This window comes from Gadus macrocephalus, chromosome 14 (genome assembly GCF_031168955.1).
Source record: "Gadus macrocephalus chromosome 14, ASM3116895v1".
NCBI classification, from domain to species: Eukaryota; Metazoa; Chordata; class Actinopteri; order Gadiformes; family Gadidae; genus Gadus; species Gadus macrocephalus.
Window position 1 is genome coordinate 18,599,531 of NC_082395.1, and position 125,000 is coordinate 18,724,530.

Consider the following 125,000-nt stretch of genomic DNA (forward strand, 5'->3'; position numbering starts at 1 on the left):
CTGGACAGAGAGTTGGAATTATTTGAGGGCTAAAATTTCAACAGTTGGTCCGAAATGCAATTGATACACTGCATAAGATTTACATTCCAACACATTTCACCACACACGATTAAGAAACGATATTAGAAAACAAATCACATGCACTCAAGAATGCCTGCAAGTAGGTTTTGGTTAGCATGGTTAGGGAGAATTCGACTCTGGACAGAGGGAGGCTCTGGTTAGGCTGGTTAGCTAGAACAGTATTTACTACGGTGGTTTGAAGTCATTACAGACATAATCGTAGTTATTACAGTAGTCTGCTACTCACTTGTAATTCCTTCTCCCCACACAGTTGTTGAGCCACCTGCAGTGATGGTCGAAGCTCGCAACACATTTGTTACACGAGCTGCAGTGCTTCGACTTGGGACCGCTGCAACACAGAACGATGGTTACAACATCAGAAATGGATGGCACGTGGATGGTAAATGGACTGCATTTATAAAGCACTATTCTTGTAACCAGAGGCCAACCAAAGCGCTTTACAATATTGCGGTTTCCAGCCGACCCGCTCGTCCTCCTGAGCTACATGCCGCCCTTAGAAATGACCACCACAGAACCACTGTGTTCTGATAACAGAGCCACTGCAGTAGCATAACAGCCACGAGTATTACCAGAAACACATCAAGTGCTACAAGAAGAATCACATCGAGTTAGTATTTAGGATTGGGTAATTATTATGAGCCAAAGGCTGTAAATCCACGATAGGGTTGAGTTAAGATCACAATCGATACTTTAGTATGGGGGTGTTTTTCTTGACAAGATGATGTTATAAATATTGAACATGTATGGCTCTTATGACAAGCACACACTTCAGGAATATAAAATCTTTACAAAATCCGGTCCAAGAGAGCAGCTCAGATTTAACGACAGTCCAAAGTCTTTTAAAAAATCCCAGTGCGGTTAACTAATCAAATTAATCTGGGGCATTGCATCACAAGATTTCTACAGGACTAACAATCAAGACTTTGAACCTTGCGTACATTTGTCAAGGCTAAGCTATATAGTGCGGCTAGTATAGCGCGAGTCAGATTTAGACAAATATGGCTGGACATTAATTTATAGTAATAAATGACATCTTGTCCATCTTACTTGAGAGTTAATAGGCTATAGTTTTCATAAACTGGGTTTGTTTACCCTTTAAAGTGAATATCCTTTCCTTGCATTGTAACACATTTTCAAATTAGAGCAAATGAGATTGTGTGGGCCATTCTCTACTCACACGTCCACCTGACAGAGGTAGCAGTGGCAGTTCTCGATCACGTGGGCGTGTCTGGACCGGTCAAAGACAGGCACAGGACCGCTGGTGGTCTTCCTCCTCACGTTCTGATCCGCTGGATCCAGCGAGACCGCCATCACGTGAACACACAGGTGGCCGACCAACATGATGCCTGTACACTGGAAGGCAGCTTAGGATGAAACAGAACCAAAGCAGCCCTACCTCCATCCTCCTTCACTCACAGCACACCGGAAGGCAACTCAGGATTGATCCCTCCGACCTACCTCCCTCTTCATCTATCAACCCTCCTGCCATGTCCTCCTTCCGCCACCTCCCTCCATCAACTCCCTCCATCACCTCCCTCCATCTCCTCCCTCCACCTCTTCCTTCAACAATGTGTCCTAGCTCTTTACCTTTAGCATTACAAAGTGTCCTAGCTCCTGAAAGGATACAATGCGTCCTTGCTCCTTACCCTTACCACAACAATGTGTCCTAGCCCCTAGCTCCTAAAAGGATACAATCAGTCCTGGGTCCTTACCTTTACATTACAATGTGTCCTAGCTCCTAAAAGGATACAATGGGTCCTAGGTCCTTACCTTTAAGAATACAATGTGTCCTAGCTCCTAAAAGTACACAATGCGTCCTTGGTCCTTACCTTTACAATACAATGTGTCCTAGCTCCTAAAAGGACACAATGTGTCCTATAGGTCCTTACATTTAAGAATACAATGTGTCCTAGCTCCTCAAAGGATGCAATGTATCCTAGCTCCTTACCCTTAAGGATACCATGGTGTCCCATCATCTATCTCCTTGAAGGAAATGATGTGTCCTAGCTTGTTGGCTCCTCACCTAAAGAATACAATGTGTACTAGCTCCTTTAAGGATACAAGGTGTCCTTGCGCCTTACCTTAGAGCATACAATGTATCCTAGCTCCTAATGTGTCCTAGCTCCTAGCTCCTTGAAGGATACGATGTAGCCAGCCGGCAGCCAGTGTGGAGGTAGCAGAGGGATGAAAATTCCCAGGCTGGTGATGGCAAAGAAGAGGTAGAGCAGCCAGGCCAGCAGCTGGAGAGGGTGGGGTGGCCAGCTCCACCCATTGGTCCGGGAACACAGAGGCACTTGGTCACCTCCACCTGCTTCGCTTACTGGGGAGGTTCGGTTGGGGTTCCTACTGCACACATCCATCTCTTTCCCTTCAGCCAAACCAAGACCTCTTCCACCCACCACCGCATGGCCCTTCGTCACCACCCTATTATATCATGCCTATACGATCTATGCCCCTATCCATCAGCCTATATATATGTATGCATATATTGGTAGATATATCTCTATGGTTCTATATACATCGATTTCTATATCAATATCAATATATATAGGGATATATCTTTAGATCCATAAATAGCGAAGCTGTATCCTCGCCGCCGTCATGATCGCAACGTCGCCGTAATAATAATAACTCTTGATGATCGTTATCGATATATAGTATTGATGATGAGCAACGTTATAGATAAACTCAGAATAACCTGATCCGTTGCCGCTAGCTGGAGGAATCAGAATGTCCCTCTGATCGATGCTATTCTGACCAGCCCGTTCTAATCGATACGCGTGAGATAAATATTTTGAAGGTGTAAATATAGCTAAATTAGTAACCTTAGTTATTAGCGTTAGCTAGTATGGTTATTTTGTGATGATAGTTAGTTAGCGCCAACAAGAATGCTAACAGGCTAGCGTCTCTAGCGTCTGTGTACTGTTTCCGTGGCAACGAACCGGGCTGGGGCTGGTTGCTGATTGGCTAAACGATTTATGTTGCGTTCAGGCTCTATGGGCGTTAAGGAAACTACCAAGTTCGCCTTGAAACTGGCAATGATTACGATCGTCATGAAATGTGTAATGTGTTTTTTTCAAGTGTTTCTAAGGGTTTTTAAGTAATAATAATAATAATAATAATAATAATAATACATTTAATTTAGAGGCGCCTTTCAAGACACCCAAGGTCACCTTACAGAGCATATAGTCATCATTCAAAACTATGTAAAACAGACTAGGAATAAAAGGAAAACAGAGGTTAAACATGAAGAATAATAATAATTAATAACACTCAAAGACGCCTAAAGTGAAGGGGGGACCTCACTAACCACCACCAATATGTAGCACCCACTTGGGTGATGCACGGCAGCCAATCGGTGCCAGAACGCTCACTACACACCAGCTTGAGGTGGAGAGTTAGGGATGAGGTGGAGGGTGAGTGTTTTCTAAGTCTAATTTTCCTCTGAAATAATTTAAATTAGCACTTTATTTTTGGATAGCACACACAGCGCCACTATTGTACAAAGTCACTTTAATCAAATAATGTAGGGACATGAACAAGGGAATATTTGGGAACATGAAATTTAGTCAAATCATATATATTTAAAAATTCACAGTTTAAGTGAGGGATAAATCTCACGGCTTTACAACAGCTGAGGTTTAAATAGTCCAGTTTGATTGATTAGCCCCCCAAAAATCAACCCAACCTACCCGGACACCGGACTACAGAAGTATATACAATCGTCGCAAAACAGGGTTCTAAATTCAGATTTTGTGATTTAATAGTTGCAGTCGCCATTAACCACTTGCAAATATGAATACGATGATGAACAACAAAAATAACAAGGAGAATAACAAAAAAAACAATAATACATGTAATAATAGTAATAGTAATAATAATAGCGTAGGCCTGCAAAGTGCTTAATGTGTGAATAAGTAAAAAAAAGAATCATCTATGTTATCAAATAAATGGGCGGAAATGTGAATATGATCTATGTTCAAGGCACATTATACCCACATCGACATATCTTTATTGTCAGATATATTTACACATGCCAGTGTTTTCATGCTGGGTGGGTTAGGGCTAACAATATTATAAGTCTGTCTGTACATGTCCCGGTGATTCAAGAGATGGTTGCAATAGGGACAGTATCACTACAGCAAAACAAACATTTCCATGATCCTTTCAGCAACCCATCAATTCCCTCCACTTTCTGGATGAAGCCAAACTGGCAAACAGGCTACTGTTCTGATTTCTCCTCCTCATTGTTGTTGTTGTTGTTGTTGTTGTTGTTGTTGACACCGGCTTGTAGACCAAGCCCTGAGTGCCTCCTAAGAGCCTGAGGCATCAACTTCTTCTTAACAAACAGTTTCTGGAGGAATGTGTCACTGACGCTGTATGGAAGGTAGCTAGAGAGGAAGTACATGAAGCCCACTCCAGGCCCAGCGTAGTAGCGCACGCGGGGCTGAGGGGAGAGCAGAGCCTGGACGATTGCATTCACCACAGGGCTCAGGTCCTCCGCAGCATTCCTGGCATGTTCCTGGAACAGCTCTCTTGTCTCGGCCAAGTAGTCCTGCCCGTATTCCTCCAGCAGAGCGGGACCGAGGTTGAGGAGAAGGTGGTCCTGCTGCCTCCCCCAGTAGAGCTCGTTACCCGACTGACCTGCAAGACACAGCTGGGATTACTTCTGTACTAACCCTAGTTAGTCGCACTTACTATCACGATTCACTTACTATCGCAATCTGTCAGTAACTATCACTACTCACTAACTATCAAAAGCTATCAGTAACTATCATATTCACTGTCTAACAATAACTAGCTTTAAATTACTAGCTAACTGTCCCAAACTATCACTAGCTATAACTAACCATCACTGACTATCACCGCAACTATCCCCAGATATCACTATCAGTAACTTACTAGCTATACTAGCTAAACTATCTATCTAACTATCGCCTGTTAGCCAATTTTGCCTGTGTTAGCGTTGTGTGATGGTTGGGTTAGTGAGTGTGATAGTTGGGTAGGTTAGTGTGATAGTTGGGTTAGTGAATGTGGACGTTGGGTTGCTGAGGGTTTTACCTGTCCTATATGAGGAAGGCAGGATGGTGGACACTTGGACCCCCCAGGGCTCCAGCTCATGGCGGAGGGTGTTAGTTAAGAGGTTGAGTGCTGCTTTAGACGCACCGTAAGCTGCTAGACAGGGGAAGGGCTGATCCCCTAAACCACAGAACCGTCAAGTTAGTTAAACAAAAACCCATGAATAAGTTACACACCGAAGACCAATAGGCTAGTTACGAAAAAAAGTTTCTCGTTAATTACACCCACAAATTAGTTGCTCCCCAAATCCCCATAGGTAAGACCCAAAATCCAAGTTTGGGCCTTAAACTTGGTAACCTGAATATTTAACAATTCGATCATATAATTGATAATAATGCACACCTCTTCAGCCCCTATATCTGTCCGTCCATACCTGCAGGGCTAGATACGGTCACGATGCGGCCCCTGCTCCGGCGGAGGAGAGGGAGGAGGGTCTTAGTGACGCTCAGACTGCCGAAGAAGTTGACCTCCATGCAGCGGCGGTACGTTGACATCAGGGAAAGCTCTGCATCCCCGAAGTTGACACACACTCCTGCATTGTTTACTAAACCCCATAGACCTACACACACAGACACACGCACACACGCATGCACACAGACACACAATCACACAGAAACACACACAGCACAACATGACTGTGTTTAGTACATGGTACTATGTTGTTACTGTGGCACTAGGTACTGTGTAAAACAGTTCTGAAACAGCTCTGCTGCATCACCTCCACTGACCACCAGAGGGCAGTCTCTCCTCTTCATTTTAAAGCCTTACATGCCATCACGTTTATATAGCTGAAGCTTTTTCCAAGACACTTCTTAAAAGTGAATTTAACAATAAACAAAATGCTGTTAGTGCTAGATTATAACACAATTATTGTTATCATTTGTATCTTTATTATTTTTACCTTATCATCATCCATTTTCTAACTGTTGGATTTCAGAGTACGTAAAAGGTGTTAAGGACACCCATCAGCTAAATACCATGCTCGGCTAGCAACCCTCCAACTCTAAAACTGAACCCGAATCCTCTGACCCTAAACCTCAAACCCTAATAACCTTGTAACCCTGTAACCCTCTGACCATTACCCTCTGTCCCTAACCCTGCAACCCTCTGACCCTAACCCTCTATCCCTCTGACCCTAACGCTGTAACCATAACCCTTAAACCCTTACCCTTTCCACCCGACCCTAACCCTTTAACCCCTCACCTTTCAGGCCCAGCTCTGTCTTGATGGCCAGCAGCATCTGTTGGACCTGTTCAGGGCGAGTGATGTCCACCTGCAGCAGGCTCAGCCTGGAGGAACACGCACTTCTCAGCTCCATGGCCCCTTCCCCTGACTGGTCCATCACCGTAGCAAACACCTTGAACCCCAGCGCGTCCAGACGCTTGGCTGAAGCCTTCCCAAAGCCGCTGTCGCAGCCTAGAGGATACACACATCATCACACTCATTAATAACCTCATTAGCCGTAGTTATGGTAAGAAGAACAAAACGCTGCAGAGGTTAGTATTAAGACTGGTTAAGCAACTAGGGTAAATATATCTTTGAGCACTGTAGGAAGACATATCTAGGAGTAATGTAGGAGGACATTATATCTAAGAGTAATGTAGCAGGACAGAATATCTTGGAATAGGGGGATAGTATATCTAGGAGTTCTATGGGAGGACAGTATATCTAGGAGAACTGTATGAGAAAAGTAGATCTAGAAGTAGGAATACAGTAGATCGGGGAGTAGGAAGAAATATTGTTTAGGAGAACTGCAGGACATTATATCTAGGAGGACTTATGGAGGAAAGTATATCTAGGAGCACTGTGTTAGGACACTATACCCAGAAGTACTGTGTTAGGACATAGTATACCTAGAAGTACTGGGGTAGGACAGTATACCTAGAAGCTCTGAAGAGTACACTACAGTGAAGCAGGAAATAGTGAGCACTGGGGGATTGGGAGAGAGATGGACTTGGCACTGTGAAACTGTGAGACAAGTGAGGTTGGACTGGAAAAAGTCTTATGCAATAGTGAAGCCCTCCAACCGTGGCCTCCGAACAAGAAAACAAACATGGCCGAATGTAGTCAGAAAGTGCATGGAGGGTTCCCAGTTCAGCACATCTGCTAGTGGGCGGAGGTCCAAGGAAACGGTCAAGGTACTAACAAGCTGCTATGTTCAGGACCACTTAAGAGAATAGTAGTACTGACATGCTGTTCAGTTCCACAGTACATAGTACCATGTTACTAACACACTATATAACATAGTACCAGATTACTAACAGACTATAGAACATAGTACCATGATGTAACTACTATGTAACTACTTAGTACTGACATGCTGTTCAGTTCCACAGTACTAACAGACTATAGACCATAGTAACATGTTACTAACAGACTATAGACCATAGTAACATGTTACTAACAGACTATAGAACATAGTACCGTGTTACTAACAGAATGCCCTAAGAGAAGCCCAGAGAATATTCTGAGTAACAGACCAGCACATGTTTGCATGGTAACAACATATTCCGAAGTTCTTATTGGACAAGGAGAAGCCGAGGTAATCTTTTGAATAATAGACCTGCACATGGTTGCATGCAAACAGCTTATTCTAAATGAACCTTACCCTAGACCTCACCTCTAGGCCTCAACCGAACCACTTAACCCTAACACTCTTGCCGTCACCTTTATCCCTTAAACTTAACCCTCACCCTTATATCATGCAAACTAAGTAACACTAACCCAAACATCCCAAGCTTTTATGATGATATGAATTATAAGAATAATTACAATAATAATAGCCATGACAATAATTATCATATGCATATGACAATTATTATTCATGCAACAATTACTCACAATCATTGTAATAAATTTAATATTTCACTTATAGATGAATTTTCTCATATTTACAAAAATAGAGTATAGTTCAGACATACATTACCAGACCCTCGAACTGACACTGAAACAGAACAACTGCTTTCTATGTCCTTTAATATAATGTGATACTTTCACCATATAACCATATATTCATATTGTTATTATTATTATTATTACTACTTTTATTATTAATAATGATAATGTTATTATTATTAGATATCCGATCCAAAGAAGAATGTGTATAATAATAAAATTCACATCAAATATATTGAAAGCAGATTTAAAGACACTCACAACATATTTGAGCTAGATATAAAGTTATTAATACACAGATACATTAAGGCCATATATAGAGACGTTTTGGACTCAAACACAGTGAGTTCTCAGAAGAGACCTTCTCACAACACATGGACCAATACAATCCTGTTCACTCAAACAAGGTGGAAGCCAAGATTACTGAACTTTGAACATGCTATACATAGCATGACAACACTAGTTTGAACACGAGCATGACAACCTTTTTGGACCAGGGACTAGTCTGTGTATCCTAACAGTGAATGTTTGTTGGGGTCATGTGCTTTTCAATGAATCTCAAGTTGGGACTGTTAACCTAAAACCACAATATCAATTACTGAACTTGCTCTAGCAAAGCATTCTAGCATTCTAACAGAGCACTCACAAACTCGCACACACACACACACACACACACACACACACACACACACACACACACACACACACACACACACACACACACACACACACACACACACACACACACACACACACAACAGACACACGCAGACAAACACACACACACACACACACACACACACACACACACACACACACACACACACACACACACACACACACACACACACATAGTAAAAGAGCAAAGCATTCAGACACAGCATTAACCCAAGAGGTTGAGTTGGTGGGCTAGGTTTAAGTTAGGGGGCTAAGGTAAGAGGGTTAGGGTTAGGGTTGGTCTAGACTAGGTCGGGGTCAGGGTTAGGGCTAGAGGTAGAGGTTAGGGCAAGAGGTAGGGGTCAGGGTTGGTCTAGACTAGGTAGGGGTCAGGGTTGGTCTGGGGGTAGGGGTCAGGGTAGGGGTCAGGGTAGGGGTCAGGGTTGGTCTGGAGGTAGGGGTCAGGGTAGGGGTCAGGGTTGGTCTGGAGGTAGGGGTCAGGGTTGGTCTGGAGGTAGGGGTCAGGGTAGGGGTCAGGGTTGGTCTGGGGTTAGGGGTCAGCGTTGGTCTGGGGGCCTAGGCTAGGGCTAGGGGTTAGGCCTAGCGGTAGGGCTCGTTGTCTGGGGGTTAGACTGACCTGTGATGCAGACGGCCCTGCCCTCGGGGGCCAGGCGGGCGACCCCTGAGACCCGGGCTGGGCGGAGCCACCAGGCCAGCCCCAGGGTCAGAGAGACGATCAGCAGGGCGGCCGTCCAGAAGGGCCCCAGCCACTCCGTCAGCACAGAGGCCCAGAGCCGGGCCACCAGGGCGGGCCGGCTGCTGAGGTGCAGGGGCAGAAGCCTCTGCAAAGCCCCCATCAGCATCAGGGCCAGCACTCCTACGTAGATCCACAGCGACAGCCCGCGCTCCTCCATCCTCCTCTAGATCAGTCCAGGTGGCGGTCGGGGAAGTGCCGGTTTCTCACCACTGCAACATTGTTGAGACGGAAAGCAAGGGGGAGCTGCTGTCTATGTTTATATAGAGCCCGGGGGGGCAGGGCTAAGGCCTCTGTCTCCAGCCAATGGAAACGATTACACCCCCCTCTGACCCGCCCACATCACTACTACTAAGACTTGCAAAGCACTTTCAACACAAAGACATGCAAACGCAGACGCACAACACACACACACACACACACACACACACACACACACACACACACACACACACACACACACACACACACACACACACACACACACACACACACACACACACACACACACATCACTTAACACACACAATGACCTCACACACCCACACACACACACACCCAGACACGTGCACACACACAGACGCTCACAAACACACTCGCACAACCACTGCAACCAACAGATTCTCACACACACACAAACACTAAGGCACACACACACAAATCTGTATTAATTTTTTCCCATTGTTTTTAAGGAACTTAGGAAATATCTAATGTTCATGTGAAATAAATTTTGCACCACAATTTTGCACCACCACCAAGGACAAGATCATGACCCGTGAATCAGCCTACGACAACTTAATGACGAACACGTACACATTGTCTATGGTTCTTTTGGTATTAAGTTTATATCCCTAATGGTATATTGTCTATTTTCTACAGATTGATTTGGGTGTTATTTAAAACAGGAATACTGCCAACCTATACTTTTTACCGAGCTTTACAGGAATACATCCACTTTTGGTCCTGGCTTCATTGATTACAATAACCAGTTTGTGATTTATCTTTTAATAGTTATACCCCTGCCCATTTGACAATACAACTAATAAAATACAGTACAAAATTAACCCTAAGTGGCTTTGCAGGGAGAGAACCCATCCTCAAACAGTGTGTGTGTGTGTGTGTATGTGTGTGTGTGTGTGTGTGTGTGTGTAAAAGATACGATTTTTAGCAAAAAGACAGGCAAAGATGACAGATTTTATTTTTAAATGTAGTTTAAACAAAAGTTTAATCTGGAAAACTAAATGACCCTTCTACTTCTCATGGATACGTCATTCTCATCGTCTCTGTTTTAAAGAAATTAGATGGTGTTCTCATGGGACAGGGTCCCCATCTATAGTCACCCGCCACTACCAGCATCTAGACTCCATCAACGGGGAATCTAATCTCCTGGCAGACTTCATGTATCCACCTTCCATGAGTTAAGCTTTGATGGTGTCTAATCTCCAAATGTATAGTTTTTAAAAAAAAAAATATATATTCCCTTGGAGGTAAGACACAGAGTGCCTGAATCCCCCTTACAACGCCTTCTTTTAACCCAAATCCAGACAGAGTTACATAATGTCTTTGTCTGTCATGCCCGGGTATCAGAAATGTTCTGTTCCTTTGGGAGAGAGAAGAACAGAGAGGAGTATATATCGTTAGTTACTCATTAAGATCCTCACCAACAGTCTCCCTGTGGGGGAGACAACAGACAGGAGTATATATAGTTAGTTACTCATTAAGCTCATCACCAACAGTCTTACTGTGTGGGAGACAACAGACAGGAGTATATACAGAATAGTAGGTTACTCATTAAGCGCCTCACCCACACTCTCACTGTGGGGGGGGGGGCAACAGACAGGAGTATATAAATACAGTTACTCATTAACAGTAGTGGCAGAAGTACACATATTCTTTACCCAAGTAGAATTACAGATACTTGTCTAAAAGTACTGATTCAACTTCTTTATTAAGTAAAAGTGACTTAAAAGTTAAACCAAACTTCAAATAAAATAAACAATAAACTGATATAAAGGAACATTAACTTCGCTCCAATGTGCAATACATTTTCAATGTCAGCAACAGAATTCAAAACATTATGATCAAAACCAGAACCCACTTCTGGTCTGATTAAGCCTTAAACTCTTTTTTGTTAGAAATTCCCTCATCTCTTCAGGACTCCCAAAATCCGTTTAGGTTTGCACAAGACTCAACACATTTGCCAAGAATCGTTCTTAGAGATGACAAATTCACTGTGATTGATTTTTTTTTTTGATTCATTTTTAAATGTGGCTATGGATGGGGAATATCTTGTCATTGCTCTGCCTCGTATCCAATGTTTGCTGTTTAACTTTCATCAAAACTCACTTGCTACGATATGGTCCTGCCATGGCCGCCATTTTCCGCGGCGAAGTCTCCATGGAAATCTCCCTCTCGTCTCCGTCTTTTATGACATTTTCATTTTGTTACGTCTGCCATGCGTGATATGCATCAATAGCAGAAGTGGGAAGTAACTTGTGGTAAAGTAACATTTTCCAAACAAGCTTGTTTCTTTACTTTTAAATCCACCTGAGGGGTATTATTTTTTATTATTTTATTATATTTTGCATCATTGCACGCCTTCCCAATATCAAGACAGATTTCAACCTAAATGGGCCTGACAGAGGCAAAATATAGAAAAGACAATCACTTTACGTATCCATCGGTCAGTGTTTGCAAATACTTTGATACTGATACTTTCGATACTGAACTTACAGTACAGCTTTCAGGTATCGATGCATTACTTGAGTATTTATTCTTTATTACAACTTTGTACTTTTATTCCCTACATCCTAACTTTTATTTGAATGCATTTGAGGGGAATGATCTATATATATTTATATTTTTCATCGATTTATCGATTTCTTCCCCGCTTCAAGACCGATCTCAACATAAATGGATGGCATCAATCGGTGCATATCACGCATGACAGATGTAACAAGAGGGAAATGATGTAGAAGACGGGGACGGGAGGGAGACTTCCCCGCAGAGAAATGGCGTCTATCTGAGAATCAATAGCGAGTGAGGATGGATGAAACTGAACCATCAAGACAAGACATTCCCCATCCATGACCTTATGTCATGGATGGGGAATGTTTAAAGTTGTCGTTATCGCGTGATAGTTCCGCAGAGATGATGCAGTTTCTAACAAAAGTAGTCAAAGGAAAGGAAAAAATTGTCTGTAATGTGTGAGAAGTAAAACAAAGGAAAACTGTAAAACTGTACTTAAGTACAGTCACAAAGTATTTGTAGACCTACTAGTTTACTTCCAACCTCTGCTCATGAAGCTCACAGCACACAGCTGCCTCGGTCCCTGCGACTGAGCTGCCCAGTCTCAACTGTATCCCACGCCCGGCAACACCCCTTCAAACCTCAAGTAATATATCAATATATGCATTATATATTAGTAGTATCAGTTTTACCTGGCAATACTGCCTTATTTTTTATAATATTCTGCTAGTTTCCTTCTCTTTGTAAACAATAATCATTATAATTCCTTCTCTATGTAAACAATAATCATTATAATCCCTTCCCTATGTAAACAATTATCAGTAGCCTCTCTAAGAATGACTTCTGTTAAAACCATGAGAGAGAGAGAGAGAGAGAGAGAGAGAGAGAGAGAGAGAGAGAGAGAGAGAGACAGAGAGACAGAGAGACAGAGAGACAGAGAGACAGAGACAGAGACAGAGAGAGAGAGAGAGAGAGAGAGAGAGAGAGAGAGAGAGAGAGAGAGAGAGAGAGAGACGTACAACTAAGAGAGAGAGAGATAGAGGCTGCATGGTCTACAATGCTCGCAGAGTTGGGCTCCAGGCTATGCAACGCTGATCAGAGTTAAGTCCAGTGGCGTGCTTCTAAGAAACCCGGTCGTAATGTGATTATGTGTGTGGACACCAGTGTGCTAACCCCTTTCTCTTAATCCCTCACCGGGGGACACTCTGTTCCAAGCACACTAACCCAGTAAGGATTCCACCTGTCTCTCCGTGCACACGTACGTGCACGCTCCCACTGCTTCCTCCCAATACAACACATGGTCCCATCAGATTAACTTGCACACAACGGGCCAGACAGTGCACGACAGCATAGCGGGTTACATGACTGTAATAAATGACTGTAACCCATCTCTATGGTTAACCGTTAGGACCACCAACAGTGTCTTAATGAACTGTATTAGTAGGACTGTGAGGAAAGGTGTCCATGGGTTAGGGTTGTCTCGGTGCATGGTGGTTATTTTAAAGTTACACAATGATTATTGTAAAGTTAGTGGATATTTTAAAGGTATACGTTGTTGTTAAAGGTACATAATGTTCATTAGAAAGGAACATGGTGGTTATTATTAAGTACATGGTGGTTATTTTTAAGGTCCGTCGTGAATCCAAACAGGAAGGACAATGGAGAGGACAGAGTCTGCCTGGGCCCAGAAATGGAAAGATTAGTTTTGGTTGCCACATTTTCCTTTAGATACAAGGAGCCAAACTCTGCTTTGCAACTGCCCCAATGTTTCTACTTCTTATCCTCATCTCAGCTGTGACAAACAAGCTGCAAGATGAGGACATACTTCTTCTTTGCTACTAAAACATCTGCATGGTAATGATGAAGGAATGCAATGGGATGCAGACAATTATGCAGACTGTGATGTTTCTTGTGGCTTTTCTCTGGAACTAAGCTAGATGCTGTAGAGAAGAGTTGAAGCAGCTCTTGTGTGATTATGGTAAGGGGTTTGGTCCCCCCCCCCCCCCCCCCCAAAAAAAACTCAACAAGCATCCCTATCCCCTCATTAAATTACAACCTATCTCAGCAAAATGAAAATGCCTGGCTAAACCCAAATTTCCTCTCATTCAAGACGTTAGAACTTTTCTGGTCTACATGTAGAGAAGGAATTATTCTTTTTCTTTTCTATTTTTACCCATATCATTTATATGGAATGAAGTGTGCAATCGCGTCAATGCACTGCCAAGGCATCAGCCTGATTTTCCGTAACATCTTGGAAGAGAGCACGTATCTCGCAGAACGTCAACATGTCAGGTGTTGACTGACACATCCGTCAAACTGCGGTATTAATGTCCGCAAGGGCCATGATTAGGCCTATATACCTTTTGGTTCACACCGGCTGGTGCAGTTCATGCAAGGCGACAATACATGGTAGCACTTCGGTGCACACGCAGCCATTTATTTACAGCTGTTGTTTGCAAAACACAATTGTTCGTTCCGCCTGGGCATTGCTTCTATAAAGTGTGCGTTTGAGTGTTGCCCTCGCTAAATACTTTCAATTATCCCTTCCAGCGTACTCCCTGTGCCCCTCCTGCAGTGCCGCTCCCCCACTTGGGGAAACACTGAGCTAAGGGGTGAGGGTACAAGCTTATTGTCTTGTCTGGTCAGGTTAACGTGTCCTCAAAGGGTTCCAGTGCAGCAGATGGTTGTTTGTGGAACCATGGTGACTGTATCCATACACAGTTAATGGACACCAGATTGCTTGCTTTCTACAGAGAGTGATAGGCAACAGAACAAACATTAACGGAATGGATCAACCACACTCAGAAAACAAAAATCATTTATTATTTCTAAAAAAGCATATGGCATATAATGGAATGCTGAGAATAATTTCTGAATTCTGAGAAATAAGTCAGAGTTCTGCCCTTAAAGGTCCCATGGCATGCTACTTTATAAATGCCTTTATATATCTGTTATTGGGCCCCTAATACAGTACTAGAAGACGTTCAAGAAATTCAGCCTTGGTGCAGAATTAAAGCCACTACGAGCCAGTCCCACAATTAGCTTTCCACAAACGTGCCGTTTTTTAGAGGCGGGTCAAGGTGCAGGGTGGAGGTGTGGCCCTGAGCAGCTTGAGGCCACAGTACCATGCGCTCGTGTTTACAGTGGATGTATCGCAATGGCGAGGCGCACACAGCTTTTGGCTGTGTTCTGTAATTATTCTAGAACCCTCCGGGTGCTCCGGCGGGAGTCCTGGAGCCCTGTATCTAAATAACATCATATTATACATAGATATCTATATCATATACTAAATATTATCACGGCCAAAAGCTTTGTGCGTCTCCAGACGATATTATGAGTCTGAAATGACTTTGTTGGGTTCTCAGACGTCTCTGGTTCTTCCACGTCCACATCATTCTGAAGTAGACTGAACCACGACTAGGAGGAGAAAGGGATTGTCGCCCGCAATTGTTGACTGCGATCGTCTCCCGCCGGAGCCCCGCTGCTGAGGCAGCGGTGGTGTCTCACGGCGGTGGTCTCGCAGCAGCGGGCAGCAGGGCCCCGGCAGGAGACAATAGCGGGGATCAATCCCTTTCTCCTCCATGTCGTGGTTCATGTACTTCAGGGAATCAAAGCCAAAGTTCCCAATTCCTTCTCCCTCATGGCTGAGATAACCCCATCTACGAGTCTTGTTGTGGGATTACCAGAGACATCAGAGAACCCGACGTGTTATGCGCCATAACACCAAAGGCAGAACAATTATCCAAATAACAAAGAAGTGTTCAACACTTGCGTTACAGTGTGTAATCATCACACACACACATGTTGCGCTCGCACGGTCGTAGCTCATTGGGCAAAGCAGAGAAAGGAACATGTCCCCGTATGACGACATACGGGGACAAATCGGCGGTCAGAGCTTTATTTTTTCAAAGGCAGAGCAGGATAGCAAGTGGTACAGGCTAACGCCTTTTCTAGCTACTGGGGGACCATAGGCAGGCTAGGGGAACTCATATTAATGTTAGAACACCTCATAAAGTGAAGGCGGAAGTGTGCTTTTCAATTTAACAATTTTGTTTGGTTAGCAGTATGCTAGCAACACAATAGAGTGTGGCAGTAGTCTATGGTTAGGCTTTAGCAATATGCTAAGCCAGGCAGTAGAATGTTGTAGAAGTCCAGGGTTAGCAGTATGCTAGCCCATCCAGTGTCGTGTGGCAGTAGTCCATTGCTGTGTTCCAATATCCATACTATCTGTACTTTCTAAACTTAGTACGAGTACGTTGGGCGTTCCAAAATAAGGACGCTTGCGGTTAAAAACGACCAAATATTTTATCGGAAGTGTCTTTCGTTTGGATGGTGACGGCGTTTTTGGGGCTTCAAAACGCAAAAATCTGAAACCACCCTCCAGAGTGGAAAACTTGAATACGCTCACGTTGCGTACACGTTTACGTCCCATACAGAGCCAGTACAGGAAAATAAACAAACATGTTGTATTATTTCCATGCGTCGGACCGTCAAGCTGCTCTGGCAGCTCTAATAAACTTACAGGAGTCTTTCCACGAATTGTACAGGATATGCACAGATAGTATTACTGAACAGAGAAGGATCTGTAATTATGTTTGGTTTTCGCGGCGCATATAAGAGAAGAAGGAAGATTCTACGCATGCGCTCAGACCTGGTGGTTTTGTGTGATGGTGTACCACAGCACCACCTAGCCGCCTGACATGCATACCCAATCGAAATTCACACACTTTTGCATCACCGTATGCACGCAGATTTCCTCCCGAAAACGCTCATCTTAACACGGAATAAAGTACCCCTCCTCCTTCTCCTCCTCCTCCTCCAGCCTTCCGTTCCGAGTTGCACTTGTGACGCCATTTCTGGTCTCGGAGCACTTATTGAGTTCCCGTTCGTCTATGTGATTGTGTCATGAAATTGGCTAGTCGTTGTTTATTGTTAGCTACAATAGCCTCTTTAGCAAACCAGCTCGAAAACAAACAACACAACTTTACATTGTAATGCAGGCACGGCAAGACCGCGCAATGCATAAATTGGTGACGAGAATAAAGTAGCAATGTAATCAAGTGTGTAAGGGCCTTTGAAATCGACATTAAAGGGACCAACGTGGTTCAAATACAAAGAAAATAAATCTCTTTATGGAAGCAGCCATTTTTGTTGGGAGCGTCATCACTGAACTCGGTATACTCTCAGAATTCCGAGGGGGCCAGACCAAAAGGGGGCGTGCCTCCGTGAAATGCTGAGGCATCTGGAGCATACCATTAGTGAGTGCGAATGGTGTACTACGTTTAAGTACACTCATGGAAGTATGGATATCGGAACACAGCAAATGGTTAGGGTTAGCAGTTTGCTAGCCCAGCCAGTTGAGTATTGCATGTGATCCGGCTGTCAAGATAACCAGAGCAGAAGCAACATGCTCAGACATTAGTTGGGATGTAAATCATGACCCCAAGATATCGAGCAGACTTCGATTAAAAAACAACCCTTCTAAATAAAACCTATGTGCTGATCACATGTAATGTTATGGCCATATGTTCGACAAACACATGGCCAGTAACCTTTCTCCCCACTTCCCTTAGCAATCGTTATCAACAAGCCAAATCTTTCCAGGATCAAAGCATGGCCTAAGCATAACATTGGAAGCTTTTAGAAGGAAGTGACTCAGTAAAACAGGCCTTTGGTTTCTAATGATCTTCTTCGTCAGCCGAGACGCAGGCCATTAGGCCTCCCGGGTTGACTGTCCTCACACGGCCTCGCTTCAGCTCATAACCCTGGAAACACTGGAGCCAGCTGCAGCAAACACATCTCTGCTCAACCCCCTTCCCCTACTCATCCCCTGCTCTCCTCCTCCCCCTCCTCCTCCTCCCCCTCCTCCACCCCCTGCTCTCCTCTTCTTCCTCCTCCTCTCCTCCAGCTACCCCTTCTCTCCTCCTTCTCCTCTTCCTCCGCCTCCACCACCACCCCCTGCTCTCCTCCTCCTCCTCCTGATCCTCCTCCACCCCCTTCCCCTCCTCATCCCCTGCTCCCCTCCTCCTCCTCCTCCTCCTCCTCCTCCTCCACCCCCTTCCTACTCCTCCTGCTCCTCCTCCTGCTGCTCCTCCTTCTCCTCCTCCTCCCCTTCCTCCTTCTCCTCCTCCCCTTCCTCCTTCTCCTGCTCCTCCTCCCCTTCCTCCTTCTCCTGCTCCTCCTAATCCAAACACAAAAGGAACACACAGCTACACACAGTGTGAACACACTGCTACACACTACACTAACGCAGTGCTACAAACAACAATCTATCTCTGTTACACACAACCCTAACACACTGCTACACACAACTTAAACACACTGCTTCACACAACAAAAACACACTGCTTGAAACAACACTAACACACTGCTGCACACACTTCTATACACAACATTAAAACACAACACTTACAAACAACAATATCACTCTGATCTACACAACATTAAAACACTACTTACACCAACACGCTGCTGAACATGATTATACAACACAGTTGCAGTTAATCCCTGGAATAGGGAATCCCAGGAATACCCATCCAAACCATTTCCCGAGAAATTTAATAACCGGAAAAAGGGAAAAAAAAATGAGTGAAACATTATGAACGTATTGGAATTGGCCAATATTCAGCAAATTTGAAAGGCCTACAGTTGACTTTCCGAAAACATATGCAACAGCTGTTTGGTGTGCCTGTGGAACACACTGAATGCTTATTGTATTAATACCCTCAAGGCGCTAGAAAGCTGCTGGGATTGGCCTATATATATGGATTGGCAGTTGTTTGAAAAGCTGAAGTAATCATTTTGAAATGTTCTGTTCACTTTGAGAGATTGTGGCTTTTATAACTATATCTTAAGCTTGGCTATGACAAAGAGCCCACACCAGAAACATTGCTATGATAATAATTGAATCCGTCTCTGCTTAATATAATGACTTTAAAAAACTCTTAAATGATGCTGTTCTCAGCACACAGATCACATTCAATACACATGCCATTTCATATCCCTCACAGCTATTGCAAAGTTCAAGCTGCATGCAAAGTTTGTATTATGTTCATTTTAATGTTGATTAGCATAAATGGGGTTATTTTGCCTTAATTATTATTAATACAACCAAATAATACACCAAAGCAGTCTGGAGGGGTGAATGAAAAGTTGCCCCTTGTGGCATTAAGTGTCGTACTAAACATGACCAAGGCATTTTGAGTGTATCTAAATCCGACTACTATGCAGTTATTTCATTTTGCCTTGGTGTTCCTACAAATGAACAATTTAAGAAGCGGGTATCAAAGGACCTGACGGGAAAACGTGTTGTTGAGTGTGTGATTGTGCCACCTGATTGCAACATGTCTGAATGCGACCCATTTTAATCTAGGAAGAGTTCATGTAAACCTGACGTGTAACAGTTCATGTAAACTCTTCACAAAAGTGGACATTTAACCCACAATGCACAGTGTTTATGTTTGATTCCTTAACTTCGGCCGGCTCATGTTCCCACCTAAAGCGAGAGGCAGACCAGGATCCCCGCTTTCAAGAAGACCAAAGTTTGATTATTTGGTCCGCAACAGAATCTAATGAGCGTTCACACCACCTCAAACAAAACGTAGGCTGCTATCTGTCAAATCAATCAGGGATTAAACTAACGGACCATGGTGTTTGGTACATTTTAGGGTGTTTCCAAGGTGTGCCAACACCCTTAAATACAAGCAGAAGGTCCCAAGATTCCCGGGATAGTGTGCTTCTGTAAGGAAAAAACTATGAATCCATATTACAAACCTCACCAACACACTCTGATACGCACAGGCCTAACACACTGCTACACACAACACACAACTCCACATGGAGTAACAAGGGTTAGGGGGATATCTAACCATACAACCAGGTCTTTTAGTTACTGACAAGTAAGATAAATAACAAGCTAGGCTTAGTAACTAAATGTACTTGTTATCACTGCTAGACATTGAGCATGCATTTACATTGAGGTTGGCTTGACCATAAATAGTCATGTCAGATCCGAGCATTATCTATCATAGGCATAGCATTAGATTGTTTTCTTCTTTAGGTTTAATTGGACTGCTGAACTCTTACATGATTCTAAGACTAAGCTTGTTTACAATCTCATATAGTCACCTGATCTCCTGTTTGTCCCTACCTTTGTTTTCCTTGTTATCCACAGACTGCTGCGTGCATATGGGTTGGTTGAGGTCATTAAGAGAAAGTTTGAGTAGCATAGAGCTGCTGTCGGATGACAACTATGATGACAAGGCCAGCAAAGCAGGAAGGGTAAGGGTTAACACTAACTCTGTACACTTAAGACCCCGCTCCTTCTGAGGCAATCGGATGCTTGATGATGATCGGGTGCCAGGACATTGTTCCAACATTTTGTCAAACTTCCTTTGTACTGGATCATTTGTTCATGGGCCACATAAGGCCGCAAAGACTGTCTAGTAGAGAATAAAGATTACGGTTGAGGGTTAAGGTCAGGGTTGTAATGTCATACCCCTGTGTGTTCCTTAAGGCTGTTGCCTGGATCAAATAAACGGATATGGGTTAACTGCTGTTCTGGTAAGGGCTCGACTTCATAGGATACAGAAAGCTAGATGTATTAAGCTATGATGTCATAAAAGAGTGGTTGAAAACATGTCTGTCCTAAATCGTAATCTGTAATCGTTCTCAGTTTTCAGTAGTTCATCAGGAAATACCCTTCCCCCCCTAGAATATGGCTAGCAGAACATGGCTAATAGAACATGGCTAGCAGAACATGGCATGAAGAACATGGCTTAAAGGAAAATTGCTAGTAGGAATTGTATTGCACAACATGGCTGGCAGAACAGGGCTTCAACATTTTCTGATATTTTTTGTTTTATAATAAGAATATATACTGGATCCTCCAAACAGTTGGAGGGGAAATATATCTCACATAAATGGATTGATTCATTACGTAGCCTATATGTGCAGTCTGATCCTCTTAGCAAGTCCTCATGAATTCTCCTTCGAAATCTTTCCTTGACCTCATTGTTTTTCAACGGGTTCAAGCAAAGAGGTTAGGGAAAGGACATAGGGCGTAATTCTTTTTTACTAATCGACCGTGGCCTGCTTCTCCTCTGAGGGGCCGGGAAATATAGGTCGCAGCCCAACCCCTACTGAATGGGGATAGGGGAATGCTGTCCATCCTCCAGTCCTTTGAAGCGTTATCTGGATCCTGGGGTGGCTGGACTATAGGCTGAAGTTAAAGGAAGGTAAAGGGTTAAGTCAAGGAAAAGATGCCTCCAATCAGGCATGGACCCACCTGGGCCAAGATAAATGCTAACAAATTGGGGTTTGAAACTGCCAGCCTTCCCAAAACAAATTGGGATGCGGTGGTGTGAAGTCCATCCCTTGACCCCACCCACAAGGAATCTGAGTAGACGGTTGGTTTAAGGGCTTGGCCGAAGCGGGCCAGGTCTATTCCTGTAATTCACCAGATCCCACCGAGATGTTATCGTTGGATATGTTTTGGCACCCTGAGCGTCCTTCGTTGATAAAGTTGTCTAGACTCCCTTTCCAAAGATTAGGATTGGATAGACCTACAGTCAGACTGGTGGGGCCTTCCAATCAGATAATGATAGCTGGGTTTGCGCCCTCCAGCGGGACTAGAAAAGTTCTGAGTGGAACATGGCTTAGGGTTAGGGTACATGGATAAACGCTCTGTTGGACACCCCTATCAAATTCTGTATCTCCAGAACTGAATGTCGTATCAGTTTGGGTCATTTATGGGTCATTTATGAAAGAAATATGTGTGAGGGTTAAGGGATTACGGAATTACTGAGGGTGTGTGCGTGCGTGGATGCGTACGCGTGTGAGTGACTGAGTAAATGAGTGAGTATGTTTGTTTATGGCCATGTCAATCCCATGCAATCTATCTCTCACTTTTTATTTTTCTTAATCTTTGTCTCTCTCTGAAGTGTAATGTAACTAAGTGGAATTTACCTTGATAGCAGCATTGCATTAAGTAGTTCATAAGTTACTTATTTGTTTGTATTCCATGTAACCTTATGCATTTAATAGGCTGACAATATCAACGTCAAAGGTTATATTGAACAGGAGAAGGAGTAAAAAGACAATTGAAATACATGGTGGGTAAGTTCAGCACAGGGATTTATAATCATATTCCTCTTTAATCAGAGGACTTTATTCACATCATCTATGAAGGGAAATTTGCCTGCAATCTATTTTATTCAGCATTTATGGATGTATCGTACTTCATGCTAAAGATACAATACACTATGCTTGTTTGTACATTTTACAAGACCTGTAGGTATTGCTAGTTTGAATGTACTGGTCAAACTAATGCCTAATGCCTCTTGAGTGTAATTCCTGGGCTGAAGCCTCCACCTAGTGGATTTTTATAAAACATGGCATTGCTTAGTGATTTAAACAGTGGCAGTATGTTATTTAAGGACATTATAAGTCAACACAGTGGTAGTTGCAATTCCCTTTCAAATATACATTTGAGAAACTCAAAAAACATCTACATATTTTAGACTTCAGGATGTTGATGTGTACATTCATACAAGCAAAGGAAAGATGCTCCTGTCTTTTGGCCGTGCACTATGGGGGGGACTGTTAGCAAAGGGCGTATAAATAGAAGGTGTATTACAGGTTGGATATACTGTACGTACCAAAAAATCGCACACACAATCTCAAAAACATCTTTATGTATCTGAATTATAAAACACCACATATCAGTTGAAGACCACCTCCCATTTCACACCATAATGTGATATTCAGAGATAAGCTGGAGTGACCATTGTGACACTGTGTAATCAGGAGTACGAGATTTAGCATCTGACTGAAAGCAATCGTACCTGACATGAAACATTGCATTTCTAACACATAGCCCATAGCCACAACGACAAAGTCGCAATCTCGAGGATGATGATTTCCATTGTGACAAATGTCAGTGAAGTCACATAGCCAAATGAGATAACATGAAAGGGATTGAGCATATGGCCCACTGATTAAAGCCCTTGCATTTGTAAGATTATTAAAGTTACTAACTGGGTGTGGGTGGGGACTTTCCCGGCATGCATTCAAATCTCAAATGGCACAGTTATCCAGTGACAAGTTTTCTATCACCCAGCAATGGTTGATCCACCTGAGAGGGTATGGCAGAGTTAGGCCAAATCCCATTTCTACCCCTTACCCCTTCCCCTTACCCCTCCCCCTTGTTTTGAAGGGGTAAGGGAAAGGGGTAAGGGGAAGGGGTAAGGGGTAGAAATGGGATTGGGACTTACTGCAACAGACTCACCCCTCCACTCCCTTGGGTTGGCAGGGGCAACTGCTTTATTTCCGCCATTGACGAGAAAGAAAAGAAGATCTTCGAGATGGCCACTTTAAAACCCTAACCCGAGAACAGTCTCCAACCCACAAAAACATACCAAAATAACATCTGGATTTGGGTCAAAATGAGTCCTTATAAAATTTGTAGGATAAATAGGATTTTTACAGGAGCCAATGTTTCCCTGGAAACACTTCCTTCCAGGTCCACTGGTCCTGAGTAACTGACTGAAATGAAACAATTGTAAGAAAAATAATTAGTTAGAAGACCTAAAATGTAAGATATATGTATATTATAAAGGCTTAAGTAGAATCAAGTAAAAAAATATGAAGTAAATTAAGTAAAGGTTTCCTTGGTAGTTGCTAGTCCCACCATCAATGGCTATCATTTGCCATGGGTTGATGTGGGTGGCTCTTGGCTTCCAAAAGCACCCACCAGGTCTTTGACACTGCTCGCTGCAAGGGGCTTTTCCTGGCCACTCTTACTCTTAGTTTTGCAAGGATTGCTATTCAGGCTCTTGGACCTGAGCGTTGGATACATCCTATCATGAGCCACGAGCAAATGCCCTGAATCATCATCCTCCATCCCTGCCCGACTATTCTGATTGTTCTCTTGCGCCATGGCTTCTTGTTCCCCAGCGGTTTGCTTTGATGTACTTCCGTCATTTTCCTGCTGGGTCTCTGAGTTGGATTCACCGTCAGGAGGACATGCCAATGAAACCGTGGGCATGAAACCAAAGGAGGGCTGACCTTTGTACTCGAAGTGGGCTCCCCATTGAGCCATGCTTGGTGATGTAGTGTCCAAACCTGGCACATCGGGAGCCGATGGAAAGTAATTAGCCCAGTTATTCTCTTCTCCTCTGTCCATGGGGTTGTACACGATCCCACTCATTGTCTTCCGGCTGGAAGATGGTGAGCTGCTGAGAGTTTGCGGTGGCAAATAATGCGTCTCTTTTGACTTCACTAGGGGGTAAGAAAGGGTTGCATCCACTTTTGCCTTTGCAAAAGCAACTCCAGGTTTATCCGTTGAATTGGTCAACGCCTCCTTGCTGGGGATTCCCTTTGGCAGCAGCTCATCAGCAGCACTCGCTAAGGACATCTCAGGCTTCTGCTCCGGGTCACAAGAGGTAATCGTGATGTCAACGTTTGAAACAGAGCACCTTCTATCCCTTAAGGGCATCACCTCCAGTGTAGTGCCGTACTCTTTAGCGCCGACGCCTCCGTCTACCGACGCCGGAGGAACCTCCTTGAAACTCCCCTTCCTCTCAGGGCCGAGCTGGGCCGTCCGGTCTTTAGCCGTGTCGGCGGTCGACTCCGTCTCCATGGGGAAGCGATAGACGCTGTAGCCGTCGGCGCTGCCGATGCTGCCCTGACGCAGCAGGGTGGAGGGGTCGCAGATGGAGGAGCCTCTGGATCGGGTGCGTGTCAGCTCCGCCCGGTCGATGCCCGCCAGCTTCTCCAGGGCGTTCATCATGCGGCTGGAGAACTCCTCCAGCTGGCCCAGCCGGAGGTCCACCGTTTGCAGGGAGGCCTTCATGGAGTGCTCCCGCTCGTTCACCTCCTCCAGCCGCATGAACATGTTCTCCACCCTGAGAGGAACCCACACGCAGGGCTTACAAACATGTGTCAGTTGTTCCCCCATGGACAGACAGCAACCCGTTTGTATTTGCACTTACGTTTGCTCAAGTTATGCTGTTTTTCTTTTCACATTATATTATAAAATGAGTGCCAATCTCATTCAGTTTTGGCAACCAAGTACCAGTTTAGTATTAACCCTTAGATATACCTTAGTTAACATAAAACAAGACAACGTTGAGTGTGTATGTCCCGGTGTGTGTGTATTTCACGGTGTGTGTAGTTCACAACGTGTGTGTATGTCATGGTCTGTGTCACGGTGTGCGTGTCACAGTGTGGGTGCACCATGCCGTGCATGTCACTGTGTGTGTGTATTGCAGTGTGCATGTCACTGTGTGTATGTCAAGTTGTGTGTGTATGTCACAGTGTGTGTGTGTGTATGTCACGTTGTGTGTGTATGTCACAGTGTGTGTGTGTGTGTCACGTTGTGCATGTCACACTGTGCATGTCACGGTGTGTGTGTTTATGTCACAGTGTGTATGTCACGGTGTGTATGTCATGATGTGTGTGTATGTCATGCTGTGTGTGTCACGGTGAGTACGAAGGCGTATGAACCCTACCTCTCGGATGTGACCCTGATGCGCTCGTTGTTGGACGACTGCTTTTCGTCCTCCTTCTCGTGAAAGTACTCTTCCACACACTGCTCTTCGAACTCATACAGGCTCTTCAACTCTTCGACGTTCAGCACAAGTTCTGTTGGGGAACAAACACTGTTTTAAGAATGGGATACCATATGCAGAACACTGATATCTTCACCCGAGAAAGCTGGCACGTAGAACCGTAAATCTGGTTTACGCCGCTATGGATCAAAAGCGTCTAGGGAACCGGAGTATTGCCGCTTACGGAGACCCCGTTCCCGCTCTTCCTGCTCCCCTTCCTGTTTGCGCCGGCTGCAGCGACAGCAGAGCCTCTGCAGCAGGATGTAGATGTGGGGGAAGATGATAAGCGGGGGCGGCAGGATGGGCCGGTCGTGGAAGGTCATGATCAACTGGTACCGCTGGAACTTCCACACCTGGTTGGAGATGGACTTCACCTCAAAGAAGGTGTTGCTGTGAGGGTGAACAGGGGGACATGCACTTAGAGATATACAGTGGTGCAGTGTGTTCAAACAGGGGTTTGAAATAACTATTACATAGATATATGCCCTGACATGCTAGAATAAGCTAATTAAGATACTACAAATTAGTTTTATAAATAGGAAAAGTAATAAAAAAAATGGCCTTTCTGTAATTTCTCTTTCAAACATATCGACTTCAGTTGGTTAATTATTATGTTGGTGTATCAGTGTGTTCCCCTGTGATTTAAACTGAGGCCAACTGTTTCTTCAAGGTCGAAGAACAGCAGCCTATTGACCTACGTTTCACAGGTCAAGGTGATTATTTTCCAATCAAACTGAAAGTCAAGCTCACTTAAAGACGGCGATGAGCAGGTTGACCAGCAGGATGTTGGCCACCAGGAGGTAGCAGGCCATGAGGGCGGGGGTGAGCGAGGCACCAGGTATACAGGGAGGAAGCTTCTTTCCGTCCTCGTCGTACAGGTTGTCACCACATGGAGCTGTTGATTATCAACAAGCAGAAACATGCAAAGGTTTGTGCATACCGTTCTTCATTACGTAAAATATACACATGAACACCTATTCATTGTCGTTACACTTCACCAGTTATTATGCATTAGGCCAGTTCTATACCACATACCGTAAATAACCTATATAAATGAATACATACAATTATAAATGCCAAGGCCCATTTAGTAAGTTACTAATGAGATAAGAACACACAGATATACTTACGGTTGATTTCCATAGCGTACACTGCACCCCAGAGTCAAGGTGAAGAAAATGAGGGAAGTAAGAGAACAACGTCAAAGTACAACCACCATCACTTTTATCTACAGGGAAAATTAAGATAGCAGTCCATCAATACAGCTCAGGCAACAGATAAACACAGTCTTTCTTATAGGCAAATAGCTTCTTCCCAGCATCCTTCCCAATCAATTTTCACATGTTTTATGCATACGATTTTAATAGATGTCAGTGGTTAGGGCTTAGTGTTTTGTGTGTTTTTTTGTGTGTGCGTGTGTGTGTGTGTGTGTGTGTGTGTGTGTGTGTGTGTGTGTGTGTGTGTGTGTGTGTGTGTGTGTGTGTGTTTGTGTGTGTGTGCAGTGGACTAATGATTGGAAAGGCATGCATTCCTCAGAATACAATGCTTGCATCTAGCAGGCAGATGATCATCAAATACAGACATTTATGAAAATGAATGGAAGGTGCTGAAACCTGGTTGAGAATTTTACTGAGTGTTTTAGATTAACTAGCTGTCCACTGACCCGCCTCTTGGCGGTTCTAGTGTCACATAAGTAGTCCTTTGAAAATTGTTCAAAAATGTCTGCAATCTCTTAGCCTACTGTAGTGCAATATTAACGTTGCATTATTGTATTCAAACATTGACCACACACACACACACACACGACATGAATCAAATCAGAAAAATCGGCCCTATTTAACAGGAAGGAGAATCTTACTATGAACTCTAGTCTTACGGTCTATCGAGTCCGCAAACACCTCTCCGTAGATCATCCAGTAGGGCATGTAGAAGACGTTCCTGGCCAGCCTCCAGGTGGGCTCCTCGTCGGGGTGGAGGATGGCCTGCCGCGCCACGCCGAAGCTCATCAGCACCACCAGCATGATCACCACGAAGTACAGCATGTCGATCATCTGCAACGCAAAGCACCATGTATGTTGAACCGCAGTGTTGAAGCACACTGTTGAACCGCAGTGTTGAAGCACACTGTTGAACCGCACTGTTGAAGCACACTGTTGAACCGCAGTGTTAAACCACACTGTTGAACCACACTGTTGAACCACACTGTTGAACCACACTGTTGAACCACACTGTTGAACCACACTGTTGAACCACACTGTTGAACCGCAGTGTTGAACCGCAGTGTTGAACCACACTGTTGAACCACACTGTTGTAGCACACTGTTGCAACACACTGTTGTAACACACTGTTGTAACACACTGTTGTAACACACTGTTCCAACACACTGTCGTAGCACACACAGTGTTGTACCAAACTGATCTGCATGTCTGTCTATCTGCCATCTATCTCTGATACATAATGATTAATAAATAATAATAATAACTGCATTTATATAGCGCTTTGGGTACTTAAGGTACCCAAAGCAATTTACATTGTGAGTATGTGTGTGTGTTGGAGGGGGGGGACCCATCTCTCCTTCCATCCATCTACCATATATCCCTCTGTCCATCTGCCTCTTCCATCCATCTGTCCATCTGTCTACTGTCTCTCTGTCCATCTATTCCAGCCATCTCTACCTGCCATCCTAGTTTTTAAGTACTACCTACCATCTTGCCGATCATCATGACGTAAGGCCCCAGGTACTTGTTGACCCCAAAGATGTCGAGGACCCGGATGTACCAGAAGATGATGTCCACGCAGTAGATGACCCGGCCGTAGCCCATGTAGGGCTCGCTCTGCAGCCGGAGCAGCAGGCCGATGAGGAAGACCGAGATGGCCACCAGGTCGGTGATGTTCCAGTACTCCTCCAACCACACGTTGATCTTCTGCTTCAGCTTCTCTGGTTCGGACATCAGGATCTAATGGGGAGTTGTGCGTTTTGACCGAAAGAAAACACAACTACGAATCAAACGTCGTCCAAATAATCTAGTGTTAAACTTGAACAACTGATTATCATCGGATCTTAAGATTGATACAAGTCATCGGAATTGAGGCCATAAACGCAACGTTCGCTAAAAAGCGAGTTGTTTGCATCCCTGAACCTTAACTTTTAGCTATTGAATTAAATATAAAGTCCAACTTTAAGAAAGCTATGCTATGATAAGTTACAATTAATTTCCTGTTCTGTGCGTACCTGTCTGACTTTCTCTAGCCCCAAAGTGATGATGTAAGAGATGACAATCCACTCCTGTAGTGAAGGCCAGCGTTCCATCTTCACCAGAATAATGTAGTTGTACAGCATGAGGTACACGAGATAGGCAATCTGTCAAGAGAAAGTTTGGAAGTGATTATAATGTTCCACACTATAACAGGTACTAGCTTCCTTGAGCTCAAACAGGAATTAGAGAATTCTTAAAAAGATAATCTACATTTAATATCGCTTTAACACTAGCAATTTCTACAACGTTTTCCCTCTTCTTCTTCTTCTTCAGGATCAATTTAAAGGGTCAGGAAGGAGATTATGTTTAGAGTTTCAACATCTGTTCCCGACTTACCGTGGTGAACCAGAACTTGGTGAAAGGGGTGCTATAGAACTCAAAGATTTTTTTGATGGTTGGGATTCTTCTCTGTTTCCTCTGATGGTCCTCTTCATCGCCCTTCTTAGACATCCCGTCTGAATTAGAGGCTCCATCCTGAGAAAAGAGGTTGGGTTCACACATTAGAGGCAGCGTCCTGAGGATACAGTAACACATTAGAGGCCTGAGGATCCAGTAACACATTAGAGGCCTGAGGATACAGTAACACATTAGAGGCCTGAGGATACAGTAACACATTAGAGGCCTGAGGTTACAGTAACACATTAGAGGCCTGAGGATACAGTAACACATTAGAGGCCTGAGGATACAGTAACACATTAGAGGCAGCTTCCTGAGTGTACAGTTGCAGGTCAGATACACTGCCATTCAAGAGCTGTCAATCATGAAGAGGAAAACAGGTGCAATGAAACTATTGAGACAAAGAGGAGTCATTTTTTGTCTCATTTGAATTTTTATTTTTTAACCTATGACATGAAAAGACAACCTGTTTATAAAGAGTGCCTAGCCATTATGTGAAGATAGGTAAGGGGTTCGAATAAAACCTAAAGCCAAAGTTGCTTGCCTTGCCTTGACTTGTTATCAAAATGATTTCATAGAGTAGTAGTTGTTGCGTACCTTGTTGGACTTGTTATCATCATCTCTATCTTTTCCCTCTTCCTTCTCCTTGGAAGAGTTATATGTGGCCTCCTCTCCAAGCCTGAAGTCCATGAGGAGAATGGAAGGTGGGAAAACAATGCCTAATATGACCTGCAAGAAACAATAGCTAGACATTTGCGAAGGAATGCAATATGGATCCTTCTATCGCTGTGTTTCACATGATATACATAAGAATTAGTGTGCAACATGAAGGTGTAATGTGTCAATACAGATTATTTCTGAATCATGATTTTGGCTACAGGATTCAGGGAGGATGTATAGAGCCCAAGGCATCTCTCTGTGAAGGCCAATGTGCAGGCTGGCTCCCCCAGACAATTCATGTTAGGGGACAGTGTGGGCGTAATTGAAGGTCAGAAACACAAAGTGTTGAGCCTTGATACTGATGAGGTGGGAAAACCCAACAGTAATATTGTTTGTTCAAGGGGTCGCAAACTACTGATGATCAAGTGTGCCATGTAAATTCAATTAGGGGGTGGCTGTTATTATTTGAATGCACTTTTTCAAAATGGCACAGGTGACAATTATCAGTGAGTGATGTGCTATGAATATCTTTATTTGACTGCGCCTTCCTCCGCACAATCAAACTTAGATTTAAGATCGCAAAATCTCTTCTGATATTGCTCTGGGTAATCCGTCTTGCCTGTCAATCACAGATGCATAAAATTCAAACACACTGTCCGAGAAACAGCAATCGAGGGGGGAGGAGGTGAGGCGGTGATTTTTTGGGTATATTCAAAATCTTGCTCTCTATGTCTTACCTCCAGTTACAGCTCATACAAGTTCATTTTTGTTCAGCGCACAAAGATTTAGTTACAAAAAGGAGTCTAAAAAGTCTAAAATACTTAGCATTTTTTTCTTGATTCTTCTACAAACTTTCTCTACATTAATTATCTTTGCTAGTATGCTACCCTGCAAGTCTGCCTTTAATCTGGCTGGCCACCATTTACTACAACCTCCGCCCCGTGCCTTCAATCTGGCAGGCAGCCTCTCTCTACCGCCTCCACCCTGGTTCCTTTAATCTGGAGGGCAGCCTCTGTCTACCACCTCCACGCCGTGCTTTCAATCTAGCAGACAAGCTGCTCCACACCTCCACCCTACTACCTCTCCACGTCCACTCCCATGCTGCTAATCTAGCCGGGCATCTAGTCTAGGACTCCACCGCGGCACCTTGAGTCCGTTGCTCTTCCCCATCCGCAGGCAGCCCATCCACATGTCGGTGAGCAGCATCTGGCTGCAGGTGTGAGCGATGAAGTCCCTGTGCTTGGCGGCCACGGCCAGCTTCAGGCAGGTGGAGTTACTCCAGTTCTTCAGCTCATAGGTCAGCAGCTTCATAGCCACCTGCTCGTCGTGCTTGTAGGACTGGTCCAGGAGCTCGTAGGCCAGCTGGCCAAACTCCCTGGGGAGTGGAAGGGTGGAGGAGTAAGACAAAGCATGTTTCAAACACAATGGAAGCTGCAAATGTGCAAACCCCATTCTGACAGAAGCAAACAAGTAAATGCAACTAAGTTGCTGTCGTGTTAATATTGTAGTATTTCTGTGAATTACATTAACAGCATATACAGGATTCTGAATTCTCTTTTAAATCGCTTGTCTTAAAGGTGGACAGGAAGGCTGAACTTCTTTCTAAATTGAAGAACTTCTTTCTAAAAGGCCTGTAGCTTCATACACAAACTGGGGTCTGCATTATTTTCCTTTCCGAGAAAATTTGAATTTGTGTTCCCCAAATCCGACGAATAACGTCAATGCTCTATAAAAATGGCTGAGCTTGACAGCCCAACTTTGTAAGAGCAAATGTAATTCTTACATAGAACTTTGCAAAACTGACAGACTACACAGCATGCCTGTGTACTTTGTCTTAAGAAACGTCTCTAAGTAGGAGTGAGCGTAAGTCACCTGGAGTTGTTCTCTAGGTCCTGGAAGATGTCGTCCACCATCTCACTCTTGGACGACTCGTGGGCCATGGCCTTGTAGAGCTTGCAGGCCACCAGGGCTTTGGCCATGGCCTCCTCGCCCCGCTGCCACAGGAAGAGCGCCATCTTCTGGCGGTGCATCAGCACGGCCCACACCATGAGCTCGTGGAAGGGGAATTGAAACCGGCACAACTCTGGGTCGTCTAAATCAATGTCCTCCTCTACCTCTTTCTTCTTGTTCTTCTTACCTTTGCCCTTTCGTGGCTCGTCATCCTTTGGGACAATGCAAGCAAAGCTTTCACTTCAATGTGTGTAAAGTTTAAAGAGTTTAAAACAAATGGAACATTGAAAAGGATTGACTGTTTAATGGATAATAATATCATCAGAATTATTGTGAATAACATTTAATTGAAGGGGAAACATACCTCCATTCCTAGGAGTTTAAGAGCTTTTGGCTGTGAACAGAAAAAATAGACAATAAATACAGATACATGAGGTAGAATAAATTAAGCATGTTGATTCATGAACGTAATCATGCAAGATTATGTTTTTAGACTTACTCTTTTGAGACCGTACAGGTTGGTGTACAGCGTCCGGAAGCACTTCCTGGTGTACTTGCAGCGAAAAGCTCCTCCCATCAGGAACTCTACAACCAATCCGATATCAATCAAGGTGATCTGGTAATCTGGTGGGAGGTTTCCCTGAAAAATACCATTGTTATTATTGAGCCGCAGCATATATACTGTACGTTTTACATGTTATTCTTCAAGGTGAAATATTGTGTTAGCCTGCGGTAACAGGCACAAGATAAAGGAATATTGTACCTTTTTCACATCCCTGACCACAATGTGCAGGTTGTGAGCTGGTCCCAGTCTCTGTACAGGAGAAAAACAGGAACAATCATATAACAGATCATTCATATCGCCAGCCAAAATATCATTTCCAGGAAGGTTGAGATAGTAAGTCACAGTTACACGTTTATTTATTTTTTGTTTATTCAAAATGTGTTGTCAACAATGCAAATGCAGTTTTAAACAATTTTTGGATTGCATACATTACATGCTAGTAACATTGCCTACATTACTCGTGTAAAACATGAATACTCATGTATTCTTTATGTTTATAATATTTTAGCAATTAGTTTACATTAACAGCCTCTTCACAATGGATATACCACAGGAATTAAAAGGGCCTTATATAATTAGGATTCAATCAGAGATGTGTGAGTCATACCAATAAGGATATCAGGAAGGTTTCAGAGTTTAGGCTCAGCTCATTGCTTTGGCAAATGTTGAACAGTATGAAGATTTGCTCATAAAGAGTGGGCTTGAACTGGATCTCAAGCTTCAGTAGAAAAAGGTAACCAAACCTTTTCAAAGTGGCCTGACTGTTCACTCACCGTGTTGTACAGCTCCTCTAGTCGTGGGATGGTGAGGAAGTGGTGGATATTGACTCCATTTTCAATCAGCAGCTTGACAAAGTCCACTCTGTCCAACACCAGGGCATCCATCATGGCCTGCTCCAGAGAGTTCACCTGCGTGGTAAACAATGTCAAATAGGTCAACAACAGCAACACAGAATGGAACCCACAACACAAGCCAGCTTCAGAAAGCTCACCTGTGGAGTACACAAGGTAAACAACACAGTATGGAACACACAACCCAGGCCTGCAGATATTTCACTGTAGGGGGTTTCAGTTAAATCATGTTCACATAATATTGATCCAAACAATACTTGATAGCCAGATCGTTTATAAAAGTTGGTTTGACGTAGTGCGTTTTGTTCAATAAAGATATGGCCAAAAGGAATGGATAAATAGATGAGAAAGAAATAATGGAAGACAGAGCGAAGCAACACAGAAAGGAGAGAATAAATAAAAAGATTGTTCTTTTTCTTGCAACATGCTTCTTGTTAAGTACCCAGTTAAGCAGCTCCAACTTCCTGGGGTCCGTCTCCTCAGGGGGCTCCGGCTTGGTCTTGCCTCCCTTCCCCTTCTTGCCCCTGGCCTTCCCCTTGCCCCCCCCTCCTCCACCACCCCCCCCTCGTGGCGCAGAGGACGGGCTCTTGGGCCGCTCGCCCGGCAGGGCGCTCGCAGGCTGAGGAAGACCAAGAATGAATATGAATATATTTAATTACAACGATATCTGTAATGTGGCAATCCCAAACTAGGATGGATGGACGGACAGACAGACTCACCGGCCAATGGGTTCCGTACACAAAGATCTGGCTGCGTGCGATGTCCACTCTGTTCCAGGCCAAGGCCAGACTGAGCTGGTCAGGGGCCGATGCATTTGTACCTAATATCACATATGAATACAATACAGTGAGTGTCATGTGAATGCCATCAAGTTAAACATCTCATTTGTACCTAATATCACATATGAATACAATACAGTGGGTGTCATGTGAATGCCATCATGTTAAACATCTCATTTGTACCTAATATCACATATGAATACCATACAGTGAGTTTCATGTGAATGCCATCATGTTAAACATCTCATTTGTTAAAGGTGAGACGGATGATTTAAAGTTATTGAGCTAACAAGGTGAAGTGATGCCCCAGTTACCTTTCAGTAGAGCAGTCAATATGGCCATTTCAACATCATGTTGCCCTTCCGAACCCATGCGAAACACAGTTATCTGAAAAGCACAAATGACTTTGTTACTTTGTCAGTGATTGCATGTAGGTTTTGTTGTTGTTCTTGTTATAAGGTTCCTGTTGGAGGTAAAAGCATAAACATTAAAAAGCTCAGGCGTAGAGCACACAGAGAAGCTGAACCTTCTTGTGTCCCTGTCTTCACACCCGAGGTACATTCAATCATGCAGAGACTAATTTAGGCCTTTCAAACTAAAATAAAAAAGTTCTACGCACTTTATGCTTGAGCTTTGGTGAGTTTGTCAAGTTAAAATCTATAATTTACAAGAACTGACATTTTAAGAATACTACATTAGATTAGATTCAACTTAATTATCGTTGCACAAGAACTAGGCAACCGAATGCAGCTAAGCATGAAGTGCAAAGCAGTGCGTTCAGTGAGGAAAGCAGTAGAATGTATTAAGGTAGTAGCACAACATTACAGGAGTACACAAAATAACCATTGAGTATTATGGATACGTGAGATTTCTGCAGACATAAAGGCCATTCTTTGATGAATTCAACTCTGAAATGATGATAGAAGTACAGTTATCTGAGTGAATGAAGTCCATGTTCATTTGTGTCATTGTCAACTAATGTAGCTCTAGTACGGCACACAGTGCATGTAGCAGCTGCTCATAAAGCCACAGCGAATTGCAGGATTACATGAAGAACAGGAAGACGCCAGTCAAAGAGCAATGGACAATCTCCATTAGGCAGTGGAGTGGGCAGCTGGCATTATTCAACCAAAGCTTTACTTGTCATTAATCTTACATGGAAAACTTAATCCATCATTATAGTCATGATAGCAGTGTCTTTCCTGGGTCAGAATTGGGCTTTAGTGGCAGCAAATTTAGCACCAAAACTCCAGCAGTCCTGATGTGTGATAGCTGAACATCTGGCGGGAGATGGCACAGGGCCAGGCCTTGATTTCAGAAACTACAAGCAGCGGAGATAAGCGTTGTTTCAAATATTGTTGGGGAGATAATCGACCTAAGAGAAACATTCGCGTGAGTGGCTGAAGGTTTAAGAAGGTGATATTAACAACAAACAATCAACACCTTTTCCAGTTTGTTGACTGTGTTGATTGCCAGAACGCTCACAACACACTACGGTATCACAATGGAGAGGTGACGAACAAAACTGTCAAATTAGGGACCAGTAGATGTTTGTGGCTCATTTTAGTACAAGAGCCACTTAAAATTGTGTTATTTGTATCGCTCTACCTATTTATATAACTCAATAATGATTTGTGATACCACCTAGTGGGTTAGATTGTAGTGTTCAAAAATCAAAGGTCCTTTGAAAAGTATACAAATAGTAAATAATAATAATAAAAAATAAATCTGAAAGTATTTTGGTGGTTAATTACGTAAAGGCTCCCGTCCAGATCATAAATTGTTGACATTATCTATATCTAGAATGTTTTTTGTTCAAATCTCCCCATCTTGTGGTAGACCCATTTCAGAATTAGGTAGTTGGCTTTCAGTTGACCATTATACTCAAAACTCCTTCAGCCAATAAATAAGAGCAATAGTCAGTATTCTCTTCCTCGATGCTAGCCAGCCGAAGACTGTCTACACATCCTACGGTCTTGAATCGCCAACCAAATGCCGCTTATGAATGTAAGTTTGGTATTTTTCGTGGGAAGACCTTGAAATCATTTTCATGGCCACCACAAAAATCTAGTGTAGGAAAGACCCTGTATATGTAAGGGTTTAAAATGAGTGAGGAAATGCTTAGACAATTTGAAATTCATATTCATATAGTAGCTAAAAGATTATTTTGATGGTTTATGTCAAGAACACAGTCACTTTATGTTGTTTGTCTTATCAGTAGATTTCAAATCTGCGGAGGAAGATCAATATAATATTTAATTTATGAGATATTTCCAGCTTTATAAAGCAATGAAAGAATACAATATACAACTAGCAACTTACGGCATGAGGGTTGATTTAGTGAATTGTTAATTCTTAAGCAAATTCTTACTAATATTACGCAAGATAGCTACGAATATAAAATAAATACATAGAAGAATATGAGGAAGAGGTGGCTGAATAATTGAATGGAGAGGTTTATTTTATGTTCTGGTGTGAGACATGAACCACAAGACACAAATGAATGGGCAAAAATAATGAAACATTTGTTTTATTGACAGATGAAAGGTGCTTTGAACCTAAAGGATGATTTCTAGTATTACGACTCTGGGGACGAATGGGCACAAACGCACGACGAAGAGAACAGGGACACAGAATGTTAAAAAATAAGGGATTTACTGAAGACACAGAGAAAAGATGACAGGGACATGATGAGGGGGCAGGCAGACAGATAATCAACAGACAATGGTTCCGCAGTAGGCAGGTAGTCGGACAGGCAAGGGGCTAGTAATGGAATGAAGAAATTGCTGATAGTCTTCGGAATCTGGGACCCAGCTACCATAGGGGAAGATAACGATCGGATGAGGAGTGACTGGAAATCCCGTGGAGACTCTTTATAGGTGCATAGGCCAACTATCCCCAATGGAGACTCAGTGGTACGTACCAGGGATCTCTTCTTCATGCACTCCATGACCATGAGGAAAATCTGCTGAGCCTGAGCACGGTTGTAGCTGAAGGTCTTCTGGATGGTGACCAGTAGCTGGTCTTTGACGTTATCACTCACCATCCTGGTAGGACAATTCAACTAGGTTAGTATAGTTATCTTATCAAAGAGGTTACTATAGCTACGATATCCACTAGGTTGCAATAGTTACGTGATCAACTAGGTTACTATAGTAACGTTATCAACTAGGTTTCTATAGTTACGTTATCAACTAGGTTGCTATAGTAACCTTATCAACTAGGTTACTGTCGTTACATTATCACTCAACAACCTGGTAGGACAAGGTATTTCTAAGATATCATGCGTAGTAACAAGTTAATTGTACATATATAGTCAAACGTTATTGCATATATTTGACAGTTTTACATAAATACACAACGCACAGCTTAGAAGACAATGTATCAGTTAAAAGATTGTGCGAGATGTATCGATTGTTGTGTGCGCGTGTGTGTGTTTGTGTAAGGCTGTATTTGAGTGCCGTCATGTCACAGAATGTTTTGCGTGCACAATGCACACCGTGGCCTCACACTCTCTCTCACTCACCCGTCCTCTTCGCTGTATTTGTGTGCAAAGGAAATGATGTCAGAGGCCCGCCCGCTGCCGTCACAGACCACCACGGGCACCGGCGGCTCCTCCCTCAGGCTCTCCAGAACGATGGAGATCACGTTGGGCCCGCCCTCCAGAGTCAGACAGACCAGAGGCACGCCCTGACCCAAACCTACAACACACACACACACACACACACACATTAATACCCCGCAGACTCACACACACAAACAAATACACCACAGGCAACACACACACATTTCTTAAAGCGATGGATGTGAAGACTTTGAGTATTTACATACGACAATTTACGATGAAACAAAATATTAGAACACACACAAGCAAGCGCACAATATATTCCTCCTCTCCTGTGAGGGGTGAGAGCTTGAAGCAAGTGGTGACAGCTGAGCTTCCCTTTGCTGTCCCTGCCTTGCTGAAAGCTCCAGGCATAGGATGACAAAGGGAAACCCACAGGTCACATCAGGGGAACCCACACCAGGGAAACCCACACCAGGAAACCCACACCAGGGAACCTCACAGGTCAACATGCGCGAGGGTTCATAGGTCAAAGGAAGGTCAACGCTGTCTGTGTCCATGTGTATGTGTGTGTCTGTGTCTATTTTTGTGTGTGTGTCTGTGTCCATGTGTGTGTGTGTGTCTATTTTTGTGTGTGTGTCTGTGTCCGTGTGTGTGTGTCTGTGTCCATGTGTGTGTGTCGGTGTCCAGTCCATGTGTGTGTGTCTGTGTCCATTTGTGTGTGTCTGTGTCCATTTGTGTGTGTGTCTGTGTCCGTGTGTGTGTGTGTGTGTGTGTGTGTCTGTGTCCATGTGTGTGTGTCTGTGTCCATTTGTGTGTGTCTGTGTCCATGTGTGTGTGTCTGTCACTATGTCCATGTGTGTGTCTGTGTCCATGTGTGTGTGTGTGTGTGTGTGTGTGTGTGTGTCCATATGTGTGTGTGTGTGTGTGTCCATGTGTGAGGACTCACGCGTGTTGATCTTCTGCAGGGAGATGTGCTTCTCCAGCTGTCGGCGCAGGCGGACCTCGGCGCCGTACTTGCCGCAGGTGCCGTTGTCGGCCAGTATGAAGTGGGAGTGGCTGCTGTTCAGCGGCGACAGCTTGCTGAGCGGGTTGGACATGGTCTGGTACGGCCTGGTCACCTTTCAGAGAGGACGAATGACACGGGTCTTCACCAAAAGTCACTGGATACTCAAAGCTTAAAAGGTGAGACATTATACCACCAGGTGTGAGTGCGATTAGCCGTTACAATCGGCCTCTTCTGACATCACTAGTGGGCGTGTCCACCTAGATGTGTGCTGGATAGATCAGTCTACCAGCCTACCCAGTGGACTGTAGCAAACATTGCTCATCTATCCGTCACACATCTAGGTGGACACGGCCACTTGTGATGTCAGAAGTGGCAGATTTTCAAAACGGCTTGTGACGGATAATCACACTCACACTTGGTGGTATAATATGTCACCTTTAATACATTTTAGAAGACAGTTTAATCTTCAGGGTTCCTGTTGTAACTTTTTGTTGTATTTTTTATTTGGCATATCAAGTACATTTGAGCCCATTTACTTCACTTCAATAATCCTATCAGTGTATAACCTGTTTTATAACGGGAGATTATTATTCTTACATCTTTGCCAATGAGGTCTTCCTTATTCTCCACGATCCCCCATGGAGCAAAGCCGATGGCACACACCTTCCCCCTAGACTTGGAGGAGTGGTCTTTCAGTGCATCCCCAACATGCCGGATCACCCCTACACAATACAACGGCATAGGAATAGACAGAAGTGCTTATTCTAAATCATCTGAATGGACAATATTTAGGAGGTACTCAACGAGATAAGCAACAGGAAAAAGCAAAATTAAGGTGACATTTTAACTCACATCGGCTGATCAACGTTAATCAACAATAATCAACAATGCCAATCAACGTGTCTTGAGTGCTTAAGAGGGAATTCAGCTCCAAGGAGCCATGATTCCATTGTCCTCAAGCCATTGTTTACTCTTACACCCTGCATTTATTTTGTTGTCGCTGTTCAGATCTGTAATGAGGCTCAAATCTCCCCACAGTGTCCACAATCATCAGTGTTTTGCAGGAGTTTCTATAAGTAGGAAATCTGCACATCGCCTGCTGGAGAAAAGTTCAACTGCGGCGTTGCAGCTACAGCAGGGACCAAGTTTATGGCATATAGGCGTGTAAACAAGACATATTTTGGAAAATGAATCAAAGGGTGCTGAAACCTGTTCAAAATAAACCCCCTCATGACGATTCTAGTGGTAAACTGATAGCAAAAAGTATGCGTATTAGTGGTGCCACGTTTCAGAATTTTGAGATGAAAGAGTTCTGACTTTATGCTCAAATTCTGAAGTTAAATTCAGAAAAGAAAAAAATGTAATCCGGCCCTAAACCTCCTCCGTATCGATCCGCGCATCTGGTGAGGGCAAACAAATGTAGAGGTCTGGTGTTATTTGAAGCAGACACTGGTGGCCGGTATGTGGAGGGTGTTAGAGAATGGACCTTTTCTTTTTTCCTTTCAAACGTCCATTCCCAAAGAAAACCCAATGTTGGACGATCATTGCATATTACGTTGTCTTCTATATGAACTTGTGTCTTGGGAAACCTTATTTCAAATCTTTGAAATGAATGGAGTTCTGTACCGGTACTGACTCCCCCCGTGAAGATCCAGGCTCCGGTGGTGACAGCAGCTTTGATCAGCCCCTTCCCAAACACCTGCTTGAGCTTGGGCTGCAGCTCAAAGTTCTGCAGACCTCCGTGGACCGAGATGAGGAGGGTGGGCAGCTCCAGCTGCCAGTCTTTCACCATCAGGTGGAGCAGGGAGTCAGGCTTGGAGTCGTGTGACACCCGGATGTACTGAGGACAAATACACAGAGTGAGCTTCCCAAGACCAGAAACACAGTGTTTTCCTATAATACAGGGCCATTTTTCTGTATATGTCCATGTACTGGGCCATGTACTGTATATGTATCCTGGTATATGATTGAGCAATCCGTTTTTGATTCAAAAACGTCAACTCAACTTAATCCACACAAAATGTCTGTGTGTGTGTGTTTTTTTTTTTCTGTCCTTCTGTGTGTGTGTGTTCGTGTGTGTGTGTGGATGCGTGCGTTGTGTGTGTGTGTGTGTGTGTGGGGCGGGGGGTTGTCTGTCTGTCTCTGTGTGTCTGTGTGTCTGTGTGTCTGTGTGTCTGTGTGTCTGTCTGTGTGTCTGTCTGTCTGTCTGTCTGTCTGTCTGTCTGTCTGTCTGTCTGTCTGTCTGTCTGTCTGTCTGTCTGTCTGTCTGTCTGTCTGTCTGTCTGTCTGTCTGTCTGTCTGTCTGTGTGTCTGTGTGTCTGTCTGTGTGTGTGTGGGTGTGTGTGTGTGTGTGTGTGTGTGTGTGTGTGCGTGTGTATCTCTGTGTGTGTCTGTATGTGAAAGGAAAATAATGAAAGGCCCTTGCTGTGTACCATGGCCTTGTTTGTGTGACCACCGCCCTTGAACTCGAGACTGCCGTAGGAGTCTGTGGGGGAGACCTGCGTGTGTTTGGCCACAGACCAGCGCTCGGGCGGCAGCTCCACCACCTGGACCAGAGGGTTGGCCTCCTCTTTGGCCGGGGCCCCGGGGGGAAGGGCCACATGCTGGGTCACCAGCTGACCACAGCTGCACCTGATGGCGCAGAGGAGGCAAAATAGATGAGATTTGTTTTTTTACTTTATCTTATTGTTACTTTTGTTTTATGTTTATTTCATATTTTTTTAAGGTCAAACCATCAAAAACAGCCATCACTTTGTGAAACATTTGCGACACTCTAAATGAAGTTGCCCAATTGTTGTTTTATTTCAGATTGTGCGCTGTAGCATTCCACACAGATCTCTTGTGAAAGTCAACATCAGTTGGATTGTAAAGGTTTATTAAACAGAACACATTACCTTGTCGCATCTTTACTGGGGATGATTTGGATGCATTCTCTTTTCTGAAATGTTCTCTCTATCCATGCTCTCTGTATCTGGGGGGTCAAGCATAGAAGAGGTAGAATGGTTTAAACTTTTAAGTAGACACTAATGAGTGGACACAATTTGGCTCTTGAATACACAAATGTGGAAAACACATTCTATACTAACAAAATAGCATGAACCTAAAACTGCCTTGATGATGACAAGAGTGTGATATCCCCGAAACATAGTATATATTTAATAGACATTTTAATATAACATTCTGCATGTGATCGCCTGTTGCATTCAGAGCATTAAAAGCCCCCCACCCGCAACTTACTACAAGAAACGCGTCTTGGAGCTGTTATCATGACAATCATGTGAATGTGTCCTTCTAATTGGGACAAAGCCCTTTCATCACAAAGTGCCGCACAGTTAAGCCTCTTACAGAGAGTCTGCTCCTAATCCGATCCAAACGGTGACACAAAGAACGGGAACACACTCACAACCCCCCGGACCGCTCAACAATGACATGTTGGAGAGAGACAGAACCAGAGAGAGAGAGAGAGAGAGAGAGAGAGAGAGAGAGAGAGAGAGAGAGAGAGAGAGAGAGAGAGAGAGAGAGAGAGAGAGAGAGAGAGAGAGAGAGAGAGAGAGAGAGAGAGAGAGAGAGAGAGAGAGAGAGAGAGAGAGAGAGAGAGAGAGAGAGAGAGAGAGAGAGAGAGAGAGAGAGAGAGAGAGAGAGAGAGAGAGAGAGAGAGAGAGAGAGAGAGAGAGAGAGAAAAAGAGAAAATCCATATCCATATCTCTAATGACTGTATTATTATACATCCTAGTGTATTGTTAGGCCACAGTATTTGCCCAGGGACTTCGACTGCACTTTGTCAAATACATTCACTCTGGATAATGGTCAGGATTAAATTCACATGGTTAAGTCCAAAAGCTACAATGCCCTCTGTGGAATCAAACACTGTACATTTCACATTCATCATGAACCATGACACAATGCCTCTCAGATTAGATTTTTCAGGAATGTTGTAACTATCACAACTGACAAATAAATCAAGACACATATTTATTTGTCCAAAATGTCATACAGGGCTAATTAAATGATTCATCAAGTAAAAAATCCAATAAATATATAAAGAAAAATGTTTTACTGGAGGCTGGAGATTCCATTATTTAAAAGTTTTTTAATGACACCTACCTGATAATACATATATCATGTTTTGTCAATGCTCAAAGGGAATAGGTAGAGGTCAACCAAATAGCTTTGGCCAGTAAAATACTGTTACACGGCATGGATCAGATGTAACCCTTCAGCACGGTTGCATTTCCCCCCCGCCTTGGCAGATCTTACCTTATGGTTTTACACCCATCCCTGAGCGCGCATTGGGTTGGCAAGCAGCAACCTCTAGCAGAAAACCAGCCTGTTCTCTCTCTCTTCACCGGCCCTCCCATCTTCAAGATGCTCCCTGCTGGAGCACTGGAGCCCAGTGAACTCCGTATGAAACTAGTTCACTTTATGCATCAGGGGTTCATATGACCAGCATGTGAGCAAGAAGGGCCTTTGTTCAGCCCAGTCCCATGACTCCAGTCCAAGGTAATCCTTTTGCCAGTCCCATGATTGCACCATTTGAACCCTGGGTATGTTCATTCCCCCACTGCTTTCTCTCACACTCTCACGCACGCGCACGCACACGCACACGCACACACACACACACACACACACACACACACACGCACACACGCATTCTCATTCTTCTTCTAAAGCTCTATTTCATCTATTTGTGCAGATTAAAGAAAGTTTCAACAATAGAGAGTAAACAGAAAGTATTGTAGGAAGACAAAGGAAAGAGGATGTAGGCCAGCTGTAATGTGGCCATTTAATTTCGTTATGTCTGATCCCCTGCTGCTTGTGTTGAAGACAATTTGCATAATTGGGTGAATTAGGTGGTGGTTTGTTTCAGAACGTATCAAATTTTTAGTCCATGATTATCATTTTGACCAAAACAACTTTTGCATGTGCTGGTTAATTCGAAAAAAGCATAATAACCACATACAGGAGAGAAGTAGAGCGTTAAAATGAATAAGGGTTCTTAACCAAATCCACGTGCACTTTGGCGACTCCAGCCTCACGAGGAACAGTTCTCCTATTCAAACGCTTAACGCACACCCTTTCCATGCACCAATCCTCCCAACACCGCCGGTCTATCAGCAGCTGCCGTATGAATGACATCAGGTGATCACTTTCTCGGGGGAAGTCAAGAGGACCCAAATTGACTGGTACACGCCAACACTATTCCCCTGCTTAACTCGGCTTCGGTGCTGTGTTCATTAGGACAAAAACCATAAACAAGGAATGCAGCGGGAGGATTTAGGCTTCATTATGAGATTATCAGTGGTTTACAAGGAACAAAACAAAATGTTATCCCATAACAAGTAGTTACATCACTGGTTTAGATGATGATGATGATGAAGATGATAATGAAATAGCAAAGATAAAGGGATTTTGAAAAAGGCAGCTCTTTGATTCGACATCTAGATTTCATCTTATCTTACTGTTTGTATATTTTGGTAAATTTATACTATCTTGCAACCATACAATATTTTTGCTTGGACAAAATAACATTATCAGCATATTATACTACATTTATTGTGCTTAAAGAAATACTTATTATTTTCCGAGTGATGAGTGCTGGTATCTAAGTTTTCAGCCACTTTTTGCACCAATTGTAACCAACCAATAATACAATAGTCTTCACATAGCCAACATCAATGGGGCTGACAAACACGGGACCGACAAGCTGGCAATTAGCCTGCAGGGTCAGCCACCCTCTTAAAGAGATGTGGCCACAAGGTATGCAGTGTATAACATGCATACCAGGAGCCTATCTACGGCCCTGCTTCTAAACTGATATTAACATGGACCTGCTTCTAAACTGATATTAACATGGACCTGCTACTAAACTGATATTAACATGGACCTGCTTCTAAACTGATATTAACATGGACCTGCTTCTAAACTGATATTAACATGGACCTGCTTCTAAACTGATATTAACATGGACCTGCTTCTAAACTGATATTAACATGGGGCCTTTTATGGCCCTGCATTTAAACTGATATTAACATGGGGCCTATCTATGGCCCTGCTTCTAAACTGATATTGACATGGGGTATTTCTATGGCCCATCATCTAAACTGGGGGCCTTTCTGGGCCTTTCGATGGCCTTGATACTAAACTAATATTACCATGGGCCCGATCTATTGCCCCGATTCTAAATGATATTAATATGGGGCCTATGGCACTGCTTCTTGATAATGGAGAGGTATTTCCACTATATAATAAAATGTTATATAACGTAGATAATGAACTGATAATGGATACCAGACTAGAGTTATTTTTACTGATCAATCACAACTTTGTAAGACTAGCACTATGGATGAAACATGGCTTGGTATGTTATCTGGGATCCGGCAGTCCTATGTACTATGTTATAGTCAATCTTAGGGAGGGCGGAGCAGAGCTTTGGCCGGAGACCTCCACTGCAAGCAGCGGAGTTACACCTCATTTCCTGTTTCATTACAGAGATATTTTACTGAAGAAAACGTATCCACTGGAAGGGGAATCCGAAGGGGATATTAATAGGTGTATTTCTACAGTGGCCAAATGGTGTTGATTTTAAACCTTTACAGAGCCGTTTTCACAGTTTACTGCTCTTTGGATATCGTATTAGTGTATTTGTAAGGATTTTCTGCGTATCCCTTTGAAGCCATTGTTCATTTTATGTTGTTGATTATAACAGTAAAAATGTTTTCTAAGTATATTTGTGGAGTACATTTGTGACTGCAGGTAGGTTGATGTAAATGGTGAAAATTATGATTCGGGTGGAGTGAGGTTTGGCGAGCAGGCAGTGTCTCGGTCAGAGGACGGTGGTAGGGGGGATGAATAAGAGCAGGGAGGAGGCAGGGTTTGATGCAGCACAATTTGGTGTATTTCTTATTCTTTTCGTTTACTTGATGCTTTGTCTTGCAACAATCTCACTCAGTGACGATGGAGACTAATCCATTTTCCCATGTGGAGACTTTCACCTCCACTAAATCCCACTGTAGAGGCGAGCCATACTAGAAAGGATGCGCAGATAAACTTTTGCATGGATGAACAGAGAGACATACAGTAGATAATCAGTGCTTTCTTCACCTGACCCGTCTCCTGACCCCTTTGCTTTTGCCCTTGACACTCACCACCATTCTCCTTGGATTGGAAATGTACATGATGGCAGTGCATTAATCACATGAAAGCACAATGGGAAGCTTAGGTTGGGCCAGATGCTCCTCACCGTTTCATTCTCCTAGTTGAACACACAGGTCACACTCTCTCTTTGCGAAAGACCTGCACAGACCAGCTGTTGTGTTCACCCCTGACCTCCACTAATTGCTATAATGCTATACTCTGCTATCTAAAGAGAGATCCCAAGTAATCTGGCTCATTGGCTACAGCCGTCTCTCTAAAGAGGGGTTCAACTTGAACCACAGATCCTTTCAAAATCAAAACGTACGTATATCTTCTGTCTGCGATCTATCTATCTGTCATATAAATGCTTAATTGACTGCATGCATAACACACTATTTTGTCATATAAATGGTCAATTGACTGCATGTACTGTATGCCACCCTATTTTGTAAAAATAAATGGTAGGTTGACTGCATGTATGCCGCACTTTTCTGACAAGCTGAAAGCTAGGTCTATGTACACATCTTATTATGTGTATAAAATACATAAATATGGAAGCTTTCACAAAAAAACGAATATATTTCTGACCGTTTAGCTTGTAAAAAGTGAGTGTGGATGCCTGCAGGGATATGTAGATGGGCTTTAGTACCTCTCTCTCACTGCTGTATCCCCCCCCCCCAACCTGTACTCATTCTGTCCTGATTCAGCACCAGGTTGGCTGGTACCTTATCACCTCCTTACGCCCCTTCAAATCAATTGCACTAAGTGGAGGACAGGTGTGTTGCATCAATGCTTTATCAGCAGGGGACAAGGTCACCACGTCAGCCAATCACAGGTTATGTATGCAATTGCACGTGTTTAACCTAGAAACGGAATACTCTAATTCAAACTGGTTTATATGTTTTCTTGGGTTCTCCTTTAAAGGGGTTACTCCACTCCATTGCTCTCATATTGTATTTTCCTTTCTGTCGCACATTTCAATTTTATAAATCTATAATGCAAAATGTCCTTCTATGTACCAGTAGAAAGTATATGTTATACATTTGTTTAATGCTACCCAGTCGTGTTCTGCACAGCTACACAGATTTCTGGCTAAGTCGGTTTTACTTTGAAACAATTATGAGGAACCTTTCCAAAGACATTCACAGAGAATGTGTTCCCTTTGATTATCTTTTGACATCACACTGTATATAGATACGTTTAGAGAATACCAATGCAAGGATACCAAAGTCAAAGTATTTAATTTCAGAAAAATATTTAGTGTTAAAATAAAGTCTATGTCAAACATGGCTCTGCAGATGGACCTTACCTTCTGTGAGCTGGACGAGGCACTGCGCTTAATGGAAGAGCGCTTGGTGGAGCCACTTTTCTTCATTCCACCCAGACCCCTGCCCTCCATTCCCCCGGGTACTGCGATGTTCTTCCTCCGTCTCAAACTGTGTCCTCATCGTCGGTCATAACTCCTGTCAATGCGGCTGTAGACCCCTCTTCCACTTGACCAACTTCAGGACATTTTTTATCTGGCCTGCACACTCACAAAATCAAACACACACAGCTACCAACAGCAGTCCTGGTGGGAAACCCAGTCTCCAGGTATCACAATGCCTGTTGTCTCCTCTATGCACCAGGCCTTAAAGGGAGACATGATGCTCTGGAAGTTTAGCTCGGCAGCTCACCAGCAACCTGATCTATAGACCCCTGTTCTCCTGTCCACTCTCCTCCTCTTGTCCGTAATCAGGATTAACAGACACTACTGGGCAGTGGGGCACTGCACTTAAATGGATGGAGGTTTAACAAATGGTTATTGAAGGTAAATCTTCTTTAGAACAACTCGCGCTCTGAAACGGCTTTTGACAAAGTGTGCAGGAGGCATACGAAATGTTTAGGGTATGTTTCTATGAAGAGCTATGAGTGCTAAGGGACATCATGTAAATGCTTTTATCAAAGGATCGTGGGGATTACTAAAACGTGCAACAATGGATCAACCCACTGCATCTGTCTTACGAGTGTGGCACTAGAAGTTCTGTTGATTTTTAGTGAGTGACCATCAGTCATAAAACATTGTCAAATCGAGTACTTCAAAACAGGCATCCGTAATAATTGTGTTTAGGTGGCAAACATTGCAATAAAGTGCTTTGCATTACTGATCATACAGTGCAACACCATACAAAACATTGCCATATAATGCAATAACTAAAACACAGAATTGCACTGTAAATGATTTTATAAACGTGTCAATCATAAATAAACACTGGAACTGGGACACAAACATTTACTGTCTTTATGTCCATGCACTGTCTGCAGGAAATCCATTCATGTCCAAGGGCACCAATATTAAAATGCCAGAAAAATATATTCATCGAAGGGGTGAAGACAAAACACAATATAAAGACTACAAGACAATATGAATATAAGGTCAAAAGAATATAGGGAATGGCTTTGAGCAGGACAACATCTTTTGCCAGATGGATGCATTGTGTTCTGTATCTTCTGTAAAACTTCAGACAATATGATTTTACTTTCTTCCTTGGGTCACAATGGGCTTTTGAAGATATGCTGATTATCCCCATTTTTGTCCTTATCTCGGGCGACAGGTTTGTTTATCCAAGGTCAAATCTACGTTTAATTCCTATGCATAGATCTAGGCATAATAGATAACAAAAAGATGTGGTGGCCTATGCAATTTCAAGCACTCGCAATTTTATAGCTCTCATTAGATTTTTAGAAACATGATTCTGGGCTGACAATTTTAAGTAGAGACAATGTTTTTAAGTAGGATGTATTTCAATAGAAGTTTAAAGTTCATTGACCATATTCACCCTAATAGGGAAATGAACCTTTGTTTTCCCTAGGCCTAAAGGTTGCGCCATAGTCTTTTGGAAAATTGCACAGAATAACGTATTCCATCAATAGCATGTCAGTAATGGTTCAATATTTGCTCATAACTGAATGACGGGCAAGATGCATGCTGTATTAAGGGGGGGGGGGGGGGGGGGCAGCAGCTATTGTTCTAATTATATGCCTACTTCATCAGGTTAGAATCGGTAGGCAAATTCAACATACCAGCCTACATAAACATATTGTACACACTTCATTTCAAATATAGGTTTATTAAAGATGACTCAGCTCAACAATACCACTCAAAATGTGGCGATTGCCTGATGAAAAAAAGAAAAAGTAAGAATCATGCAACTACTATGGCTAGACTGGTCCGTTCACTCACTGGTCCTACAGATTCAAGGTCATATATGTACAAGGTTTGTTTCAACTCTTCTTTACAGAACATTTCTGTGATAAATTATATATACAGTCTTGACTGTGGTTAAGGCTTTGTCCTGTGCCCCCATTTTCCATCTTGTCAACAGATGTTCTTCACTCTGCATTTGACCCAGTGTCTGAGGGAAGAGGGCAAAGAGAAGGTTCAGATGTGGTGGAACAAGTGACGGTAGCAGTATAAAGAAGACACTAACCCAAGTATAGAAGTTTTGGAAATCTGTCCTTATAGGCAAGAGCAACATACAAATGTATTTATATATATATCCATCAATAAAGAGGCTGTACAGTACTGAAATGAATGCTTACGATGAATGAAATAAAATGTATTTTTTTATTAGATGGTTTCACTAGCCTGAAAATCAAGACCCACATCTAGAAAGCTGTAGGGTCTGGCAACGAGTAATGAAAATACCACATGAAGGGCGGTGTCACACCAAAATTGTACCGCCTACGTAATCCGCGTTCGAAAATTCCAAACCTGCCTGGCAACTGATGATCGCGTCGAACGTTGCCTGGCAACTGATGATCGCGTCGAACGTTGCCTGGCAACTGATGATCGCGTCGAACGTTGCCTGGCAACAGACGATCGCGTTGAACGATGACGTCTATTATCTAAATTTAATTAACACAAGCTAGCTAGACTACATACACTTTAAACACTCAGTTTACTATCTAAATTCGATTAAACAATTAAATACAATACAAATATAAACTACGATACACTTTAAACACTCAGTTTACTAGCTAAATTCAATACAAATATAAAGTAAAAACAAGTGTTATCTGTATTATGTTATTTCGTCTTGATGAGCACGAATGTTTTTTGAAACCTGCCTGGCAACGGACAATCGCGTCGATTGATGACGTAATGTTTCGACGCGCGTAGGCGGTACAATTTTCGCCCCCAGTACAATTTTGGTGTGACAGCACCAAGCATGCATTTTCACACAACATTACCACCAATCAGAAGAATACAAGGGGTGCCGTATCCGGAACCCCATACGCTAAACTACCAGCGGAGCTAACCGATAGATTAGACTCTTGCCGTATCTGGTTGCTAAAACAGCAAATGAAAGCTTTTATCACCATCTTCTGTTCCTCTTTTAGAGGAAAAGACAAGTAACTATTTTATTGTAGCGGCCAATGCAGTTTCAAACAATTGGTGTTCTTCCGTAGCCATCTTACAATGTTTACTGACTTATTCCGTAGCAGCGCTGTCGTCATCTGCTTAGCTCGCTTCTGGGCCGCCTATATCAGATACACCGATGTGATTGGTTAATGTTCTGATCAAGGGGAGTCGGGGAATGATATATATTACTCATTCCAAGAGTGACTCGCTGAGCAAATTCAAATTTTGCTCTCGCAAGAACTCTGGATTTCCAGGGTAATGTTTCACCGTATTCAAGAATAAAGTCACAATGTGCAAGATTGAGCCAATCCCAAGTAGGCAAAACAACTCAATAACAGTATTATGTACACTCTGGTTTTGCCACTGTGTTACACGAACAACCGCAGCTATTAAGCTGGCTTGGTGAGTGGAAGGGATTCAATAGTAAGAGTATTGTAAACAAAGAGGTAGAGGCTGGCTAGCATTGTTTATTGTAGAATATATCAGTCAATGGATGTGATTGTATTAATAACTACTTAAGATATAGTAGTAAGCTCAAGCGACTTGAAGTGTCACACATTGGGAATTTAACTTGTATAATAACAACAAGTAATCCAAACCTGACACATAAATATTTTTGTAGAAGTATTTGTGAAGAGTTAACTTACTCTTTCCATCGCAAGCGACAATTTTGACTTTATCCACCTTGACCAGGTCAGTGACTTCCCTGAACTCCACGTCGTTCAAAACAAATGTCCACACGTTGTCGCAGAATCTGTAGGTGTTTAGTGAGCCCTGGAGGTAAAACAAAACATGTATTTAGCATATGAAAGATGTTTTCTTCGTTTCTGTAATATATGGTCTTTCTTTAACCAGTAGAAGTAGAAAGTAAGCTAAACATTTTGCAATACAGGCTTTTGAAGATATGGTATGGATCCGCATGCACATCATGTTATTTGCCCTGGAGAATGACATGTATGAGAATCAGTAACATATTTTCGAAGCCTGTAAACCAAAAGGTTTACTATGGACCCACACACAAACACAGTTGATCAATAAGCAACTTACTCGGAAGTTGACCCTGTTCCGTACCCGGTTGGCCAGTGCTGTATTGATGGCTTTATCGAACTGGAGCAGCACCTGTAGTGCTAGTTGGGGGGTTATTTGCTGTGTCTACAAAAAAAGGAGGAAATCAACACAACAACAACAATTAATTGCTGACGTGGCTGGCTGGTGGGGTACGTTTAATTCATAACCCTAATATTGTGAAAGGCTATAAAGGGCTGTAGTCATCTAACCCTAACTCAATAATAATTATCGAGCTGGTTTAAAATAAATAAAAAGATACACGACAGAAGGTTAGCTGGCCATCACAGAATTATCCTCATGTATTGGTGTTAGCATCCCTACGGGGCAACAAAGGAGGGAAAACGTATAACGCTTACAATTGACCGCGCAAAACGATGCACAACAACATATTCAGCAGCAAGAAAATACAGATGCAAATCAACATGGATAACATTTCGGTCATACTATCATAGTGGTCCACTAGAAAAGCGCGCTAACAGCTAACCGTCCCCCGTTACCTGGATGAGCTCGTCCAGGCTCTCCTGGAGACTGTTGCCCAGCGTCGTGTTTCTGTAGAGCTGATACGCCATTGCTATAAACGGATATAGTTGCTAATAAAGTCACAATTATGTTGCAGAAGCTTCCCGAACAACAATCAATTCCCCAGAACTAGCAAGCGAGCTGTTGTAGCCCTGGTGGTTCTAATCACGTGATCTGTGTACGGGTCGCCCGAAGGACCAAAACGGTCGAAGACATTTGGATGGACCGTGACCGTATGCACTATGCATGTGAATGTCGACAATGTGTTGTAATTATTTAACATCCAATTTACAAGGCATAAAGGTGTTATAAATAGTTTAAAGCGCGATGCAACCTCGGTTTGACTAATAAGTGCAAATACCGTGTTTCAGGATTATACCACTAGGTGGTAGCAAAATTCAAAGTATAAATCAAAGGGGGAAAATGCAGCATAGGCTACTTCTTGTGTGTTACATCCACAAATGTCAACGTCAACAAATGTGTGTTATTTAGGGTTACGACTAGTAGCAGCAGACCGATGCCTTCTAAAACCAATTCTTATGGTGACATACAATGATTATATTAAATTCTATATTCATTATTGTCCCATGAGAACATTTGTTTTTACCCTGGCTCATGCTGGAGCGTTGTCTGATATACATCAGACAACAACTATACATAACAACATAATTGCAGTTTACAACATATTTAAAATATAATGGCTGCCATGGCTTGATATTGCACATGGACACATGGGTTTATGGCTTATCATTTTGCACATCCTGTCAATAATTGTGGACGTTTTAAAGCACTTATATACATTGTCACCAATGTTCATGGTCTCAGTTATAATTCAGCATTAAACATTTGCTCACGGGAAAATTGTGAAAGTGTTAAACAATTAATAAGGCTGTACAATTCATGTCTGTTAGGAATAATGGCTTTGTGGTCAAGAATAAGAAGAATTTATATTAAATGCTGACTGCAATTCATTTCACATCTCTATCATTACCAGGATGGTTCAAATAATGAAGCAACATTGACATTAGGCAAATTTGAGTGTGTATTTACAGAATGCAGTTCTTCATTAAGGGAGGCAAACACAACAAGAAAAGACGTGATACATCATGATTAGATCAGTCTATGTGGCTACTTCAGGATTATTAATGGTTATTTAGGTGAGTCTTAAAGCTGAAATATTGTATCTATTTATCTGAATGTGAAAAAGAGTATAATGCAGTTATTTGGACACCGTAGTGAAGTGTTGTCGCAACATAAAGGAAAAACCATTAACATGATCTATGCATTTGGGTTCTCAAATAAAAAGTAATGGCGTTCACTTAACTTATTTAAATCTCTTATGGTTGTGGCTCTCTGTGAGTTTTAGAGACTGCGGTGTAAGTAATGATGATAAATAAAGACAACAAGCAGGAAACGGTAACAGCTTCCTTTATTTAATTACTGTCAAACTGAATGACTAGAGCTAAACGTACCATTCACCACATGCAGCAATTCACACATCGGTATCATTAACACTTTTGGGTGTCATGTTTTAATAATCAAAAAAATAATAACCCTTTTTAATCTCACCTGAATAATTTGTTTCACATTTTCACCCTATAACCCTTTTTGTTTTGAATGCATGGCTGAAAGACTAAATCTTAAAACACACAGTAAATCTTGAAACACACACGCACACACACACATAAAGGTCTGCCATTTAGAGCAGGGCTGTCAAAGCTTTTATAAGGAAGTTCAATCTTTTTGATAAATATACATCAACGGATGTTTGGGATGAAGCCTTTTCAGCCTGTACAGAGGGCAGAATAGTGTAGGTGCTAGGGTTAGATTCACCATGTCAGCGGTCTACCTGAAGGCATCCTTGAGCAAGAAGCCACTAACTGCTACTTAATGTATCTGAACTCAGTGAGTGGCTTGGACAATAGCGTCTGCTAAAACGCATGTCTCCTGAGGCCACCCGACATGAGAGCTTCACTAATGCAGGATTAGTTTGAAAGATCTGGAATTGGTTAATAAAGGATTACTTAATTTCTTCATTGTCATTATGTACATTATGTACCCAGATGTACCCAGACTTAAACAACTAAAAGTTTTTGTATAATGACCCTTTGGCTTCAAAGATTGGGCATATACTGACTGATGTAGGCAACTAGACATACAGTATATAAAGCAATAAAGGGTTTAGAACTATATCAAACATATTTTCTGACTCTTCAATATCTTCCACGAGAATGTACTGGCTGAACTGCGTACTTCTTTAATTATTGTGACTCCCAGACACTCAAAGGTATCGCTGAAAAGACTAAATAACTTAGACAATAATATGTTTTATCAGACAGAGCATAATAAACTCATACGTGTGAGATCATAACATGACACTAAAAACCTGAAGAGTAAACTTCTCATGATTATTAATTAATAAAAAAAACATAATATATGAACCCGAAGAAGGAACTTGGATTGTAAAACTTCCTATTAACAGATTCTGTATGATTCAAGTCACGTATCAGTGGACCTTGTGTGGATACAGGGATTCTGTTCAGCAACAATTCTCTCGGCTGAAGCTCACTGTGGGAAACTAATTTGATGTATTTAGTTTAGATTATCACCAGCTGACATTAACAAGATTAATTATAGTGCACTGCAGACATTTGTTCATTGAGATCTAAAGGCTTTATTAAGCAAGAAATAATCTCCCCAAATTAAGTTCCCTGAGTATATTTGTCATTTACTGTAATTACAAAGCAATCTTAAATATAAGAACTGCTCATCTTTTGAAGTTCCAAATGGTAATCCGTATCCTAAATCCTAAAATAAGTTCTAATTAGCAAATGAGTCGAAAAAACATGTCTGCTTGAAACGCGCAATGCATTTGTATAAAAGAGCTCCATACACTAGAAACATTTTGGTTCTGTGCATAGGAATTGGGCGTTCTTCCACATCATCACATGATACTATTCACATAACAACAAAGAAAAAATTTTCACAATGTGTTTTGCATTGACGCATTTCAACTGATGATGTCTTAAGAGAAGCATGTAAATACAACAGAAGAATGGAAGCATGTATTTAGTAGCCTACAAGTGGGTACGAGTATAATCGATCAATCGCTTATCGTCGTAGACGTGCCTCGTCTATCTTTTTTCAGAACCTTTTATGCCCCTCACAGGAGATGCACGTCATAACAACTCATTGGCTCCATTTATTAAACGTAGTCTCTGTACAAAATAGAAAATAAATAAATATATTGATAAAACCTACACAGTGGCTTTGAGCTTGTGCACGAAACAGGCCCAATTCTTCACGACGATCAACATGTAACAAACAAAATCGCGTCCACTACTTAAATCAGTTGTGACGTAAATGGGCATCGCACTGGTGAAAAAGACCTTTCACCCCTTAACCTCATACAGCCACTGAGGATGTGTTCATGTTTCATCCATCCATCCCTTGACCGCATACAGCCAGTTAAGATGTTTGTATGCTGGATCCTTTTGACCCTTAACCTCATACAGCCAGTGAAGATGTGTGCATCCTTCATCCTATCGCTAAAATACCCTTTGTATTTTGAGGATTCAATTATAATGGCAGTTTTGCCAAACGGGCATAGTATAATTGTATAATGTCAAAATAGAAAGAAATAGAAAGGTTTGCTGCTAGGATAACAAGAGAGTTGAGCTCTGGAGAAACATCTGCTAAATGAAGAACCAGGAAGAATCATCGGCTGAACACACAAGAACATTCAGTTGGATCAACTTGTTTATCATGATGCTTTATTGATGATAATTAATAATGAATAATTTGTCGCTGACATAATAAACAGAACAACTAAAATAATAGCAGAACCAGACATCAAAATGATACAGATGTGCACATATCTTTAATAACTGAACATGTTTTGCTGCTATGTTTTTCCCAAAATAACACAATTAATCTATATTCAGTTTAAAGTTATTCACAACATAAACATCATCAGCTTCCCCATAGACCGCTTGTATTTTTGAATACAATATTAAATCTGCTTTAAATTAGGTACCATGTTAGAATTATCAAAATAAGAGTGTGATATAGCTTTTATACAACAATTCTACAAGTAAAGAGTAAAAAGCGATTATGATTTGTTTGTTTGTTTAATCATCTTTCTTGATCAACCAACACAAATAGTTCCACAATTGGGCTGGGACCGGGCTGTTGCCAAGCAACACATAAACATTTTCCTGCACACTAACTTGCTACTTTGTGTGGGAAGTTACTCTAGTTTACCGTTTGTCTGAAAGCTCTGTTTGGCAGAGTGGTGTTACTATGTACGTTAAATTGTTTAGTAATCATGAGCATGAGCACCGCAGACTGGAAGGTGCCAACTTTAGGTGTGAGGTGTGCCTTAAGAGCTCTATAATGACACGGTCTCTGGGGATGTGAAGTATATGTTATCGTAATATTTATGGGGAAATTAATGTTGCCTAATAGATCTAGAATAGAGATCATTCCAATCTTATTATGTTATGCGGCAGAATGGTATGATCCGGGCTGTTTCTTAGAGAATTAAGGGCCACTGCAACTGGGGGATAGTTGATGAGATGGACTATAGTGATTAGTGTAACAACTGTACATGCCTTACATTTATTTGTAAATATTTTGTAAATATGTGAAATTTAACATTTCTAAAAATATGTGTGTGTGTGTGTGTGTGTGTGTGTGTGTGTGTGTGTGTGTGTGTGTGTGTGTGTGTGTGTGTGTGTGTGTGTGTGTGTGCGTGTGTGCGTGTGTGTGTGTGTGTGTGTGTGTGTGTGTGCGCGTGTGTGTGTTAATACGAATGACACAGACAAACTGAGGAACCAGGCCCTAACACAAACCCAGGGTAGAGGTCCTGGGTGAAGGTGGACTGGAAGGTGTGGATGTGTGTCAGTGTGTCTGAGGACCCTCCTACATCTGGGGACACTCTGTAGAAGGACAGAGTGCCAGCAGGCCGGTCCAGATACACTCCAACTCTGTTAGAGCCAGCGGGGGGGAGACATATCTCTTTTCCACTATTGTCGTACCGAGAAATGTATACACCATCATCAGAACATTGAAGACTCCAGGACGTGTTCTTCCCTCCAAGCCTGCTGTCATTAGCCCTTCCTTTCCTTGTGATTTCTCTGTATGTCACTCCTATAGAAACACGTCCTTCCCTCTCTACCTCCCAGTAACAGCGGTCAGTCAGACCCTCTCTACACAGCACCTGGGACCGGGAATCAAATCTCTCTGGGTGATCCGGATACGACTGGTCCCCTCCAACCATCGTCACCGTTCTGTGGTCCTCAGACAGAGAGAGTCGTCTGTGGGCTGTGTTTGGGTCCAGTGTGAGTTCACAGGCATCTGATGGGAGAACAAGACATTAGGCTGCGGAATTATTATAATTACAATAAAATATGTATTATTATTAGTATTACTAATAACGCCATTGCCACATATAAAGTTTAACCTCCCCATATCAGAGCTGAAGCATAGTGGACAAGGTGATCTTTTCAGCCCGAAGTGTGTGAGATTGCCGTCACTCATCTACCATTGAAATTGGTCAGCCAAACCAAAAACGTGGCAAAATGTGGTTCCTTAGGTCCCTGGTTAACATGTGAGCAGCATTAAAGCAGATGCACTTCAGAAGTGCACTGTGTGTGTGTGTGTGTGTGTGTGTGTGTGTGTGTGTGCTCTATGCTTGAGCTCTGATGTGTGTAAGCCTTAATATTAATACCATTCTAGTTTAATCTGTGGGAATAGTCCTATCATTATAATAATCTTATTATGAATGTGTTGTTATGTATAATAGAATGACAGTAGTGATAACAAAAACGTGTTAGTAATTATAACTAATAATAGGGTGATAATAATATAAATAACAGTTGTTTATGTGTTAGAATATATTTACATATATATACATCATATCATAGACATAATTACTAATAATTAATGAAGGGAAGGTACAACCTTTGTGTCTCACAAAGTGGTTGTGAACATTTGTGGGTTGTCTTAACTTGAATTTAGAATATATATAAATCCGACATTCTCTGCAACTTCAAGCTCTTTCATAGTGGTCGATTTATGGGATGAATCAAACAACATTTTCTAAAAGAATGAAAGGCCAGAGTCTCCATTGGGACCCTTTGTAATGTAAACAGGGGGGCGTAACATATAAATCCCCTGTGCTCAACAAGTATATTTTCAATCTATTAAGAATTTTACGTCTGTTAAACAAGAACCAGGTAACAGATGAGACTTTACATTTGACGTCATCACGCTCAACAGAAGTCAATGAGACAAAGCGAAAATATATGAAAACGGGTGTAAAACTAAAACTGTTGAATCCCGACAAGTATGATATCGAAAATCTGTTAAGATAAGTATACAGATCCAAATGTGATGTTTTCGTGAAAAAGTATGTTAGGAGGAAAAAAATAATTGGTCGGTTACATAGTTTGTAGAGAACAATACAGAAACAATGCAGCCTAAGAAGAACATAAGATGAATGCGGCTGAGCAGCACTCAGCTAATTGACCCAAAAAATAACACGTTCATTTTGACAGATTTGATTGGGATCGTGAACAATGTAAATATTCATAAGAAACATGATGTCAAGCATAATTTTCATCATTTTGTTGTGATGACACTTACACTTTTCTAGAGCTGATTTCAGGTCAGGCACCTTCTTCATCTCCATGTCCAGTGTCTCCTTCAGCTGATCCAGAGAACTCCTCAAGGTCCCTACGTATGATGGGTGACGGACCTCCACCGTTTTCCAGTCCCTGGTGGGTGGAGGATTCTTCAGGGACATGAAAGTCTGGAGGAAGAAGAGGTGGTCTTCACTGTGTGAGAACTGCGTCACCTCTGAGCTTCTTTTGTTCAGTTCTTCTATTTCCTGCTCAAGTTCTTTTGTGAGGCCTTCAGCTTGTTCTTCTGTTGATTTCAGCTTCTCTTTTACCATTTTGTTGAGATCATCACGACACTTTTCAATACAGTGTATCAGTGCAGTGAGGACCTCCACACCATCGGCTATCTCTCTGTCTGCATCTGCTTTGATGAGTCTAACTGTGTCTTTGATCTCCTGAATCTTTTGTTGTCTCTCCGTGATCATCTGCTGAACTTCAGACTCCATCTTCCCCAGCTGGGCCATCTTAACTTCATATTCCTCCTTTAACGGTACAACAGGATGGGACTTGTGGTCCATCTCTGTGCAGAACAGACACACACACGCCTGTTCAGTCTGGCAGAATTGCGCCAGAAGTTGGTTGTGTTTCTTACACATCCTGTCTTCCAGATGGTTCATAGGCTGGACCAGTTGATGTCTCTTCAGAATTGCAATTCTCTGATGGGGCTCCAGGTGGGTCTGACAGTAAGAGATAAAACACACAAGGCAGGACTTCACGGCCTTCAGCTGGGTCCCAGTACAGACGTCACAGGGAACTTCTCCAGGTTCAACACAAGGCTGCTCTTTAACTCGTATGAACGTTGTAAACTGATCAACCATCTCTGAAAAGAGGGTATTGACCCGTAAATCAGGTCTTATTTGGAAGATCTCGTTGCAAACAGGACATTTGTACTGGTCTTTGTCATCCCAGAACGTTGTAATACAGGTTCTGCAGAAGTTGTGTCCACATGGTGTGGAGACTGGGCTGTTGAACACATCCAGACAGATGGGACATGAAAAGTTCTCCTCAGACGAAGAACTGTTAGAAGTGGCCATTCCTAGAAAACATTTGAATTATTAGGTTAAAAAGAGTGCCTTTGTTTTTTTCATAATGTGTTCAAAAGTTAAATAAAATAAAAAGTCATTATAATGTTTGAATTTATGCATAATACATATTTTTATTTCAAACAGAACAGGCAGGTACAACATGGAACCCCAGACACGTCAGCTTTATCATGATTTTGGGTCAATATGTAAATGTTTTCGGGCTGTCGGATCTTCGTTCAACGTAATTTTACCTTGGTCACTATCGGTTATGTGTTAAAACATCGTATGAATGTGTCAAAAAACATTTGGTTTTGGTACACAGCCTCAACTATTACAACCTTACACTATCAGAGTTCAGATGTAGGAACTGTGTGGAGCATCATGTACAATGTTGATGATCAACCCAGTCTCACATCAAAATGCATACCAACTACATCCACAGCAGAAAACAGTCGTTTTACAATAAAGGCTCTAAAAATGTGAGGTGCCTACGTTTTCTTGGCCTATTATTTTCTATAGGCCTGCGTCCACGTCAAGTGACTGTTACGTTTCTGTCTGCAAAATCAAACAACTAGGTTGTCATATTAGTGGTAATGCAATATGATGATATACATTTAGCTTAAAAAATATATATTTTCATAAAATTCATTCATTGAATATAACGTTAGTTCTTACTAAAAATTATTTCAGAAAAGAAAATTGTTGGAATATTACTTTTTCTATCGTTGCTAGGGTGGTTGACGCTGATATCGCTGAATTTTTTTTCTATTAAGCAATGTGCCTGTTATTGTCATAAAAGTGGTGCAATGAGTAGGGGACTTAGGGGTCAAGGACACCAACAAGTGAGCTATAGACCAGGGGTGGCGCAGGCTCCTTTACACCTTTTGACATAGACTTGTCCACAGGCCAGTTGTGTTTACATGCCTTCAGGCACGAATTTCTACTTTATTCTACTGTTGAAGGTCACGCCCCTTTTCCCCTCCTTTCGGGCTAGAGAGGCCAAAATGCACATTCGCCGTTGTCCCCCGAATTACATCTCCGAGATTTAGAGTCCTAGTGCTTACAAAAATATAACTTTGGCCCGCAATAGCTAGTATATCAGAATGCGGTGTAAAAGGCAGTTTTGGAGATAGGAAGTCCTACTGCCCTTGTACTTGACAACCTTATTTTAGGACCTCACTGGGACCGCCACATCGAACCTTGGCCCTCTCAGGCCCCGGGTCAGAGAGGGGAGTCAAGTGGTTTAGTGTTAGGGTTACAGTTATGGTCCACCTTAGACCGAGACTGGGTACCCCCAGCCCATTCTGCCGGCGATTGGAATTTGCCCTGCACAAGGGTATGGAGAAGAGCAATACATTTCTCCCGCTTTTGCGGGAGCCAATCACCAAGCTGGCTCTTCCCCCTGCTGCGCTATTGGCTGGTTTAATCGAATGAAAACAGGGCAGCGACGGCAAGCAGCCAATTGCCTAAAAAGTATTTGACAATTCTGTGTGAGCCTTTGCTGTAGAGCAAGAGTGCCCCTATTTATATTATAGCAGACCCTAATGGCCTAATTCTAGGCTCCCATTAATGGCTTGTTTATTTACATCTTTGTATGACCTCTCACTGTCCGTCCACACCAGAAGCGAATTGAGCGACCAAATCGCCGGAAGTCATTCACTTTCTATGGGCAAGAGCGACCAAAGCGACCAAAGCGACCAACGCTACCAGCGGCCAAAGTTGAGCGACCAGAGCGTCAAAAAGAAGTTGAAAACTTTTTAACTTTATGCAAATGACTATTATTCGCTTCAGCGACCAAACACTGACAGCCAATCGGAATGTAGACGCTCTTCGCTTGCGTGGATCCCAGGGAACATCGGCAGGCACTTTGGTTCCTACCTACCTTTATTCACTCACTGAACAAAATGTCGGCTGAAGTATTAATCGCGGCTGTAACTGGGCACCCGGTGTTGTACGAACCCACCCTTTTTCAGTTCAGAGATCGAAACGCCATAGTGGTTTGGATATCAAGTGATGATAAGCGGGAGAATTTATAGGCTACATCTAGAACGTTCGTATTTAAGCGGGAATCATTATAATTTGCTCTACATGCCACCAATCTAACCAACCAATCGCGTGTAGCATGCTTTAAACAAAACCGTCACATAAACAAACTAATCGACAAGACGAGGGATAAATGAGAAGGGATATATCTGTCTTTTATCCCTCTATTCCCCACTATTCACGGAGCCTGAGGTGAATAATTTTTAATTAAATAGTCTAGATAGATAGATAGTCAAGTCTTTATTAATACCAAACGACACAAATCGTCGGGAATCCATTTAGGTGGTTCGTCCCACACAGGACAGTAGCCTACAAGACCACACAGAACAAGTCTGACTGGACATACACACAATACATCACATTAAAACTAGACACGCGTTGATAGATAGATAGACAGAAAGACCTAGATAGATAGATATGTTCGATTATTTGCCTTGCGGAGCCAACCAGTCCTGTGCACGTATGCAAATTAGCCATGTGCGCTAACGTCTATTTGTTTTGAATGCGACGAATGAGTGCAGATCATGATTTGCAGATCCAGATCAGTGAAACATATTTCAACTACTACAGCACGCAGGGTTTTTTGTTCTCGGTTGTAATTAGCCTACATTTTAGGATTTTTATATTGGGGGGAATCACTGTCCTACTTGTTGCGAAGCACTTTATCGAACAAGCAAAACCGTCTCGGCAATATGGCCAAGGTGTATGGGAGAGTTCAATATTTGATATGGCTGTCTGTAGGGCCTACTAAACGCATACGGCTCCTTTAAATGCGTCTGCATAATTGAATTGTACGTCATGAGCGACTTGAGCGACCAAAGCGAACAGAAAAATTCGCAGCGACGCTTTGGTCGCTCCTGGTGTGGACGTACAGTCAGGGAGGGATTGCATCACTTTCGGTTGGACTAGGACCACCAAATGTATCATCTTGTAAGTCCTTCAAAAAAAGACCCGATGTCTTTAGCTGATTCCCAAGGGTACTAGACTACTAGATCACCCACCAATTCCAATACTTCCGGTTGGACTAGAGCCTCCAAACATATGTTTCTAGTAATGTTTAATGCCCTCATTCATTTAGAAGTGGTCAATAGGAGTAAATCCCCCCAACCTATAATCTGCGACCGGGGGTCTTGGCTGTCACCCATGGCCCACGGTCACACACACACACACACACACACACACACACACACACACACACACACACACACACACACACACACACACACACACACACACACACACACACACACACACACACACACACACACACACTATGGGGAGACACATACACACACAGAGACAATTGAATAGCATACTTGACTCTTCCGTCTTCTCACACGCTTAATAATGTGGTTGATGATTGAGATAATTCAGATAGATTCCATTCTCCATCTTTAGAAATGAAACAACTATTAATCTGGTTCTTCATTCCTTTACTGGTTCTTCGTCCTTCATTCCTAACCAATTACACATGAGGGTTTTTTGCCTCGGCGGCACTCGGGAGGAACTGTTCTGTCTGGCGCACCTTAGAAAATCTGTCTATTCGCCAGCGGAGCTCAGTTTACAACAAAACAAAACAATGTATGGCAGCTCAACTGTCACATGCTGTTATGTTATCAAAACCCACTTTAAAGCAGAATCTATATCAAAATGTCAATCAGAATATGTCATCAATATTGTTTGTTTTTGCAGACAGAAACTTGAGATGACTTGTTACGTGACGTTTAGACCTAAAAAAACGTAGGCATCTCCAATTTTTAGAGCCGTTATTGTAAAACCATTACGTTTTCCCGTGTTGACAAACGTAGTTATACTACATTTTGATGTGAGACTGGGTTAAGATGACACAGCTATTGGAAAGAAGTGTCACTCCATACTTCATGACCATATATGCACTTCCTCATGATGTATATGACATCAAAACCCGATCTGTGATAAGACGCAGGCCTACAGAAAATAAGACTCATACAAAATGATGTTTAAACCTTCACTGACAAAGATGGCCAACGTCATGACTACTAATAATAACCATGATAACAACTGTGCATTATATATAATATCATCGAATAATAATATTAATAATAATGATAATGATAACAATAATGCAAAGATTAACTGTGAATACCTAATATTCTTATTAATGATAATACAGTTTACTCCCAGCTGAACGGTTCTGGTTCCGATCCCCAATGTCAGCAGCCTAACCTGACGGCCTCATCATGCTCCCTAAGCCATACCTGTTCTTAAGGACCACTTTGGATAAAGAATCTGCTTATATATTAATTAATTAAATAGTAGTTTATTTTTGACAAATAGCAGTGCGGCCAATTATCTTCATCAAAAACAGTGATAAGATTCCAGTAGGCTACAGTTTAGCTTTGTTGTTAATAAACCTATTCAACAAAGTTTTTTTACCGCAATCAATACATTTAAATCAACCTATTGAGATGATATTCAGGCGATATTTATGACATATGACAGATCAGAGTTGACTACAGTACCTTTGTCTTCTTCCTGCTGTGATAAAGTGAGCCATACCAAACCGTGCGACTCATTACAAGGAAACGATGTTGTGAACCAACCAGTTGGACCAGTTCCCTGGCCACACATATACGCAGACACACACAATTTGAGGTGTGTTTAATACTTTAATTGTTGTTACAACAGTGAATTCTGTTGTTACAACATTGAATTCACTCTTGTTATTCTACGTTTTCCTATTATTGGGTGTCAAGCAGCGAAGCTACGAGACAACGTATTGTTATTGTATGTTTTCCTATTATTATTATTATTATTATTATTATTCTGCCATGGGAGTCTATGGCAGCCCATAGAACACCTTGGTCAAAAGTTGTGAAATTTGGCACACGGATTCAGGATCGTCCCATGATCCCTCACAGCAAATTTGTGGTCACTAACTCGTGAGCTCTAGCTCCACCAACAGGTCAAAGTTGGACATGTATTCATGTTTATAACTTTTGACCCATTTATCCAATATTCAAAACAAGGTATCATTGGAATCCTTGGGCCATGCCGAGTTCAACGTAATTTTGCGCCATGATGGACTTTCCGCCATCTTGGTTTATGTCAAAAACCTTAAACTTGTACATATCATAACCAAACTTGGTTACGCTCTGTAATTAATGAAGATGTGTTTTAACTCCTCTCTCTTCACATTAGTATGTTTCAAACTTATTGTCAATGTCTGGTGATACCGTCAGACCAACCCATGTAGCTAATTTTCAAGGTGAAAGGAAATCAGGTAGAAGGCAGTCAGGAAAGGGCAAATGAGCTGAACGGGTTCTTTAATAGGTTCAGCACGGGGCCTTTGGCTACCTCCCCGGCCTCTGATAGCCACACAGACCCTACATCCTCCCCACCCACACAGCCCCCCCCCCCCTCCCCGCAAGTTACTGAGGAATCACCTACTGCCCCCCCAACATGTTCTGACCCCCACCATGACCCATCACTACCCCAGACTTCTCTGACCTGTCTGTCTGTTTCCAGCAGCCAGGTGAGAATGCAGCTTGAGAGATTAGGCCAGAACAAGGCAGCAGGTCCAGATGGCATCAGCCCCAGGGTTCTGAAAGCCTGCGCAGGTCCTCAATGACTACAGACCAGTTGCCCTAACATCACACATCATGAAGGCACTTGAGAGGCTGGTCTTGGCCCACCTGACTCCACAGGTGAGCAGCTATCTGGACCCATTGCAGTTTGCATACCGCCCAAGGGTGGGGGTTGAGGACGCCATCATCTACCTACTCCACAGAGCCCACTCTCACCTAGACAAGTCGGGAAGCACTGTGAGGATCATGTTTTTTTATTTTTCAAGTGCTTTTAACACCATACAGCCAGTACTGTTACGTGAGAAGCTGAAGCTGATACAGGTAGACACCGCCACAATATCATGGATCATGGATTACCTGAATGACAGACCCCAGTTTGTAAGGCTGGGGAGGTCTGTTTCTGAGCAGGCAGTCAGTGGCACAGGAGCGCCACCGGGGACTGTGCTGTCCCCTTTCCTCTTCTCACTATACACCTCAAACTTCCAGAATTACTCTGAGGCTTGTCATTTACAAAAGTTCTCAGACAATACTGCGGTAGTGGGGTGTATCAGTGGTGGAGATGAGACAGAATACAGGCAGCTGGTGGATACCTTTGTTGCATGGAGTGGGAAAAACCACCTTGTTTTAAATGTAACAAAGACTAAGGAAATGGTGGTGGATTTCAGGAGGGCCAGGCCTGAGCTAAGCACCATCTCTATCCTTGGGGACAAAGTGCAGATGGTAGAGAGCTATAAATACTTGGGTGTGCACATGAACAATAAACTGGACTGGAAGCAAAAAACGGAGTCTGTCTACAAGAAGGGTCAGAGCAGACTCTACTTCTTGAGGAAGCTTAGGTCTTTTAATGTGTGTAGCAAAATGTTATGTATGTTTTGTCTGTTGTGGCAAGTGCCATTTTCTTTGCAGCCATCAGTTGGAGCAGCGGCATCAGGGCTTGTGACTCTAAAAAGATTAACAAGCTGATTAGGAGGGCTGGCTATGTGCCGGGGACTGCTGTCGTGTCCCTGGAGGTGGTGATGGAGAGAAGGATGGTACAGAAATTGTTGAGTATTATGGATGATAACACGCATCCCTTGCACAATCTAGTGAGTAAACAAAAGAGTGTTTTTTGTGGGAGGCCATGATAGCTAAGCTGCAGAAAGGACAGATTTAAGAATACTTTTCTACCTACTGCAATTGCACTTTATAACTACTCCCCTTTTTAGTTAGGACAGAAGATAGGTATTGTGGGTGCATGGTTTTGTTTAGGTGGATGTATGCATGTGTTGTGTTGTGTTGTGTTGTGTTGTGTTGTGTTGTGTTGTAGGGAAGAAGACGACAGCCTCCACGCGGCCTCCCCTGCAAGTAATGAGATATGGTGCAAGACCAGCTCATGAAACTAATGTCGCCACCCAATCGTCACGCTGTCAGATCAGGGCGCAAGAGGCCGGGGGGACGCAAGCTCACGTCAGGGCGGGCAGCCATCCCGACCATCGAGCGACAGGGCCTGGCAGTGCTCCAGCTAAATGTCGAGGGCCTCACCACCGCCAAACTGGACATCATACGCCACCTCGCCGACTCCCATGAAGTCGCGGCCGTCCTCCTTCAGGAGACGCACTGTGGAAAAGCAGACTTTCTCAGGTTGCCCGGGTTCCACCTCGCCGGCTCCATCCTCAGCAGGCAGCACGGGATGGCCACCTTTGTCAGGTCTGACCTCAGCTGGACAGCCACAGGCCAATCCCCTCCAGGCGCTAGTCTCGAGTGGATGTCCACGAGGATACAGACAACAACGGTTGTGAACGTGTACAAGCCCCCACCATCTGTACTGTCCACATCGGCCCTCCCAATTACCCCGGCACCCGCCATCTACGCCGGGGATTTCAACTGCCAGCACACCGACTGGGGATACTCCCACACAACACCGGATGGGGAGACGCTGAGCGAGTGGGCCTCCAATGCCAACGCCCATCTCCTGTTTGACCCCAAAGAGCCACCAAGCTTCTACTCCTCCAGATGGAACACCTTCACCAACCCAGACCTCGCCTTTGCTGTGTTCCACAGTAAGGACCCGATGCCAGAGAGAAGGGTCATTGACAGGTTCCCCCGATCACACCACCGACCGTCTGTCATCAGAATACCATCACTGGTGCAGCCGGTCGCAGGGAAGCCTGTCAAAAGATGGAATTTCCGGAAGGCCAACTGGCATGCTTTTTCTGTTGACACAGAGAGAAGATCTGTCACCCTCCCGGACCCAGACACTCCTAATGTGGATGCTGCATATGCAGCCTACTGTGAAGTGCTGACAGGGGCAGCGAAGAAAACCATACCACGAGGCTACAATGCAAACTACATCCCGGGTTGGAACGAGGAGCGCAACCACCTCCTGCGAGCCCACCAGCAGGCTAGCTCAAGAGCTGAAGTGGATGCGACAGCAACAGCTCTGCTTGAGAAGCTGGACGCCACTCGCAGGGCTAGATGGACAGAGGTCGTTGAGTCGATTGACTTTACCCACTCCAGCCGTAAAGCGTGGCAGACCATAAACCAGCTCTCAGGAAGAAGTACACCGCCTCCCAAGTGCCCTGTGACAGCAAACGCCATCGCAGCCCAACTCCTGAAAAATGGCCGCTTCCCAGACGCAGACAAAGAGTTTGCCCGCTCAACATCCCACGAGGTATCCAGTCTCTCTAGGGCGGCCAGTGTCAATGCCAACCTGTCAGGAGATTTCACACCAGCTGAGCTCAAGGACGCTATGGCCAAACTCAAACAAGGCAAGGCACCAGGCTCCGACAACATCCACCCAGAGTTTGTGATCCACCAGAGCGAAATAACATCCGCCTGGCTGTGTGCTTTCTTCTCTGCGTGCCTCCGGAGGTCCAAGCTCCCAAGGGCATGGCAACGGGCCGCTGTCATAGCCCTCTTGAAACCCAACAAACCTGCGGATGACCCCAAGTCCTACAGACCAATCTCGTTGCTGTGCGTCCCTTTTAAAATCCTGGAGAGGATGATACACAGCCGAATTGAGCCAGTAGTTGACTCACAGCTACCGAGGGAACAGGCTGGCTTCCGCCGGGGCAGGTCTACAGTGGACCAGGTAACCCTTCTCACACAAGATCTCGAGGACAGCTTCCAGGCCAAAACCAAAGCTGGGGTGGTACTACTGGATCTGACTGCTGCTTACGACACCGTCTGGCACCGCGGACTCCACCTGAAGCTGCTGAGAACAATCCCGGACCGTCATATGGTCAACTTCATCATGGAGACGCTGTCAAACCGCAGCTTCATTCTCCAGACCAGTGACGGCCAGCGCAGCAGGCTCAGGAGGCTGAGAAACGGGGTCCCACAAGGGTCTGTCCTCTCACCGATGCTCTTCAACATCTACATCTTTGACCTACCGGTGACGACATCTAGAAGGTATGGATACGCGGATGATCTAGCCATCATGCTACACCGGCCCACATGGAAGGCGGTTGAAGAGGGTCTCAATCAGGACATGGACGTCCTGGCTGCCTACCTTCGAAGCTGGCGACTGCAGCTCAGTAAGGGAAAGACTGTATCAGCAGCATTCCACCTCTGCAACAGGGAAGCAAGAAGGGAGCTGGAGATCTCAGTGGACAACAAACCCCTGGAGTTCCAGCAGGCCCCAAAGTACCTGGGCGTACGCTTGGACAGGACACTGTCCTACAAACAGCATTTGGATGAAGTGAGGGCTAAAGTAACAGCAAGGGTCTCACTCATCCGGCGCCTAGCTGGTACAACCTGGGGGGCCTCGGCCAAGGTTCTACGTATCTCCACACAAGCCCTCGTATTCTCTGCAGCTGAGTACTGTGCCCCAACCTGGAGTAGAAGCCCACATGCCAAGAAGGTCGATACGGCCATCAACAATGCCCTCCGGATCATAAGTGGCTGCCTGAAACCCACCCCCGTGTTCTACCTGCCAGTCCTAGCAGGAATAGCGCCAGCCGGCCTACGGCGAGAGGCCGCTACCCTCGCCCTGGCAAGGAAAGCCCAGGAACACAGCTGGCACCTCCTCCATGAAACCACCACCATGGCAACACCTCCAAGCAGACTCAAGTCCCGCCACCCATACAATCAGGCCGCACAAGAGATGCTTATTTCCATCCCAGAGGATTTGACAACCAAAGCCTGGCTGGCAGCGGCATGGAAGCAGGAGTGGGAGTCAGCAGGACAGACACGCCTACACCATTACATCCAGGATCCTGGAGGTGGCGTTAAGGGAGAAGATCTACCTCGCCGGCAATGGACCCTCCTGAACCGCCTTCGCACAGGGGTTGGCTGCTTCAAAGCGTCCATGAAGAAGTGGGGCCTAACAGACAGTGCAGCGTGTGAGTGCGGGGAGCCTGAGCAGACTGCCGACCACATCATCACCACCTGTCCCCGGCATAGACCACCCTCAGAGGAGGGCCTCTTCCAAGTGGGACCTGAGACGAGGGAGTGGCTACACGACACGAAGTTGGACATATGAAGACGATACACGAAAGAAGTGTTGTGTTGTGTATGTATGCTGAGGGGTGTTCCACGAACGGCGGTTTAACAAACACTGAGTTAACGCTGAACTCTAGGTTGATTGACCCTGTGCTGCTGACTAACCCAGAGTTTTCGGTTGCACAGCAGCGGTTATGCATTAGTTCAATCAACTCGGGGTTGGTTAACACAGGGTTGTGCGCGTCCACGCCAAACCTAAAAAGACGTGATGTATTTTAATGAAATGGAACTTCTGGTCTCCTGGAGAGCTATGACGAGGAGAAGGACATTATCACAAGAAAAGGGAACGCTAAAGCCTCTGCAACCCGGAGAACCAAAGCCTGGCAGTGGATCGCTGACCGCGTAAATGCGTTAGTTACACGTCAAAAGCATGATCCTTAATATTTGAGCCATGAATATATAAATATCCCAGTTAAGCATTCTTAAAGATCCTACCACATGACCCCTTTCTTCTAAAAAAATATGTACTCCGATGGCTTCCAAGCGGTCAGCGGATCAAGTATAAAAAACATACAAACTGGTAAGCTTTTCCCACCATCGTATTGGTATAAATTTAAATAAGCCATTTTTTTAAGCCAATCGTGAAAAGGCAGACAGTCGGCAGACTGGATCTGGCCCTCAAATTGTCTTGACCCCGGTGGAGGAGCTGTTAATAAACATAAATTCAGGGCGCCCTGGCATGGAGGGGGTACCTGGAGGTACCTATCTCCTCAGAGAGTCAGGGGCCATACCCCACTGGTTGAATGTAGGTTTTTGTGTTTTCTTGTATTTTAGATTTTTTTTGCCTTCGAAGTAACACATGCAAACCATGTGCTTGCCACAACGCATACTATTCCAAATGTTTATTTTTTTGGTAACTGGGTAGAAAACCTAAAAGTGACAATTCATCAACTTCACAGATCAAGATGGATTAGTGCGTGTAACGATCAAACATTCTCCAGTGGATGCAAGTCCGTTAGGACTATTTTATACTTTATGTTGTAAATGCCGAATCAATAGTAAATATCAAAAGGCCACAAATTCTGTCTAAATTCTGTTCGAAAGAAAGAAAGAAAGAAAGAAAGAAAGAAAGAAAGAAAGAATAAAACTTAAGATATAATAAGAAACTTGGGGAAACAGTGACAGAATACCCAGCAAAGTGGATCGAGGAAGTGACAAGTTAATCAATTTGTTTTAATTTGATTGTGTTTTTATTGATTTAGTGAGTCAGTAAATTTTATTTAGGTTTATTCGGGATGTCATAGAGACGTACTTCACTACCCATAATCCTTAAGGGTAAAAGCGCTGTTACCTTAGAAAGGGTTGGCTTTTGAGTTATTTCTAACACTCATTGTCAAAAGACATACAGGGTTGTGGTACATTTTGTCAGGCTGGCTAATAAGGCAGCTAACATGAGTCTCTATGAAACTAGATGAGTCTAAATAATTATGCTGTAATAATGCTGCAGGAATATAAAAAAAATGCAATTATATAACAGAAAACTACATATCTAGCTACCAAATTAATGCTGACAACAACAAAGATTTATGGAAAGTTTGAGAACATTAAGTTAGCTGTATGAAATGAGCTGCCAATGGTGAAAAGATGAGATGGTGCAAGAGACGATAGCTAAAATTAGCTTATTTGTTTGAAAAATAAAAAGTGTTTAAAAGGTAAATGAAGAATATAAGGGAAGTACAAAATAATATGCAAAATTCTGTAGTATACCTTTTTAATGGTATAATAGCGACATATAGAGAAGTGTGCTGCTAGGATAACCAACAGAGAGCTGGGCTCTGGGGAAACATCTGCTAAACATGGAGCATTTCAAATGAAGAAACAGGAAGAATCATCGGCTGAACACACAAGAACATTTAGTTGGATAAACTTGAGTATCATAATTATGCTTTATTAACAAATACAACAGAATGCATTGTCCCTTACACCAAAACCAGAACAACTAAAATAATAAGAGGTACCAGACATTACAAATCATAAACCGATATTTACATATCTTTAATAACTGAACATGTTCTGGTGCCATGTTTTTTCTGAAAATAACCGAACTGACAGAACTCACTCTGGTCAGATAAAATTACTTGTACGGAACTTACTGTTACAATCAATCAATGTTTAACATAAATTTAGAATTTTTATTAGAGCTGTCAAGCGATTAAAATATTTAATCGTGATTAATCGCATTAATGTCATAGTTAACTCACGATTAATCGCAAATTATTTTTCTATGCTAAATATCCCTTGATTTTTTTGTCCCATAATTCTTCTCATTTTAATTCTCTTATCAACATGGTGAAGTGCATCGGCTTGTCTTGTGCAAATTATTTTTTATTGATAACAACATTGCCATATACTGATCAAAACAGGACGATACAAAAAAAGAGCCTATAGTGCAATTAAACGACTGCTTTGAACAAATGTCATTTGAACATAGCAGTCAGGCTACTGCTTCTTTGTTTTTTTTTGTTTTTTTTTGTAAATAAAATATTTGCGTTAATCGCGCGATAATTTTTCTAACGCCGTTAAAATTGGTTTGCGTTAACGCCGTTAATAACGCGTTTAACTGACAGCTCTAATTTTTATTAAATCTTTTTAAAAGCTGCTTAGTGAACCGGGGTGCTAATGATCCAGTGTGACTGAGAGGGTGAAGAGCCACTGCATCCGGGGGAGTCAGTTAGAAGCTGGTGGTGGCAGACGGGTGTAGCAACTGCACCTTGTTCTCCTTTTGCATATCATTCAAAACAAAATTGCCGTCATATTTTGGCCGAATTGTGATCTAACCTAACTCTTCTCTCCTAACGCTGCTGATCCACTGTGCCTCATTGGCTGTATCCTAGGCCAATTAGAGTTTACTTACGCCTTTTAACATTCCATAATCACTATCTGCTTAAGTCGTGTATTTGACTTTTTATGTTTTTGATGCTAAATACAAGATTAACCTTAAATATAACTTTGGAAATTATGCTATGAGGCTAACTACATGTTTTGTAGTTCTCTTCTGGGAGTCAGAACTCAACACACTTACTGTTGCAGCTGAGCCATTCTCATTTTGTTAGCTACCCCTGGGTTCTTTACTAGACAGAGTGTGTAGGTGTGTGTGTGTGTGTGTGTGTGTGTGTGTGTGTGTGTGTGTGTGTGTGTGTGTGTGTGTGTGTGTGTGTGTGTGTGTCAATACGAACGACACAGACACACTGAGGAATCAGGGCCTAACACAAACCCAGGGTAGAGGTCCTGGGTGAAGGTGGACTGGAAGGTGTGGATGTGTGTCAGTGTGTCTGAGGACCCTCCTACATCTGGGGACACTCTGTAGAAGGACAGAGTGCCAGCAGGCCGGTCTAGATACACGCCAACTCTGTTAGAGCCAGCGGGGGGGAGACGTATCTCTGTTACACTATTGTTGTACCGGGGAATGTATACACCATCATCAGAACATTGAAGACTCCAGGACGTGTTCTTCCCTCCAAGCCTGCTGTCATTACCACTTCCTTTCCTTGTGATTTCTCTGTATGTCATTCCTATAGAAATACGTCCTTTCTTCTCTACCTCCCAGTAACAGCGGCCAGTCAGACCCTCTCTACACAGCACCTGGGTCCAGTAATCAAATCGCTCTGGGTGATCCGGATACGACTGGTCCCCTCCAACCATCGTCACCATTCTGTGGTCCTCAGACAGAGAGAGTCGTCTGTGGGTTGTGTTTGGGTCCAGTGTGAGTTCACAGGCATCTGATGGGAGAACAAGACATTAGGCTGCGGAATTATTATAATTACAATAAAATATGTATCATTATTAGTATTACTAATAACACCATTGCCACATATAAACCTCCACATATCAGATCTAAAGCATAGTGGACAAGCGGATCTTTTCAGCCTGAGGTGTGTGAGATTCCCGTCACTCATCTACCATTTAAATTGTTCAGCCAAACAAAAACGTGGCAAAATGTGGTTCCTTAGGGCTCCCTGGTAAACTTGTGAGTAGAATGAAAGCAGACTTCAGACGTGCACTGTGTGTGTGTGTGTGTGTGTGTGTGTGTGTGTGTGTGTGTGTGTGTGTGTGTGTGTGTGTGTGTGTGTGTGTGTGTGTGTGTGTGTGTGTGTGTGTGTGTGTGTGTGTGTGTGTGTGCTCTATGCTTGAGCTCTGATTTGTGTGAGCCTTAATAGTAATAGCATTATAGTGTAAATCTGTGGGAAATATTCATATCATTATAATAATCTTATTATGAATGTGTTGTTATGTCTAATACAGGGGTTCTCACAGTTTTGACAGCTGAGGGCCAATTTAGGAACCCAGAATTTGACTGAGGGCCACCAAAGGAAAAATAAACAGGCGGGAAACGCCGTCAGCATCCCAGTGGTGAAAAAAAACATTGCACCGTGGACCTCTGGGAGTGAGGTCAAGTGAGGTCTAAATCACGAAAACTGAGGTTCATCCTTTCAAAGTAATGTACAGTTGGATAAAAACTAACAAATGTAACAGGATTTAATTGAAAGCTAGAGAGAGTCGACTTTTCTCTCTATATTTATTTATTTTTATTTAAATTAATATTGGTATAATAATTAGAAAATTAAATAATAAATGTTTTTTTTTTATTACTTACATCTGTATGTCATTGCGGGCCGCCAGGAATGTTTCTTCAGTCCACCATTGGCCTGTGGGCCGCACTTTGAGAACCAATGGTCTAATAGAATGACAGTAGTGATAACAAAAACGTGTTAGTAATTTTAACTAATATTAAGGAGGATGATGATAATATAAATAACAGCAGTTTATAGAATATATTAATATGTATATATATCATATACATTTATTACAAGGCTCTTCTCAATGCCATGGAACGCTCTGTTCACTTGCATGGGCCCTTCACAACTTCCGACGGTGAATTATATTTGATAATTCCCCGTTGCTAAGTATAATTGACCGCTGTCAAGGAAAGTGGATTTTCGTATGGTCTTTCGTATCACTCCCCAAGTAGTCCGGTAAGTTATCAACCCCAGCATACTCGGTTGCTAAGCGACGTCAACGTCTTTGGCGGACTATTTATCTGCTGATCAACACTACGAATGCTGGTAACAAATGCATTTTAAAAAGTCAAAAAAATATTTTTTTTGTTTTGGCAAGCCGTGTAGTAAGCTTCGCATCGGTGCCTGGTTCACCCTGTCTGAGCTTATTTTCCTGATAATGAGCAACATTCTATGCATTATCCCTTACATAATTACTATTAATAAAGGATTGGTCAACCCATTGTCTCTCACAAAGTGATGGTGAACCTTTGTGGGTTGTTTTAACTTGAATTTAGAAAGTTATCAATCTGACATTCTCTGCAACTTCCAGCAAAAAAACTATTTCATAGTTGTAGATTTATAGGATGAATCAAACAACATTTTCTAAAATAGTCAACTGAAAGGCCGGAGTCTCCATTTGGACCCATTCTAACATAAACAGGGGGTCGTCATGCATAAATCCCCTGTGCTGAACAAGTATATTTTATATACGTCTGCTATAATAATAATTTCACCCTAAGACTTTACATTTGACGTCATCACGCTCAACGGAAGTCAATGAAACAAAGTGAAAATATATGAAAACGTTTAAAAGTTTTTGGGTCCGAAGTAGTTTAAATCTTACAGAAATTGATTTATATTATGAAATATTTGATTTAAATATTATTTTTTTAAGTATAAATTATTTAAAAAATTGGTCTGTGCCAAAGTCTGTAGAGAATAATCAAGAAACAATGCAGCCAAAGAAGAACATAAGATGAGCGCTGCTGAGCGGCTCTCAGCTAACTAGGTGCGTTCCATCCCCCTGATTTTATGCAAACTTTAAAGTATCGAATCAGTAAACGGTGATGGAAACACCAAAATTCGCATCAAAATCCTCTAATTCGAAAAAAAGTTTATCCGCTCGCTTGAGGTGGTTTTTGAGAAATGTGAAAGAGGGTAAATTCGCAAAATGGGAGATGGAAACACACTTTTCCAAACAGCTGTGATGTAGCGAACTTTGAACACACAGGACTGACAGTCTTTCCGATTTCCGCATAACGACCGGCCATAGCAACCCTGCCGACATCAACGTGTAACGTCATTATCCTATTGTGCTCTCCCATACGTAAGGCACTCGACGTCGTCCTCGTATTTCCCTTGTTACCGCTGTGTACATTGTGATTTCTCTATTTCTTCGTCTACGGATGGAAGTTAAAATAGCCAATGATAACTTCACTGAAAGAACAGTTATGACTTGCCCAAGGGAAACCAATTGCTGCTGAATTCCTCTCTCCATGTTTGTTGTTTGTTGTTACTCTTTCTCTATTGGCGGACTGACCGCTTTTTGATACATTTGTTACAGCTTTTCTACTTATACCATTTATTACAGCCACGTATCGGCATACATTTTTTGCCTGCAGCGCCACATCCAGGCAGAACTAGGATAGTTACCCGCTCCAACCACTTGATGGAAACGCACCTAATTCGAATTACTTTTTTGCGAACTTTCTAAAGATTCGCATCACCTTTTAGATGGAAACGCAGCTATTGACCCAAAAAATAACACGTTCATTTTGACAGACTTGATTTGGCTCGAGATCAATACACATTTTCATAAGAAACACAATGTCAAGCATCATTTTCATCATTGTGTTGTGATAACACTTACACTTAGTTAGAGTTGATTTCAAGACAGGCAGCTTCTTCATATCCATGTTCAGTGTTTCCTCCAGCTGATCCAGAGAACTCCTCAAGGTCTCTAAGAATGACGGAGGATGGAACTCCACCGTTGTCCAGTCCCTGGTTGGTGGAGGATTCCTCGGGGTTCTAAAAGTTTGGAGGAAGTGGAGGTGGTCTTCAGTGTGTGAGAGCTGCTTCACCTCTGAGCTTCTATTTGTCAGAACTTCTATTTCCTGCTCCAGCTCCTTGATGAGGCCTTCAGCTTGTTTCTCTGTGGATTTCAGTTCCTCTTTAATAGTTTGGTTGAGATTATCACGGCACTTTTCAATGCAGCGCATCAGAGCAGTGAGAACCTGCACACCATCGGCTATTGCTCTGTCTGCGTCAGCTCTGCTGCATTTGAATGTGTCTTTGATCTCCTGAATCTTCCGTTGTCTCTCCTGGATCATCTGCTGAACTTTAAACTCTATATTCCTCAGCTTGGCTCTCTTTACTTCATATTCCTCCTTTAGGGGTACAACAGGATGGGACTTGTGGTCCATCTCTGTGCAGGACAGACACACACACACCTGTTCAGTATGGCAATAGAGCTCCAGAAGCTGTTTATGTTTCTTACACATCCTGTCTTCCAGACGGTCCATAGGCTCAACCAGCTGATGTTTCTTCAGAACGGAAACTCTCTGATGGGGCTCCAGGTGGGTTTGGCAGTAGGAGATAAGACACATTAGGCAGGACTTCAAAGCCTTCAGCTGGGTTCCAGTACAGACGTCACAGGGAACTTCTCCTGGTCCAACACAAGGCTGCTCTTTTACCAGTACAGACTTTCTATAGTGATCAACCATCTCTGATATGAAGGTATTGACCTGTAAATCAGGTCTTGTGGGAAAAGTCTGGTTGCAAACAGGACATTTGTGCTGGACTTTGTCATCCCAGAACGTTGTAATACAGGTTCTGCAGAAGTTGTGTCCACATGGTGTGGAGACTGGGCTGTTGAACTCATCCAGACAGATGGAACAAGAAAAGTTCTCCTCAGACAAGGATGTGTTGGAAGAGGCCATTCCTAGAAAACATTTGTTTTAGTTAAAAAACGATTACACAATTTTTGTGTTTTTTATAAATACTTTATAAATAATACTTTATAAAACATACATAATAATATTAACAAGAATTAGAAGAATCAAACATATTATGTACATATGTATCACATTGGTGGTGAGACAGACTTACTTTACATTTTTAAAGCCTTCAGAACAGAATTAGATACGATCAATTCGTAGGGATAGTATAAAGTACACAGATTATAATGATAGTTATCTATTTATGTATCTTTCAATGTGTAGTAACCTAAATACATATCTTAACATGTTGTGGAAGCTGTTTAATTTAGTAAAGTTTTACATAGTTACACAATAAGAATATTCTAAAAAGAATATGACATTAAGCCAACCGTACCTAATCTTCTCCAGGATGACAATGTGTGCTGTCCCGTGTCGTATGAAAATAAAAAAGTTAAAACACAAGGAAATAAAGATCGGATGATTAAAGAAATTCTGATGTTTACCAAAAACAAAACATAAGTCTTTAGAAAAGAGACAGAACGTTAAAAAGGGTCTCTAAGGTGTCAAAGGTAAAGGTCGAGCTGCTGGGCTCCTCAGTGTGGAAGACAGATCAAATGAGGAAGCAGACTTTGAACGACAGCAGGTATTTGTCAGGGCTTGGCTTCCATCAGAACACACGACCATAAGTTTATTATATAAGTGATGAGATAAGAGGTTTAATGAAGCCCATATAAAGCTATAAAGCCACCAGGTCCCAGGGATGACATCTATTCTGAGTTTAAAAAGTAAAACCCTATGTTGTCACGGGTGTTTTTGTTGATTGTGGAGGCTGTTGTCCAAGGTTTATAACCAGTGGCAGGCCTACGTAAATATTTTTAGGTGTTCAGGTGTTTACTGTTGAGAGGTGAATAAACTATTTCTGACATATGAGGTGGGTGAACTGCATTTATTGGCGTTTAGCCTCCACGACCGCCCTCCGCCTTTCGTCTTTGTGTGTGTGGCTGTGTAAACTTTGTGCATAGGGCTACTACCACATAGCCTCGACAACAACGACACCAACATATTGTTGCTAAAAAGTAATTACTAATATATAATAATATAAACGGCAGTGCCTCCCCGCGGGTGACCCATGCCCCTCCAGTAGATCTGCTCTGGCGCCGACTCTGTACACTTCGTACTGCTGCGCTCAGGGAAGCGTTTCAGGTTTCAAGCCCCCCCTCTGATACAGCAGAAAGACCCCCAAAATGACATGGAAAATGGCCACTTCATTTGATTAATTGAAAGCACACTTCTATTGAAATGATGTCTGTGAAAATCAGTGGTGAGCTCGTCTTTTAATGTCTTTGTTTAAAAACATGCTAGACTGGAACACATGCTGGTGACGATTATCTATGTTGATAATCGAAAAAAGTCCTACCCAGTTGCGTTTTCTCAGGTGTGTCTCAGTACAGGAAGAAAAGGCCCAGGTGAGGTTCCCGCCCCTTGTTATAGGTTCTGCCCCTTGGCTGGGTCCTAGTGCTTGACTCCCCATAACCTTCCCTACCACATATAAAACTCTAGTTCCGCCACTGGATACAGCTGCACACCTTTATTTTGTCAAAAGCGACAATAGCCTTGTACCGCAGTGCAAGTAAGCATTGACTTGTATAGTATATCTTCCTGTAATGAGACACACCTGAGAGAGGCTGGTGGCTGGTTTGGTGTTTGATTTGGTTATAAACATAAACTGCAGGGGAGGGCTTGTAGAATATCCATCTTGTATGTGTGTTTAAGCATAAGGTTTGAGTCACCTTAGCTCGCCATTAGTAGGTACATTTAAGTGCTGTAGAACAATTTAATTTGGTTGTAATTAGTGTGTGTGGTTCGAATCATAATTTGCCAACATATTTGATGATTACCTCTTCTTCTGCTTATCTAATAACCTCCTACTAACTCCCTGAGAGCAGTCTAGCCCCACATTATTTACGTTCTTTGATTGTCGATTTATTGTTGATTTGATTTTTGTCTTCAATCAATAAAGGTATTCAGAAAGGTATGCACGCACACACACACACACACACAACCCGCCACACACGCATGTTCGCACGCACAATCCTACCCACACACACACACACACACACACACACACACACAGAACTGAATAAGGGGTGTATATTGGAGTTATTCATATAGAAGTAGTAATAAAGTGTGTCACACTCTGGCTCAATATGTATTTCTCTATTATTTGGATGAAGTTTAGGCCCTCAGACCTTCTGCAAGAACAATAAGATCCAGGCACCGCATATTATATAGGCCATACAATCAGATACACTGCATGTTATATATTGCTTTACCTTTTCGAACAGGTAAAGCAAGTGTAAGACAGTTTCTTCTTTTGTGGTTTTCATTGTGTGTAAATATTACTTTATTGTAACTGTCCACTTGTTTAATTTATTTGATTGCTTATTATTGATTTTTTTTAATTATTATTTACTTGTTTGAAATAAAAACTTTTTCGATTCAATTCAATTCATTTCAATTCAATTCAATTCAATTCAATTCAATTCAATTCAATTCAATTCAATATAGGCTCTACAATAATAAACACTGCATGTTGTATAGGGCCTACAATAAGATACACTGCATGTTATACAGGCCCTACAATAGGTTACAGGCACTGCATGTTATATAGGCCCTACAATAATGGCGCATTTCCACCGGCGGGTACGCTTCGGACCCAGAATGCCTCAGCCGAGAAGTGAGGGTGCGGTATAGCCCAGCTCAGTTACGGCTTGCGTTTTCACCGCCGACAGTATCCTTATGGTAGGGCGGGGTTTAAGCCAGATGGCGATAGCCGCAGCAGCTACGTAAGCAATGTGACTACGTAGCAGCCCGACACAGTGTAGCCTGCTAATAAATCCTAGGGAAAAGAGAAAGCGCACAATGAGCAAAGAGAAACAATGTAAGGAGTCCAAGAAGGACGTCAAACTTTTGCGCAACATTTTCTTCAATAAACAAAGCTTTCGCCGTTTCCAGAGATACCTTGCGGTTACTGTGTTTGTCTGTTTTGTCCCCCCTGACGCATTGAAGTGACGAATCTGTCGACCAATCAACGGACGGTGTGTGTAGCTCGAACTTGCACCCTTTCCCCGTCTCAGTACCCAAACGGAGGAGTAGCCTACTGCGAGATGAGTACGGCTCAATACGGCTCAGTCCAACCCGGTATCACGCGATTGCGTGCTCCTGCGCACAAACGTTAATCTGTTGAAGCGTGTTCCAGAGCACGATAGTCCGACTTTTTGCGTGTTACACAGAACGAAATGTAAACCAATGCATTCTGAATGGGAGTGTTCTAAGACAATTAACGTGCTCCACAAAACGGAACGAGAGAGAGAGAAAGAGAGAGAGGGAGGGACAGAGAGAGAGAGAGAGAGCGAGAGAGAGGCTTCAGAAAGGGTGTGCGCAGATAGTACAGTGCACCCTAGTTATGTTTATGCCAAAACCACAAATGCTATATGTATATATATATATATATTGCCTAATTATATATATTGCCTATATATATGTATAGGCTATATATATAATTAGGCTATAATAATATTATTTAGTGTGTAATGAGACAATCTATAGCCAAATTGTCGAAGATGCCGGAGAATCTTCGGGGATATCAGCATGGGAAATCGGCGAATCAGACCCATGAACCTATAAAGAAAGACGTCATCTCAAGCGGGAGAGAACGTTTGCGGTGCTGGTTTGTGTCACGTAAGTACAGGGCTCTCATGTCTCATGCATTCGGCGTGAGACACACGCAATTCAACCCATGCACACGCTCGAACCTGTGCCGTGTTCCAATACCCGTACTGTCCGTACTTAATAGCCAAAATTTGAGTAAAGGTACGAACACACCAAACGCGTACCCCGCGTATAGACGCGTATAAAATCGGCAATTTTTCCATAGGGAACCATTGGTTTACGCGCGTATGAGCTGCGTACATGCGTATCATGCGATCAAGCAACATTTTACCCGCGTTAGCGGCGTATGAGCTGCGTATATATACGCGCGTACACGAGGAGTTCAAAAAATTGAACTTTTTACGCTCATACGCGTGATGCTTAGCCACAATAGCCAATCAGCGTGGAGCTTGACCCGACGTCACTGGCAGAGAGTAGTGACGCTTGCACAGAAGCATACGGCCGACATCTTTCTTTATTCTGGGTGGAAATAGTAACATAGTTACGCCATTAAATGCGTTTATGGAAACATTTTTAGCGAGAAATGTGCATTTTACTTTCATAATGTTCGCTCGGTGAATGTGAAGGATGTTTGGTTTGATAGTTATGACGAAGAGTGAACGCTCCGTTCACTTGCATGGACAGAGTCTCTGGTTGCTAAGCAACCTCAACGTCTTGGCGGACTATTTCTCTGCTGATCAACACTACGAATGCTGGAAACACACCAGACACACCATGTGAAGTTATTTAACCCGATTATTGTTATTTATATCCGAGATTATTTAATCTAACCCCGATCTAAGATCTATCATGCACCCAAACACGGCGGCGTTTGGGTTTCCTTCCTCGGACTCCTAAATCCAGCGCAGCCACAGGCGCGTAGCTGCGTATGTAGGACCATTTTTGACACAAAATGGTCAAGCAACATTTTAGCTGCGTTACGCGCGTAAATCTTACGCGGGTACGCGTTTGGTGTGTTCGTACCTTAAAATCCAGCGAAAAGAAGTATACTTCAAGGACCCGGATGCCGTACTCAAAACGGGCTAATCCTGAAGTGTGGATCGAAGGACACTCCCCGTACTCAACGGCAGCCATCTTAGCTACGTAGCGGAAGAGGCGGAGCCAGGCTGAGCCAAAGTCGGCGCATTTTCCACATAGCCTGCATTAATAGAGTCATTTTGTAGTTTTTATAGCTGCTAGACGTAAAGAGTTCACCATTCAAAGCGGGATGTCTATTGCGGGGGAGTAACCACGGCGGCAGTCGTGATCGTAATTTCCGGTTAGTGCACCACGGAGTACTCGATTTGTAACAGCACTCTGAAAAAATAACGTAGTAGATAGTGCGGATAGTATACTTCCTTTAAGTATACTCATGGAAGTACGGGTATGGTCTCACGAAAATACGTGACACTGTCACGTTATTTAATCTATTGAAACGTGATCAGGGACACGTAGGCCTATTTTCTAAATGTTGTATTTCAATTGGAAGTAGGCTATTTGTCGTGTCACTAAGCATGACTTCCAAACTAAGGTTCTGTCCGGGAGCGTTCTCCCTAATGTCCCTTATGGAGCTCCGTACAGATCATTCATTGTTGAAAATTGTCTGTGATAACTAACAAATGACAGCTTTTGGCCACCCGTTTCTACTTAAAATTGTCTGTGATAACTAACAATATGACAGCTTTTGGCCACCCGTTTCTACTTTCACCTTTGATACTGAGAAATTGTGACAATACACGGATAGGCCTATATTAAATGCAGGTGCGCTGCTCTGTAGGCAAACCGCAAAGGAAAAAAGGGTAGCTGCTTCATCTGTTCTTTTTAGAATTGTATGTCTTGATGTTTATTTTATCTAGCCATCTATTCTCTTGTTTTTGGCTATGTGAATGAACGTCCGCGTCGATGCCTCGATCGCAAGTCCAGTGTCGCGAGCGGACGTTGCCATGACATCTAGAAATCATACCGTATTTAATGGGATGTAGTGAGTGTAACATAATTCACCTACAGTATTTTGTTATGTGTTGTTCTTTCAATTGTGTTAGGCATGTCGTTTACTGTCTTGGTGGTTCAGGGATCGATGTCCCCTTTAAGGATTACGAGCATCTCATGACGTCAGAGCCCATGCGGGATTTGTTTACCTTCAGCACGTTTTGATTTCCTGTTTCTCTCTTACTAAATAAACGAGTCACACAACTGTGTGCTCAACGTGCGAAATTGTGTCTCTCACTTATGGCAATTTCCACAGGGTTATCATTAATATTGATGTGTAGGGGTTGTTTATAACTCGTGAATAATATTGTTTAGACCACGGTCTGGGGGAATACTCTGATTCTGATTGGCTGCAGTGCGTGCATTAACTCCTGATATAGCCCTACAGACACCTGCTAAGTAGTTCCAGTCAGTGTTTAGATTCTCTGCCCGAGCCGGGCCGATATTTCCCACCACTATACTCGGGCCGGGCCTTTGATCGAGCGTTTTTATTTTAATTTTACCATTGGTTTATTGGCCTAATCTGAGGAGAAATCTATGCCATAAACAGAAATATTATAGGCCTTTATTATACGGGTCTTCTCAATGCCGTGGAACGCTCCGTTCACTTGCATGGGTAGTAGTCCGGTGACTTGTCTACCCCAGCGTCTACCGTTGCTAAGCGACGTCACCGTCTTTGCGGACAAATTATTTCTCTGCTGATCAACACTACAAATGGCCAAAAGACTTGTATCCCCACCCCCCCCCCCCCTTAAATAAATACTATGGCAGAATTATTATTATTATTCTCATTCAACTTGAACATGTGTTTTTACAGTTGAGTGGTGGAGGGATGACGTATGTTGGCCAACCCGGAAGTGAGCGTCGCCCTGGATTCCCTCGACAAAAAGCCAACGGGTTTTGCCATTGGATTTTGGATTATTATAAATTGAAACAATTTATTAAATAAATATTTTTGAGATGTCATTACTCATTTGTGAGATGAGTTTGCTTCCTATTTATGTCGAGTATACACCCCTACTGTCCACAAGCATCCCCCCATATGGATTTGGAGAATTGTTGCCACGTCCCAGTGGTGGAGGTATCATATATATGAAAGAGGGCATTCAATTATACTATAATGATCAATTAGGAGGCCGAAGCCCTAAAGGAAGTGATGCAATAGGTGACTGAGGGTCAACATTTGAGAACCCCTTTTATCAAAGGGGGTCTCAAAGGACTCATACGCTTCAACAGCGGCTGCAGCAGAAGTGTTGAGACGAAAGATGACATCAAGACATTTATAGAATATTCCCATGATTCTTCGCACGACCTGCAGGTTGGAGAGACTGAAATAACCCCCAAAATGAGTAATAATGTAAAAGCAGCCAAGTTCCACAAATTGCTTGAACTATTTATTTCATTCCATTGTTTCATTGATATGCATTATTGAAAAGTTTCAAGCATATGGATTTAATGCAATATCCACAAACAGTTCAAAATGGTACCATTAAATGTCTTGTTTATTGTATTAACCAGTTCATTTCTCTTTTGTGAAAGTCACCAAAAGTCGAAAAAAGTTAAACGCAAGGTCACAGGCTAACAGTGGAGCTGTGTTGGGAACCAGCAGCCAAGAGCTTCCATGGAAATTTTCTACCCATGTTAAATAGATTTAGTTGGCAGTTCCTTTTCTGCCCATTCTTTTTTAAACTTGTGGAAGCACTTTGCAGTACTGGGAGACATCATTTCTAACGGCAATGGAGCTAGATTCTAAAATTATCAAAAGATCCCCAAAGCATATATACCTTTAACCCATAGTTGCGTTTTATCAAATTAAAAAATTTCAGAGTTTCATTGACCACAAATTGAGCAGAAATATTTTGCATACAAATCTTTAAATAGTTTAACCACATTAAGAAAAATACATTTGTTAATTTTTTTTATTAGTGAAGCCACAAGTTTTGCACATTTTCCAAACAGAATACCTGAAATGTTGATATTTCAGCCCTTTCGGGTTAAACCAAGAAAAAAGGACAACCTAAGAGTGAAAAGTTTGGGTTAGGTGACCTATAGTTCAAAGATGTCCCTGGTCAGGTAGACTAAATAAAAGTGTATTCCCAATTGCTCCAGGACATTCGTGTAATTTACTTGTGAGCTCTCCCTCAAGCCTAGAGAGACATCAGTGTTGAACCACCAACTGAAAGAGGGTATTTGCCATTAGTATGAGTGACAACATTTCATGGATATTAATTTAGTTCATTATATTTAGCCGATTTGAATAGACTTTCTAGCAGGTGAGGCTGTCAAAGAACTAAATATGGAGCAACTACAAAAAGTAAATTTGCAGCATGAACAAATTATACAAAAAGTATAGGAACTGTTCTAGCAGATATGTTTTAGAATAATTGTCTTTGTCACCCTGTAGTCATGCCATCAAATCTGTTGGGCAAAGTACCGCTACTGATTAATCCAGTAGACTCACCAGTCAAGTCCCCCTAGTTAGAAAATGGAAGAAACCCAGTTAGTCATGTTAATTATTCTGTTGTTACAAATGAAGACTAATACTTTCCACATATTGCGATCCAAGTTACTGGCTGCAGTCTTGGATTTTATAGTTCTATATGAATAGATTCAATTTACTAAACTATTAATCATGCTTCAGAAGAATTAACCTTTCTTGGATGGCAGATCTACCACAAGCCTCCATTGCCACAACCTCCAGATGGCTTACGACCTACGGCAACTCCTCGACTACTGCAAGCCAACAAATTGGCTCTTGCACACCAGACACGCATTTTGCTTTATTTTAGGTTTTCAAGCATCTTAAAATACCCAAATCATCGCTCCAATACACAAGTCAGCTAATGGCCTACAAGGAAATGCTGAAGCTAGTGTTAGTGATGGCGATAGAAATGGACAAGCTTGCGTGTACAAATATGCAACTAGAATTGCAAGGTTCACAGCCCAGTTGCATAAGTGGTCACAACCGTTGGATTGTAAGCAAGGGTAAAAAAAAAAAAAAAAAAACTTCCCACAAACTAGTCAACATGGTCAATTGAAAGCCTGTACAAAACGACCCTGGAATAGTCAAATGCAGCTTTACTGCGGATGAATTAAGCCAAATTGCATAAACATCCAATGGTAAACAGTATACAAATGCATTTAAGGTTGCACTCCCACTAGGCCATCTGGCCGTGGCCGTCGCAACTGTGGCCTGGCCACGGTAGGCTCTTGTACATACGCCATCACGTCGCTAGCATCCAAACAATTCTACCAAACCTTAACCAACTAGTGAAAAATGGAACAAAACTTTAGCACACACCCAGTGACTAATCACCTTATCCAGGGGTGTTCCAACGTGGTTTACCAGAGGGCCTTGTGGACTTAAAGTAAGCCACACATTTGACAGAGACAGCACGGAATGACGTTAAACTAAGCTAATCTACAGGTTACTAGTGCTAGTGCAATTACATGAGCATTTTGCACAATATTTGTACTCCAATGCTACATAAAGCAGGCTTCTTCAGAAACCCGTAGCCTGCTACATTGAAGGGCAACTGTAACAAATCCTGACCAAGACCGAAAGATGGCTCTGGAAGCCACTACGGCCCACGCAGCAGATTACTGCATGGACCGTGGTGGCTTCCAGATCAACCCTTCGGTGGACCATTCATACACATGTAGTGTGGCAACCCGGCCCAGGCCAATTAAGGATATTGAGAGCACCTGAAGAACAAGTGGAGAAGCAGGGCTTAAATAGCCCGCTTCTCCACTCATTCGGGGCTCTCCCAGCCCTGGAGCTCCTGCACGGAGAGACCGGTCCTCGTGGGTGACGGGATTCCACCCACGAAGGAGGGGACCGTTGATTCCTCAAGGTTTACGTTATTTGTGTTTTGGAGAGACTTTTATGTTCTGTAATTAAACATGCCTTTTTGTGGCTTTTCACCAACGAAATGGTGTCCTGTTTGGGAGGAGTTGGTGCGCTCAACGTGCCGGGTTGCCACAGTATTCCGAGGATGTTTTGAAGACACTGTCACGATAACAAATTTTTCTGGGCGATTAATTGCCCCAGGAATTATTGCGATAAGCGATAATATTGCCGTTTTTCAACTAATATAATGATAAAGTACACCCTTGCGAAGATCAATAAACCTTTTTTTTAAAGAACACTGGAACTGGACGTCTGGAAGACATTTAAAATATCCAGAATAAATTAACAAAACAACAATCTATTAACAAAAAATGCTCTTGAATAAAAACCAAACACCACCAAAAACAATAAATACAATTTAAACACTAAATAAAAAGGATGTAAACACGATTGCGCCAGGACTCCGCCTCCCACACAGACAATGCAACAAGTTAGTAGCCGCGTTTAAATACATGGCACATCTGATCCGCATAGATTTCTATGCGGCATAGATTTCTATGCGGCATAGATCTGTTCCTAAAATGTGTTCCGAATGTAGGCTACTGTATACATGGCAGTAACAAAAGTGTCCGTTCTGTCTCTCGCGCACACCTGACACATCTCTGGACCGGCGGCGACATAATGGATGTCTTATCACTATCGGGGATTTTAAATTTGATTTTAATGAAAGCACAGCAGGAGAGAGCTTTTCTCTGCCTGCTCCTTCAATTAAGAAGGAGGAGGACAGCGCAGCAACGTCAATTTCTCGTCAGATCTTTATATTTACCTTAAGCTCCGCCGCAAACAAGAGGAATTTGGATGAGAGTCTGCAGCCAAGACTGGTGGGAGAGAGTGGTCTTACAGGAATTTAGTGACCAGGAATCCTCGAAGGTCCATTTGCGAACTACTGCAGCTGCCATCTCTCTAAGTTAAGTATTTTAACGTTCAGCCTGCAAAAGTACTACTATAGTAGTATTTTTGGCTACTATAGTAGCCTACTCCATGTATTTAAACGCGGCTACTAACTTGTCTGCATTGTCTGTGTGGGAGGCGGAGTCCTGGCGCAATCGTGTTTACATCCTTTTTATTTAGTGTTTAAATTTTATTTATTGTTTTTGGTGGTGTTTGGTTTTTATTCAAGAGCATTTTTTGGCTACTATAGTAGCCTACTCATTTACAGTTACCTCGGACACTCGCGGACACTACGATACGCGAACACGTCATTAATAAACACCCATGTCCCGTCGCTTAGCAACCGGACACGCTTACCGGACTACTTTTACGGAGTGATAACAAAGACGTGAATCAGGCAATAAATCCACTTTCCTTGACAGCGGTGAAGTTCGGTGTGCTTAAAAGTACCGACGGAGCTCAGTGGACCAATTGCGAACTACTGCGGCTGCTCTAAGTTAAACCCCAATCTATTCGGAATAAGTGCATACATGGCGATTAAAACGGACTACGCCACCTCTTCTATTCGGCATAGAATCTATGCCGAACAGATAATTGTATTCCGAATGAGGCGAATACATGATCATGATGTGTCCATGTCAACGCGGCTACTGACACTTGACGAGGGGGTTTACTCGTTGTGCCCTGTAATTATGAGCCGGAGCCCGATTTCAACCCGACATTTGTTACTTAGGCCTACCCTGCTAAATATATATAATATATAAATATATATAATGCATAGAACGCCGGTCACTATCGGGAAAATAAGCCCAGACAGGGCGAACAGGCGACCGACGCGCAGCGGAGGTGTCTTGCTTCACCCTGAAGGGGCTTATTTTAGATAATGACGGGCGACGTTCTATACTACATCATCCCGCTTATTACAAGGCTACTTGCCAAGATGAAAAATACTTCACATGGTGTGTCTTTTTACAATTTATTCGTTAGCAGCATTCGTAGTGTTGATCAGCAGAGAAATAGTCCTTCAAAGACGTTGACGTTGCTTAGAAAAAACGAAGACGCTGGGGTTGACAAGTTACCGGACTATCTATGCAAGTGAACGGAGCGTTCCACGGCATTGAGAAGACCCGTGTAATAAAGGCCTATAATATTTCTGTTTATGGCATAGATTTCTTCTCAGATTAGGCCAATAAAGCAATGATTTAAAAAAAAGAGTTTGAATGGAAATTATTGCGGCCGGCAAAGAAATTATCGCTAATTTTAATTTATCGCGCAATTAATTGATTTATTGCATATCGCGACAGGCCTAAGTCCCATGGCACTAGATTCCTTTGAAGACTAAGTTGGTATGGGGGGGCCCAAAGGGGGCCCCCCCATAGATCTTGTCAGTCATCTAACACCTGTTAAGAAAAACACACACACATCACAAGATACAAATCAGCAACGCTAGGTTAACAAACAGCGGCAACATGCATGCCAAGGTGCAAAGAGCAGGGATACTGATGGCTTGTGTCTGAGGAGACAGCCCAAAAACGTCAACATTAATAAAGGAAAATAACTTTTACTCACTGCGGTGGTCTGTTTCGAAGTGCCATGTTGGTAGCAATATTTGTCTGGGCTGTTCAGTCAAATGCCCACAAAAACAAACACGCAGCAACGCATAGGCCTACTTTCAGTTTGTATAAAGTGACAATATAGTGATCTGCAATCTAGATCGAAAACGTTCAACCCTCACTGAACTCAACCTCGATTGACACAGGCCGATGCAAAAAGTAAACCAAACCCATTGTGTTCACCTTTAATATAGGGGTGCGTGACAGGTGATCTCAATTAAGAGCTAATCAGAAAGAACTCGGCCATGAGTGAGACGTTCAAAACGAGGACGAGGATTTAACGGAATTGTTACCATTCAAATTCAATTTTTTTTATTATTGGATAGGGTATGATATCAATGATTTGGGCTTTGAGTAGGCCTATATTTCTTAAATATATTTCTTAAATTTTTTCACCCCTTCGCCTTTTGAATATGAAATCTATAATCTCAGCCTCTCTATAATTTGCCCAACACATATTTTATTGTTCAAATAAAATCCCATCCTTATTTTGCCATTCATATTGAATCTTTACTGTCTTTCATTGTACAACACAATCATCTAATAATCATTCATAACGCTCTTCCATCTTCTTGGCTGCATTAAGACGAGGCTCATCAGCTGACAAGCCTCTCAGCCCCGCCCACTGGCTACCTGTAGCAGGTAGGCAAACACAGAGGACCCAGCAGACGAAGGAGAGAGAGAGCAGTCACAGCTGTCACATCTGTTGCCTGAAGATTCTTTGTTTGTCTCCAACAAAACCTTCCAAACAGATGAATCATTGGCTCATCCCAGAAGTGTCAAATTACTTTTGTGTGTCAAAACGGGCAGGGTGGTCGTGGACTCCTGAAAAATACTATGGTTGTTTTGTATGTAGAATAAAATGCCATTGTACATTTAAAAAAAAAAAGGGAAGACTTTCACAATGCAGGATTCTTGGAATGCAGTGGTGGAATCCCGATATTCCCTAATAAATGGGCTCAAGATTCTGAGTCTGCCTGCAAGAGGTTGTGTGTGTGTGTGTGTGTGTATGTGTGTGTGTGTGTGTGGTTGCAACCCGGTATCACGCGATTGCGTGCTCCTGCGCACAAACGTTAATCTATTGAAGCGTGTTCCGGAGCACGATAGTCCGACTTTTTGCGTGTTACACAGAACGAAATGTAAACCAATGCATTCTGAATGGGAGTGTTCTAAGACAATTATATCTGTACGGAGCTCCATAAGGGACATTAGGGAAACGCTCCCGGACAGAACCTTAGTTTGGAAGTCATGCTTAGTGACACGACAAATAGCCTACTTCCAATTGAAATACAACATTTAGAAAATAGGCCTACGTGTCCCTGATCACGTTTCAATAGATTAAATAACGTGACAGTGTCACGTATTTCCGTGAGACCATACCCGTACTTCCATGAGTATACTTAAAGGAAGTATACTATCCGCACTATCTACTACGTTATTTTTGAGAGTGCTGTTCCAAATCGAGTACTCCGTGGTGCACTAACCGGAAATTACGATCACGACTGCCGCCGTGGCTCCTCCCCCGCAATAAATATCCCGCTTTGAACGGGGAACTCTTTACGCCTAGCAGCTATAAAAACTATAGAAACTACAAAATGACTCTATTAATGCAGGCTATGTGGAAAATGCGCCGACTTTGGCTCAGCCTGGCTCCGCCTCTTCCGCTACGTAGCTAAGATGGCTGCCGTTGAGTACGGGGAGTGTCCTTCGATCCACACTTCAGGATTAGCCCGTTTTGAGTACGGCATCCGGGTCCTTGAAGTATACTTCTTTTCGCCGGATCTGAATTGGAACGTACTGCGTACTCATATTTTGGCTAGTAAGTACGGACAGTACGGGTATTGGAACACGGCACAGGTTCGAGCGTGTGCATGGGTTGAATTGCGTGTGTCTCACGCCGAATGCATGAGACATGAGAGCCCTGTACTTACGTGACACAAACCAGCACCGCAAACGTTCTCTCCCGCTTGAGATGACGTCTTTCTTTATAGGTTCATGGGTCTGATTCGCCGATTTCCCATGCTGATATCCCCGGAGATTCTCGGGCATCTTCGACAATTTGGCTATAGATTGTCTCATTACACGCTAAATAATATAATTATAGCCTATACATATATAGCCTATACATATATATAGGCAATATATATAATTAGGCTATATATATATATATATATATATATATATATATATATATATATATATATATACCTATATATATATACATATAGCATTTGTGGTTTTGGCATAAACATAACTAGGGTGCACTGTACTATCTGCGCACACCCTTTCTGAAGCCTCTCTCTCGCTCTCTCTCTCTCTCTGTCCCTCCCTCTCTCTCTTTCTCTCTCTCTCGTACCGTTTAGTTAATTGTCTTAGAACACTCCCATTCAGAATGCATTGGTTTACATTTCGTTCTGTGTAACACGCAAAAAGTCGGACTATCGTGCTCTGGAACACGCTTCAACAGATTAACGTTCGTGCGCAGGAGCACGCAATCGCGTGATACCGGGTTGGACTGAGCCGTATTGAGCCGTACTCATCTCGCAGTAGGCTACTCCTCCGTTTGGGTACTGAGACGGGGAAAGGGTGCAAGTTCGAGCTACACACACCGTCCGTTGATTGGTCGACAGATTCTGGCCAAGTGATAAGATAGATGAGCAATTTAGTGTGACTGTGAGAGGGTTATGTTTCTGTCTCTTTGTTGAGTGACCGAAGTGTGTATTTTCTAACTATTAAGTTCAACTTTGGGAAACTGTTACAGAATGACCAGCAAAGGGGAAATCATAGTTGAAACCCAAATGGCTAGCACTAGTTCTACAGCTAGCCTTCAATAAAAAGTAAGTGACAAGTTAATCGTTAAGCGTCTTAGAGTACCATATTAAGCGCTATATAAATTGTATTTATTATTATTATTATTATTAATCATTTTGTTTTAATTTGACTGTGTATTATTATTGATTGACTTATTTATTAATATTTATGTTTTGGGATGTCATGGAGACGTACTTCACTACCCATAATCCTTAAGGGTAACAGCTCAGTTTCCGTGGAAAAGGTTGGCTTTTGAGTTATTTCTACCACTATATTGTCATTTATATTACGTGGACCAAAACATGATATTTTTATCCGGCTGGCTAATTAGCTAACTAACATGAGTCTCTATGAAATTGCATGAGGCTTAATAACAATGTCACTCAGGAAGCTGGAATAGGGTAAGGACGAGCGAAGTGGCCGGACGGCTCAGGGATTACTAGCATATTTTTTTATGTTTTGCGCAAACATTTAAAAATACTCTTGTTGAATAAGTTATTTATTTCAAAGTTTAGTCTATGCCTCCTCCTTCTCTCCCTTAACTAACCTATTGTGGTTTAAATAGTTTATATTAATCAAACTCCTAGGGCTCTAGTACCAAATAGGCAGCGTTGTCGTTAACCGTATCCTGGCCAACCTGTCACATGAACATCATTAGCTTTTCCTTTAGACCACTTGCATTTATAAATTATTTTAAATCTGAATTAAATCAGGTTCAATGTAATGAAAATCTAAATAAAACCTGATATCAGTGTCTTTTAGTAGGAAATATATATCCAACATGGCAGTATAAAAATTGCATTTATTCAAGATCACAAAAGAGAGATTGCTGTTATACTGAAGGCAGAATATACAAGCTGATCAAAGTGGTGCTGATATTTGGTAAAACAGAAAGTGTGATATCTGTATGTTTCAATTTATTTTGCAACCAGTGAAATAAGAGTCTGTTTTAGTGGCATGTTTGATTCCAATGAGATAACAGCTTACAATCAGTAATGTAATTAATGGTTATGACATGTAGAATCCCACAAGGTTCGATCTCAAGACTCTCTTTATTCAACATCTACATGCTCCAACTAGGGCAAATCGTGCAAAAATACAATATTGACCATCATTGCTATGCCGATGACACGCAAATAACACTATCACCAAATTACTATCGGCCCATATATCCAGTGCATTGAGCATTGAGCATTGAGAAAATCAAAGAATGGAGTACTAAAATTTCCTTCAACTAATTGAGGACAAAACCGAGATAATTGTATTTGGTGCTAAAAACTGAAAAGCCTGCAGTAACCCAACACCTTCACTCTCTCTCCCTGAAAACCTCAATCAAATCCAGAAATCTAGGGGTTATCATGGATTCAGTTTAACATTTCGACAGACACATCTAATCAGTTACAAAATCTGCCAATTATCACCTTAAAAAACGTAGCAATTCTTAAATCGTTACATTGGCTCCCAGTATGTCAGAGAATAGATTTTAAAGTATATAACTGATATGTTTCCACTACATAAGCCTTCTAGACCACTAAGATCTTCTGAGACCAATCTGTTAATTATCTTTCCCACGAAACATGGGAAAGCAGTAATTAGTATGCAACAAATAGCTGGAATTATCTCCCTGATGATTTAAGACTAGCCCCAACTCTGACCACTTTTATGTTTGCATAAGCTATGATGCATTTTTTAACTTTGCCTTTGTTTTCTTTCTAAGTATCTATTTTTGTTGTATTACTTCATTTATTGGATCTATGCTTTAGCTTTCTGCTAAATCTTAAATACATTGCACTTTCTACAATGCATATATATATATTTTTTTTTTAAACTTTTTTACTTTGCCTTTGTTTTCTTTTACTAATCTATTTGATTTTATTATTTCATTTAGCACTTTGAGTCGGCGTTGTGTATGAAAAGTGCTTTATAAATAAAGTTTCCCTGCCTTGCCTTATAAGAAACATCTATAGCAGAGTGATGCATGTTCAGTTAAAAGATAAATTAACTTGGTCAGAACTTACTGTTGTATAACTACAATCAATCAATATTCAACATAAACATAGCATCTTTGATTTAATCTTTGTAAGACCTGCTTAGTTAACCGGGGTGCTAATGATCCGGTGTGACTGAGAGGGTGAAGAGCCACTGCATCCGGTGGAGTCAGTTAGAATCTGGGGCCTGATGTGTGTCAGGCCCCCATAGCAAAATAGCCTTAGTCATATTTTGGCTAAATTGTGATATCTAACCTTGCTCTACTCTAACGCTGTTGATTCACTGTGCCTCATTGGCTATAATCCAAGCCAATCAGAGTGCTTTTAACTTTCCATAATCACTATCTCCCTAAGTCATGTATTTCACCTTGGCGTTTTTGAATCTAAATACAAGATGCAGGCAATTATTGTATGAGGCTTACGGTACGTTTTGTAATTGAATAAAACACAGTTGCTGTTGTAGCTGAGCAATTCTTATTTTGTAAGTTACCTTTTGATGCTTTACTTGAAATTGTTTGTGTGTGTGTGTGTGTGTATTTATCTATGCATATATATATTTATTTATATATACATATTATGTTTATATTAATGTAGTATGTGTATGTGTGTGCGTGTGTATTTATCTATGCATACATTTATTTATTTATATATATTAGAGCTGTCAAGCGATTAAAATATTTAATCGTGATTAATCGCATTAATGTCATAGTTAACTCACGATTAATCGCGATTAATCGCAAATTCTTTTTCTATGCTAAATATCCCTTGATTTTTTTGTCCCATAATTCTTCTCATTTTAATTCTCTTATCAACATGGTGAAGTGCATCGGCTTGTCTTGTGCAAATGATTTTTTATTGATAACAACATTGCCATATACTGATCAAAACAGGACGATACAAAAAAAGAGCCTATAGTGCAATTAAACGACTGCTTTGAACAAATGTCATTTGAACATAGCAGTCAGGCTACTGCTTCTTTGTTTTGAGCCAAAGAAAAAATAAATAAGAATATTTGCGTTAATCGCGCGATAATTTTTTTAACGCCGTTAAAATTGGTTTGCGTTAACGCCGTTAATAACGCGTTTAACTGACAGCTCTAATATATATATATATATATATATATATATATATATATACATATGTGTGTGTGTTTGTGTGTTACTACAACCGACACAGACACACTGAGGAATCAGTCCCTAACACAAACGCAGGGTGGAGGATATGGGTGAAGGGGGACTTGAAGGTGTGGATGTGTGTCAGTGTGTCTGAGGAGGACCCTCCTACATCTGGGGACACTCTGTAGAAGGAAAGAGTGCCAGCAGGCCAGTCCAGATACACTCTTACTCTGTTAGAGCCAGCGGGGCGGACACGTATGGCTGGATTTGTACCATTGTACCAGGCTGAGTAAACATCATCATCACAATAAAGTATCCAGGACTTGTTATTCCCTCCAAGCCTGCTTACATCACTCCTTCCTTTCCTTGTGATTCCTCTGTATGTCACTCCTATAGAAACACGTCCTTTCCACTCTACTTCCCAGTAACAGTGGCCAGTCAGACCCTCTTTACACAACACCTGGCTAAAGGAGTCAAATCTCTCTGGGTGATCACTATAATCCTTCCCAACCACCTCCACCTTTCTGTTGTCCTCGGACAGAGAGAGTCTTCTGTGGGCTGTGTTTGGATCCAGTGTGAGTTTACAGGCATCTGATGGGAGAACAAGACATGGTTATGCTGCTGAACAATTACTACTATTATTATTATTATTAGGTGAGTTCTGCATGCAGTGCTCAACTATTGTTCTTCTTAAGTTTTATTATTTCTTTATTATTCTCTACAAACTTTGGGACCCTACTCCTTCAATGATTTTTCACCTAGGGACTAACCCTAACCCAATTTTAAAATGTCAAAATGTCAATCGCACGCTTCTATTCAGATTTTCCAAATATTTAAAACTTTTAAGATATACATATACTTATAAATATGAATAAATATATTTATTTACAATGAAAGTCAATGGGAGGATGGCGAAGCTGTCCGCCCATTGTCTGACACTTCAACTACTTCTGACTTTGTATCTTGTGTGCTATGTTTTTGAAAGTTAGCAAATGGGGGATATTCTCTGCAACTTCCTGTTGTAAACACTTTCCAGTAGTAGATATCTTGGGACCTAACCTCAAGCGACTGTGTCGATAAAAATATGCTGTAATTTTTGTACTTTGTGTTTTCATATTTTAAGATAACTAATGAGGAAATGACTTTTGTTAATATTAACAATTCCAAACATTGATCTGTTATTTAACGTCAAAACTAGTTAATTCAACAACGTCACATGGCGGGTTGTGCCCCTGCAGACGTGGGGAGTAAACCCCCTTCTAATTTGCCCAGGCTGATTTTACTACCTCATGTTAGATAATATATGCGGCATGAGGGGAGGCGAACACAGCTAGTGATACGCGCATTGTGAAGAAGAAGAATTAAGGTTTAAGTCCCTGTAAATTGCATGCTTCCAACAAGGTGTGTGTTTTGTTATTTACCTGTATTATGTTCTGTATGCTTTGTAATTTTTGATTTTATGTCATGATTTCTGTTATACTGTGTGTGTTTATCTGTATAGTTTTCACGGTGAAGTTGGAGGCAAAGTCTTCAATAAAACCTGTTGCAAGGAAACACTTGTGTCTGCCGAATGCTTGAGGGATTTATAACGAGTGTGGTGTATGTTTTCACATATTTGACAACCAGCTCCAGCTCTTTTGGAACCCTATGGGTCAGCTATTTCTGAAACCTTAACCACTGTAACAACTGAAAGATCACATTTGATTAAACCTGTATGCGGAAAAACAAGGATTTATCCACCCATTAATAATGTGAGAAGCATGACTTTTTTGATATGATTATGTCTAATAATAATTAATAATTTACAATTAATATATAATTAATAATATCAATATAATAATACTTGGTTTTCAATTGTATGAAAGTACGATTAATTGTTATTGCGATCATTATATTCGTATTAATATAGGGAAAAAACATGATGTAAACCGTCATGAATCAAACTAAGCAGACACTTACATTCAGTTTTTGCTGATTTCAAGACAGGCGGCTTCTTTAACTCCATTAACAGTGTCTCCTCCAGCTGATCCATGGATCTCCTCAAGATCCCTACGTAGGACGGATGACTGACCTCCACTGTCGTCCAGTCCCTAGTGGGTGGAGGATCCTTCAGGGACATGAAGGTCTGGAGGAAGTGGAGGTGGTCTTCACTGTGTGAGAATTGCTTCACTTCTGAGCTTCTATTGGTCAGCTCTTCTATTTCCTGCTCTAGCTCTTTGATGAGGCCTTCAGCTTGTTTCTCTGTGGATTTCAGTTTCTCAGCAGTTTGGGTAAGATCAGCGCGGCACTTTTCAATGCAGCATGTCAAAGCATTGAGGACCTGGACACCATTGGCTATGACTCGGTCTGCGTCAGCTCTGCTGCATTTTACTGTGTCTTTGATCTCCTGAATTTTTTGTTTTCTCTCCTGGATCATCTTCTGGACCTCAGACTCTATTTTCCCCAGCTGGGCCTTTTTCACTTCATATTCCTCCTTTAGGGGTACAACAGGATGGGAATTGTGGTCCATCTCTGTGCACAACAGACACACACACACCTGTTCAGTCTGGCAGAAGAGTTCCAGAAGTTGATAGTGTTTATTACACATCCTGTCTTCGAGACGGTCCATAGGCTCGACCAGCTGATGTTTCTTCAGGCCTGCGACTCTCTGATGAGGCTCCAGGTGCGTCTGACAGTAAGAGATAAAACACACAAGGCAGGACTTCACAGCCTTCAGCTGGGTCCCAGTACAGACATCACAGGGAACTTCTCCTGGTCCAACACAAGGCTGCTCTTTGACTGGTACAGAGGTTCTGAACTGATTAACCATCTCTGATATGAAGGTGTTAACCTGTAAATCAGGTCTTGTGTGGAAAATCTGGTTACAAACAGGACATTTGTACTGGACTTGGTCATCCCAAAACTTTGTAATACAGGTTCTACAGAAGTTGTGTCCACATGGTGTAGAAACTGGGCTTTTGAACACTTCCAGACAGATGGAACATGAAAAGTTTACCTCACACCAGGAAGAAGCAGAGGCCATTTCTAAAAAATAAAATAAAATAAAAAGTTAATAAACAATTCAATTGTTTTCTTTTTTTTATTAAATAATCTCATTTTACATTCATAATAGTAATAATATTAAGTTAAAGGTCCCAAATTATGGGACCTTTCAGATGGTTACAAGCGTCTTCTGACAGCACAAGTGGGCATGTCCAACGTCCTAGATGTATGACGGATAGATGAGAAACGTTTGCTACAGTCCACATGGTGGGCTGGTAGACTGATCTATCCAGCACAGATCTAGGAGGATACGCCCACTTGTTATTCCACTAAAACACAGGAAGAGGCAGATTTTCAAAACAGCATTTAATGGCTAATCACACTCACACCTGGTGGTATAATATTGGAATGCTATTAATATAGCATACATATTGCATTGGTGGTGGGATGAGACTTGACTTACTTAAAGCCTTCATTTATGAAATATTAGGGAAATATAATTAGATGCGATAATTTAGTAGGTGTAGCAGGAGGAAGACAGAAAATTCTTTTATAATTAATCAAATTGCATTTATTTGTAATGTTTTTGTCCTTAGTCGCTGAATATTTATTAAAATAATAAACAAAATACTAAACATCTATGCATTTTTCTTGTGGAAGTGGATTTGTGGATTTATATAGAAAGAATAATAATCAAAAGAAAATTTCTATTTAGTAAACTTTACCTTATCCTGTCTGTGGTTCAAATGTGTGCTGTCCCGTGTCGTATGAAACTATAAAGGTAAATATGTAGGGAAAATAATATCCGATTAATGAAGAGATTTCGGTTTATGACAAAAAACCCAAAGTAATGGTTTAGAATAGAGGCAAAACAAAAGGTTTCAAAAGGTATTGAGAGTAAAGATTGAGCTTCTGGGCTTCTAAGACATGACATGATGACATGACAGGATGAATATACAGTATCTATTATAGTATGTCTGAAATGTTTATGATGGTTCCAAAGGTCTCTGTCAGGGCAGGGCCTCCAGCAGAACACACAACCTTAACTGATCACGGATAAGACAGAACAAGGTTTGAGGAAGTCCACATATCAAGCTATAAAACAACCGGGACCCAGTGATGCATGAACTGTGCAACTGAAGTTCAGCTATACAGTGCTTTTTTATTGGCAGAGGAGATATCATGTTAATTCATTAATTTCTAATTGAATGATGCGTAATCAGTTGTGCTTCGCATGCAATGTCGTTATGCATTGTGTTGCTTTTGAAGTAGCGCATGCAATAGATATTTTTCACTTGATAAAATTCCCTTTCCACATTTCCCTCCATAATTGTGTGGCCAGCGAAGCACAGTCAACAAAAGTGACACATGAGATCCAGGAAGTCCAGGATAGAATCACAGGGCTACTTTCTAACAGATTTTGTTTCGCAGGCTTGAGCCGTCAAAAACAACCTTGGTGCGATTAAAATGAATGTTGCTCTTTGGAAAAATGGTATGCTGTCCAATTCAGCTCCTGTAAAATATTGCACCGAACCACCGCATTCAAAAGAACCATAGGCTACAACTAGTGTTCTATGTAGTATGTTAGTCCAGGCCAGCTATTTAATATTTAACCCACCGCCAACTACAAATGAAGGAGCAACAAATTGCAATCAATGTTTTCTTTAAGTGATATTTGAATGCTCATTGTTGTCCGGAGCCATAATTCCCGCATTTTAACTTTATTTCTTTCGGCGAGACTCTTGTTTGGTCATGGTGAAATGTTTGTGAGTGAAAACAAATAAGCATAAAGACTTTATTATTTGTGTAAAGTTAGGAATTAATGTGTTTAACCAGTGGCACAGAGAAGCCAAGATGCAATAAAAAAAGGATGATTCCTCATGCGAGTAATAGACTTTGAGTACATAGTGTATACATCGGAAGTATGCTGGATAGATCAGTCTCCCAGCCTACCCAGTGGACTGTGTCAACTGATAGGCTCATCCATCCGTCATACATATAGGTGCACACTCCCAATGGTGTTGTCACTAAGGCACAGGGCATGGTAGCATTTGAACGGCATGTAAGGGCACACTCACACCTAGTGGTAATATAGGGGCCCTTTAAAATTGTGTCATTTTATAAATAATTATTGTGCACAAAAAAACACAGAACTATATATAGAAATATGAAAAAAGCCTCTTGACAGATATTCGTGCATTCCTCTAATTTCTAATTAGTTCCCCTGATTTACGATCACTTAGCTCATGGCATGTTGACATGTCGGCTTGTGGAACTCTGACTCCAATACAGGTAATTTGGCGTGGGCAACTGTCACACTTTCAAATGATCTTTTAGTAATAAGTAATTACTTGGGTCAATGAGAACAATTAATTCGACAATGCCCATGAGAACTAGATCTGCTTATTGAATGAGCTTTTTATTTTTCAGGATAAAAAGGGAATATTCATATATCATTTTAGATATAATAATAGCCTACTTCTAATAAAACTGCTAATGAAACATTCAGGAAGGCTCTGCAAAGGCTTCTGGACCTCTGATCTGGGTTACAGCAGAGGCATAAACTGTTTGTGGAGCGTAAAATAGCAGGGCCATTCTTCTTCCTCACTCTGTTCCGCTTGTGCTATCGGCCAACAATGGAAGCAGCTTGACTCGGAGATGACACGGCGGTCCTGTCGGAACCTCGTAAAAAGTTATTCACTATTAAAATGCAGTGATCCTATTGGCCCACCTGGCGGCCTCTATCCATCAACTCCGCCCCTCTCTTATAGCGAGCGATCCAGTTCAGGACTCTCCGCTGTGGCTGCCTGACAGACGAATATTTGCTGACATATAACCCGGCACAGTCAAAGACCATTACCCTGTTGACTGATGGGAGAGCGGCTGTGACTTAACACTTTTATTTCCTCCATGCAGCTGAGCTCCTTGACCAGCTCAGCGGACACATCCTTTCAAGTTGCATCAGTGGGTCCATGACTCTGCCTCTAAAATAATATGGCCGCTTTCATTTGGCCTCTCCATCTTGCCTCGGTGATGATAGGCCATCAATAACGTCCGGATGGTTGAGCACTCGGCTGAAGGTGAAATATATTTGCGGTGATTGTTTGTATGATCGGGTCCAAGTGGAAGGATTTCAGTTTACAAAACCCTAGCTTGTAGGGCTACAGAGCCGGGGCCGGAGAACAATATATGTCAATACGCAATATTCCATCAAAAGAAAAGGCAATTTATATTCCGGTGCGGTGGCCTGCCAAAAGGCAGTTTTATGCATCCATTGACTGGCAGGGGGACCTGGTGAATCCCCAAAGAGTCTTAATGAATTTACCAGTAGAATCCTTAAGCCAGGTTTGTTTATTTATGTTAGATTGTCAGTGAACTTGTGAAAAGTAAATTTTTTGTACTGTTCACCAACCTGTCGAATGTTGATACTGTTAATGAAGTCATTCTTGGAAGCATTTAAAGTCGACCTTGAGGAGTTTTAAAAATCAGAAAAAACTTTTATTAACTCTTTATTAGATTAGCTTGATGCCCTATACTAAATGAGAGCATGGAAACCGCCAGCTTTCCTGACACAGTGTTCTAAATTATTATTTTTTTTCGTTAATATAAGTTCGTTTTTAAGTCGACTTAGCTACTTCATCCTTCCGTCTCGCTTTTCGATTGCACAATTTCTTTGATTTCTTTAGTTTACTGCAAGATTGTCTCCTATTAAAACATTAGGAACATCATATTAACCCCCAAAATGTGCTAGTAACATTTTTATAAACATCGACATGATACAACACATTTGAATCGAGTGGCCTTGTTTATCAGGACATCAATGTGAGAAGTCTTTGGAGACTCACGTGAAGCCTTTCATCCGCCGGAGCACTGAGTCTCCCATGGAGATACATGAGGTTGGGCTAGCCTAGATTTATGTTTTGGCAAGTGAACCAAAATTGTCTACCGTTGTCAATATAGGTATAACCCAGTGGATTAGAACAGATGGATAGGCTACGTGTTCATTTATGCAAATGTATTTGCTTTTAATTAATCTTGAATAATATATGGAGATTTAAAGCAGTATTCATCATTGGGGGTATTTACAGTGAATGGGGGTTAATGGAAATGGATGTCTGTTGTCGTGCCAATGCTATTTCTCTTGTTGGACAATGGTGTAAATGGCAAGTGAGGCAAGAAATTCGGCAAGATTAATTTGTGTACTGCAAGGGTTTTCTGGGGGGATTACCCGACCAGACATCCCGTGGGTGTATGTTTGCTCGTCACATTGATTAATGTAGACTACTACGGCAAACAGTCAGTTTGCTAACTTGTGACTATAGAATAATCCGTTACTTTTCAATCTTAACCGGAATGCCAATATTTTATTGATTTAACATCAGCTGGCTCAGCCTCTTCTCCAACCTAAACAACAGTGAAGGCAATTGGTCAAAACCATCCAAAATGGTTCAATGGTCCAATGGAGCTTGACCATTCAGCTGGTCCAGCTCCCCTATCGATTGGTGTTTGAGAGAGCAATACTCTGTCCTTCACTTAGAGTCATTCCAATATATGTGTAGGGTGTGTTTTCTTTGTCTGGTCTTGTGTTACCGAAGTGGTCTGCAGCAAACCTACTTTAAGTCCCAAGTTCCAGGGGAAAAGATTGTTAGCTCCAATGTCCAGAGGCGAATAGGTTTAATCTGCCTAGGAGGAGATGGTGTACCTGCATATAAATGGACACAAGGTGTCAGCCCCCACTATTAGGGTTATTTGTATACAAACGATTTTGTATACAAATCATTCTGATTTTGGTAGAACAAAAACATGTTTTGTGTTGGGGCAGAATTTTCTAATTTTCTTTATCATGCAAAACATTTTTTTTTTATCCACTTATGTAGTCAGACAGTTATGAATATGTCTTAAATGTTGAATTACCTCATGATGTTTAAAACACAAATACATGCTTGTCCCTGGGCTCCCAGACCCATTACGACTGTCTTGAAGTCATGGTGGGTCGTCTCCTGATCTAACCTTATCCAGGCATCTGAACGGTTTGATCCATCAAACTCCGGCCAACACCTCTACTCTATCTGCTCCTCACCCTCTGACCTCATAATTGCCCCGCCTAACCCCCTCTGCCCATGTGGCCTGCCCCCGTCTCTCCTCTCTCTGCATATTGCCTCTCTCTCCGGCTCTGGGGAACCCACACCTCGCCTGGCGCGGGAGCCACTTTATTTGCAGCCCCCCTTTGTCCTCCGACAGCTAAAGAAGTGACAAATTGCTGTTATTATGAAAAGAAGGTTACTTCTATACATGGGTCTGGGTACTGAGAAGGTGCGGCCGCTCCATCATTGTCAGGGAAACTAATGATAAGATATCATAGGGCTGAGGACAAGCATGCAAGACAGAGTCGACCTCCCGCGTCCTTCATCAAGTTCTGTCTGTTTTCGCTCCACATTCATCTTCATTCTGTATGGAGACGCGCTTATTTTGCTTTGCACTCTCAGAAATGAATCAGCATGCTGGGCATGTGAATGCCATTCTGCCACATAGATTTATAAGAGATTCGCCTCATACACTCTATCAGCTCTTCCGGTTATGAGGAATTATGAGTCTCATATCTGCAGTACTTGGTTGACCTGTTTTGTAAACTCTCCCTGCAGTAAATGGACAAGATGTGGTTATGTTACATCTTTGTCAAACTGCATTGAGTGAGGGTCAAAATCCCAAAACGAACAGAAACAGAAACATTTTCTAACCAATGTTCAATTATAACAGCAAACAAAAATGCAGAATTTATTAAAATGAATGCCACCAAACTCATCCTCATCGTCATCCGCTTATCCGGGGTCGGGTCGCGGGGGGAGATGCCACCAAACTATTTACAATATATAAAAAGATACAGTAGTTTGTCTTTTTTTCGCTATCCAAAGGTTTGTCTCAGTCTGGCACGGCCTCGAATGAAGGGAACTTGTTTATATAGCTGAGGCCCCTCCCCTTCCTGCTTACCAATGTGGGTAAGTGGGACACATGTTTTTTCACAGGCATATATACTGTGTTTTGACTGCTTCACTCACAACACAGCCGTATAAGCTGATCCAGAGGTGTTACGTCTTGAGCAGGCAAATTGCCGGAGCAGATTTCAAGGAATATTGAACCCTGTTTGCATTCACACAGCACCCAATACAGGAAATCTTGGGGAACTTTGCAGGGTGAGACTGCATGTGTCAAAGAAGCTTAATTATGCGTGTTAAGCTGATGTAGAAGTTCTACACAATAATATGACTGAAAGTTAAATATTGAATCCCTCCTATGTAAATCCAAACAAACGATAGCTTAAGGTGCAGGAACTGAATGTAGTAAATATTCATAATTATGATTCATATTTTAAATGCAGGCTTTGCTTGCCAATGAAAAGCATAGTTTCAGAGTGTCTCATTAAGTGTTTATAGTCAACCATATCTGACATTCAGTTCCTACTAAGCTGCCTCCTCATCCATTCAGAGGCAACAGTTGTTTGAATTCTAGTTGAGGGGGCAGAAGGTTCAAGCAGTAGCGACAGCAGTAACATTTGATCACTGAGATGCTCTCTATTTAGTCAGCAAGCATCAAGGTTCATAACATCATACGTTTTGCCTTGTCAAAAGCATTATATCCCTGAATCAGGGGTTCACTTCCCTACTCTGTCTTGGTTGACAAGCACTAATAACACTACCTACAGCGGGTTGTTCAATTCATTGTGAGTGACACTGAATCAGTCTGCAGTGACTTCTTGAAGTAGGGTTTACTGTGGAATTTTCTTTTCCAGTGTTTTTCTTTGCAATTTATTCCCACCCACACCCCACACACCCCTACCCCCCAGGCCCAGAGTCCATACGCCTCTCAAGACAAACACAGGGACTCTCAAGCAAGTGAAGATACACAAACTGTATTGTCTGCTTAAAACACAAACACACACGCTAAACACAGCCTATTGTGACAACAGAGAAACCAGCCAGCAGCCATCATATAGAGAGAGAGGGGATAAGATACAACAGTTCATTTGGCTGCCTCACAGGCATATGAGGCAGCTGTTATTCTTTATGGTGTAGCCAATGGTGTGCGTATTTATCTTAATCCCGGTGACTAACACCACTAATTATTCATTACGCTCACAGTGATTAGCCGGATGCTATTCCCAATGAGCGAGAGCGTATAGTCACCATCCTTTGATTAATATACCAGTTCTTTAACCCCTCACTTTCATAGCGTCTTCCTGCTTCATTGTTTTACTATCAAACACATCTCATAATATTCTGCTGATGACCACAATAAGATATATTACACCATAAAAAATCCTGTGTTGCTGGTGTTTAAATACTAAATATACCTTGATATCTGCTCTGACTTCATTTGCTGTTTGTCAAATTAAAGTCATTCGGATTGCGTACTGTACACCTGTCCTGTTGCATTAGAAGTTACAGCAAATATCCGTACTAGTATCTACATGTTTGTTCGGGAATTGGAAACAGGCAACATAGGCAGGTTAGGTTTCCCCTAACACAGAGCATTTTACTGGTCTTGCTACGCCACCTACTGTAGTTGGCTTTACTGGGCTCCTCAGTCACCAAGACACATGTTTGAGTAAGATTAGGCAAGATGTTAAAAGCCAAAAAGGTGGTGATTGCTTACATGTACGAATGTTTTTTCGAATGTGTGTTGATGGCTGGTTTACCCTGTGTGTATGGATTGCCCAATGCACCACAGGTGTGCAGCCTAAAATATGTACTAATAACAACAAATATATATTTGAAGATTTTTTTAGCGAGCAACAAACACAACCCCCTGATGTCCCCAAAGACCAAATAAAAAGCCTCATAAGATATTTGCTCTTTTCTAGTGTGATTGTCAGCAGACTCACCAATAAAACCCAGTCTTATCTCGTTGTATCTCCTTGAGGTCAGACGTTCTGATGATGGAGCAGAGTCCTAGATTGTCCTCTATCCCCTCTCCTGCAGTCGCTTTACACTGACTTAGTTGAAACACAATCCATTGGCTAAGCCCTGGAACCAATGTGTCTTGCAGTTCTAACAGCGGAGTTATTGATAGTCTTTGATGGCTGAGCAACGTGTTTGTAAAGGATCTTTAACTAAATTACGCCACAGTTGATTGAGCCTCCATCGTACTCAGCAGCAGTGCTTTGGAAGCGTAGTTAATATCAAAACAAAATGACATTGCGTTAATTACACACATCCTAATCTTTTGATAATTACAGTCGATCCGCTTTTGATTTGTTTTTATACTTGAGAGAGACGGTGTCTGGATGCAGTGCAAATAGAGGCTGAAATAAAATATAAGGTTTAACCGCACTACAAAAGAGAAACATTAAAGACACAATACATTGTTTCCAACTCCACTGAAACCAATGCAAAAGCATTTTCTGTTAAACCTTAAACTGTCCCCATGACTACAATACATTTCTTCCTTGAGTCTTTTTGGATCAAAAAGCGAAATATGTCTGACTGTTGACTCACATTGTAGTTTGACTTTCTACAGTATTCAAATATAACAGAAATTCGCAATTTCAAACACCAATATAATGAAATGATATACGTATATTATTAATAATACTTGAATATAATAATTGTTTTTATTTGTTATTTAATCTTATATATATTTTAGTGACCGGCACCTCAGGGTTTATTTTAATTGTAGTTACTTATTAATAAATACTATTATAATGTATAAATATATAATAATACACAAATAAATAAATAATAATAATGCAAAGAAAAAATATAATTATATGAACGTAAGTAAATGCCAATTTGTCCATGTGTCACTAACAGTAGCACAACAACACTAACAACACTATAATCTACTCATTCACTCTCAGCATTGCAAACAACCATCTCCATCCCATGAAATCAACCTCACTGTCCTCATTGCCACCATAATTAAAATTACACCCCATCAACCACCAACAGAAGACATCTTAGTAGTAGGAACATCTTGTATTGCAATAATCATAACTAATCAAATAATCAAACTAAATAATATAATCAGAAAAAAAACCAGAAAGATATCCAGTAGCCAGTATGTCCGTGATGTAAACAAGATCAACATGTGTCGAGGATGTTGAGCCCAAAGCCAAATCCCCCCGCCCCCCCCCAGCCAACACGAGTCCCTCATCACATCCCTCCTCTCCCTGTTCTCCTGCTGCTGAACCCTGGCTGGCGTGTGGGCACGGTGAACCGGCAGTACAGACAGCTGAAGAGTAAACCTACAGATAACACGCGGCGACTCCCGCCACAGGAGCCCTTCTGCGAGTCCGCCAGAACGACCCAAAAAAAATGGAACCTCAGGTTTCATAAAAGGTCAAGATTTGCTGTGCGGCAGCCCAGCTCCAACATAAATACCCGGTGATACCGGCTGCTGTGATTGCTTTTCTCTCCAGACGCTGTCAATTGTGGTCGGGGAAGGAGGGGGACAAGCGTGGACGGTATTAAGTCGGCTGTGCGTCGATGGCCCTTGTCAATTGTCTTCCCTTCCCAGGCGCTTCCTAAAGCCCCGGTCTATTACCAGCCCGGCCCAGAGGACGGATCCCACAGCTTACTGCTGATGGAGAATAATAGCACATTACGTTTCTTAATGTTCCTGATACACAGGACGCCACATTGGCAAATCTCCTGGGATCCCCGCGCATCTTTTGTTTTCTGCACCGTGTACACCTCGAGAGACACACTCACGGGAACACACACGGAGGTCGGTGCGCGTACACCTACACTTACACAGACACATACACAGACTCACACACAGACACACACACATACACACACATATACACACGCACACAACCACCTTCACCAAGTGGGAGACAGAAACCAGAGGAACTCATTAGAAAGGATAAATGTTTTGTACTTCTACGACTAGATTTTTGTCTGACATAAAAGGGAATAATGGTCTTTATATAACTTGTGTGGTGTGTTTGACAGCACAGAATACTGTTTAGTTTATGTTATTGTTTCACTGCAATATCATAATGTAGCTTTACTGGCCCTATTTGGGTTATGGCATAATGTCTTTATCAAGATGTATACAGGTTACTGGTTCTTTCTTTGGCTACAGTACATTAAGAGAGCTGCATTATTGTTTCACGTCACTGAAAGTGAGATAGTACCATACACATATTGAGTGGTAGTTGTACGTCAGATGTAGAATGATGCTATGGGCGACACCATGGCCCAAGCAACAGATATCAGGGGTCAGTCCTGTGTTCCCCAGACTTATATGGCACAAGATCGGGGACCTCTATTGTTGGAACTCGTCAAAGGGGCTGGTTCCCCAGCACTGTCCTATGGCTCTCAGCATAACTGGCCTCCACTTCAGGGAACTTTTAAAATAGTTGGGTTGATGGAATTACTATTGGTTCTAGTTTAATGCTTCTTTAGGGGAAAACAAGCCTAGTAAACATGGTTTCGAATATAACTCTAATTATCTAACTCTAACTCTAACACTTATTTAATCCAGTTTGATTTTACCTCTGAGCACATTTCTTTCTGAATCCATGACAGATTGAAACTTGAAACACAAAGCGTGTTATAGCAGATGCGCTCCCAGATATCATATATATCTTAGATTCCTTTCATCAACTAAATGATTAATCTTAAGGCCCACAAATAAGCCATCAAATAAACACAGTGGATATCTAGTCTGTGAACAGCAGCCAATAGTGGAGGAGCTCGGTTTAATTATTCATATGTAATTAAGCCGAAAGAATGCAGTTACTCCAAAGTGGCAAAGCAAACAGGCGTATGGTTTATTAATAAAGTACGACTTACTTGTGACTTACTATAAAAATCTGCACAGCTCACTTAGTTTGAGATGACTGCTTCCAACCTCTGTGGATCCCTATTTCTGGGAGCGGAAAGCGGGGCTAATCCAGTCACCAGGCTTAATTAATCAGGTGTCTGCGTTGACAAATGACCCGAGAGTTGCAACATTAATAGAATCATTTTTCTATTTTCCGCTGAGTTGAGAAAACCCAGGAGAAACCCTTTTTTTTTTTTTTTTTAAACTATAGTTTGACTGTGGCGCAGAAGACGAGTTGGAAGTTAAAGGTGATGCTGTTTGATGGCTATTCGGGCCAATATAGTCTATTCAATATGTTCACGGTATCATCTCATACAAGGTTGCTATCCTGGAACATTTAAAAGATTGATACGTTTTTGGCTTCAATCAATATGTACAAACAAAATCTATATATCTATATAGATATTTGCACATTGCATATAAACATATTGCAAAAGGAATGTGTGGTATATGCAAGATAAATGCAGTTCTTACTGAAACTTTGAGTTAACAAAATAAGTTATTCTCCGTCGCACATAAGGAAGAAAAGGTATAGACTTTATGTTCACAATATTGACCTGCACATTTTTTTGATACATTAACTTGCAGTCTATGGTTTAGTTGTATCCGATCTACGACAGATGCTGTAGATAACAGTGAGCTTATTCTGGAAACTAATTCAGTTTTGGTGCTAAAATCCCTTGATATAATGAGCTCACCCTCGGGGTAGGGCTTTAAAAAACCAGACGAAGCATAGTGGATGGAAATAGAAATACTAGTGCTGCGTTATCCGCAATCGGAGGTTTGTGGAAAAGTGTAATCTTAAACAGGACAATATCAACACACGTTCAATGGACTCATGGAAAGCCTCTGTTTACACTGTGAATCTTTGGGTTAGTTTAGGAATTCCTCAGCCAAGAATTGCTACAATTCAAACATTGCCATACAGTTTAAATGATAATGGCCTGATCCATATCGATTGCTTTCGGTATGGCGATTCGGAAGGGACTGTGGAGTTATGTGAGGAGGGCGAGCTTTAGGGAGTCACTCAGTCCAAGGTGCTGACGGTGTCATCAGGAAAGCGTTGGTCTCGGAACCGTTAACGATTTGCGTAGTTTCACTGCTCCCATTTTTATATCTCTTCACATATGCCTTCCCTTATCTGGCACTCGCTTTCATAGCCTGAAGGTGTTCCAAGAACGAGAGCCTTAAAGGTTAAGCAAAGACTCCGGAGTGGGAAACGGAAAGAAAGAAGTTCCTCGTTCCTATAAGGGGAGGCTAATGCTTAACAATGCTGTAAATTGCTTCGGCTAGGGCGGGCAGGCAGGAGCTTTGGAGAGGCGTTGGGGGGCGGCAGGGGACCCCCGTTAGCTGCTGGGGAGTTCAGCCCAACTGATGACTTCCACTAAACTCATCTCCGACCGCCGCAAACGGATCTCAATCACTTACAGCAGAAAAAAGGTGTAATTACTTCTGCGAATGAAGAAGCGCCACGGAGCATTTGGTTTGTGATCGATGACGGGGGTGGGGGGGTCGGGATGCTACAGTAACAGATTTTTCCTTTGTCTGCGAATAACTTTTCCTACGTTTGCTTGCATATTTCTAATAGCTAACATACATACTGTAAATAGATGTATTTTACGAATACCTCAAGATCATAATAATCACATTATACAGGAACATTTTATGGTCCATATTTTGGTTCAGTATTAGGTCACATTGCGTGCTGCAGCAGAAGGCATTAAAGACACAATACATTGTGTCTGAAGCTGCCCAGCTCCTGGTAATCCTTGAAGCACATGGACACCTCTACAAACGGTTCTTTGACTGGGGGCGACTGGAGTAGGTGGACACCCTGCCTTCTCCTTTTTCAGTGTTTCAGTGTTTGAATTATTTAAACAGTGTTTGTTTCAGGCCTCAGCTTAACAAACTATTGATTTTGATATTTTCTAGCCAGATGAAGGCTACATCATGAACAGCCTTGGCCCTCAGAAGAGCGACAAAGGAACAGGGAAGGGAAACCCCTGTCAATTAATCAACTTCTATAACAGATTACAGATTCAGAGTCTATAACAGACTACACTTACTACCTTTGTCATGTTGCACGTTTGCAATCATGTATTCACTGTGTTGTTATGCCTTTTCACAACATGAATCCATAACTACTGTGGTGTGCAGAACGAAAACATAAAATAAATAGATTGTTACCTATTTCAACTAGTGTAATGTAATGCATATCAGAAGAAAGAGAAGAAGAGAAACAAGCAGAAGGAAAGGAAGGGGAAGAAGGCAAGCCCAAACTCTTCCAACTCTCTGTCCATAAGGGTCTACGAGGGCTGACTGAGGAGGGGCCAAGCCACTCCTGCAGGCACAACTGCAGGCCTTCAAAGTGAGGATGCCGGGCACACTTTCTGTCACCCTACTATCAATGCGTGTTCAATCACATTTCCCGTAGCACATCTAAATAGGTATAAATAGGTACGCTGTTATTAAAATCTGGCTGTTGTTCAATGACTGTGAAGAAGCAGGTAAATGGGGCTGTGTTTGATGTCAGTAAAACAGCACAGACACGGTTCCAGGGCAGGTTAACGTGTCACCATCTTTGCTGCTTGCCAGCCTATACGCCCAAGCGGGAAAATTGCGACTCACCCCAAAGTCAAAAGCTAGGCAGATTTAGGCGGAGTACGATGAAGACCACAACAAAGAAAATGAGCTACTTAAGTTGGATACATTTTATATCTATCCAATATATATCAAATTACTTTGGCAACAACACATCTTTGCTTTTCTCTATGAAGCAATGGAAAAGTACGGTTGGGATCATTACCGCAATCGATGTTGTTATTGGCCTAAATCCACTCTTTGTATTTGTAGTGGGCTACACCAGTGATCCTCGCCTGGCCACCAGCACATCCCCAGCTCTTGTCTTTCAGTCAACTCGTATGAATCCGAAAAACAATCCGGGAGGGCCCAACATCTCAGCGAATGCTGATATTGTTTACAAACCTCTACAAATGTTTGTGTTTACACGCAATATGTATTTACATATTTAGCCAGAAGCTAATCAAATTACACACAAGCAGAGTTCCAAACATGAGCGTGTTGCTTTCAGAACATTCTATGTTTCTTATGCTAATAACAAGCTTATAAACAAGCCAAATAGGAGTAAACATTCCCTATGGTTCCACAAATTAAAACAGTTGTTGCCGTTTCTTGTTTTCCTTTGCAATGCATCAGGGTATAGGACTGACAGTTTCAAAGCAGTTTGAAGATAAGAGTAAATAAGTAAGTAAGTATATCACTATGCTCTCTTTATCAACATAATGTGCTGGGGTTGAAATGAGTCCCACATAGAATCTGTATGTGCCGATCATGTTTGATATAATCTCCAGAATGAACTCATGGGTGTTAAAATCAGTTTTTCAACATAAAAATCAATAAAAACATTAGAAGACAATACTCTGAATACACTGTGTACATGCAGAAGCAATAAAACGGATAAAGAGGGCGTATGTGGGCCTCTTTTAATGACACATTACCGTCCGTTGCAGCACTGGAGATGCGGCGAACCTGTCATTTCCTCAGGGGAGGAAATAACGATGTAGGATTGTACTTTTTGCTGGGATGTGGGCAGCTCAAATGAACCCAGTGCTTCTCAGCCAACCAATCCCTTCTGCTGTGGATCTGCCACACACACACCAGTGCCATTGCCCGAGGCTGCAGACAGCACAAGGAGGTCAAAGTTCTCATTCACCATGAAGGAGCTGTCTTTGGAAAGACAATGAGATAATCCCTCCTATTTACATCTCTTTCTCAGTTTGGAAATGTATTCTTTCGGATTGTATTATTAACAGGATGGATTTTCACTTTTAGAAGGTAAACTGAGTTGGGGATGCTAACAAACGTCCATCGGCGATGCTAGGAATTTAGGGCCCCATGAAAGGATTTTTTTTCTCAGCTCTTTTCTTGAAAATCAACTCAAAGACTTATGAGGCATCTGGATGTCCCAATGGGCGATGAGTCTTATATGCAGAGCAGATGGGCTGAAGACAAAGTTACACGACTTTGTATTTATATTTATTTGCTTTTTACAAGCAGGGCGATTTCCACCCTTGCTTTTTTAATATGCATTCTTTCTGTTGTAATGTGATATATGATAATATGATATTTGTTCCTTATGGAAGATGGGGATAAACTTCAGGTTTATTACCGTACCTATGTTTTATACTGTTATTCCTCAAACAGTGTCCTCAACAACAGAGGCCAGGCCTTTGTTGGAAGCAGGCTTATATTAGAGAGCAGATCCCTCTGCTTGCTAAGTATATTTGCTCATATTTTAGTACGAAGCCTCACTGCTGTCTGAGCTGCTCATGTTTGCTTTGTGGATTTTTTTTTCTTTTTTCTTTTAATACAAACGCAACGCTTCCTCAATCCATTTACAATTAAAAACCCATGGTAATCCCCTTATTTCCTGACTTTTCTGGTAAAAAAACTTGACAAAGGGGTTAGGTTACCTCCCGTCTTCCCCAATCGTTTTTAGTTGCAGGATAAATATCCTGCTTTTTATCTTCAATCTGACCAAAAAAATAAAGATCTGAATTTTTTGGGGTTATTTAATTAAAATGTGAATCCAGCAGCTCCACTGTGTATTGGAGGAGGACACCACTGCAACCTCCCTGGCTGATGGGCCCACTGGGGCATGTTGCCCGGCACCCAGGAGCTCGTGTAAATAAGAGGAACAGCCTCTTGGTTTTACCCATCAGTGCGATGACGGATTAAGTGCCTGAGGGGCATCATTTCAGCCATTAGACTGTGGACTCAGCATCTCCTTCTGCCCTGGCCTTAACTCAGAGGAGGGGGTTATCTCCTCTTAGATCGCCGACTGTTAGGGGAAAAAAAGTGCACAGTTTAAGTGATTTCTCTTTGAATGCCCCATAAGCGTGGCAAATAACCCCTTTAAAGCCTATGAATTGTAAAGCATGTTCCCATATCGTTGTTTTTCCTTTCATAGAGCTCAACGTGTTTTTTCGAAAATGCTCAGCGATTGCCACCCACCATCTGAGATAGGCTAATTAAATTGCTACTTTTTACAAGTCTTACTCGATAAATCTGAATAAATTAACAAGGCATTACTAAGGCTGCTACATTAAATTTGCATAGTGCATTTAATGAATATGCAACCACAAGTGAAAAGGTCTACCACTGTGAACCCCGTTGAATTAGCATAACTACTTCCAGCATGTTTCTTAAGTAATGCTCTCATTTGCACATCACTGAGTTGGCTAATTCTGGCTTCAGCGAGGATAGCCTTGTAATTAAGAATCCCACTTTAATTTTTAATGAAGTTTATGTTACATCAATCCTGACAGTAATGAGCGGGACATGAAAACAAAAAGGCGGCTAATAATTAAATTCACAATCCAGTTTGAGGGATAATAATTCCTGAGGAGAAATTACACGACTAATAATTAATTAAATATTCATACTATTGTACCAAGGGCTTATTTTAGCTTGCTGTCCTGCTGCTTATGCAGGCCAGATGCCCAATAGGCCCCCAGTTACTGTGTGATGAACTTGATTGGGGACACACTGCTCAAGAAGCTCATAAATCACAGTGCCCATTAAAACTAAATATACGCTAAATTGTTTCTTATGTCTTTTCCTGATACTGACCTGTCATCAGGTTTCAAAGAAGCACACCAGGGCACTTGATTGATTACAGATAAGTGGCTAGTAAATTATTTCATTTTCAGTTTTTATTGGATTGTTTTGGACTTAAAAATGCTAAATGTCAAAGCAGAAAAAAGTAAAACCAAGGAAGATATATTTTGTCATCTGCTCAGACATTGTATCAATGTTGTTGAATTTCTTTGGGCAGCAATTTGTTGATCAGTTTTTTGTATATATTTGTTATTGACGATTTAAAAGAATCTTCCACAACAGTAAGCATTATATTAGAGCTAGTAAAATAGCTTGTTTACCTATGTTCCGCTCAAGGATATTCTTTTTCCAGTTTATTGGGACTTAGTGGAGATAATTTTCCTGTATTTGGTGTGCTCTTGACCCATAGAAACCCTCACGATATTGACCTAAATTTATAAAATATGTGTTGCCGTGGGACCCCATAGCAAACATTGTGTCTGACTGCCTTTTTAAATGGGATGTGCAGTTTTCCCTATCTTCACTTTCAATTCACGGGTGAACTTTATTTTCTCTGAGGGGAAATTGTGTTTGCAGGAAAATGGTCCACAACATCAATCAACACAACATAGGCTCAATAAACACTGTAAAAGTAGCGTAACAAGCATGATATACACACCGCAAATCAACACAATATAAAAACTACATCCAAGAAACCAACATCAGTCCTCCACATTTCACGTCCTTGTTTAAAGACCGTCGTTCTTGCCATTTCCCCAGTTGCCAATTACAGTGGGCTTTTTTCTTTACCCAAGAGTGATACATCTGGCAAGGATCCTGCAGCATTTAGGCCTACGACTATGTTGCCATAATATTAGCATTCTCAGAGTAAATTCCTTTTATCACAGGCGGATGCAAACCGAGGTCACGACATGTGGACGGATCAATCAATTAATTCTCAACGTTTTATGGATTCGAGTGAATTTCTATTTCCCAGTGTAAAGGGTTGGGGATATAGTTTCCCCTGATCCATAACTTTATTCACAATCTGCTGTCTGACAAGCTTTTAGGATATTAGCACAGCGACATTTTTACAACATGAGACACAACCTCGACTCCGTATCTTCTAAATAACCTGCTACGTGTTCACCACAGAGGTCCACCTGAAATTAATTAAAAGGATGTCCTCTGAAGTTTTGTATTTAGTTAAAGTATCTGCGCAACATTTGTGTATAACTTAACTAACCTTTCAGATATCACTTCAGGATATCACAGTATTTCTGTTTCGGTACTTCTCTATGGATCCATCTGCTTTTACAACATGCTGCCAGTGATGAATATAATTAGTGTTTCAAAAATTCATTCACTCTGCTGGGAAAATAATTGGACTCACCATTTAGAACTGACCAGACCTCATCACCTCCATTCTGGCCCGCAGGGCACACCTCATCTGACCTGATCCAGAGCCCCCACACCACCAGCACTATCCTCCTCTCTTCAGAACCCTCAGATGCAGATAGACCCGTTTCAGCACCAGCTTCTGCAATCCAATCAGTCATACCAAGTCAGCCCGGAACTCTCTTTTAATGTGTATGAAAAATTCACATTATTAAAAACTAAATTATTTTTTATAAACTTTTATCTGGTTATGTCTGGTGTAATGTGTTTAAAGTGCACCCATATGTTGTGAACATTTATTTCCTCTTTGAGGAGAATGACTTTAAATTATAGATTTATCTATTTGTAACAAAATAAGTATGCTTACATTATTTCCATTGTCCTTATTCAGACACTCAAAATCTTATTGTAAGGTTTTCATGACATGTTAGTTATCTATGAATGGTTCAGTAATTGTTTGGTCTAAAAATATGAACAAACTTGTGCAACTTGAACAATGTTTGTGTAAAAGTGAACATAAACAACAAAAACATAACAATTCAGCTTAATGTTGTGCATGTTGCCATGGATTTAAACAGGATACAGAATCGACTAACGACCTTGCAACATCAACTATGCATAGTCTATCTTTTAATTGACTTAAGGCCTTCACTGTAACTGGACAAGTGTAGCGGAATGGAATGAAACAGGATGCTTCCGTGTTTGTGTGTGTGTGTGTGTGTGTGTATGTGTGTGTACGTACGTGTGTGTGTGTGTGTGTGCGTGTGTGTGTTCATGTGTGTGTACGTGTGTGTGTGTGTGTGTGTGTGTGTGTGTGTGTGTGTGTGTGTGTGTGTGTGTGAGAGAGAGAGCGAGAGACGAGCATGTGCACTGCGCTCCAGTCAGAGGGGATCACCTCTGCCATCTTTACAAGTTAATTTCCGAGCTAATGGCTGTGGAACCCCTGCTAATTCAGCCAGCACTGAATCTGCAGCCAGGTTGAGGAGCCGAGGGGGGGGGGGGGCTCTGTCTTTCCTCATTACAGACTTGTGAAACATTCTTATTGCCACTATATCTAATTGAGCTGCAGAAATGCAATATCAGTAGGCCTTTGAATAAGGAGCGTTCCCATTGGTCTCACTGAGGAGCTATTGATGTTTCATACATCCCAGTCAGAAGAAATTAAATTGAGTTACAATGCCAAATTAGCTTGCATGTAAATGGCATTCAGGTCCGCAACGGAATCATTAGACATGTCCCATGTGACGGCAGGCCACAGTTTTCACTCAATTGGCGCATTTATGAAGAAAATGAGATGAGAAGCCCTGCTTTACCGCCTCGCGGTGAATAATAGACCATCTCTGACGGCAGAGGGGGACATTTAGCGTAGCCCTTAGCGTTTCACCTTAGTTCCTAGAGTGTGCTGTGAGTGGGAAAGAGTGGCCGACATTTAAAACATTTAGAATTCTATCGTATTAATTTTTCACTTTTTTTGTAATTATTGGTAAAACAAAACACTACATTGAGGTACTGCTTGGTGGTTTGATCTTTCTCAGACCAAATGTGGCCCTAATGAGAGAGTACAAGAGAGAGTTCAAAACCCATTGAGGCACATGTTAAATCATCAGCAGACTAATGACAGGCCGGCCCTCTTAGAATTAACCAGCAGTTGATCTAATTGCTCTCATCAAAAAACCTATCCAAGTGTGGGATGGTCTGTGAGCATGGAGATCAGGTGTGTGGTTCTCTGACATTAGAATCATACCACTCATAATTATGGATGTGATCTTGCAAATGAATATGCTATCGGCAATCAAACCATTTCACCTTCACTGCCAGGATTTTCGTTTTCAGCCTAAAAACATTGTATGTGGATTAAACTGTCTTCCCTCTATTCAATACTATATGTTGGTGATACCTTGGTTCCACTATTTAATACTGTCGGTGTTATTATGTTCCCTCTATTTAATACTGTATGTGGGTTGCACTATTTTCCCTTTATTAAGTACCAGTAATATATTTTTATGTTCCCTCTATATGTAATACTACATGTTTCTTTCTTCAAAGCACATGAATTGTTATTTATGCTATCTATTGCTAATCTATCGCTACTATATCCATGGTTACGCTGCCTACAATCTCCATGGTTACGCAGTCCCTGTTTCAACAGGGACTGGAGAAAGACTCTCATGTCACTGAGATTTCATTATTTTGAAGTGTGCACATGAACACACTTGAGATCCACTCAGTAAGCATTAGAATCAGAGCCTGGAATGTAAATCTGGAAAGCACACACACACACACACAGACACAGAGACACAGAAACACACACGCACACACACACACACAGATGTGAAGTGAAGTTACAAACAACTACATCTTACCTAGGTCACACTTGGAATAGTCAACAAGCTCCCATCTGATGGCCATTGTGGTGTAATGGTTCATTAAGATTGAAGCTCTGTATTTACCAGCTGACAAAGCTACATTCTGTACCAAATGAATGGAGCTAGGAAGTCACAGAGTGACTCCGAGACCATGGGCTGCATCCGAATACTTAGTACATACTATTTCTGTCCAGTGTCTATTACTTGACCATACTACACTTGACTGTGTAGTACGGTCTACAGCTATGCGTAGAACGCCTCCGGACGCTTCCGAACATCGCCGAAACTCCACCGGAAGTTTGGAGATGACCAACCCAGTCGCCAAGAAAAAACGTCAGTGGTGAACGTTTCCATGAACACTGGATACGTAGCATTTCAACGTAAAAAATAGCGTGTTATACCTACAATATCCACGTGTGCCGCTGTGGAGGCGGGTTTCGGGGTTTGGGTTTCACGGCTTTCGCGGCAAATTGTGGACACGATTGTTTAGGGGGGGGGGGGGGGAGACTGTTGATGACCGGGGAGGGGGGGGGAGAGACACGTTTGTTGAGGGGGGACGACGACACACGATTGTAGGGGGGGGGGACACGTTAGTTGAAGGGGGGGGGGGGGGGGGGGGGGGGGGACACGTTTGTTGAGGGGGGGGGGGGGGGGGACACGTTTGTAGGGGGGGGGGGCACGCTCGACAACGAGAGTTGGTTTTTATTGAACGCTCGACAACGAGAGTTGGTTTTTATTGAACGAGACTTCAACACGGAACAGCTGCGCGAAACGATGGTCACGTCACTCTCGGTGACGGTGTCGACAATAATGAACACACGAACAATGTTAATAGAACAACACACAACCACATAACATCCCGAACCCATTAACCCCACTTAATCCTAACAACAAAACAAGTTAACAAAAGCCCCATTTGTCAACTGAGAACCCCAATTCCCAGAATCCCCCGCGGCTCCGGAACACGGCGTAGCTTATATTAATCTTTATTATCTGAATGGGAAATGCAATATTTTAGGACAGATACACCATTAAACGCGTTTCTAATGACATTTCTAGCGAGAAATGTACATTTTCCTTACATAATCTTCAGTCAGTGAATGTGTATGATCTTTATTAATCTTTATTATCTGAATGGGAAATGCAATATTTTAGGACCGATTCACCGTTAAACGTGTTTCTAATAACATTTCTAGCGAGAAATATACTTTTTAATTGCATAATCTTCAGTCAGTGATTGTGTCTGATCTTTAGTTTTATAGTTATTAGGAGTTGATCGGCTCGCTCGCATGTTTCAACAACGTCAGGTTGCTTTCGCTAAACTAGCAGCTCACGTGCTTCCTGCGTTTGTGTTATTAAACTGTTACTTTATGTAACTTTTAATGATATCATCTTGTTAGAAACACGTATATCTGAGAGCCAACCCAGTCGCCAAAATCATACCTACGTTGACAGTGTACGTTTCGTGAACACTGGATTACGTCGCATTTCAACATAAAATAGCGTGTTATACACACGCACACACACACACACACACACACACACACAAATGGCCAATAATATCATTTTTTTTGGGATGCTTCTAGGACATTTTGGGTGGATTTTGAACGGTATGTGGGGGGCACGTTTTTTGCAGGACCTGGCAACCCTGCGCTGTTGCCCGAGATCTGGATCCACCCCGGCGTGGTGCCGTCTCCTTTTGACCTTTTGACCCCAGACTTCTGGGGGAATAGCTGAATCAATTCATTGTCATGTAAATATCTTTCCGGTGGCGTAAGAGGACAAACAAGGTCCTTCAACATCTACGCTTCCAGGCGATTGCAACGGTGCCACACATGAGCATATTCGAACATGTTTAATGGTAGTAATTAGCTGTCGAAATTGGAGGCCTTAATCAATACTGAGCAGCTATTGATTTGCATCCCGATAAAGATTTGTCACAAATGACATGTTATTTAGCATCTACACGTTGAGCTGAGTCCAATGACACCAAGAACGACACTCTAGCTAATGGTAACATGTATTTTACATGGTACACCTAGGTCTAGGACATGATCTCGGTGTAGCAAGAGGCCGAGCTTGATCTCATTGGACTCAGCTTAACGTGTAGATGCTAATTAACATGTAATTTGTCAAAAATCTCCATCGGGAAGCAAATCTATAGCTGGTCATTATTGATAAAGGCCTCCAGAATCGGGGTCACAAGTTTGAGATGGCTCCTCACACAACACCTCCTCATCCTCCTCAGACATCTGGTCTCCTGGTACCCATGATGCATCACTGATGACAGAGAGATCATCTTCTCCATCCGTTGGGTCAGGACTAGTGAGGGGGGTGAAAGTTTGTGTCCCCATGCTGACCATCTTGGGCTTCAGGTTCACTTGCACAGCTGTGGCAGAGTCAATAAACATACCCAAACAGATGACAATCATGGCAAATCTAAGCGGTTATGTTTTGATCTAGGTTATGTATTAATTTTAGCAATGTGTTTGGAAATTTCCTGCATGCATATAATTTGGCAACGTATGTTTTAGACAGCATATCAACCACTAAAAAAATAACAAGATTTACCGTGAGACCTTCCAAGGGGCTTAAAAATACATTGTGTCCCAGTGTCACAAGTGGAGTAGGGCAAGGGGTCCTCTACCGTAGCAGCATTGTCCGTGGTCTCACACGGTGAGGCATCTGTCAACATCTTGCGTAAATAAATTAGCGTCAGCGACACAGTCACGTCTAAATACATATGAAAGAGGACCGTAATAGTCACTTTCCATCAGGAAAAGGGCAATTAAATCCATCAACTAAATAGAACACACACACACACTGTTGTGAAAGCCGCTTGATGAGCGCCAGTGATCCAAACACTAGCCATGGCGCTTTCTAGTTAGATATGACAAGCTTTTGAACATTTACTTCAGGACAATTTTGTTTTGGTTCATATTCATGAATCACGAAATGTTCTTTTCTAATGTCAGACTGATCATGAGTCATGACTGTAGTGGAGGCGGTGTCAAAGGGAATACGGTATATTATAGTATACACAGGGCTAGCTAACGCACAGCTTGTAAATATTACCATGAGGCTTACCATAGCCAGCTCTCGCTTGCGGCTGGCGGCACTGATCTTGGTGCCTCTCGGTCTCGGGGCAGGGCAGGCAGAGAGATGCGTGTGCACAGAAGGCACGGCGTTCGGAATAAGCTGTGCCAGCCTCTTTAACCCGAGAGATACCATCCTGATATCCCCTTGGTCGTAATCTTCCTCCGTGAAATGAGCGCTGCAGACCTTGGAGTTCTTAGTGACCGAGGGAATAGAAAAATCTGCCCGTCTAACGCGGACAAACTGTACCCACTGTCTGAGGGTTGCCTTGTCCTTCGGAAAGGCATGGACCCTGTGTCCTGTTCTGCTAGAATTATTACACCCAGCACAAACACAGTTGTACACCATTCTAAAGCTACACCTACCTACCCACCTACCTAACTCGCTATGCTACACCTACCTACCCACCTACCTACCTAACTCGCTATGCTATGCTATCTGTCTGCCTGTCTCCCTATCTCTCGGTCTATATCTATATCGGTCTATATATCTATCTATTCTGTCTATCTCTATATGTCTATCCATCTATCTATCTAGGCTATCTATATATGTATCTATGTATTTATCTCTTACTTATCTGTCTCTTATCTCTCTCGTACTCTCTACTCTCAATGGGTCTCGAAGGGCTACGTCTGTCGTCTCCCTACCGTGACGTCATGCAACGGTTTCCGGGAGAAATGAGAAGCTATCGCAAACCGCTCCAATATGACCCACTTTTTCGTATTAAATTCCGTTTTGTGATACCCAACCACATTAAATACAATAGGTAACCATTAAAATGTTTATTACCAACACGCAAATGGCGCAAATCCGAAAAAAATAAAACCTGCACCATGGCCTTTAAATAATGATTGAGTAATCCATTTTGAGTAGTCGACGTTCGGAAGACCGTTCTTACTTAACCACCTCAGATGACGTGAATCAAATGACGTGTCAATAACCTACCGGCCGGGCGCCGTTAATAAATATTATAAATAAATATATAAACGTCACATTTAACGTCACAGTACATCTTCAACCTAAGGATTTGCGGTGATATGTTAAAAACAATTATTAAACAATTATTAAAAGCACTGCTGCTGCGGCTCCCCGTTTAGCGCCATTGCTTCCACTGTTCTTTTGAATAGACGCAGTGCATTCTGGGGCAGTTGAGTACGTCTAGTAAGCTAGCGATGCTTACACAAAATCTTTCCGGAAGTAGAAGACATTCGGATACTACTCGCTTACCTAAAACTCGCTTACTACGTTCTGCATACTCAATTTGACGTCATAGTTAGTAAGAGTTAAGCAAGTACGCGGTTTCGAACACACCCCGTGGTTTACTTTGGCGGTAGTACGCATTCGGAAACGTCTTCCGTACTACAGAATGCATACTGAGTATTCGGACGCGCTATATTTTTTGCGTACTACAAAATGCATACTATATAGTATGCAAGTATGAGTATTCGGATGCAGCCCATCTATTGTACGGAAGTATTTTGGCCCTGTAATTAACAATGAAGGAGGATCCAAGGAGGCTTGGTGTGGCTCTTCTTATTCAGCTGGTCTGATATTTGAGGAAAGAATAGTCAGTGTAATTAAATTAGATTGCCATTTGGGAAAAACAAGAGAAATGGAAAGGGTGCACCTTATCGCACCAAGCGTACAATAACTTATATTTCCATGGGGCAGTTAAACTCTAGCCTAGCACAGAAGCATGGTTCAATTAGACAGCAATTTTCACTTTCTACAAAAAAAAATGTTTTTTATGGTTGATTGTATGCCATAAAAAAGCGAGGATGCAATCGTTTGTACCAGAATATTGCCGAACCACTTTGGTTTCCACATCTGTTTGACTTTGTGTTGCTTCTCACAGCTCTCCCTAGTGGCCATGGTAAGTGACGTTTCACTGCTGTGAACGTGCGACATACCGGTAAATTGTTGTGCTCTATTGTGATGCGTGTATAGTCTGGAACCTGTCAGTTCATTTAGATTTCCATGGGGCATTATCAACGGGCGCAGTCCAAAAATCACTCTGGACGCAATCGGACAGACCTTCAACCAATCAGACAAATAGAACATGTGACACATCTGCGCCAGCCATCTCCCACCCCCCCCCCCCCCCCCCCCCCGCCAAAATGTAACGTAATCTTCACGGGAAACAACACTTTTAATTGACTATTTGAAACACGACAGAAAATACATAAAAGTGCAACAGCAAGTGTGCAAAAAAGGTCAATGATAAAGGAGTAGCTGGTCAACTGATTGTCCACACCCAATCTGACTTTGACGGGTAGGCTTAGTCGATACTTTTCAACTCAAAAGTTGCGTATGGAATAGTTATATCTCACTAGTACAAGTGAGAGCAAAATATATTACACCCCAGTTCCATATATTTATATAGCAATGGATATGTTTGTGTTTTTATATGTTATTAACTGTTCTAAGTCGAATTTGAAAAATATGATAATCTCCTTTGTTTAATATGATATTATTATCTCTGGGGGTTCCTCTTTCCAGGGAGTACAGGATGGCCCAACATCCCTAATTACCCTGCAGGTGTTTCCAACTATCCACATCCTGGACACATTGGTAGATATGATATACTCCTGTCCTAATGGATTTACCATGCTGAACAGCATGTGCATGATGCTCCCATTTACCACACATGTATAACTGCATTACACTGTCCGGTGTTCCGCGAAAGCCTCAGTAAGAGATGAAGGCATTAGTGCCACCGAATGGTCCTTGCTGGTTACCTCCCAGTGGGCTGTCTGCTCTCCCAGTCAGCCGAAGCCCACACACACCAACACACAGACAGACACAGACACACACACACACACACACACACGCGCGCACACACAACAACCACACACACACACACACACACACACACACACACACACACACACACACACACACACACACACACACACACTCACTCACTCTCGGTCACCAGAGCAAACACACACACACACACACACCCCCACACACACACACACACACACACACACACACTCCTAGTCACCTGTAGTCTAGCACACACACAAACCCACATTCGTGCTCACACAATCACACACATGCGTAACATCATTCTCTGTTCTATCCTTGCTTAATTGTCCAACAAAAACTTTATTTATTTGTATGACGTAATATATAGAATATGTATACAGGCTTTGAATAATACACTAAGGTAGATAATC

At 42.1% G+C, this 125,000-nt stretch overlaps 7 protein-coding genes and 3 long non-coding RNA genes across 14 annotated transcripts in view; 3 read left to right on the top strand and 7 right to left on the bottom strand.

The window, feature by feature from the left end:
* Nucleotides 1–3,043, bottom strand: part of zdhhc1 (zinc finger DHHC-type containing 1) — an 8,508-nt gene extending 5,465 nt beyond the window's left edge. Inside the window, exons 1-3 of the mRNA XM_060071541.1 lie at nt 2,226–3,043; nt 1,259–1,434; nt 308–409 (exon numbers count right to left, since the gene is read on the bottom strand). Of these exons, the coding sequence (XP_059927524.1) occupies nt 308–409; nt 1,259–1,434; nt 2,226–2,441 (494 nt within the window). The 5' untranslated portion in view covers nt 2,442–3,043. The remainder of the gene's footprint in view (nt 1–307; nt 410–1,258; nt 1,435–2,225) is intronic.
* A 534-nt stretch (nt 3,044–3,577) lies between these two features.
* hsd11b2 (hydroxysteroid (11-beta) dehydrogenase 2) lies at nt 3,578–9,709 on the bottom strand. Its single transcript, XM_060071331.1, has 5 exons — nt 9,350–9,709; nt 6,364–6,576; nt 5,534–5,719; nt 5,143–5,280; nt 3,578–4,725 (listed from the first exon to the last, which is right to left on the bottom strand). Exons 1-5 carry the CDS (start codon nt 9,624–9,626, stop codon nt 4,304–4,306), a joined length of 1,236 nt encoding a protein of 411 aa, XP_059927314.1. The 5' UTR covers nt 9,627–9,709; the 3' UTR covers nt 3,578–4,303.
* Nucleotides 9,710–19,628: 9,919 nt separating this feature from the next.
* Nucleotides 19,629–48,921, bottom strand: LOC132471520 (transient receptor potential cation channel subfamily M member 1-like). 2 transcript variants are annotated; one of them, XM_060070612.1, is made up of 27 exons: nt 47,301–48,921; nt 41,752–41,828; nt 41,290–41,488; nt 40,484–40,697; nt 39,455–39,579; nt 38,798–38,969; nt 37,810–37,984; nt 37,207–37,330; nt 34,598–34,670; nt 34,224–34,324; nt 33,947–34,123; nt 33,427–33,561; nt 32,852–32,902; nt 32,588–32,728; nt 32,453–32,482; nt 32,011–32,300; nt 31,285–31,513; nt 30,076–30,207; nt 29,419–29,556; nt 29,058–29,186; nt 28,531–28,782; nt 27,701–27,875; nt 26,955–26,975; nt 26,575–26,719; nt 26,009–26,214; nt 25,726–25,858; nt 19,629–25,119 (listed from the first exon to the last, which is right to left on the bottom strand). In XM_060070612.1, exons 1-27 carry the CDS (start codon nt 47,388–47,390, stop codon nt 23,916–23,918), a joined length of 4,938 nt encoding a protein of 1,645 aa, XP_059926595.1. In that variant the 5' UTR covers nt 47,391–48,921; the 3' UTR covers nt 19,629–23,915. The 2 variants fall into 2 exon arrangements, with proteins under 2 accessions (XP_059926595.1, XP_059926594.1); XM_060070611.1 differs by having other exon boundaries at nt 27,683–27,875.
* On the top strand, nt 46,244–47,416 carry LOC132471526 (uncharacterized). The gene is made up of 3 exons (XR_009528855.1): nt 46,244–46,312; nt 46,699–46,826; nt 47,290–47,416. It is a non-coding gene; the product is annotated as an uncharacterized LOC132471526 (long non-coding RNA).
* A 160-nt stretch (nt 48,922–49,081) lies between the features above and the next one.
* On the bottom strand, nt 49,082–52,172 carry gtf2a2 (general transcription factor IIA, 2). Of its 3 annotated transcripts, none has more exons than XM_060070618.1 (5): nt 51,962–52,172; nt 51,444–51,548; nt 51,044–51,170; nt 50,466–50,515; nt 49,082–49,386 (listed from the first exon to the last, which is right to left on the bottom strand). In XM_060070618.1, exons 1-4 carry the CDS (start codon nt 52,031–52,033, stop codon nt 50,496–50,498), a joined length of 324 nt encoding a protein of 107 aa, XP_059926601.1. In that variant the 5' UTR covers nt 52,034–52,172; the 3' UTR covers nt 49,082–49,386; nt 50,466–50,495. The 3 variants fall into 3 exon arrangements, with proteins under 3 accessions (XP_059926601.1, XP_059926600.1, XP_059926599.1); XM_060070617.1 differs by having other exon boundaries at nt 50,453–50,515; nt 51,962–52,171; XM_060070616.1 differs by lacking the exon at nt 50,466–50,515.
* Nucleotides 51,508–56,959, top strand: LOC132471525 (uncharacterized). The gene is made up of 2 exons (XR_009528854.1): nt 51,508–51,613; nt 56,806–56,959. It is a non-coding gene; the product is annotated as an uncharacterized LOC132471525 (long non-coding RNA).
* LOC132471521 (tripartite motif-containing protein 16-like) lies at nt 55,735–64,383 on the bottom strand. Its single transcript, XM_060070613.1, has 3 exons — nt 64,236–64,383; nt 58,632–59,702; nt 55,735–57,341 (listed from the first exon to the last, which is right to left on the bottom strand). Exons 1-3 carry the CDS (start codon nt 64,342–64,344, stop codon nt 56,788–56,790), a joined length of 1,734 nt encoding a protein of 577 aa, XP_059926596.1. The 5' UTR covers nt 64,345–64,383; the 3' UTR covers nt 55,735–56,787.
* An 8,379-nt stretch (nt 64,384–72,762) lies between these two features.
* On the bottom strand, nt 72,763–78,597 carry LOC132471522 (tripartite motif-containing protein 16-like). Of its 2 annotated transcripts, XM_060070614.1 has the most exons (4): nt 77,894–78,597; nt 76,431–77,501; nt 74,377–74,457; nt 72,763–73,501 (listed from the first exon to the last, which is right to left on the bottom strand). In XM_060070614.1, the coding sequence occupies exons 2-4, from the start codon at nt 77,497–77,499 to the stop codon at nt 72,948–72,950; spliced, it is 1,704 nt and encodes a 567-aa protein (XP_059926597.1). In that variant the 5' UTR covers nt 77,500–77,501; nt 77,894–78,597; the 3' UTR covers nt 72,763–72,947. The 2 variants fall into 2 exon arrangements, with proteins under 2 accessions (XP_059926597.1, XP_059926598.1); XM_060070615.1 differs by lacking the exon at nt 74,377–74,457 and having other exon boundaries at nt 77,894–78,595.
* Nucleotides 78,598–95,062: 16,465 nt separating this feature from the next.
* On the bottom strand, nt 95,063–99,428 carry LOC132472506 (tripartite motif-containing protein 16-like). The gene is made up of 3 exons (XM_060072146.1): nt 99,235–99,428; nt 97,487–98,551; nt 95,063–96,118 (listed from the first exon to the last, which is right to left on the bottom strand). Exons 2-3 carry the CDS (start codon nt 98,547–98,549, stop codon nt 95,574–95,576), a joined length of 1,608 nt encoding a protein of 535 aa, XP_059928129.1. The 5' UTR covers nt 98,550–98,551; nt 99,235–99,428; the 3' UTR covers nt 95,063–95,573.
* A 23,233-nt stretch (nt 99,429–122,661) lies between these two features.
* Nucleotides 122,662–123,065, top strand: LOC132472423 (uncharacterized). The gene is made up of 2 exons (XR_009529071.1): nt 122,662–122,965; nt 123,023–123,065. It is a non-coding gene; the product is annotated as an uncharacterized LOC132472423 (long non-coding RNA).
* The last annotated feature ends 1,935 nt before the right edge of the window (nt 123,066–125,000 follow it).

What these genes read in the sequence shown, in the direction of transcription:
- LOC132471521 (XM_060070613.1), bottom strand. Translation starts at nt 64,344, where the DNA reads ATGTGTGGCCAGGGAACTGGTCCAACTGGTTGGTTCACAACATCGTTT. An exon ending in ACAGCAGGAAGAAGACAAAG is followed by an intron (nt 59,703 to 64,235) that starts GTACTGTAGTCA and finishes AATGTTTTCTAG; the next exon opens with GAATGGCCACTTCTAACAGT. An exon ending in GAAATCAGCTCTAGAAAAGT is followed by an intron (nt 57,342 to 58,631) that starts GTAAGTGTCATC and finishes TTCTCCCATCAG; the next exon opens with ATGCCTGTGAACTCACACTG.
- LOC132472506 (XM_060072146.1), bottom strand. Translation starts at nt 98,549, where the DNA reads ATGGCCTCTGCTTCTTCCTGGTGTGAGGTAAACTTTTCATGTTCCATC. An exon ending in GAAATCAGCAAAAACTGAAT is followed by an intron (nt 96,119 to 97,486) that starts GTAAGTGTCTGC and finishes TTCTCCCATCAG; the next exon opens with ATGCCTGTAAACTCACACTG.
- gtf2a2 (XM_060070616.1), bottom strand. Translation starts at nt 52,033, where the DNA reads ATGGCGTATCAGCTCTACAGAAACACGACGCTGGGCAACAGTCTCCAG. An exon ending in GCCTGGACGAGCTCATCCAG is followed by an intron (nt 51,549 to 51,961) that starts GTAACGGGGGAC and finishes CTTTTTTTGTAG; the next exon opens with ACACAGCAAATAACCCCCCA. An exon ending in GGAACAGGGTCAACTTCCGA is followed by an intron (nt 51,171 to 51,443) that starts GTAAGTTGCTTA and finishes TTTTACCTCCAG; the next exon opens with GGCTCACTAAACACCTACAG.
- LOC132471520 (XM_060070611.1), bottom strand. Translation starts at nt 47,390, where the DNA reads ATGGAGGGCAGGGGTCTGGGTGGAATGAAGAAAAGTGGCTCCACCAAG. An exon ending in GCATGAAGAAGAGATCCCTG is followed by an intron (nt 34,671 to 37,206) that starts GTACGTACCACT and finishes TGTGCTTTTCAG; the next exon opens with ATAACTGTGTTTCGCATGGG. An exon ending in GACCTAGAGAACAACTCCAG is followed by an intron (nt 31,514 to 32,010) that starts GTGACTTACGCT and finishes TCCACTCCCCAG; the next exon opens with GGAGTTTGGCCAGCTGGCCT.
- hsd11b2 (XM_060071331.1), bottom strand. Translation starts at nt 9,626, where the DNA reads ATGGAGGAGCGCGGGCTGTCGCTGTGGATCTACGTAGGAGTGCTGGCC. An exon ending in CAGGGCCGTCTGCATCACAG is followed by an intron (nt 6,577 to 9,349) that starts GTCAGTCTAACC and finishes TGTATCCTCTAG; the next exon opens with GCTGCGACAGCGGCTTTGGG. An exon ending in GACCGTATCTAGCCCTGCAG is followed by an intron (nt 5,281 to 5,533) that starts GTATGGACGGAC and finishes TCTGTGGTTTAG; the next exon opens with GGGATCAGCCCTTCCCCTGT.
- LOC132471522 (XM_060070614.1), bottom strand. Translation starts at nt 77,499, where the DNA reads ATGGCCTCTTCCAACACATCCTTGTCTGAGGAGAACTTTTCTTGTTCC. An exon ending in GAAATCAACTCTAACTAAGT is followed by an intron (nt 74,458 to 76,430) that starts GTAAGTGTTATC and finishes TCATTCTATTAG; the next exon opens with ACCATTGGTTCTCAAAGTGC. An exon ending in GCCCGCAATGACATACAGAT is followed by an intron (nt 73,502 to 74,376) that starts GTAAGTAATAAA and finishes TTCTCCCATCAG; the next exon opens with ATGCCTGTGAACTCACACTG.